General features: G+C 46.5%; 2 protein-coding genes and 1 long non-coding RNA gene across 3 annotated transcripts; 2 read left to right on the top strand and 1 right to left on the bottom strand.

The window, feature by feature from the left end:
- Positions 1 to 516: 516 nt before the first annotated feature.
- Positions 517 to 65,725, top strand: LOC106612779 (intraflagellar transport protein 80 homolog; the record flags this gene model as incomplete). The annotated part of the gene is given in 18 exon segments (XM_014214253.2): positions 517 to 802; positions 10,343 to 10,417; positions 10,420 to 10,449; positions 10,581 to 10,645; positions 14,215 to 14,328; positions 15,839 to 15,928; positions 16,081 to 16,182; positions 16,184 to 16,219; positions 55,146 to 55,170; positions 55,173 to 55,303; positions 62,529 to 62,550; positions 62,553 to 62,634; positions 62,636 to 62,707; positions 63,590 to 63,753; positions 64,017 to 64,081; positions 65,226 to 65,361; positions 65,579 to 65,681; positions 65,683 to 65,725. Coding segments are annotated over 18 exon segments (1,641 nt in total), but the record flags the coding sequence as incomplete, so codon positions are not given.
- Positions 65,726 to 66,046: 321 nt separating this feature from the next.
- LOC106612912 (uncharacterized) lies at positions 66,047 to 96,567 on the top strand. Its single transcript, XR_001330392.2, has 6 exons — positions 66,047 to 66,189; positions 81,672 to 81,761; positions 82,125 to 82,241; positions 82,451 to 82,623; positions 95,328 to 95,449; positions 95,603 to 96,567. It is a non-coding gene; the product is annotated as an uncharacterized lncRNA (long non-coding RNA).
- Positions 89,673 to 91,390, bottom strand: c15h3orf80 (chromosome 15 C3orf80 homolog). Its single transcript, XM_014214570.2, has one exon. The coding sequence runs from the start codon at positions 91,014 to 91,016 to the stop codon at positions 90,372 to 90,374; it is 645 nt and encodes a 214-aa protein (XP_014070045.1). The 5' UTR covers positions 91,017 to 91,390; the 3' UTR covers positions 89,673 to 90,371.
- Positions 96,568 to 121,896: the final 25,329 nt, after the last annotated feature.

Raw genomic sequence — 121,896 nt, 5'->3', positions numbered from 1 at the left:
ACACCATGGACCAAAGCTGGGGCTGCCTGAGACATATGATATTAAGTACACCTTGCACCACCAGACCTGGGTTCAAATACTATTTGAAAACTTTCAAATATTTTTAGTGTTTGCTCTACCCTGCCCGGAGTGCCAGATGGGCAGTTTTGGGACTATTCTAATGGTTCATTAAGCCCACTAAGCTCAATCAAGCACAGATAAAGAATAGATTTCAAATAGTGTTTGAACCCAAGTCTGACTGGAATCTTTTTACTATAAAGGCATGCTTTTTGCAACCTATATGGAGGTGAAAAGATTTTCTATGTGCTATTTGTGATCACATCAGTGTGTCGATCTCACCTACCTCAATACAAAGAAAGGTGAATACAGGATCTGTGTTTATTAATTCGGCTGAAAGCAACCACTGTGTTTGTCTACTGCGGCCACCAACCCTGGACCCGAAGAGTTAGTCTACAGGGTGTGAAAACGGTTGTACCAGTTTAACTCGAATACACCTGGTTCAAGTAATTAAAATGAGATATTTTGCAGCAACCACTGATCTATTTCCACCTTACCATTGTCCTCCTTATCACCTGGACACACAAAGAGCATGTGAGCTGTGTGGGCTCGACCACTGCAGACAAATTGTACTCCTGCAGTGAGGATCACCAGATCCAAAGATAGAACCTGCTGACCAGTGAGATCAGCCTGGTGGTGAAGGTGCTGGAGGACCTCTTCCCCATTGACCTGCACTGGGTCCCCAAGACGGTGGGAGGCAAGAAGCACATCCAGGCCGAGATCTTTGTGCTCACCAGTACTGACGGCAAGTCACAGAAGGGTCCAATAATGATTTTCTCGTAAGAGACTTTGATAACCTTAAAGTGCTATCTGAAACATGTTTATGGCACCGTTAACATAGAAAATAAATGTTGAATTTTAAAACAATGATACCTTCTCACATTATTCAACAAGACAGATTGATATTGAATTAGGTAGGTGAAAGAGGATATGAGTTCAAAGGTACATAACTGCATGGTTTGTGTGAAATGTCTCTGGTTGACAAGCTCACAAGCTCTTTGTGTGTCCAGGTGTTAAGTGGTATACTACGAAGCAAGTTAGATCTACTCAGGCTTTTATAAAGCTAGCCATCTTCAGTTAGCTGCACATTCCAGGACAGGCTTCAGCCGTACTACGACGGTGGATATTGCTCGTCCGCCTGCCGCTGACTTGAACGTGGTTACTCGAACGTCGAGCTCTTTGACACAATGCTGAAACATCAATCCATGGGCGAGTCAGTGACACATTTAAATTTGTGCCAAAATCAAAATGAAAGAAAATATATCTTGCAAATTCAGCAGGCTATGGTGTGAAATACAGTGGGGGGGGGAAAGTATTTGATCCCCTGCTGATTTTGTACGTTTGCCCACTGATAAAGAAAGGATCAGTCTATAATTTTAATGGTAGGTTTATTTGAACAGTGAGAGACAGAATAACAACAGAAATATCCAGAAAAACGAATGTCAAAAATGTTATAAATTGATTTGCATTTTAATGAGGGAAATAAGTATTTGACCCCCTCTAAATCAGAAAGATTTCTGGCTCGCAGGTGTCTTTTATACAGGTAACGAGCTGAGATTAGGAGCACACTCTTAAAGGGAGTGCTCCTAACTGCAGCTTGTTACCTGTAAAAAAGACACCTGTCCACAGAAGCAATCAATCAATCAGATTCCAAACTCTCCACCATGGAAAAGACCAAAGAGCTCTCCAAGGATGTCAGGGACAAGATTGTACATTTACATTTAACATTTAAGTCATTTAGCAGACGCTCTTATCCAGAGCGACTTACAAATTGGTGCATTCACCTTATGATATCCAGTGGAACAACCACTTTACAATAGTGCATCTAAATCTTTTAAGGGGGGGGGGTAGAAGGATTACTTTATCCTATCCCAGGTATTCCTTAAAGAGGTGGGGTTTCAGGTGTCTCCGGAAGGTGGTGATTGACTCCGCTGTCCTGGCGTCGTGAGGGAGCTTGTTCCACCATTGGGGTGCCAGAGCAGCGAACAGTTTGGACTGGGCTGAGCGGGAACCGTGCTTCCTCAGAGGTAGGGGGCCAGCAGGCCAGAGGTGGATGAACGCAGTGCCCTTGTTTGGGTGTAGGGCCTGATCAGAGCCTGAAGGTATGGAGGTGCCGTTCCCCTCACAGCTCCGTAGGCAAGCACCATGGTCTTGTAGCGGATGCGAGCTTCAACTGGAAGCCAGTGGAGAGAGCGGAGGAGCGGGGTGATGTGAGAGAACTTGGGAAGGTTGAACACCAGACGGGCTGCGGCGTTTTGGATGAGTTGTAGGGGTTTAATGGCACAGGCAGGGAGCCCAGCCAACAGCGAGTTGCAGTAATCCAGACGGGAGATGACAAGTGCCTGGATTAGGACCTGCGCCGCTTCCTGTGTGAGGCAGGGTCGTACTCTGCGAATGTTGTAGAGCATGAACCTACAGGATCGGGTCACCGCCTTGATGTTAGTGGAGAACGACAGGGTGTTGTCCAGGATCACGCCAAGGTTCTTAGCACTCTGGGAGGAGGACACAAGGGAGTTGTCAACCGTGATGGCGAGATCATGGAACGGGCAGTCCTTCCCCGGGAGGAAGAGCAGCTCCGTCTTGCCGAGGTTCAGCTTGAGGTGGTGATCCGTCATCCACACTGATATGTCTGCCAGACATGCAGAGATGCGATTCGCCGCCTGGTTATCAGAAGGGGGGAAAGGAGAAGATTAATTGTGTGTCGTCTGCATAGCAATGATAGGAGAGACCATGTGAGGATATGACAGAGCCAAGTGACTTGGTGTATAGCGAGAATAGGAGAGGGCCTAGAACAGAGCCCTGGGGGACACCAGTGGTGAGAGCGCGTGGTGCGGAGACAGATTCTCGCCACGCCACCTGGTAGGAGCGACCTGTCAGGTAGGACGCAATCCAAGCGTGGGCCGCGCCGGAGATGCCCAACTCGGAGAGGGTGGAGAGGAGGATCTGATGGTTCACAGTGTCAAAGGCAGCAGATAGGTCTAGAAGGATGAGAGCAGAGGAGAGAGAGTTAGCTTTAGCAGTGCGGAGAGCCTCCGTGACACAGAGAAGAGCAGTCTCAGTTGAATGCCCAGTCTTGAAACCTGACTGATTAGGATCAAGAAGGTCATTCTGAGAGAGATAGCAGGAGAGCTGGCCAAGGACGGCACGTTCAAGAGTTTTGGAGAGAAAAGAAAGAAGGGATACTGGTCTGTAGTTGTTGACATGGGAGGGATTGAGTGTAGGTTTTTTCAGAAGGGGTGCAACTCTCGCTCTCTTGAAGACGGAAGGGACGTAGCCAGCGGTCAAGGATGAGTTGATGAGCGAGGTGAGGTAGGGGAGAAGGTCTCCGGAAATGGTCTGGAGAAGAGAGGAGGGGATAGGGTCAAGTGGGCAGGTTGTTGGGCGGCCGGCCGTCACAAGACGCGAGATTTCATCTGGAGAGAGAGGGGAGAAAGAGGTCAAAGCACAGGGTAGGGCAGTGTGAACAAGACCAGCGGTGTCGTTTGACTTAGCAAACGAGGATCGGATATCGTCAACCTTCTTTTCAAAATGGTTGACGAAGAGAGGGAGGGGGGGAGGAGGATTCAGGAGGGAGGAGAAGATAGCAAAGAGCTTCCTAGGGTTAGAGGCAGATGCTTGGAATTTAGAGTGGTAGAAAGTGGCTTTAGCAGCAGAGACAGAAGAGGAGAATGTAGAGAGGAGGGAGTGAAAGGATGCCGGGAGGCGAGTTTTCCTCCATTTCCGCTCGGCTGCCCGGAGCCCTGTTCTGTGAGCTCGCAGTGAGTCGTCGAGCCATGGAGCAGGAGGGGAGGACCGAGCCGGCCTGGAGGATAGGGGACAGAGAAAATCAAAGGATGCAGAAAGGGAGGAGAGGAGGGTTGAGGAGGCAGAATCAGGAGATAGGTTGGAGAAGGTTTGAACAGAGGGAAGAGATGATAGGATGGAAGAGGAGAGAGTAGCGGGAGAGAGAGAGCGAAGGTTGGGACGGCGCAATACCATCCGAGTAGGGGCAGAGTGAGAAGTGTTGGATGAGAGCGAGAGGGAAAAGGATACAAGGTAGTGGTCGGAGATTTGGAGGGGAGTTGCAATGAGATAATGTAGACCTACACAAGGCTGGAATGGGCTACAAGACCATCGCCAAGCAGCCTGGTGAGAAGATGACAACATTTGGTGCGATTATTCGCAAATGGAAGAAACACAAAAGAACTGTCAATATCCCTCGGCCTGGGGCTCCATGCAAGATCTCACCTTGTGGGGTTGCAATGATCATGAGAACGGTGTGGAATCAGCCCAGAACTACACGGGAGGATCTTGTCAATGATCTCAAGGCAGCTGGGACCATAGTCACCAAGAAAACAATTGGTAACACTACGCCGTGAAGGACTGAAATCCTGCAGTGCCCGCAAGGTCCCTCTGCTCAAGAATACATATACATGCCCGTCTGAAGTTTGCCAATGAACATCTGAATGATTCAGAGGACAACTGGTGAAAGTGTTGTGGTCAGATGAGACCAAAATAGAGCTCTTTGGCATCAACTCAACTCGCCGTGTTTGGAGGAAGAGGAATGCTGCCTATGACCCCAAGAACACCTCTCCACCGTCAAACATGGAGGTGGAAACATTATGCTTTGGGGGTGTTTTTCTGCTAAGGGGACAGGACAACTTCACCGCATCAAAGGGACGATGGACGGGGCCATGTACCGTCAAATCTTGGGTGAGAACATCCTTCCCTCAGCTAGGGCATTGAAAATGGGTCGTGGATGGGTATTCCAGCATGACAATGGCCCAAAACACACGGCCAAGGCAACAAAGGAGTGGCTCAAAAAGAAGCACATTAAGGTCCTGGAGTGGCCTAGCCAGTCTCCAGACTTTAATCCCATAGAAAATCTGTGGAGGGAGCTGAAGGTTCGAGTTGCCAAACGTCAGCCTCGAAACCTTAATGACTTGGAGAAGATCTGCAAAGAGGAGTGGGACAAAATCCCTCCTGAGATGTGTGCAAACCTGGTGGCCAACTACAAGAAACGTCTGACCTCTGTGATTGCCAACAAGTGTTTTGCCACCAAGCACTAAGTCATGTTTTGCAGAGGGGTCAAATACCTATTTCCCTCATTAAAATGCAAATCATTTTATAACATTTTTGTCATGCGTTTTTCTGGATTTTTTTCTTGTTGTTATTCTGTCTCTCACTGTTCAAATAAACCTACCATTAAAATTATAGACTGATCATTTCTTTGTAAGTGGCCAAGAGTACAAAATCAGCAGGGGATCAAATACTTTTTCCCCCCACTGTAGCTTTTTCCTAGTGACATCTTTATTTTATTACTTGTCGTTAATGCCGGCTTTGGTGTGCTTATCAATGCACAAGCACCTTTTTCTGAATCCTATCCATCCTTCTATCTGTGGAACAGCTTGTTGTGTTGTGGCCATATACAGTGCCTTCGGAAAGTATTCAGACCCCTTGACTTTCCACATTTTGTTAGGTTACAGTCTTATTCTGAAATAGATTAAATCGTTTTTTTTCCCGCAATCTACACACAATACCCCATAATGACAAAGCAAAAACTGTTTTTTAGAAATGTTTGCTAATATTTTACATTTAAAACTGAAATATTATATTTACAGTCGTGGCCAAAAATTTTGAGAATGACACAAATATTAATTTTCACAAGGTCTGCTGCCTCAGTTTGTATGATGGCAATTTGCATATACTCCAGAATGTTATGAAGAGTGATCAGATGAATTGTAATTAATTGCAAAGTCCCTCTTTGCCATGCAAATGAACTGGATCCCCCCAAAAACATTTCCATTGCATTTCAGCCCTGCCACAAAAGGACCAGCTGACATCATGTCAGTGATTTTCTCGTTAACACAGGTGTGAGTGTTGACGAGGACAAGGCTGGAGATCACTCTGTCATGCTGATTGAGTTCGAATAACAGACTGGAAGCTTCAAAAGGATGGTGGTGCTTGGAATCATTGTTCTTCCTCTGTCAACCATGGTTACCTGCAAGGAAACATGTGCCGTCATCATTGCTTTGCACAAAAAGAGCTTCACAGGCAAGGATATTGCTGCCAGTAAGATTGCACCTAAATCAACCATTTATCGGATCATCAAGAACTTCAGGGAGAGCGGTTCAATTGTTGTGAAGAAGGCTTTAAGGCGCCCAAGAAAGTCCAGCAAGTGCCAGGATCGTCTCCTAAAGTTGATTCAGCTGCGGGATCGGGGCACCACCAATACAGAGCTTGCTCAGGAATGGCAGCAGGCAGGTGTGAGTGCATCTGCACGCACAGTGAGGCGAAGAGGAGGATGGCCTGGTGTCAAGAAGGGCAGCAAAGAAGCCACTTCTCTTCAGGAAAAACATCAGGGACAGACTGATATTCTGCAAAAGGTACAGGGATTGGACTGCTGAGGACTGGTGTAAAGTCATTTTCTCTGATGAATCCCCTTTCCGATTGTTTGGGGCACCCGGAAAAAAGCTTGTCTGGCGCTACCATCAGTCCTGTGTCATGCCAACAGTAAAGCATCCTGAGACCATTCATGTGTGGGGTTGCTTCTCAGCCAAGGGTGTGGGCCCACTCACAATTTTGCCTAAGAACACAGCCATGAATAAAGAATGGTACCAACACATCCTCCGAGAGCAACTTTTCCAAACCATCCAGGAACAGTTTGGTGATGAACAATGCCTTTTCCAGCATGATGGAGCACCTTGCCATAAGGCAAAAGTGATAACTAAGTGGCTCGGGGAACAAAACATCGATATTTTGGGTCCATGGACAGGAAACTCCCCAGACCTTAATCCCATTGAGAACTTGTGGTCAATCCTCAAGAGGCGGGTGGACAAACAAAAACCGACAAATTCTGACAAACTCCAACATTGATTATGCAAGAATGGGCTGCCATCAGTCAGGATGTGGCCCAGAAGTTAATTGGCAGCATGCCAGGGCGGATTGCAGCGGTCTTGAAAAAGAAGGGTCAACACTGCAAATATTGACTCTTTGCATCAACTTCATGTAATTGTCAATAAAAGCCTTTGACACTTATGAAATGCTTGTAATTATACTTCAGTATTCCATAGTAACATCTGAGAAAAATATCTAAAGACACTGCTTTGTGAAAATTAATATTTGTGTCAATCTCAAAACTTTTGGCCACAACTGTACATAAGTATTCAGACCCTTTACTCAGTACTTTGTTGAAGCACCTTTGGCAGCGATTACAGCCTTGAGTCTTATTGGATATGATGCTATAAGCTTGGCACACCTGTATTTGGGGAGTTTCTCCCATTCTTCTCTGCAGATCCTCTTAAGCTCTGTCAGGTTGGATGGGGAGCGTTGCTGCACAGCTATTTTCAGGTCTCTCCAGAGATGTTCGATCGGGTTCAAGTCCAGGCTCTGGCTGGGCCACTCAAGGACATTCAGAGACTTGTACTGAAGCCACTCCTGCATTGTCTTGGAACCTTCGTCCCAGTCTGAGGTTCTGAGCACTCTGGAGCAGGTTTTCATCAAGGATCTCTCTGTACTTTGCTCCGTTCATCTTTCCCTCGATCCCGACTAGTCTACCAGTCCCTGCCGCTGAAAAACATCCCCAAAGCATGATGCTGCCACCACGCTTCACCATAGGGATAGTATCAGATTTCCTCCAGACGTGACGCTTGGCATTCAGGCCAAATAATGAAACCAAGATTGAACTAGACCAGATAATCTTGTTTATCATGGCCTGAGAGTCCTTTAGGTGCCTTTGGGCAAACTCCAGGTGGGCTGTCATGTGCTTTTTACTGAGGAGTGGCTTCCATCTGGCCACTCTACCATAAAGGACTGATTGGTGGAGTGCTGCAGAGATGGTTGACCTTCTGGAAGGTTCTCCCATCTCCACAGAGGAACTCTAGAGCTCTGTCAGAGTGACCATCGGCTTCTTGGTCACCTTACTGACAAGTCCCTTTTCCCCCGATTGCTCAGTTTGGCGTGGTGGCCAGCTCTAGGAAGAGTCCCCAGATCTGTGCCTCGACACAATCCTGTCTCGGAGCTCTACGGACAATTCCTTCGACCTCTTTGCTCGGTTTTTGCTCTGACATGCACTGTCAACTGTGGGACCTTATATAGACAGATGTGTGCCTTTCCAAATCATATCCAATCAATTGAATTTACCACAGGTGGACTAAATCAATTTGTAGAAACATCTCAAGGATGATCATTGGAAACAGGATGTACCTGAGCTCAATTTCAAATCTCATAGCAAAGGGTCTGAATACTTATGTATATAAGATATTTCTTTTTTTTTGTTTAAAAAAAAATTGCAAACATTTCTAAAAACGTGTTTTCACTTTGTCATTATTGGGTATTGTGTATAGATTGATGAGGAAATAGTTTTATTTAATCCATTTTAGAATAAGGCTGTAACGTAACAAAATGTGGAAAAAGTAAAGGGGTCTGAATACTTTCTGAAGGCACTGTATTTATAATCCATAGAAGGGTTTTGGAGTCTCTAACCCAGGCAATTTGACTGTTAAACTCATGGGTACACTAACAATGGCTGCCTGTCTTGACTTGAATGGGAACTGCCATCTATGGATTATACTGTATGCCTATGGTTGGTTGCGGCTGTCGGTTTGCCTTCTTTCAATCACGTGAAAAACGTACAGTTTGAAAAGCAAATGCTGTTTATTAAATGTGTAATGCGATATATATTTTAGCATTACTGTTTTTTTTACACGCAAAAAAAACATTTGAATAAAATATTTGATCTGCCGTCTTCCTCAGATGAAGAGGATGATGACACAATCTTTGCGAGAGGGATGGTATCTGATTTCATTGGTCCTCAACTCATGGCTCAGACACTTAATTCAGGATAAATGGAGTTAGCCCTGAGTTAGCCTGCCCGGATCAGGTTAGTTCTGAACGATTCATTGTCATAGAAATGTACCTGGCTAAATGGTGAGCCACTTTCGTGGTACCGGTTATCCCAAGTTAAACTCAGAGATGACAAATGTTACCTCGCTAAGTCCTCAAACCTGATTCATAGCAGAGGGCTCTGTCTATATCAGCTCTAAACACACAGAGTGGAGATGTGCGGCGATGGCAGGCGACGTGTGGTCACAATGTTAATGGCAGTGTAGGGTTGCATAAACACACCCACAAACTGAAGCAACAATTTTCCCTGGCAGACCATGTAGTCATGAAAATGTTTGCATCTGTCTTTCTGGTACAGAATGATTATAGTCATCATATAGGTAATATTGTCACAATCGACTACTTTTTAGAGCAAGTCATTGGTCTCCTCTATGGAGAGGCAGTGTATATGTTTTTAGTGTACTAGTCCTATATCCTAATGCACAGCAACCTCAAAATGTTGGGGTGGATTGGCAAAATAGTCCACAGCAGCTTGTAACGGCATATTTTTCTGTTTTCTGTTTTTAATGTCAGTGAAACTTCACATGGCTATGAAATGGTTAAATAGAAACCACAGATGTATAGCTTTGGTGGGTGGGGAAAATCTATAGTAACTTTTGTGGCTTTCTCCAACCTCATTTGGTGCGTGGGCCTCTGTCTGAGTCGATATGTCAAAAATGGGTTTGGTTCATAGCACTGACAGACAGAGCAAATGCTGGGAGCAGTTTGAATGTGGTGTTTAACAGTCGGGTCTTTAATAGAATTGACATTTTTAAAAGGCTATTTTAATTCTAAGCGTCCTTTTAATACAGCATGATCGTATACACACTACCTGTTTTTCTGGGTCGGCGACATTCACATTTGTTAGGACATCCAAATATAGAAACGGGAGAGAGCAGCATCATGCTGATTTGCAGTTTTAGGCAACCAGAAATTACATAGAACACTCTGTATTTTTTAATACACACCGCCACAAAGTATATGGTAGGCTAGTGTCTTTGATAACTGTCTCCATGCCTGATCGCTCCCCGTCTCTAGCAGATAGGAAACTGTTTAATTTAAGCAGCAGAGAGACTTTGCTTTCATTCTTCCGTTTTGTGTAAGAAACGTGTCTTCGGGAGGTTGCTACCTACCAGGACAGTGGAGCAAAAGGCAGTATGTATTGGAACCTGACTCCATGGGTTACAATTCTGTATGTTTATCTCAGTTTGTATATGTGTGAGGCCGAGTGCCTATGTTCTTGGTCTTTTGTATTTATTAACTCTCCTCACATCATGCCATATGCTTTTTATCGTGACTTTTGACTGTTTGTTGCCTCTCAAGTGAGATTTAGAAATGGAGAGACAGTTTAGACAGTATATTTCCTTCATATCTAATGGACTGTACCTGTCTTCTAACTGTTGGTTCTGTTGTCCGTCTGTAGGTAAGTTCCGCCTGGCCTCTAAGACGGGCCGTATTGAGAAGAGTGCAGAGGCCCACAAAGGAGCTGTATTAGCCGGGAGAACAACGACGGGACCGCTCTCATCACAGGTGAGGGATACACAGGGTAATAAGCACACAACACACACAACAAGAACACTAAAATGTAATACGCTGTTCAGTAACAAGTTTGTTATAATTGCCGTAGGTTGTAACTTAGATTGTTGATGTTGCTTCCTCAGCTGGGGAGGACTGGCACGTCAAGTTCTGGTCTAAGAGTGGCATGCTGAGGTCCACCTTGGCCAGGTAAGATTACTAGGAAAAAAAGTTTAAAACTATCCTTTCAAACATCCTTTCAAACATCCAAACTATCCTTTCAAGCTCAGAAATGACTGTATTTCAAAACAAATTTGGAGTGCAGCAGACTCGTAGTGCATAGCCACACTTTGTTTTGAAACAAATGCAGCCACCAATATTGTCCCTTTTAACAATTTCCTGTTTTGTCAGAATGGGGCCCTGTAGTTTTTGTGGTGCAGTTGCTCCACAGTGTAGAGCCAGCATTGCACTCTCTCTGTGTGAAGAGGTGTATGTGAACATGTGTGTGTGTGTATGCTAATCTTCCAGCCCGGTGTTGTCAGCATGCTTCGGTTCGGCTGGCGCCTAGCCGAACTGAACAAGTGTGCTCGCATACTCCCTCAAAAGACCTTTGCAGCAATAGTTCTGTTTGTCCTTCTTCATATGCCATAGCCAGTATACGCTTCCTCAAAATAGTCAGAATTAATCCCACGATAACTCAAGAAATCTGTAATTATTTTTACGTATATTCCAAGGACATTTTAGTCGCGCAATTTTACATCTAACTAAGATGTTTGGTGCAGTATTTCTCAAGTGAAAAAATGTGCATGAAAAACGAATGACAACAAATACTTAATTGAAGAATCCCTACTGTTGACCAATCAACGGGGCATAGACTTCGTCTACCGACTTCGGCTTGGCTCAATGAAAAAATGTTTTGTGCACGAACAGTCGAAAAAACCTGTGCTGAAGACCAAATCGAACTTAAATGTCCCAAAATGTCATCATAATATATGCACAAACTGTTTTGGATGGGAAGCATGTGGACCCCTGCTGGTGCTGTGTGGTTAGCACTAACATGTCAGGTCTTGTACTGTACCATTGCTGTACTCAGCCATGTCCCTGTCTGTAAAGTCACCTACAGGTGGTTCTGTTACTCTCTAACAGAACCAGTCCAAGTACTGAATGTGCTTTTACACACAACATGTATATTGATATTGGCTTTCACTGAATTAATCACTGTACTTATTGAATGAATCACTGAACTCATTTTGAAACCTCAATTTGGAACTAGGATGTTATTTCACTATCCATGTGTGAATGAGGATGCACAGTATTAATCATAGGGGCTGAGTGTGTCACCCTGGTGCTTTCTCAAGCCGTCGGTAGTTCTCTCACACTCTGGTGTGCCCAGTCAGAGGACCTGCTGCTGCTGTGGCTTGGGCCGGGCCTGGGACAGTTGTAATGAGGTCAAACCCATGAACACAGCCACGTGAGTTACAGAGAGAGAGACTGCACTGGTGGACATTTTGTAAACATAAGGCAACACACAGCCTCCAATTATATTCTCACACACAGACCGCAGTGTTCATTAAGGCCTCTTCTGCTTTTGAGGGCACCTCACTGGATGAAAGAGAGAGAGAGAGAGAGAGAAAGGGATCTGATGAAAAGGGAAAAGGCTTGTCACAGAGGGGTACAATACTATTGATGTATATTCAGGGAGCCCTTCCCTCTGTGCCATGACACGAAAGTTTCTCTGCTTAAACTGAGCTTTTGGTTGACGCTAAGTGGAGCATGATGCGCTGCCATTAGACAGCTCTGAGAACAGAGGTTATATAGTAACCTAGATAATGTCGTCACCGTACATATAGATAGACTAATACAGTTTGAAGCACTACAGGTTATGCCTCATGTTCTTACAATTTTTTGACTTTCACATTTACTTCCACAGTCGGGATTTGTGTGTGTGTGCGTACAGTGCGTGTCTGAGTGTGTTTGAAACTGCTGTAAACTATGCCGGTGCGATGATCTGAAAGATGGCCTTTGTGTTAACAGTGATTTAGTCCAGCCAGATGATTTAAGATGACAATCTGGCAGAGAGAGAGGTGTGTGTGTGTGTGTGTGTGTGTGTGTGTGTGTGTGTGTGTGTGTGTGTGTGTGTGTGTGTGTGTGTGTGTGTGTGTGTGTGTGTGTGTGTGTGTGTGTGTGTGTGTGTGTGTGTGTGTGTGTGTGTGTGTGTGTGTGTGTGTGTTGGACTATTAGGGTGTAATGCTGCTGGATACAGTTGAAAATGCAGCCAATCCTCCAGTTCCATTTTTTTATTAAAAGCACCATAAAGTTTTAAAGGTTTATTGGAGTGGAGTTTTATTCAAATCTATAAAAAAGACTCTTAATGATAAATCTCTCTATCCAGTACTCACTCAGTACAGATGGGTCTCTTATTAATTGATTCATTGTGCCATTTGAAATATCTTCAGTGTTCTCAACATTTCGGCGTTGATGTGGATGCATTGTGCTAAATGAACGGGCTCTGTTTCTCCCTCAGTCCTCTGTTTAATGTGTCAGTCTGTGCTGTTGGGATTGTGAACCATGGCATTGACTGGACAGGCTTGAGAGGAAGTGAGCTGCACAACACAGCCGCTGTTGCACGTACAGATTTGTAGAGCGCATGGAGGAACTGGTGGTGTCTCCTAACAGGTGTAGACACCTCATCCACACTGCAGATGCATCTGTGCAGGTGCTGCTCCCCCTTATGCAGACACACACGTGCACACACACATACATACACACAGACACACACACACACACACACACACACACACACACACACACACACTGCAGGAGTCACAGGTACAGCTGGGGGCCATTGTTGTGAGTCTTGAGTGCGATGATGTAACCGTGTCCCCTTTGTGTGGGAGAGGGGGAGAGAGAGGGAGGAGAGGAGGGGGTGGATAGGGGGAGGAGGGGGGGCAGAGAGAACTCGTCTCAGCCGTCTCTCATTGTCAGCCCGCAATCATGTGACCTCTTGGCATTTGTGAGAAACCGCAAGCACCTGGAGCAGGGTTAAATGTCAGCCTGCCTGCCTGCCTGCCTCTCTCTCACACACACACACACACACACACACACACACACACACACACACACACACACACACACACACACACACACACACACACACACACACACACACACACACACACACACACAGAGTTTAGGCAGGTTTCTCTTAACGCTCAGCTGTCTTGCTGTGACACACAGCCAGGTCTGCAGGATTGAAGCAAGCTTTGCATGCTAAATCCCATTCCTACAGGCTGTACGAAGTGAACCCTCAGAGTAAATATGACACTGCTGTGGTGTAGAAATTACAAATGCAATCTCCTCCAGCTACTGCAGTGTCTCTGTGTTTGTAAGGCATACCAAGCTCTTCTCCCTATTTGATAAGGACTGCCTGGAGGTAAACTGTGTGATAGCTAATCAATGCTCTGATGAAACCAGAGTCAACTAACTAGTGGATCTTCTACTGACAGAATTACTTTATTATATGTTTTGCTGTTTGAGGAGGAGATGCAACTGTGAAATGGCCTTAAACAAGTTTCAGTTTTCATAATTCTCGTAATTTTTTATGGATGTGTTATGAAAATACTATTATAAAAGTTATTGTTTAATCACACGAACATTGTTCAGCAGTGTGATTCCTCACCTCTCCTGCTGTGTGTGTGTGTGTGTGTGTGTGTGTGTGTGTGTGTGTGTGTGTGTGTGTGTGTGTGTGTGTGTGTGTGTGTGTGTGTGTGCGTCTCTCTCTCAGGGTCTCCTGTATACTCGGTGGCCTGGAGCCCGGACTCTGATAGGATCCTGTACACGTTAGGCAGACTGCTGATAATCAGGCCCCTGCAACCCAGCGCCAAGGTCCTACAGGTACTGTGTGTGTGTGTGTGTGTGTGTGTGGGGGGGGGGGATTGAAGACCTCGCACTACAGTGAGTATTTTCCTTGTTCATGTACATTTGTTTATTGTTCTTTTTGGCACTGAATTGTACCTGGGACCCTGAGTAAACACCAGAGGGTTTAGTGTTCCCCCCCCTTCACCCCTCTCACCTCACCACCCCTTCACCCCCCCTCCCCCTGAGCAGAGCAGCAGCTGGCTGTGTATGGAGAAGCCCCCTGCACAACTCTGTGACCCTTGCAATCCCCCCCATCCCCCAACTCCTATAACCCCCTCACCTCATCCCCCTGCTCCCTCTGGGAAAGACAGACCCGTGGGAGGGAGAGGGGTTTGGGGAGGCGGGGGGTGGAGATCAGGGGTTGTAGTGATAACCTTCACATGGCAGGAGGAGAAAGGAGATAATGGCTGAGTTGACTCCTCTTGTCCTCCTTTTATGGCACGTGCCTCTGGTTATCTGTTGGTCGATACATCTCATGAGTATTGACGTGTGTGACTGACCTTTCCTGACTTTTTTGAAGGGGAAACTATTCTGGAGATTTTTCCCAGTCCCATTCAGTATGCTGAACAATAAGCAACACATCAGGATTTGTCAGTAAGTCACTTGGCGAACGCTGGGGTGTGTGAGTTAGTTAGTGTGTGTGTTTAACAGAGATGTAATGGGGTCTCTGACGGGGTCGTGTGTGTGATCTCGTCCCCGTGGCGACCTGTGAAGGCTCTGCCCTGTTTCCAATTAGAGCCAAGTCCACACTATTACATTAACACAGAGCAGACTGGGAGGCTGTCAGAGAGAGCACCTCGCTCGACCTTCAGCTCTAGCTCTCTCTCTTCTTGTCCTCCTTCTGATAAGAACTCTCTCCTCTCCCCTGTATTTGCTTTATCATGTCTCCTGTGTGTGAACTCTCCCTGCAGTCTTCTCCTGCTTGTCCTTGACAACAAAAAACTCAGAGTCATATTAGCCTGCAGCCCAGAGGGTAGTATATTGATATGGACCTGGGCCCCCCTCTCTCATTCAACCTCTCTCCCCTTCTCCCCATCTACCCCCCCTCTCATTCAACCTCTCTCCGCTTCTCCCCATCTACCCCCCCTCTCATTCAACCTCTCTCCCCTTCTCCCCATCTACCCCCCATCTCATTCAACCTCTCTCCGCTTCTCCCCATCTACCCCCCCTCTCATTCAACCTCTCTCCGCTTCTCCCCATCTACCCCCCCTCTCATTAAACCTCTCTTCGCTTCTCCGCTTCTCCCCATCTAACCCCCTTCCTCTCTCTCTCTCTCTCTTTCTTTACCTCCCTCTGTCTCTCAGGTGTGGGACAGAGCCTGGGACTGGTTAACTGAGGTGCGATCCTGATTGTATTGGTTGTGTTTGGAGAATATCCTTGCTCTTGCATAAACATCTGCTCTCTCCTCTCTCCCTTGTTCCTCGCTCCCTCCCTCCCTCTCTCCCTCGCTCCCTCCCTCCCTCCCTCCCTCCCTTCCTCTCGCCAGTGGAAGTCCCATGATGGGATCATTCTGAAGGTGGACTGGAACTCTGTGAATGACCTGATACTGTCAAGTGGAGAGGACTGTAAATACAAGGTCAAGTGTGTCCCATGATCCAAAAATGATTATCTATGTTATAACATGTGCATCACACAGTCGCAACGCTGTGTAACTGACCCTGTTCCTTCTGCCACCTCTCTCGCTCGCTCCCCCTCCTTCCGTCATCTCCCTCATTCTCTCTCTCTCAGGTGTGGGACAGCTATGGTCGTCTGCTCTACACGTCCTCGTCACATGACTACCCTGTGACCTCCATGTCCTGGTCTCCAGATGGGGAGGTGTTCGCAAGTGGACTCCTTCAACAGCCTGCATCTCTGTGACAAGCCCGGGGTAAGGGCTCCCCTCACACCCTGTCCTCTGCCAATCCCCCACACACCTCTGTGTACTGTCACAGTGTGTGTGTCAGTGTGACAAACCTGGTTCTGTAAGAGGTCGTCCGTCTCTTCCCTGGTATGTGTGGAAATAGATGGTGTATGCATGGTGTGAGTTTCTCTGTATACCTCTCTCACTAGTCCCTGTCACATGTTCGTATTAATACCTGGTGCTGATAGTAAGTGGACTTGTAATAAGAGAGGCCCGAGGGGGTGTGGTATATGGCCAATATACCACGGCTAAGGGCTGTTCTTAGGCACGACGCAACGCGGAGGTATATTAGCCGTGGTATATTGACCATATATCACAAACCCCCATTGTTCCTTATTGATATTATAAACTGGTTACCAATGTAATTAGAGTAGGAAAAATAAATGTTTTGTTATACCCGTGGTATACGGTAAAATATACCATGGCTGTCAGCCAATCAGTATTCAGGGCTCAAATCGGCCAGTTTATAATTGTTGTTTTGTTATTCTTCAGCGTATGGCCAGAAACAACATGTGGAGTCTCAGCTGGGTTTATTGTTTAGTTAGAATAGAAATGTCAGTGTATTGTTCTATGAGACGTGGCCTAATGAAAACAAACAGCACAGGGCTCTGGTCCTCTGTACTGATCACCACGTATTTCATGCTACACTGTACATTTTGATCTAATTAGGATCAAATTGCGTTTTTTTTGTTGCACCGAACAAATGGTCTGGAGAGAGACTCTGAGCCAATGCAGATGTCTACACAACACCGAGGTTATGAAAGAGTTTGTGTGTGTGTGTGCGTGCGTGCGTGTGTGTGCATGTAAACACTGTGTGTTTAAGTTTGTGTGTGTATTCAAGGGTATTCTCTTTCACTTGTCTAGTTGTTACAGATCAGTGTGGATGAAGGAAAGTAGATGTGAAGAGGACAGAAGCCATCTTGGTCTTCTGAGTTGAACCCTCAGTAGGACGCTATCCAGTCAAAGCCTGTTGCTAGCTTTTGGGGATTACAAGTCAGAAACAAGATTGCAGCAAGAGTACAGTAATAAGCACTATCTTCGTTTCACACTGTAAATATTGCTTGTTTTTTTGAGTACACAAATCCAAGAAGATTATTTGGACTACTGGGACCACAGAAACTCTCTGAGCGGGTGTAATTGTGTCGAATAAGGAACCTAAATCACCTTTCTTCACAATGACAATTGTGTCTCTGTGTTATGAGTTTGTTGACGTTGCTAGTCTGTCTGTCATTGTGCAACTCTGTGTCTTGTGGTGGGGTTGACTGAGGCTCTCTCTCTCTCTCTCTCTCTCTCTCTCTCTCTCGCTCTCTGATGATGATGACACGTACAGTAACTCTAACTAACTGGGGTAAGGGTCTGTTTACCTTCACCACCTCCTCAGCTCCTCCCAGGCCACAGAGAGAGAGTGTAGTGTATACTGTAGCCCGGCCCTGGCCCGCCGTGGGAGGGTTGCTCAACACCATGGAGAAGAAGACTGAGGAAGAAGAGAAACAAAGAGACGAGAGACAGAGAAAAGGCCACTCAGAAGTCACTTCGTGACTCCTCCTTGATGAGCTGATGAATCTGATCCCGTGTTCCGTCGGCCCAGCGGCCCTTGCTTTCAGTCTCATGCACATTTGTTGTGTATGTTGAGTTACAGTACATGCATGGTAACTGTTGCATCCCTGCCTGTATCTGGGTTGTAGTTGGGCTGCGGTGCAGGAGTTAAGCACAGTGAGGAATCTTTGCTGTTACTACCATGACTAATGTGCAGGAGTTTCATTCTGTATCTGGTACAATGAAACCTTGCACTTTACAGAGCGCTGCCTCAGCAGGAACGGCCCAGCGCGTTTAACCCCTAACCTCCAGCAAGACTCCCCCCCCTGGGACAGATGAAGCGCATTACCCCCCTCATTATCACAGGGCTGGGAGAAGGGGGAATACCCCATTACAAACGCACGCGCACTACACAGATACTGAGCCACACAGATGCACCGATACAGACACACATGTTGGGGCTAGTCTCAATGTCAGCCCTGGGCTGAACTTGATCACTTTTTCTCATGGGCTTTTTTTATGGATTGTTGATTATTTGGAAATATGGTGTTCTATTGGCTTGAATAAGGATCTTTAAGTCCCCACCCCCTCTCCTCTTTAGGCATGGCTGACGTTGGATTCTGGCACTTTTACTGGATTTGAGCACAAGAAGTGAGTCTGTCTGTGAATCTGTGTGTGTGTGTGTGTGTGTGTGTGTGTGTGTGTGTGTGTGTGTGTGTGTGTGTGTGTGTGTGTGTGTGTGTGTGTGTGTGTGTGTGTGTGTGTGTGTGTGTGTGTGTGTGTGTGTGTGTGTGTGTGCATCCGTACATGCACTCCAATGTGCCTGCGAGACAGCAGTCTATTTACGAGGCACTGCAGCTGGTGTCTAGCGTCTGGACTCTGTCACGATCCCTGACACTGTGACACTCACTAACAAGTGTGACTCATTGTGCCCTCTCTCCTTCTCTCCCCCTCTCTTTTTTTTACCTTCCCTCTCTCTCCCCCTTTCTCCCCTCTCTCTCCCCCCTTTCTCCCCTCTCCCCTTTCTCCCTCCCCTTTCTCCCTCACTTCTCTCTTCTTTTTCTCCGTCTTTCCTTCTCATCTGCAGATCGGTACACAGACACTATCATAGACCCTGTTAGTGTGTGTGTGTGTGACTGTGCGAGTATGTGTGACTGTGCGTGTATGTGTGTGTGTTCGACTAATTTGTCAGGATAACTAATGCAGACTGATGATGACGTTCCTGTGGATGTTATGACATGACGGTAAGACGGTAGACTCTTCCAAACCATCCAACCAGAATCCCCCACTCAATCTTACTAAAAAAACGAACACACGCACGCCAGACTCCGTGTTCTGTCCCATGTTGGGTCTTGTTTCAGGTCTTAATTGAAATGGCCAGAACAATCGTTGGGCTATTAATACCTGCTGTTCCCGCGATGTGGTTGGGACTGAAAACGTGGCCCAGCTCTGGCCCAGTCCAGCAACCAGGAACCCTTCACTCCACTAATTAGCCAAAACCAATGGCTGGCCTGCTATAGAAAGCCTATACTTAATCAGGAGCGGCTGATGGCTTCTTAAAGCAGCTATTTGCCCATCTATTTCACCTCATCTGAAACAGCGCTGTTACATGTAATGACATGAAGTCAAAATGTATCCTCAATCTGTTTCCTACCACCTGACACACACACAACGCACACACACACTGGAAAAGGAAAGTCTGAGGCTCCCTCTCCACTCCCATAACATCTGCCTGTCCCACTCACACAGCCATAGGAGATAAGTCGTCAAATTTATAGCTCACGATTGCAGCGTTGTTCTGAAGAGGAGGGGGTCATGATTTGGAGTGTAAAACCACCGGTATCTGGTGTAATGCAGCTGATATTTTGTGCGACACGCAAAAGGTCCCAAATCAATGTAATCAATGATTTATTGATTTAATGTCTCCAGCTGTGATTTCTCTGCCTGATACAATTTCAGTGTGTTGGCTCACATAACTACACAGAAAATACTCCATACAATGGGTTCTGATAGCGTTTGGAAACGTTGTAGGAGGGTTTTTAGTGTAACATGGTGTGATGTGGAGAATCCTATGAGGTCAGGGTCAGTGTAGTCTGGTCTGACCTGTGTGTCCCATCCTGCTCTCTCTCTCATTCCTCTCCTCAGTTTCACAGTGTTTAATAGTCACATGTACAGGGTTGCAGGTGTGATTGCAGGGTACAGTGAATATCTTAGTCTCCGAGCTCCAACATGCAGGATTAAGTTAAATAAAATAAAATAATGAAAATGTTAATAAATAAATAAATAACAAATAGAAATAACACTATATACATCATAACTGTAGCATTGATGAAAGAAATGTCCATTAGGGTGAAAAGAGTGTTTAGGGGGTGGGGGGAGGGGTGGCCATAGGGGGAACAGCATGACCATTGAGGGTGTGTGGGGACCAAGTGAAATAAAAACAATACCAATTATTATAATCAAAAATCTAGAATATACAGTACATATTAACAACTGCAACAGTGATGAATGTCGTTGGGGTGGGTTGCAGAGTAAAAGTCAGTTGGGGGGGCGGGGGTATGCATGGGGGAGCAGCATTTAAGGTAAGTGACCGTTGATGGGGTGTGGGGGGGATATGTCAATAGGGGGAGTAGCAGGGGGGAGGGGGGAGCAGGTGGTGGTTATTCAGCAGCCTGATGGTCTGGGGGTAGAAACTATAGAGGACAGGGTGTGGCTTGGGTCCCTGATGACCTTATTGGCCTTCCTGCGACACCTGGTGTTGTAGGTGTCCTGTAGGGCAGGCAGTGTGCACCCAATGCTGCGTTTGGCTGCACGTATCACCCTCTGAAGCGCCTTGTGGTCTGCGGTGGTGAAGTTTCCGTACCAGGCTGTGAGTCACTCCGACAGTATGCTCTCGATGGTGCTCCTGTAGAACACTGTGAGGGCCCTTGGGGACAGGCAGAATTTCTTCAGCATCCTGAGGTTGAAGATTTGCTGTCATGCCTTCTTCACCACGGTGTCCATGTGGTTAGAGCATTTCATCTTCTGAGATATGTACGCCGGGGAATTTGTCCGTCTCCACGGCGGCGCTGTTGATGAGGATGGGGGAATGTCCAGCCTGGTTCCTCCTGAAGTCCACAATCAGCTCCTTTTGTTTTGCTAATGTTGATGGAGAGGTTGTTTACCTGGCACCATGCCATCAGAGTGCCTGTCTACCTCCCTGTTATTGGTAATCAGGCCTATTACTATTGTGTCGTCAGCAAACTTGATGATGGCGTTGGAACTGTGTAAAGCCACTCAGTCGTGGGTATACAGGGAATACAGGAGGGGACTGAAGACGCACCCTTGTGGGGCCCCCATGTTGAGAATCAGTGTTGAGGAGGTAATGTTGTCTACCTTCACCACCTGGGGGCGGCCCGTCAGGAAGTCCAGGACCTAGTTGCATAGGGAGGAGTTCAGACCCAGGGCAGGTGTGATTGAGCTTTGTAATGAGCTTATAGGGCGCTGTGGTATTGAAGGCCAAGCTGTAGTCGATGAACAGCATCCTCACATACAGTTGAAGTCGGAAGTTTACATACACCTTAGCCAAATACATTTAAACTCAGCTTTTCACAATTCATGACATTTAATCCTAGTAATAATTCCCTGACTTAGTTAGTTAGGATCACCACTTTATTTTAAGAATGTGAAATGTCAGAATAATAGTAGAGAGAAGGATTTATTTCCACTTATATTTCTTTCATCACATTCCCAATGGGTCAGAAGTTTACATACACTCAATTAGTATTTGGTAGCGTTGCCTTTAAATTCTTTAACTTGGGTCAAACGTTTCGGGTAGCCTTCCACAAGCTTCCCACAACAAGTTGGGTGAATTATGGCCCATTCCTCCTGACAGAGCTGGTGTAACTCTATCATCCAAGATGGCGTAGCAGTCAGACGTCTTTGTCTTTGTCCTGTCGTGTCCCTTGTATATATCTTTTTACATCTTTTTCTTGACATATCTTTTTAAAATATTTTCCTAAACCTCAACTTCTAAATACTCTCCTGCAACCTGCCTCACCCAATGTGGCGTGGATCTGTTTTTTTCCTAAAGTATTTCTATTTACTTCGGATCATGAATCCCTCAACTGAAGCTAGCCATCTAACTACTTACCAGCTATTAGTCAGCAAACCATTGCTAGCGGTCATCAGCTAACCTTTAGCTCGGAAAGCTCTCGCCAGTTCAAACAACGTGACTCAAACCAGAGCATAACGGACCTTTTTTTTCTCTCTCCATATCCCCGGATTCCTACCGCAAACTCTGAACATTTTCATCTGGATCTTCGCAACTAGCTAACCGCAATCCCGAGTGACTACTCCTGGCTAGCGTTTCCATCCCGGAGCAAGCACCAATTAGCCTGAAGCAAGCCCGGCCAGGGCTCCTGTGCTACCACCGAAGCCCACTCCTGGGCTACAATATCCGGACCCCTTTTACTGCCGGTACGGAGCACGGATCCCCGCCGATCCTCTACGACTGGAATACCGACATAGTCTTCCCGAGGATTCCAACAGGCCCCTCAGGTGCGACGTCTGCTGAAGGCCCATTCTGCTAACCGCGGCCTGCTAGCTACCTAGAGCTACTTGGAACCCTACTAATCCACGACTGGTCTATCGACGTCACCGCACGAAGAGGCAAAAACAGACTTACCTCCATCGCGACGTCCTCCAAAGGCCCTTCTGCTAACTTGCTAGCCCCAGTCTGCTAACTGCTAGCTTGCTTGCCCCGGTCTGCTAACTGCTAGCTTGTTTAGCCCCGGCCTACTAACTGTTAGCTTGTTAGCGTCGGCCTGCTAACTGTCTGAATCGCCGTGTCCCCAGTCAGCCCAACCACTCACTGGACCAATATGTTCACTTGGCTACGCATGCCTCTCATATGCCTCTCGCATGCCTCTCTTTCAATAAGCATTTCTCTACAGCTGGCCATGCTTTCCACCTGGCTACCCCTACCCCGGTCAACTGCCCGGCACCCTCCACAGCAACCCGCCAAAGCCCCCACCGTTTCTCCTTCACCCAAATCCAGATAGCTGATGTTCTGAAAGAGCTGCAAAATCTGGACCCCTACAAATCAGCCGGGCTAGACAATCTAGACCCTCTCTTTCTAAAATGATCTGCCGAAATTGTTGCAACCCCTATTACTAGCCTGTTCAACCTCTCTTTCGTATCGTCTGAGATTCCCAAAGATTGGAAAGCTGCCGCGGTCATCCCCCTCTTCAAATGGGGTGACACTCTAGACCCAAACTGCTACAGACCTATATCTATCCTACCCTGTCTTTCTAAGGTCTTCGAAAGCCAAGTTAACAAACAGATTACCGACCATTTCGAATCCCGCCATACCTTCTCCGCTATGCAATCTGGTTTCAGAGCTGGTCATGGGTGCACCTCAGCCACGCTCAAGGTCCTAAACAACATCATAACCGCCATCGATAAGAGACATTACTGTGCAGCCGTATTCATCGACCTGGCCAAGGCTTTCGACTCTGTCAATCACAACATTCTTATTGGCAGACTCAACAGCCTTGGTTTCTGAAATGATTGCCTCGCCTGGTTTACCAACTACTTCTCTGATAGAGTTCAGTGTGTCAAATCTGAGGGCCTGTCCGGACCTCTGGCAGTCTCTATGGGGCTGCCACAGGGTTCAATTCTCGGGCCGACTCTCTTCTCTGTATACATCAATGATGTCGCTCTTGCTGCTGGTGATTCTCTGATCCACCTCTACGCAGACGACACCATTCTGTATACTTCTGGCCCCTCTTTGGACACTGTGTTAACTAACCTCCAGACGAGCTTCAATGCCATACAACTCTCCTTCCGTGGCCTCCAACTGCTCTTAAACGCAAGTAAAACTAAATGCATGCTACTCAATCGATCACTGCCCGCACCTGCTCGCCTGTCCAGCATCACTACTCTGGACGGCTCTGACTTAGAATACATGGACAACTACAAATACCTAGGTGGCTGGTTAGACTGTAAACTCTCCTTCCAGACTCACATTAAGCATCTCCAATCCAAAATTAAATCTAGAATCGGCTTCCTATATCGCAACAAAGCATCCTTCACTCATGCTGTCAAACATACCCTCGTAAAACTGACCATCCTACCGATCCTCGACTTCGGTGATATCATCTATAAAATAGCCTCCAACACTCTTCTCAACAAATTGGATGCAGTCTATCACAGTGCCATCCGTTTTGTCACCAAAGCCCCATACACTACCCATCACTGCGACCTGTACGCTCTCGTTAGTTGGCCCTCGCTTCATACTCGTCGCCAAACCCACTGGCTACAGGTTATCTACAAGTCTCTGCTAGGTAAAGCCCCACCTTATCTCAGCTCACTGGTCACCATAGCAGCACCCACTCGTAGCATGCGCTCCAGCAGGTATATCTCACTGGTCACCCCCAAAGCCAATTCCTCCTTTGGTCGTCTTTCCTTCCAGTTCTCTGCTGCCAATGACTGGAATGAACTGCTAAAATCTCTGAAGCTGGAGACTCACATCTCCCTCACTAGCTTTAAGCACCAGCTGTCAGAGCAGCTCACAGATCACTGCACCTGTACATAGCCCATCTGTACACAGTCCATCTATCTACCTACCTCATCCCCATACTGTATTTATTTATCTTGCTCCTTTGCACCCCAGTATCTCTACTTGCACATTCATCTTCTGCACATCTACCATTCCAGTGTTTAATTGCTATATTATAATTACTTCGCCACCATGGCCTATTTATTGCCTTAACTCCCTTATCTTATCTCATGTGCACTCACTGTATATAGACTTTTTGTTTTCTTTTGTTCTACTGTATTATTGACTGTATGTTTTGTTTATTCCATGTGTTACTCTGTGTTGTTGTATGTGTCGAATTGCTATGCTTTATCTTGGCCAGGTCGCAGTTGCAAATGAGAACTTGTTCTCAACTAGCCTACCTGGTTAAATAAAGCTGAAATAAAAGAGCTGGTGTAACTGAGTCAGGTTTGTAGGCCTCCTTGCTCGCACATGCTTTTTCAGTTCTGTCCACAAATTTTCTATAGGATTGAGGTCAGGGCCTTGTGATGGCCACTCCAATACCTTGACTTTGTTGTCCATAAGCCATATTTTGCCACAACTTTGGAATTATGCTTGGGGTCATTGTCCATTTGGAAGACCCATTTGCGACCAAGCTTTAACTTCCTGACTGATGTCTTGAGATGTTGCTTCAATATATCCACATAATTTTCCATCCTCATGATGCCATCTATTTTGTGAAGTGCGTCAGTCCCTCCTGCAGCAAAGCACCCCCACAACATGATGCTGCCACCCCCGTGCTTCACGGTTGGGATGGTGTTCTTGCAAGCCTCCCCCTTTTACCTCCAAACATAATGATGGTCATTATGGCCAAACAGTTCTATTTTTGTTTCATCAGACCAGAGGACATTTCTCCAAAAAGTACGATCTTTGTTCCCATGTGTAGTTGCAAACCGTAGTCGGGCTTTTTTATGGTGGTTTTAGAGCAGTGGCTTCTTCCTTGCTGAGCAGCCTTTCAGGTTATGTCGATATAGGACTCCTTTTACTGTGGATATAGATACTTTTGTACCCGTTTCCTCCAGCCTCTTCACAAGGTCCTTTGCTGTTGTTCTGGGATTGATTTGCACTTTTCGCACCAAAGTAGGTTCATCTCCAGGAGACAGAACGTGTCTCCTTCCTGAGCGTTATGATGGCTGCGTGGTCCCAGGGTGTTTATACTTGCGTACTATTGTTTGTATAGATGAACGTGGTACTTCAGGCGTCTGGAAATTGCTCCCAAGGATGAACCAGACTTGTGGAGGTCTACAAATTTTTTTCTGAGGTCTTGGCTGATTTCTTTTGAATTTCCCATGATATCAAGCAAAGAGGCACTGAGATTGAAGGTAGGTCTTGAAATACATCACAGGTACACCTCCAATTGACTCAAATTATGTCAATTAGCCTATCAGAAGCTTCTAAAGCGATGACATCATTTTCTGGAATTTTCCAAGCTGTTTAAAGGCACAGTCAACTTAGTGTATGTAAACTTCAGACCCACTGGAATTGTGATACAGTGAGTTATAAGTGAAATAATCTGTCTGTAAACAATTGTTGGAAAAATGACTTGTGTCATGCACAAAGTAGATGACCTACTCGACTTGCCAAAACTATAGTTTGCTAACAAGAAATTTGTGGAGTGGTTGAAAAACACCTCCAACCTAACTTCCGACTTCAACTGTATGCATTCCTTTTGTCCAGGTGAGTAAGGGCAGTGTGCAGTGCAATGGTGATTGTGTATTCAGTGGATCTGTCAGGGCGGTAGGCAAATTGAAGAGGGTCGAGTGTGTCAGGGAGGGAGGTGATATGGTCTTTGATCAGCCTCTCGAAGCACTTCATGATGACGGAAGAGAGTGCTACAGGTCGGTAGTCATTCAGTTCAGTTACTTTCCCTTTCTTGGGCACAGGGATGATAGTGGATATCTTGAAACAGGTGGGTATAGCGGCCTGAGCTAGATAGAGAACACAACAGCCAACTGGTCTGCACATGCTCTGAGAGCATGGCTAGGGATGCCGTCTGGCCCGGCAGCCTAATGAATTATTAATTAATTAGTTAGTGTTAACGAGGGTTAAAACGTTTGAATGACTTACATACGTCCTCAGTAGAGATTGCGAGTGTGTAGCCCACATTGTCATCAGGGGCTCTCCTCGGCAGTTCAGGGTCATTGTGCTCGAATCGTGAGAAAAAGGTGTTTAGCTCCTCCAGTAGGGTGGCGTTGGTGACCGCGATGTGGCTGGCTTTCTTCTTTTAATCCGTGATCACTAGGAGCCTCTGCCACACACGCCTTGTATCCAACCTGCTGAATTTCTCCTCCACTTTGTGTTGTGTTTCGGCATCTTGATCAATCTGCGTAGATCGTATTTGTACTGTTTAACCAAGCTATTGTTCCCAGTCACCTTGCCCTATTTATAAGCAGCATCTCTCTCTTCCAGTTTTTCTACGAGACTGCTATCAGTCCACGTTTTTTTATTCCTCATACCCACCCCTGGGTCGCTCTCTTTTCTCTCATCCATTTGCCCTGGCTTCTGTCTTTCTCCTAACTCACTTCTTATCCCACCACTCCTATTCCCTCAGTTTTATCTTTCTCTCTGGGGAAGGTATGTGACTTTAGGTTCCCTCTGAGGCCCTGCCAGCTTAGACCCTGTAAGGCTGGCATCGGTGTTTCTCCCTCCCTCCCTTCCTATAAAGTATCAGTCTCTATTCTCCAGGCTGTACCACTCCAGTGTGCCCTGCCTGGCTGCCAATGGCTGGCCTGGAAACTCTCCCTGCTGCTGTAGCAATATAAAAACCCTCTTAACTTAACGCTGGTTCAAGTCCTGAAGTGCTCTTAGTGGAGCATGAAAAGGGCAGAGAAAACTATTGTAGATGTTTTAGTATTTTCTGCTTTATCTGTTTTCATCACATGAGCTATGATGGTTAGCGGAATGCAGATGGCAAAAATGTCACTGTAAAAGTGAGAGGGCAGGCTGCACGAGTGGGACAGGGGGAAAGAAAGAGAGAGAGGAGAGCTGCATGGAAAAACAGCAGATGTGGGGGGGTTACACACCAGAGGGAGAGAGTGGGAGAGAGAGATAGAGCGGACGAGGGAGAGAGAGCGCAGTGAAACAAAGAGAGTCCTGAGTCAGCAACTGCAGAGCAGTTTTCTCCCCAGGCAACTGGGCTGGGCTCCTCCACTCTCTCTCTCTTTCTCTCGCTCTGCCTGACACACTCCACATGCTCCTACTTTGTCTCCTCGATCTCCTTCTCTCGCTCTCTCTCAAAAAGGTAAAATATGCTTTATTGCCATGCAGTTTACAGGTACAACAATCTTGTCATAGCAGTTAAAGACAGTTCATTAGATCAAAAGTATGAAGATAACTATCAAATGAACTCTATTTTTTTTTAAAGGTGGAAACTCTCAGTACACTCATTCTCCCTTTTTTCCACCTTTCTCCTCCCCTTATGAGCCAAACTCTCTACATGTTCTCTCTCTCGCTCACTCTCTGCCACCAGCTCCAGTTTAGAGGTAGAGAGTTTAAGCAGTGAAAAGGGCACTTTGGGGTCTATCTTACCACTTAAGTCAAGCCTCTCTTCCTTCACACATTTTCTCTGTTTTCTTTTAAATAATTTTTACTTCTCCTTTTAACACGTCTGGGTGAGGCTGCCTATGAAATGTTTTTGAACAAGTGGGCACATTCTGGTTTTAACAGCCTCTACTTCTCAGCCAGTTAAAACAGCCATCAAATGTATGTCTCTCCAGTTTGCATGGTAATAACACAGCCTGGCACTGCAGGCAGGTTCAAGTCCTGGTCTTAAATGAGCAGTGCAGGACAGTGGAATGCTACATCAACCTGCATCAAATAAAAAATAAAGTCCCTGTTAAAGCAGCATCCTATTTTCTCTATTTTATAATAGTGTCTTCAGGTAAGGATGTGGAGGGACAGTCATTACCAGGTGTTGGTTTGCTGTGCTTGGACTTTTGTTGGCACGGCTAGTGGAAAAGTGTATGTGTTTCACGGCCTTTTTTCAGATGATTGACTGCACTTCCGTTGTGTGTGTGTGTGTGTGTGTGTGTGTGTGTGTGTGTGTGTGTGTGTGTGTGTGTGTGTGTGTGTGTGTGTGTGTGTGTGTGTGTGTGTGTGTGTGTGTGTGTGTGTGTGTGTGTGTGTGTGATATCAGTAAGAGTGAGAGGCACTTGTTGACATGGTATTATTTTTACACCTCTCTGGAGTTGGGCTTCAGGCTTGCCATGTTGGAAAGTGAATGGAGAGAGCGTGAAAAAGAGTAAAAATAAAAGGGGGAACGGCTGATGGTGGAGAAATGTAGTGTGGATCTGTCCAATATATCCTGTGAAGTTGGCTGGAGAGTGGGGCTGGGAGAATTGGTCTCCATAAACGATGGTGGTTACCCCCCACTTCTGTCCTCTCTCCAAACTCCTCACCCCTTCCCCTCACTCCCCCTCTCTGGTCTGGTGTAGGGTAAGATGTATGACAGCCTGAGACAGTGCCATGCCAGGCCCTCTGACAGTCATCACTCCCCACCCCACTAAATCACTATCTCCCCACACCACTAAATCACTATCTCCACACACAAGGAAAGAGAGCGAGGATGTAATGGGAGGCAAGATGTGGGTAATTCGAAGGAGTGAAATGTTTTAAAAGAGAAATGAGAAGGAGGTATAAAAAATAAGGATCAGAGATGCAAAGAGAAAGTGAGTGAGGTACTGTGTATATAGTGTTTGTTAAGAAGTGTTATTAATATCAATGTCAATAAAAGGTTCTACATTCAGCTAAAATATTAATTTCACCATGAAAGCACACAAGCAGCCTCCACATTTCTCCCAAAGTTTGGTGTTGTATGGCTGTGAGAGATGTTGTATTTGGTGTGTGTTACTGCTCTTGCGTTTGTGTGCATGCTTCCGTGTGGGGTGGGGGGGCTGAAGACGACTGTTTATTGGTGTTTCACTTAATTTTCACCGCTTATTTACATGGCCCAATCTCAGTGGCGTAACAAGCAGGGCTGCCAAGTTCATTATGCTATTACTGGGGACCAGGGGAGAGGCCAGGGAGAGAGGGGAGAATGGGGGATGGAGGGGTGAGGTAAGGAAAGGGGTAAGGGGGGTAGAAGCAGGGGTCGAAGATTTTGGCTGGTCCCCAGAGTTTCTCTCTCCCCTCTTTGTTCCACATAGACAAGCTCTACTTCTTGACATTGACTAATTTATTGACTGCCTCCACAAATGGCATAATTTGATAGATCTGTTTGCGTCCACAAATAAGTGATGGTCTTGCCATAATGTTTTTGCGTTCATGTGTGTGTCTGCAGTGGTGTAAAGTACTTAAGTAAAAATACAACTTAAGTAGTTTTTAGGGTATCTGTACTTTACTACTATTTTTGACAACTTTTACCTTTACTTCATTCCTAAAGAAAATTATGTACTTTTTACTCCATACATTTTCCCTGACACCAAAAAGTAACCATTACATTTTGAATGCTTAGGGCAGTGTGCATCCCTACTGCCTCTCATCTGGAAGACTCACTAAACACAAATGCAGTTAGCAAATTATGAGTGTTGGAGAGTGCCCCTGGCTATCCGTAAATAAATAAAAATTTAAAATGATGCCGTCTGGTTTGCTTTATATAAGGAATTTGAAATGTATATATACTTTATTTTTTTACTTTTGATACATAAGTATATTTAAAACAAAATACTTTTAGGCTTTTACTCAAGTAGTATTTTACTGGGTGACATTCACTTGAGTCATTTTCGTTTAAGGTATCTTTACTTTTACTCAAGTATGAAAATTGGGTCATTTTTCCACCACTGTGTGTCTGATGATCGTAAGAGCATGCTGTAGGGGGATAAGCTTCTTAATAAAACCTATTTGAAACAAGCCATTACACCTCGTTATTATCATTATTATTCAGGTTATTACTTATAAAAATGAATCAACAAATTAAGAAACGCCAGGTTGGAGAGTATCTGTAGCATTTTCGTATTGACACAACATTAACGGAGTCAAAATAAAGATATGTGCTACCTTGTCCTTTGTGCATATAAAAAATGTAAATACATATACTATTTCGAAGCACAAAACAGTTCAAACAAAGTCCGATCGGATCTCACACTTTCCCCGAAATATTCGCATAATATCACAAACCCTGCTGCTGCGGTCATTCGATGGCAGTGGCAAGCGAGGACGTCGTAATTAGATGAATAATGTAGACTAAGCTACTGAAAATGGGCCTTTTACATGATGAAATCATGACAGGAGCGTTTGAATCTTATTAAAGAGTTTGAGTCCAGACAGGTTACTTTGGGACATTTTCTGAATAGACTATAGAGAATCAGCAAACCCACACACGCACACCCAGTAAAAGCACCCGTCAGTCAAAGCCACCAGCGTATGTCAGACACGAGCAAATATTTCTCCTTTCCTTAAAACGTTTTAGGCTTTCCGAAAGTAGGCTAGAAGATAATGAATTGAAAAGGAAAGTATGAAGGGGACAGCTATTCTATAGTATGAAATTGACAATCATTAAAATAGAAACAAATACACGCAACATGTCCATAGTCTGTTTATCAGCGACGCTGATTAGAGGAGAAGAGTGTTGGAAATATTTTTCAAGTACTGTGAGTAACTCTTTATTATCATTTGAATAGATAAAAAAAAACGGACTAAGTTGACTTACTGTGTGAGGTGAAGAAAAAATTACTCAGAAGCCCAACTGGGCACTTTCCTACATTTGACATTTGCGAGAAGTAGGCCATGTACTTCTATGCGTGCTCAGTCAACATTAGCAGGACAGAGAAACCAGACACATGTTCATTGCTCACATGGAGCGCGTAAATTATGTTATGAAATAAACCAAACCGTGTTTCTCACAAGTGTAGCAGGTTGTGAACTTTGCTAACAACATTTCCACCCCGAGAATAAGAACGGTAAATGACTTTAATTAATATAAATGAATGGCTAGGACCCAGCTTGATTAGTCCACTCAATACTGCGCTTTCGGGAAAGCATTCCCTTTATCCACAGTTTAAGTTACAGCCTTATTCGAAAATGTATTAAATAAATGTATTTCCTCATCAATCTACACACAATACCCGATAATGACAAAGTGAAAACAGGTTTCTAGATTTTTTAGCAAATTTAAAAAACTGAAATACCATCACAGACCCTTTGCTATGAGACTTGAGCTCAGGTGCATCCAGTTTCCATTGATCATCCTTGAAATGTTTCTACAACTTGACTGGAGTCCACCTGTGGTAAATTCAATTGATTGGACATGATTTGGAAAGGCACACACCTGTCTATATCAGGTCCCACTTTTGACAGTGCATGTCAGAGCAAAAACCAATCAATGAGGTCGAAGGAATTGTCCATAGAGCTCCGAGACAGGATTGTGTCGAGGCACAGATCTGAGGAAGGGTACCAAAAAATGTCTGCAGCATTGAAGGTCCCCAAGAACACAGTGCCTCATTCTTTAATGGAAGAAGTTTGGAACCACCAAGACTCTTCCTAGAGCTGGCCGCCCGGCCAAACTGAGCAATCGGGGGAGAAGGGCCTTGATCTGGGAGGTGACCAAGAACCTGATGGTCACTCTGACAGAGCTCTAGAGTTCCTCTGTGGAGATGGGAGAACCATCCAGAAGGTCAACCATCTCTGCAGCGCTCCACCAATCAGTCCTTTATGGTAGAGTGGCCAGATGGAAGCCACTCCTCAGTAAAAGGCACATGACAGCCCACTTCGAGTTTGCCCAAAGGCACCTAAAGGACTCTCAGGCCATGATAAACAAGATTATCTGGTCTAGTTCAATCTTGGTTTCATTATTTGGCCTGAATGCCAAGCGTCACGTCTGGAGGAAATCTGATACTATTCCTATGGTGAAGCGTGGTGGCAGCATCATGCTTTGGGGATGTTTTTCAGTGGCAGGGACTGGTAGACTAGTCGGGATCGAGGGAAAGATGAACGGAGCAAAGTACAGAGAGATCATTGATGAAAACCTGCTCCAGAGTGCTCAAGACCTCAGACTGGGGCGAAGGTTCACCTTCCAACAGGACAATGACCCTAAGCACACAGCCAAGACAACGCAGGAGTGAATACCCTTGAGTGGCCCAGCCAGAGCCAAGACTTGAACCCGACCGAACATCTCTGGAGAGACCTGAAAATAGCTGTGCAGCAACCCTCCCCATTCAACCTGACAGAGCTTGAGAGGATCTGCAGAGAAGAATGAGAGAAACTCCCCAAATACAGGTGTGCCAAGCTTGTAGCGTCATACCCAAGAAGACTTGAGGCTGTAAACGCTGCCAAATGTTCTTCAACAGAGTACTGAGTAAAGGGTCTGAATACTTACAGTACCAGTCAAAAGTTTGGACACACCTACTCATTCAAGGGTTTTTATTTATTTTTACTATTTTCTACATTGTAGAATAATAGTGAAGACATCAAACTATGAAATAACACATATGGAATCATGTAGTAACCAAAAGTGTTAAACAAATAAACATATTTTATATGTGAGATTCTTAGAAGTAGCCACCCTTTGCCTTGATGACAGCTTTGCACACTCTTGGCATTCTCTAAACCAGCTTCATGAGGTAGTCACCTGGAATGCATTTCAATTAGCTAGTGTGCCTTGTTCAAAGTTCATTTGTGGAATTTCTTTCCTTGTTAATGGTTTTGAGCCAATCAGTTGTGTTGTGACAAGGTAGGGGTGGTATACAGAAGATAGCCCTGTTTGGTAAAAGACCAAGTCCATATTATGGCAAGAACAGCTCAAATAAGCAAAGAGAAACGACAATCCATCATTACTTTAAGACATGAAGGTCAGTCAATGCAGAACATTTCAAGAACTTTGAAAGTTTCTTCAAGTGCAGTCACAAAAACCATCAAGCGCTATGATGAAACTCTCTCTCATGAGGACCACCACAGAAAAGGAAGATCCAGAGTTAACTCTGCTGCAGAGGATAAGTTCATTAGAGTTAACTGCACCTCAGATTGCTGCTCAAATAAATGCATCACAGAGTTCAAGTAACAGACGCATCTCAACATCAACTGTTCAGAGGAGACTGCGTGAATATGCCTTCATGGTTGATTTGCTGCTGAGAAACCACTACTAAAGGACACCAATAAGAAGAAGAGACTTGATTGGGCAAAGAAACATGAGCAATTAGACCGGTGGAAAGCTGTCCTTTGGTCTGATGAGTCCAAATTTGAGATGTTTGGTTCCAACTGCCGTGTCTTTGTGAGACGCAGAGTAGGTGAACGGATGATCATCGCATATGTGGTTCCTACCATGAAGCATGGAGGAGGAGGTGTGATTGTGTGGGGGTGCTTTGCTGGTGACACGGTCTGTGATTTATTTAGAATTCAAGGCACACTTAACCAGCATGGCTATCACAGCATTCTGCAGTGATACGCCATTCCATCTGATTTGCGCTTAGTGGGACTATCATTTGTTTTTCAACAGGACAATGACCCAAAACACACCTCCAGGCTGTGTAAGGGCTATTTGACCAAGAAGGAGAGTGATGGTGTGCTGTATCAGATGACTTGGCCTCCACAATCATCCGACCTCAACCCAATTGAGATGGTTTGGGATGAGTTGGACCGCAGTGTAGGAAAAGCAGCCAACAAGTGCTCAGCATATGTGGGAACTCCTTCAATACTGTTGGGAAAAGCATTCCAGGTGAAGCTGGTTGAGAGAATGCCAAGAGTGTGGAAAGCTGTCATCAAGGCAAAGGATGGCTACTTTGAAGAATCTAAAATATATTTTGATTTATTTCACTTTTTTGGTTACTACTTGATTCCATATGTGTTAATTCATAGTTTTGATGTCTTCACTATTATTCTACAATGTAGAAAATTGTCAAAATAAAGCAAACCATTGAATGAGTAGCTGTGTCTAAACGTTTGACTGGTACTGTATGTAAATGCAATATATATATATATATATATATATATATATATATATTATTTTATATATATATATATACGTTTGCAAAAATGTCTGCTTTTGATTTGTCTTTATTGGGTGTTGTGTGTAGATTGATGATGAAAAAAACCAAACAATTGAGACATTTTTGAATAAGGCTGTAACATAACAACGTGTGGTAAAGTCAACGGGTCTGAATACTTTCCGAATGCACTGTAAATTAAGAAAAAATTCCTTATCAAATGAAACCATTCCAAGTTGGAGTGGATTGGTACATTGTCCATTTGAAATAACATTTGTGCATTATAGACCTCAGAGCCAGAACAACCTTATCGACTGCTGTTGAATAATTAATGAATAGTCAGATACATCCAACCTTTTTTTTTTAAAGAAGCCTGACTCATTTATTTACTAGCAAGCAATGAAAACGTGCATTGTATAAAAAAAAGTCCACACATCAAAGATTTTTTTTTTTTACTGAAGTGCCATAGCCTATACCGCTCTATACCCCAAGCATCTAGCTTAGGTGCTTAAGCATCAAAGCAAGGGGGGAAAGATGAGAAAGTTTAACAGACTAAGTTAGCAAAATAATTACTTATAATCATTTGTAATCACTCCCTGCTATTAGATAATGTTTATCTACATGAAATTAAAGTTAATACAACAACAAAAAATCCTAAAATGAATGTAGGGCTATTTAAAAGTTTTTTCTAGTTATTTTTTTCATGATGGTTTTTATCAGTTACACGGTTATTCAATTACGTAAGAGCCCTATTTATTAGTGTGGATGCCTGTTTGTGTGTGCAGGAATACTAAGGTATTATGTAAAAAAGTAAGTCAGACATTTTACCCTTTGACAGCAGTAAATATGTGTTGTTAGTGCTTCTCCAGTCAGTCCTCTCCTGCCATGCTTACCAATATCAACAGTGTGTGTACTACACCAGGGTCAATTTGGGACTGAGTCCTATAGAGGGCTGCTATTAGCTTCTTTCTACACACACCTCAGTGTTACGGGGGTAACCTGGCCCCGCCTGTTGGCTCACATCTCTACCCTGAGATGGGTAATCTAATTAGAATCTGCCACGAGTGCCGCTGCTCAGGAGAATTAATAACCTCTCTCTCCCTCTCTCTCAACCCTCCCCCCAACACACACACGCATACACACACAAACACACTTTTCACACACTCATAGATGGAGTACAACACACACACTGTCTTTCACACACAAAAATAATACACACACTCCACACTTATGGGAGATGTGTCACCACCTCACCCCCTGATCTTTGACCCCCCCAGTCCTCCGGTGGCTGGCCCTAACTCATTCTGCTGCTGTTACTGTTGGCCGCAGGAGACTCTCAGCTGAGTGCTGCTAAAGGTATAGTCAGTACTGCTCCCCCCAGCTGAGTAGTGCCCCTAGCTGAGTAGGGCCCCCAACTGAGTGGTGCCCCCATCTGAGTAGTGCCCCCATCTGAGTAGTGCCCCCATCTGAGTAGTGCCCCCATCTGAATAGTGCCCCCATCTGAGTAGTGCCCCCAGCTGAGTAGTGCCCCCAACTGAGTAGTGCTCCCAACTGATTGGTGCTCCCAACTGATTGCTGACCCCAACTGAGTGGTGCCCCAGCTGAGTAGTGCCCCCAGCTGAGTAGTGCCCCCAGCTGAGTAGTGCCCCCAACTGAGTAGTGCTCCCAACTGATTGGTGCTCCCAACTGATTGCTGCCCCCAACTGAGTGGTGCCCCCAGCTGAGTAGTGCCCCCAGCTGAGTAGTGCCCCCAGCTGAGTAGTGCCCCCAGCTGAGTGGTGCCCCCAACTGAGTGGTGCCCCCAACTGAGTAGTGCCCCCATCTGAGTAGTGCCCCCAGCTGAGTAGTGCCCCCAGCTGAGTAGTGCCCCCAACTGAGTAGTTCCCCCAACTGAGTGGTGCCCCCAACAGAGTGGTGCCCCCAACTGAGTGGTGCCCCAACTGAGTAGGGTTCAACTGAGTAGGGTCCAACTGAGTGGTGCCCCCAACTGAGTGGTGCCCCAACTGAGTAGGGTCCAACTGATTGGTGCCCCCAACTGATTGGTGCCCCCAACTGAGTGGTGCCCCCAACTGAGTGGTGCCCCCAACTGAGTGGTGCCCCAACTGAGTAGGGTCCAACTGATTGGTGCCCCCAACTGATTGGTGCCCCCAACTGAGTGGTGCCCCCAACTGAGTGGTGCCCCCAACTGAGTGGTGCCCCCAACTGAGTGGTGCCCCCAACTGAGTGGTGCCCCAACTGAGTGGTGCCCAACTGAGTAGGGTCCAACTGAGTGGTCCCCCCAACTGAGTGGTGCCCCAACTGAGTAGGGTCCAACTGAGTGGTGCCCCCAACTGAGTGGTGCCCCCAACTGAGTAGTGCCCCCAACTGAGTAGTGCCCCCAACTGAGTAGTGCCCCAACTGAGTAGTGCCCCAACTGAGTAGTGCCCCTAGCAGAGTAGTGCCCCTAGCAGAGTAGTGCCCCTAGCAGAGTAGTGCCCCTAGCAGAGAAGTGCCCCTAGCTGAGTAGTGCCCCTAGCTGAGTAGTGCCCCCAGCTGAGTAGTGCCCCCAGCTGAGTAGTGCCCCTAGCTGAGTAGTGCCCCCAGCTGAGTAGTGCCCCTAGCTGATTTGTGCCCCAACTGAGTAGTGCCCCAACTGAGTAGTGCCCCTAGCTGGGTAGTGCCCCTAGATGAGTAGTGTCCCCAGCTGAGTAGTGTCCCCAGCTGAGAAGTGCCCCCAACTGGGTAGTGCCCCTAGATGAGCGTTGTCCCCAGCTGAGTAGTGCCCCTAGATGAGTCTTGTCCCCAACTGAGTAGTGTCCCCAGCTGAGAAGTGTCCCCCAGCTGAATAGTGCCACCAGATAAGTCGTGCCCCCAGCTGAGTAGTGCCCCTAGCTGAGTAGTGTCCCTAGATGACTGGTGCCCCAGCTGAGTCGTGCCCCTAGCTGAGTCGTAACCGTAGCTGAGTCGTGCCCGTAGCTGAGTCGTGCCCCAAATGAGTAGTGTCCCTCGCTGAGTAGTGCCCCCAACTGAGTAGTGCCCATAGCTGAGTAGTGCCGCCAGCGGAGTAGTGTCCCCAGCTGGGTAGTGCCCATAGCTGAGTAGTGCCCATAGCTGAGTAGTGCCCCCAACTGAGTCGTGCCCCTAGCTGAGTAGTGCCCCCAGCTGATTTGTGCCCCAACTGAGTAGTGCCCCCAGCTGAGTAGTGCCCCCAGCTGATTTGTGCCCCAACTGAGTAGTGCCCCCAGCTGAGTAGTGCCCCCAGCTGATTTGTGCCCCAACTGAGTAGTGCCACCAGATAAGTCGTGCCCCCAGCTGAGTAGTGCCCCTAGCTGAGTAGTGCCCCCAGCTGAGTAGTGCCCCCAGCTGAGTAGTGCCCCTAGCTGAGTAGTGCCCCCAGCTGAGTAGTGCCCCCAGCTGAGTAGTGCCCCCAGCTGAGTAGTGCCCCTAGCTGAGTAGTGCCCCTAGATGAGTGTTGTCCTCAGCTGAGTAGTGTCCCCAGCTGAGAAGTGTCCCCCAGCTGAGAAGTGTCCCCCAGCTGAGTCGTGCCCCTAGCTGAGTCGTGCCCCTAGCTGAGTCGTGCCCCTAGCTGAGTCGTGCCCGTAGCTGAGTAGTGTCCCCAGCTGAGTAGTGTCCCCAGCTGAGAAGTGTCCCCAGCTGAGTAATGCCACCAGATAAGTCGTGCCCCCAGCTGAGTAGTGTCCCCAGCTGAGAAGTGTCCCCCAGCTGAGTAGTGCCACCAGATAAGTCGTGCCCCCAGCTGAGTAGTGCCCCTAGCTGAGTAGTGTCCCTAGATGACTGGTGCCCCAGCTGAGTAGTGTCCCTAGATGACTGGTGCCCCTAGCTGAGTCGTGCCCCTAGCTGAGTCGTGCCCGTAGCTGAGTAGTGCCCCAAATGAGTAGTGTCCCTTGCTGAGTAGTGCCCCCAACTGAGTAGTGCCCATAGCTGAGTAGTGCCCCCAGCGGAGTAGTGTCCCCAGCTGGGTAGTGCCCATAGCTGAGTAATGCCCCCAACTGAGTAGTGCCCATAGCTGAGTAGTGCCCATAGCTGAGTAGTGCCCATAGCTGAGTAGTCCCCACAGCTGATTATTGCCCCATCTGAGTCGTGCCCCTAGCTAAGTAGTGCCCCAACTGAGTAGTGCCCCTAGATGAGTGGTGTCTCTAGCTGAGTAATGTCCCTAGATGATTTGTGCCCCCAACTGAGTGTTGCCCCTTGCTGAGTAGTGCCCCCAACTGAGTAGTGCCCATAGCTGAGTAGTGCCCCCAACTGAGTAGTGCCCATAGCTGAGTAGTGCCCATAGCTGAGTAGTGCCCATAGCTGAGTAGTCCCCACAGCTGATTATTGCCCCATCTGAGTCGTGCCCCTAGCTAAGTAGTGCCCCAACTGAGTAGTGCCCCTAGATGAGTGGTGTCCCTAGCTGAGTAATGTCCCTAGATGATTTGTGCCCCCAACTGAGTGTTGCCCCTTGCTGAGTAGTGCCCCTTGCTGAGTAGTGCCCCTTGCTGAGTAGTGCCCCTAGCTGAGTAGTGTCCCCAGCTGAGTAGTTCCCCTAGCTGAGTAGTGTCCCCAGCTGAGTAGTGCCCCTAGCTGAGTAGTGCCCCTAGCTGAGTAGTGCCCCTAGCTGAGTAGTACCCCTAGCTGAGTAGTACCCCAACTGAGTAGTGCCCCTAGCTGAGTCGTGCCCGTAGCTGAGTAGTGCCCCAAATGAGTAGTGTCCCTTGCTGAGTAGTGCCCCCAACTGAGTAGTTCCCATAGCTGAGTAGTGCCCCCAGCGGAGTAGTGTCCCCAGCTGGGTAGTGCCCATAGCTGAGTAATGCCCCCAACTGAGTAGTGCCCATAGCTGAGTAGTGCCCATAGCTGAGTAGTGCCCATAGCTGAGTAGTCCCCACAGCTGATTATTGCCCCATCTGAGTCGTGCCCCTAGCTAAGTAGTGCCCCAACTGAGTAGTGCCCCTAGATGAGTGGTGTCCCTAGCTGAGTAATGTCCCTAGATGATTTGTGCCCCCAACTGAGTGTTGCCCCTTGCTGAGTAGTGCCCCCAACTGAGTAGTGCCCATAGCTGAGTAATGCCCCCAACTGAGTAGTGCCCATAGCTGAGTAGTGCCCATAGCTGAGTAGTGCCCATAGCTGAGTAGTCCCCACAGCTGATTATTGCCCCATCTGAGTCGTGCCCCTAGCTAAGTAGTGCCCCAACTGAGTAGTGCCCCTAGATGAGTGGTGTCCCTAGCTGAGTAATGTCCCTAGATGATTTGTGCCCCCAACTGAGTGTTGCCCCTTGCTGAGTAGTGCCCCCAACTGAGTAGTGCCCATAGCTGAGTAGTGCCCCCAACTGAGTAGTGCCCATAGCTGAGTAGTGCCCATAGCTGAGTAGTGCCCATAGCTGAGTAGTCCCCACAGCTGATTATTGCCCCATCTGAGTCGTGCCCCTAGCTAAGTAGTGCCCCAACTGAGTAGTGCCCCTAGATGAGTGGTGTCCCTAGCTGAGTAATGTCCCTAGATGATTTGTGCCCCCAACTGAGTGTTGCCCCTTGCTGAGTAGTGCCCCTTGCTGAGTAGTGCCCCTTGCTGAGTAGTGCCCCTAGCTGAGTAGTGTCCCCAGCTGAGTAGTTCCCCTAGCTGAGTAGTGTCCCCAGCTGAGTAGTGCCCCTAGCTGAGTAGTGCCCCTAGCTGAGTAGTGCCCCTAGCTGAGTAGTACCCCTAGCTGAGTAGTACCCCAACTGAGTAGTGCCCCTAGCTGAGTAGTGCCCCTAGCTGGGTAGTGCCCCAGCTGAGTAGTGCCCCAACTGAGTAGTGCCCCCAGCTGGGTAGTGCCCCAACTGAGTAGTGCCCCCAGCTGAGTAGTGCCCCTAGCTGGGTAGTGCCCCAACTGAGTAGTGCCCCCAGCTGAGTAGTGCCCCTAGCTGAGTAGTGTCCCCAGCTGAGTAGTGTCCCCAGCTGAGTAGTGCCCCTAGCTGAGTAGTGCCCCTAGCTGAGTAGTGCCCACAGCTGAGTATTGCCCCTAGCTGAGTCGTGCCCCTAGATGAGTGGTGTCCCTATCTGAGTAGTGTCCCCGGCTGGGTAGTGCCCCTATCTGAGTAGTGTCCCCGGCTGGGTAGTGCCCCTATCTGAGTAGTGCCCCTAGCTAAGTAGTCCCCCAACTGAGTAGTGCCCCTAGCTGAGTAGTGCCCCTTGCTGAGTAGTGCCGCCAGCTGATTTGTGCCCCAACTGAGTAGTGCCCCCAACTGAGTGGTGCCCCTAGCTGAGTAGTGCCCCTAGATGAGTGTTGTCCCCAGCTGAGTAGTGTCCCCAGCTGAGTTGTGTCCACAGCTGAGTCATGCCCCTTGCTGAGTCGTGCCCGTAGCTGAGTCGTGCCCCAAATGAGTAGTGTCCCTCGCTGAGTAGTGTCCCCAGCTGGGTAGTGCCCATAGCTGAGTAGTGCCCCTAGCTGAGTCGTGCCCCTACCTGAGTCGTGCCCCTAGCTGAGTAGTGTCCCTAGATGACTGGTGCCCCAGCTGAGTCGTGCCCCTAGCTGAGTCGTGTCCCTAGATGACTGGTGCCCCAGCTGAGTCGTGCCCCTAGCTGAGTCGTGCCCCTAGCTGAGTCGTGCCCCTAGCTGAGTCGTGCCCCTACCTGAGTCGTGCCCGTAGCTGAGTCGTGCCCCAAATGAGTAGTGTCCCTCGCTGAGTAGTGTCCCCAGCTGGGTAGTGCCCATAGCTGAGTAGTGCCCCCAACTGAGTAGTGCCCATAGCTGAGTTGTGCCCCCAACTGAGTAGTGCCCATAGTTGAGTAGTGCCCCATCTGAGTCGTGCCCCTAGATGAGTAGTGTCCCTATCTGAGTAGTGTCCCCAGCTGGGTAGTGCCCCTATCTGAGTAGTGCCCCTAGCTGAGTAGTGCCCACAGCTGAGTATTGCCCCTAGCTGAGTCGTGCCCCTAGATGAGTAGTGTCCCTATCTGAGTAGTGTCCCCAGCTGGGTAGTGCCCCTATCTGAGTAGTGCCCCTAGCTAAGTAGTCCCCCAACTGAGTAGTGCCCCTAGCTGAGTAGTGCCCCTTGCTGAGTAGTGCCCCCAACTGAGTAGTGCCCCCAACTGAGTGGTGCCCCTAGCTGAGTAGTGCCCCTAGATGAGTGTTGTCCCCAGCTGAGTAGTGTCCCCAGCTGAGTCATGCCCCTTGCTGAGTCGTGCCCGTAGCTGAGTCGTGCCCCAAATGAGTAGTGTCCCTCGCTGAGTAGTGTCCCCAGCTGGGTAGTGCCCATAGCTGAGTAGTGTCCCCAGCTGAGAAGTGTCCCCCAGCTGAGTAGTGCCCCCAGCTGAGTAGTGCCGCCAGCTGATTTGTGCCCCAACTGAGTAGTGCCCCCAACTGAGTGGTGCCCCTAGCTGAGTCGTGCCCCTAGATGAGTAGTGTCCCTATCTGAGTAGTGTCCCCAGCTGGGTAGTGCCCCTATCTGAGTAGTGCCCCTAGCTAAGTAGTCCCCCAACTGAGTAGTGCCCCTAGTTGAGTAGTGCCCCTTGCTGAGTAGTGCCCCCAACTGAGTAGTGCCCCCAACTGAGTGGTGCCCCTAGCTGAGTAGTGCCCCTAGATGAGTGTTGTCCCCAGCTGAGTAGTGTCCCCAGCTGAGTCATGCCCCTTGCTGAGTCGTGCCCGTAGCTGAGTCGTGCCCCAAATGAGTAGTGTCCCTCGCTGAGTAGTGTCCCCAGCTGGGTAGTGCCCATAGCTGAGTAGTGTCCCCAGCTGAGAAGTGTCCCCCAGCTGAGTAGTGCCGCCAGCTGATTTGTGCCCCAACTGAGTAGTGCCCCCAACTGAGTGGTGCCCCTAGCTGAGTAGTGCCCCTAGATGAGTGTTGTCCCCAGCTGAGTAGTGTCCCCAGCTGAGTAGTGTCCACAGCTGAGTCATGCCCCTTGCTGAGTCGTGCCCGTAGCTGAGTCGTGCCCCAAATGAGTAGTGTCCCTCGCTGAGTAGTGTCCCCAGCTGGGTAGTGCCCATAGCTGAGTAGTGTCCCCAGCTGAGAAGTGTCCCCCAGCTGAGTAGTGCCCCCAGCTGAGTAGTGCCCCTAGCTGAGTAGTGTCCCTAGATGACTGGTGCCCCAGCTGAGTCGTGCCCCTAGCTGAGTCGTGCCCCTAGCTGAGTCGTGCCCCTACCTGAGTCGTGCCCCTACCTGAGTCGTGCCCGTAGCTGAGTCGTGCCCCAAATGAGTAGTGTCCCTCGCTGAGTAGTGTCCCCAGCTGGGTAGTGCCCATAGCTGAGTAGTGCCCCCAACTGAGTAGTGGCCATAGCTGAGTAGTGCCCCCAACTGAGTAGTGCCCATAGCTGAGTAGTGCCCCATCTGAGTCGTGCCCCTAGATGAGTAGTGTCCCTATCTGAGTAGTGTCCCCAGCTGGGTAGTGCCCCTATCTGAGTAGTGCCCCTAGCTAAGTAGTCCCCCAACTGAGTAGTGTCCCCAGCTGAGTAGTGCCCCTAGCTGAGTAGTGCCCCTAGCTGAGTAGTGCCCACAGCTGAGTATTGCCCCTAGCTGAGTCGTGCCCCTAGATGAGTAGTGTCCCTATCTGAGTAGTGTCCCCAGCTGGGTAGTGCCCCTATCTGAGTAGTGCCCCTAGCTAAGTAGTCCCCCAACTGAGTAGTGCCCCTAGCTGAGTAGTGCCCCTAGCTGAGTAGTGCCCCCAACTGAGTAGTGCCCCCAACTGAGTGGTGCCCCTAGCTGAGTAGTGCCCCTAGATGAGTGTTGTCCCCAGCTGAGTAGTGTCCCCAGCTGAGTCATGCCCCTTGCTTAGTCGTGCCCGTAGCTGAGTCGTGCCCCAAATGAGTAGTGTCCCTCGCTGAGTAGTGTCCCCAGCTGGGTAGTGCCCATAGCTGAGTAGTGTCCCCAGCTGAGAAGTGTCCCCCAGCTGAGTAGTGCCACCAGATAAGTTGTGCCCCCAGCTGAGTAGTGTCCCCAGCTGAGTAGTGCCCCTAGCTGAGTAGTGTCCCTAGCTGGGTAGTGCCCCAGCTGAGTCGTGCCCCTAGCTGAGTCGTGCCCCTAGCTGAGTCGTGCCCCTACCTGAGTCGTGCCCCTACCTGAGTCGTGCCCCTACCTGAGTCGTGCCCGTAGCTGAGTCGTGCCCCAAATGAGTAGTGTCCCTCGGTGAGTAGTGTCCCCAGCTGGGTAGTGCCCATAGCTGAGTAGTGCCCCCAACTGAGTAGTGCCCATAGCTGAGTAGTGCCCCCAACTGAGTAGTGCCCATAGTTGAGTAGTGCCCCATCTGAGTCGTGCCCCTAGATGAGTAGTGTCCCTATCTGAGTAGTGTCCCCAGCTGGGTAGTGCCCCTATCTGAGTAGTGCCCCTAGCTAAGTAGTCCCCCAACTGAGTAGTGCCCCTAGCTGAGTAGTGCCCCTTGCTGAGTAGTGCCCCCAACTGAGTAGTGCCCCCAGCTGAGTAGTGCCCCCAGCTGAGTAGTGCCCCTAGCTGAGTAGTGCCCCTAGCTTAGTAGTGCCCCCAAATGAGTGGTGCCCCTAGCTGAGTGGTGCCCATAGCTGAGTAGTGCCCCTAGCTTAGTAGTGCCCCCAAATGAGTGGTGCCCCCAGCTGAGTGGTGCCCCCAGCTGAGTAGTGCCCCCAACTGAGTTGTGCCCCCAACTGAGTAGTGCCCCCAACTGAGTTGTGCCCCCAGCTGAGTAGTGCCCCCAACTGAGTTGTGCCCCCAACTGAGTAGTGCCCCCAGCTGAGTGGTGCCCGTAGCTGAGTGGTGCCCCCAGCTGAGTGGTGCCCCTAGCTGAGTGGTGCCCCTAGCTGAGTGGTGCCCGTAGCTGAGTGGTGCCCGTAGCTGAGTGGTGCCCGTAGCTGAGTAGTGCCCCCGCTGATTAGTCCCCTAGCTGAGTGGTGCCCCTTGCTGAGTGGTGCCCCCAACAGAGTTGTGCCCCCAACTGAGTAGTGCCCTAGCTGAGTAGTGCCCCCAGCTGAGTGGTGCCCCTAGCTGAGTGGTGCCCCTAGCTGAGTGGTGCCCCTAGCTGAGTGGTGCCCGTAGCTGAGTGGTGCCCGTAGCTGAGTAGTGCCCCCGCTGATTAGTCCCCTAGCTGAGTGGTGCCCCTTGCTGAGTGGTGCCCCCAACAGAGTTGTGCCCCCAACTGAGTAGTGCCCTAGCTGAGTGGTGCCCGTAGCTGAGTGGTGCCCGTAGCTGAGTGGTGCCCGTAGCTGAGTAGTGCCCCTAGCTGAGTGGTGCCCCTAGCTGAGTGGTGCCCCTAGCTGAGTGTTGCCCCGAGCTGAGTGTTGCACCGAGCTGAGTGTTTCCCCGAGCTGAGTGTTGCCCCTAGCTGAGTGTTGCCTGTAGCTGAGTGGTGCCCTTAGCTGCTGAATGGTGCCCGTAGCTGAGTAGTGCCCCCAACAGAGTAGTGCCCCCAACAGAGTAGTGCCCCTAGCTGAGTAGTGCCCCAAACTGAGTAGTGCCCCCAGTTGAGTTGTGCCCCCAGCTGTGTGGTGCTGCTAGCTGAGTTGTGCCCCCAACTGAGTAGTGCCCCCAGCTGAGTGGTGCTCCTAGCTAAGTGGTGCCCCTAGCTAAGTGGTACCCCTAGCTAAGTGGTGCCCGTTGCTGAGTGGTGCCCGTTGCTGAGTGGTGCCCCCAGCTCTGTGGTGCCCCCAGCTCTGTGGTGCCCCCAGCTGAGTGTTGCCCCTAGCTGAGTGGTGCCCCTAGCTGAGTGGTGCCCCTAGCTGAGTGGTGCCCCTAGCTGAGTGGTGCCCCTAGCTGAGTGGTGCCCCTAGCTGAGTGGTGCCCCTAGCTGAGTGTTGCCCCTAGCTGAGTGGTGCCCTTAGCTGAGTGGTGCCCGTAGCTGAGTAGTGCCCCCAACTGTGTAGTGCCCCCAGCTGTGTAGTGCCCCCAACTGAGTGGTGCTAATTGAATTCTGCTGGCGGGCACACAGCTGTGTCCTGCTGATGATTCCCAGGAGGCCCCAGCATGTGTCTATGGTTACTGTGTTGAGGCTCCAGCATGAAGCCATGTGTATATCATTACCCTCTCCCTTCCTGCCAAATCTCTGACTTGTGCCACTCGATACAACCCCCAGGCCAAGGCTCTGTGTCTTTGGGAGCCAAGCCTATATTACAATGCAGAGAGATGGCCTGCTTTTCACCAGCCTATGTTTATCTCTAGCTTTTACTTCTATATACGGACTATTGTGTGTTATTATAGACAGTTTCTAAGAATGTCTTAATGTTTCACGTTTAGCGGAGACTGAAAGATGGTCTCTAGGTAGACGGGAGTTGGAGCCTTTATTGTGTCAATTCTTTTGACAGACGGAAACGTAGTTGGGATGTGTTATGGATACAGTGTTATTAAGGCATTGAATTTCACTGAGGGGACGCAATCCTGGCTCCCTCTAGAATGCTCTGCATCACACACACTTGCTCTCTCTTTCTCTTTCTCTCTCGCTCTCTCTCACACACAAGCCGGGCTCCTGAATTTTTTTACTTCGGAATACCCTCACTTTGACAAAAAAGTGCCAAAGCAAAGAGAGGCAGAGAGAAAGTAATGTGAAAGAGATTCTGTGGAGACCTCTTCCAGTGCTGATGAACTAGGCCTTCCTGACTGCTAGTTTATTTTACAATCTTAAGTTCCTATTGCCGGGGTAAAAATACACAAGCTGCATCTTAAATTACACCCTATTCCTTATGTAGTGCACTAGTTTTGACCAGAGGCTGAGAATAGGGGGCCACTTCAGTTTTGCACACGGATATGCTCTCCTCACAGGTGACTGGTTACACAAAAAAACAGTGAAAAGTGGATCAGTGCGCTTGTGTGTGTGTGTATTCATGCAAGTGTGTGTGTTTGTGTGTGTGTCTCTCTCTCTGAGACAGTGGGCAGACAGACAGAGGGTCTGAGCAGAGCGTGTGTGTGAGTCTCAGTGTGATTAAGGAAGCTCAGACTATGCGGTGCCATGGGACGTTTCAAAGCAGCTCTTTTATGGGCCTGAGTCTTGGTTCTGTTTGATAGCGTGTAATTTAATGCAGTGGGCCAGGCTTTATTAGAAAGAGATGCACATCATTTTGCTCCCAAAGAGCCCTTGACATTTTGCCTCTCTACTCCCTCTTAAAGACTTTTATCTGCAGATATAGTTTTAGGCAGACGGTTGTATGTGTGTGTTTGGTATGATGGATTGCCCCTGGGGAGGGGTGGACAAGGTCAAGGGAGGGGTTGGTTTGTACGGGGTCAACGCCACCACCCCCTCCACCTTGGAGAGGTGTTCTAAACAGGGTCAGCTCGTCCCTACAGCTCCTCTCCCTAGCTGGGAGCTCCTTACCTCCTCACCTCCAGCCCCCAGCACGACCCAGTACATCCCAGAACACGCCCAAGCCTTGCCATGCCAGTTCAGCACAGCCCAGCACAGGCCAAAGTACCAACCCAGATCACAAAGCACAACCCAACACAGTCCAGCTACTACAGCCCCAGCTCCATGGGCCTGTGAGGGGGGCCCGGGTCACTGCAGAGCGATGTTTACAACTCCTCCTAATCTGCTGAGAGATTGATGGGCCCCCCTCCACCTCCACCTCTCCCTCCTCCACCTCAACACATGGATTACTTTTAGCCTTTCTTACACTACTTACAAGAATAATGACAGAGCTGTGACACTAGATACAGTAATAATAACAGTGGAAAATGTGAGCATTTTTCTCCTTGTTTGTGGATGTCTGCAGAGAACAAGCCATGAGTGTTAGACTCCATGGATGTCTATGCCTTCACACACACACTGTTCTACTAGCAGCAGATTTATGCTCCCCTTTATTGGGCTTGCTGTTTGTTTGGTGCTTCTTGCAGCTGGCAGAGTTCGGGGAACAGAGAGAGAAAGATGGTGTGTGTGTACAGGAAATGCTCTATGAGTCTTCTAATGGTCCGACTCCCTCCCTCAGTGTGCATCAATCAGATGGAGATGCTATGCTGCTATTTATTAACCGCTCTCATCCACCCTGTCCAGCGGATCGACAAAATATTGAGTTATGAGTGCCATCAAGAGTGTGTGTGTGCGAGCTCGCACTTGCGTGCATACACACGTTCGTGCTTGTGTGTGTGCGCACGTGTGTGTCTGTCCATGCCTGCGTGGTAGTGTACATTAATGTGAGGGTTCGTGTAGGGATTTACACCCCATATCTGCCCTGCCAGGTCGTCTCTCAGGAACACTGAGGCTAACTGAGGCCAGCTGGGCTCTTCAAGCAGCCAGCTATCCAGTAGCCAAACTGATTTATCATGTTAACCAAGCTATAGGCTAGCCACACTGGTGTGCCTAATATAGAATTAGCCACACTGTCGATGATAGATCAGAGCTAGGCTAACTAACTTTATTAAGTTAAGCAAACGCTAGACTAGGTCTTCAGAGAGAGACAGTGGGTTTAAACAGTGATAAAGAGGAACCACACACACATACTTGCACTCTCCTTCTTTCTCACTCTGTCCCCCTCCTTTATTCTCTCCCTTTAGAGTAGGGAGGCCTTCAGGAGGGGGAGACCTGGGAGATGAGGGACATGCCACCCTGCCGATTAGCGTGCTGTGAGGAGAAGCAGACCTGTCTGCAGCGGTCAGTGCAGACATATTTAATGCGTCTGATGTAATGGGGCTGAATCAGCAGATAGCTCCGCTGGGAGCCATTAGCCCAAACATGTGTCATTAACCCCTTCCCTGCCCCAGACCAGCCCAGTCCCCTCTGCAGTCCCAGCCAAGTCCCCCCTCCAGCCCCCAGCCCAAAGTACTGCTCCAGGTGGAGAGAACTCAGGGCAGGGATGAAGGGAGGACCGATCTGTTATTTAAAAATCACTGTCTTTCTCTTTATCTCTCCCTCTCCTCCAACCTCCCAAAAAACCAAGAGGGAGGGAGGGAGGGAGGGAGGGAGGGAGAATTTTGCCTCTCTGGCTGGTGCTGTAGTGAGGATGGGGGGTTTGAGTAGTTACCGCCTCCATGTCTTTGAGATCAGTTTGAAGTATTTTTCCCTGCAGCTCGCTGTGGCACGTTACAGCAGTCGGGAGAAGCGGCAGGCTCACAGCACCTGCCAATCTTAATGGCAAACGTATGTGCAGTGAAACGGAGGGAGGGAGCAAATGTTCCCTAAAGAGGGCGGCACTGTTGTCTGACTGGTCTGTTGCCTGTGTGTGTAAGAGAGAGGGGGCTTGTGTTTGAGTGAGTGACTGAGTTTATCTTCTTGTGTGTGTACAAGTATGTGTCTCTGTTGAAGTGTGTTTCTTTGTATGTATGCCTGCGTGTGTAGGTGGTTGCGTGCTGGAACCCATAGTCTGGAACATCGCGTGAGTTTGAGCTTTAAAGAAAGAGGGATCCAGACAATGAAAAGACAAAGGGGGAGAGGACAAAGTGCCACTTTCACAAATCATACTCCTTAGTAACATCATCCCATAGAGTCTATTCTCCTCAGCCACCGGGCTTATCACCACAGTGCAGCTAACGCATGATCATGTGAGGCTGAGGTGTGTGTGTGAGGTGTGTGTGAGGAGTGTGTGAGGGTGAGGAGTGTGTGAGGGTGAGGAGTGTGTGAGGGTGAGGAGTGTGTGAGGGTGGGGTGTGTGTGAGGGTGAGGAGTGTGTGAGGGTGAGGAGTGTGTGAGGCTGAGGAGTGTGTGAGGCTGAGGAGTGTGTGAGGCTGAGGAGTGTGTGAGGGTGGGGAGTGTGTGAGGGTGAGGAGTGTGTGAGGCTGAGGAGTGTGTGAGGGTGGGGTGAGGGTGAGGAGTGTGTGAGGGTGAGGAGTGTGTGAGGGTGGGGTGTGTGTAAGGGTGAGGAGTGTGTGATGGTGAGGGGAGTGTGTGTGAGGGTGAGGAGTGTGTGAGGGTGAGGAGTGTGTGAGGGTGAGGAGTGTGTGAGGCTGAGGTGTGTGTGAGGGTGAGGAGTGTGTGAGGATGAGGAGTGTGTGAGGGTGAGGAGTGTGTGAGGGTGAGGAGAGTGTGAGGGTGAGGAGTGTGTGAGGGTGAGGTGTGAATCAGGTTAATACACCCATGTTAACTCTCTAGACAGGTGTGTGTATATCCTTTACTTCTCTGAATGATCATGTGAGCAGTATATGTTGCATAGTGTTATGCTGCAGTGTGTATATGTTGTATAGTGTTATGCTGCAGTGTGTATATGTTGTATAGTGTTATGCTGCTGTGTGTAAATGTTGTATAGTGTTATGCTGCAGTGTGTATATGTTGTATAGTGTTATGCTGCAGTGTGTATATGTTGTATAGTGCTATGCTGCAGTGTGTATATGTTGTATAGTGTTATGCTGCAGTGTGTATATGTTGTATAGTGTTATGCTGCAGTGTGTATATGTTGTATAGTGCTATGCTGCTGTGTGTATATGTTGTATAGTGTTATGCTGCAGTGTGTATATGTTGTATAGTGTTATGCTGCAGTGTGTATATGTTGTATAGTGCTATGCTGCAGTGTGTATATGTTGTATAGTGCTATGCTGCAGTGTGTATATGTTGTATAGTGTTATGCTGCAGTGTGTATATGTTGTATAGTGTTATGCTGCAGTGTGTATATGTTGTATAGTGCTATGCTGCAGTGTGTATATGTTGTATAGTGTTATGCTGCAGTGTATATATGTTGTATAGTGTTATGCTGCAGTGTGTATATGTTGTATAGTGTTATGCTGCAGTGTGTATATGTTGTATAGTGCTATGCTGCAGTGTGTATATGTTGTATAGTGCTATGCTGCTGTGTGTATATGTTGTATAGTGCTATGCTGCAGTGTGTATATGTTGTATAGTGCTATGCTGCAGTGTGTATATGTTGTATAGTGTTATGTTGCTGTGTGTATATGTTGTATAGTGTTATGCTGCAGTGTGTATATGTTGTATAGTGTTATGCTGCTGTGTGTATATGTTGTATAGTGTTATGCTGCAGTGTGTATATGTTGTATAGTGCTATCATGCAGTGTGTATATGTTGTATAGTGCTATGCTGCAGTGTGTATTTGTTGTATAGTGCTATGCTGCAGTGTGTATATGTTGTATAGTGTTATGCTTCAGTGTGTATATGTTGTATAGTGTTATGCTGCAGTGTGTATATGTTGTATAGTGTTATGCTGCAGTGTGTATATGTTGTATAGTGCTATGCTGCAGTGTGTATATGTTGTATAGTGTTATGCTGCAGTGTGTATATGTTGTATAGTGCTATGCTGCAGTGTGTATATGTTGTATAGTGTTATGCTGCAGTGTGTATATGTTGTATAGTGCTATGCTGCAGTGTGTATATGTTGTATAGTGCTATGCTGCAGTGTGTATTTGTTGTATAGTGCTATGCTGCAGTGTGTATATGTTGTATAGTGTTATGCTTCAGTGTGTATATGTTGTATAGTGTTATGCTGCAGTGTGTATATGTTGTATAGTGTTATGCTGCAGTGTGTATATGTTGTATAGTGCTATGCTGCAGTGTGTATATGTTGTATAGTGTTATGCTGCAGTGTGTATATGTTGTTTAGTGTTATGCTGCAGTGTGTATATGTTGTATAGTGTTATGCTGCAGTGTGTATATGTTGTATAGTGTTATGCTGCAGTGTGTATATGTTGTATAGTGCTATGCTGCAGTGTGTATATGTTGTATAGTGCTATGCTGCTGTGTGTATATGTTGTGTAGTGTTATGCTGCTGTGTGTATATGTTGTATAGTGTTATGCTGCTGTGTGTATATGTTGTATAGTGTTAAGCTGCTGTGTGCTGTCTGTGTGCATGAGATCATTGTAAGAGCCAAGGGTCTCTCTTTCTCTCCTCCCCCCTCTCTCTCCCACAGACCTCAGCAGAGCTCCACGTCATGTCTGTCACCTTCCCTCTGGCCACAAAGCTGCCCATTATAGACACGGCTCAGTGACCAGAGCAGACCCTTACCAGCACCCCTCCACCCTTCTTCTTCACAGGGCTCTCCCCTTCTCCTGCTGCTCCCCCCTCTCTCTCCCTCCCCAGTTTCCAGAGTGATTGTGAATATCCCCTAGCTAGTCCAGTGTTCTTGAGGAGAGAGCAGAGTGGTTGAAGCAGGGCCAGGATCATCCCTTTTGGCTCCAATCAAACTAGTCAGCAAATCTACTGCTGACTGATCCGCCTCCATCGCTCCTCTCATCCCCTTTCAGCCCTTATATCCCTCCTCTCATCCTTCTCTCCCCTTCCCTCGCTCCTCTCTTCCCTATTTCCCACTCTATCACTAATCTCCCTATGGTTGTCTATGGCTGAAGTTCTCTACGATTGCCTATGGCTGAAGCTCTCTACGGTTGTCTATGGCTGAAGCTCTCTACGGTTGTCTATGGCTGAAGCTCTCTACGGTTGTCTATGGCTGAAGCTCTCTACGGTTGTCTATGGCTGAAGCTCTCTACGGTTGTCTATGGCTGAAGCTCTCTACGGTTGTCTATGGCTCAAGCTCTCTACGGTTGTCTATGGCTCAAGCTCTCTACGGTTGTCTATGGCTGAAGCACTCTGATTGTCTATGGCTGAAGCACTCTATGGTTGTCTATGGCTGAAGCTATCTATGGCTGAAGCACTCTACGGTTGTCTATGGCTGAAGCTCTCTACGGTTGTCTATGGCTGAAGCACTCTACGGTTGTCTATGGCTGAAGCACTCTACGGTTGTCTATGGCTGAAGCACTCTACGGTTGTCTATGACTGAATCTCTCTATTGTTGTCTATGGCTGAAGCTCTCTATTGTTGTCTATGGTTGAAGCTCTCTATGGTTGTCTATGGCTGAAGCTCTCTATGGTTGTCTATGGCTGAAGCGCTCTATGGTTGTCTATGGCTGAGACCTTCCTAATACTGAATTGTGGTTGAGAACAGAGAGTCCTGGAGTGGAGCTCTGTGGCCCAGAGGTGAACCAGCACTGCTCCAGGTCCAGGCAGGTCCTGATTTACTCCTGCAGTCTGGAGACAGTCTATCGACAGATCTATGTTGTGGAGTGGACCCCCGGGATCTTAAAGAGGGCCATAATAGGACTCTGCGCTTTTGGGAAGCACTTGCTACAGTACTACCTAATGCTGACACCTTTTGTGAGAGGAAGGGAGTTACGAAAGAGAGAGTGTGATAGGGGGGCTAGTCCTGGGGAAAGATAAAGGTAGAGAAAGGAGAGTGAAAGGGAGGTTATTCATGGGGGGAGGGGAGGGGGCCGGGGGGGGGGGGTAGAATGAGAAGGGAGCAGAAAGAGGTAGAGTAACCTCTTCTCTCACAAGAGCTACAGGACTCCCCCCAGTGTCCCAAACTCACTCACTGCCTGACAACAAAAGTGCAACTGAGTCCGGGGATTCTCACCTTTTAGACACACACACACACACACACACACACACACACACACACACACACACACTGTGAATACATTACATTTGCACACCCCACCATCTGTCTTATACACATTTCATTCTACACCCGTATTCTCTCTTTCTCATACACGCACAAACGTATGCTTGCTGCAGCAGGAGTCAAATGGCCCAATGTGTTAAAAGCATTAAGTAAGCACAAATCCAAAAATGCTTCTCAGGCCGATATCATGTGTATACATTCAGCTGCATCTCTGACCCCCTCTCCCCCCTCCGCCCCCTCCTCTCCCTCAGGGGAGCTCTAAAACGTAGCGGCTTGGATTTTTGCTGAAGAATAGATGGGGTATTATTATTTTAAGCGTGTATGCTCTCGTTGGCGGTGGAGCCTGTCCAAGCACAGCGCTGATGTTTGGACGAAAGGTATATAAAAGTACACTTCAAAGCCCTGCAGCGGCCTTTATGTGGCCGGACCCTGTTTATCTTTGCAGCACACACATGCACGCGTACACCGAAAAATAAGGAAAGTAATTTCTATCGCAGGATTTATGAGGAAGGAGGGAGAGCGCGGTAGAGGTAAAAGGAGCAGGCCGTGCAGAAGCGAAATGACAGAAAACACCACCTTTGATATGAGTTTAACAAGAAATGTATTGTCCAGATTGGTAAAGAGGGTCTTTTTATATCATTTTTTTTGTTGTGGCTATTTGGGGTCCTGATACAGTACTACACGGGAGGAAGCTGACCAAGGAAATCCTCTGCTTTGACCGTGGCCACCGGCCACTCTGAGAGAGAGAGATTGCCCCAACCTGCTGGCTGAGACCGTATACAAAGCCACACCTCAGCACATGAAACCAACACAGACCTTTTCTGTGCAGCGCAGCACTTGGCGTCCCGTCCAGTCTCTAACAGGCAGCGCTAGGGTAATGTTAGTGTTAGCAGTTTCTCCCTCTGTAAGCAGCCTCAGCCCTGCCACCTGCACACAGGAAAGAGCTGAGGCATAGAGGTCAGGGGTCACAGACTAGACCAGAGGAGAGGGGTGACACAGAAAAAAGGGATGGCTGGTAAAGCTGGTGAGCCCTGCCAGCCACCTGCACAATGGAAGGGGCTGAGGGGTCAGGGGTTAAAGGTCACCAAGGGAAGGTCATCATTGTCTTTGGGTGCACATGGAGGAATGTCCCTAATTTAGACTGTGGACAAAGAGAGGAGAGAGGGAAGGGGTGAAAGGAGGTAGGGAGGAGTAAAGGAGAGACAGAGGGGGGCTAGATAGGGGTACAGAGACAGGGTAGTGAGGGGTAAAGAGAGAGAGGGTGGAGAATGAGAGACATAGTTGAGAAAGAAGGGTAAAGAGCGACGGACGAGACTGAGTGGGGAAGCAGGAGAGTTCCCTTTCACACTACAGTCCTGGTTCTTGTGTAGCTAGCTGTTTAAGTTTGGCATTGCTAATCTGACCTCTCCATAAGTCAAGCCCCAAATATCATCCATCAACACTGAGATCTCTCTCTCACACGCACCCCAACAGGTTGAAAAAACACAACTGCAAGCTCAAACTATCTCATCTCAATCATAAGCCCTCTGACAGGCTGGATTTCTAAACCAGAAGCCAAATAACAGAATAGGCTTTGTGTGATACTCTGCAGAACGCTAAGAGAGAGGAGAGAGAGAGCAGTGAGAGAAGAAAAGAGTGCGAAGGAATATCTTGGAGAGGGGGGGGTGTTCTAGTGGCCTTAGTGAGTAACTGTGTTGTTGTGGTGGTGTGGTGTGTTCCAAACGGCATGCTGGGGAGTTGGTAGGAGCTGCAGCCTCTTTTCAGCTGCCTCGATGGGTGTCACTGACTCACACCAACACACCAAAATAACTCCGCTACACCCCCGACACACACACACACACACGTAAAATATACCTTTAAAAAGAAAGGAAAAGGTTTGGGTAATCACTGTTTGGCTCTTGATTGTGTGTGCACCCCCCCCCCCAGAACTCTGGCTAGTTGTAATAGATGAGGATAGCAGAGTGCATGTTTACGAGCGCGAGTGCTGGACTTGGCAGGCCTGAACGCTCCTTCAGTGTCTCACAGTTCATCACAGCTCAGTGTCTGGGCCCTGACTCAACCCGTGTCTCTTACACACAGTTTACATGGGGGGGGCTGTCATGCACCCAACCAAAACCCCCACTACCCCCATACTGCACCTATCCCTGTTCACCCCCACCCCTCTCTCTATCCCTAACCGCCCTGGCTTACTGTACCCCTTATAGCCCTTTGTGTCTGCACAGTATCTGTCTTATTGTTTGAAATTGTGCATTGATTAAGTAAGTACAGTACTACCAAATACATTTTTTTTTTGCCATTTACTCAACAATCTCTCTCTCTGTCTCTCTCTGACTTCCTCTTTCCTTCTCTCTCTCTGTCTCTCTATCTGTCTGTCTCTCTCTTTTTCTCTCTCTTTCTTTCTTTGTCTCTTTCTTTCTTTGTCTGTCTCTCTCTCTTTCTTTGTCTGTCTCTCTTTCTTTGTCTGTCTGTCTGTCTGTCTGTCTGTCTGTCTGTCTGTCTGTCTGTCTGTCTGTCTGTCTGTCTGTCTGTCTGTCTGTCTGTCTCTTTCTTTCTTTGTCTGTATCTCTCTCTCTTTCTATCTTTCTTTCTTTGTCTGTCTCTCTCTCACTTTGTCTGTCTCTCTCTGTCTCTCTCTAGTGGTCGTATGCGTTGGAGAAGCCTAACACTGGTCAGCAGACGGCACGCAGCTCACGAGGGCTTGTGGGAAAGGACACGTCATCTTCGCCTACGTGGTGGAGCAGCGCTGGAAGTGGAGGAGCTTCGAGATCACCCTCACCAAGAGGAGGACGATGCAGGTAGGACACACAGATCACCCTCACCAAGAGGAGGACCATGCAGGTAGAACACACAGATCACCCTCACCAAGAGGAGGGCAATGCAGGTAGAACACACAGATCACCCTCACCAAGAGGAGGACCATGCAGGTAGGACACACAGATCACCCTCACCAAGAGGAGGACCATGCAGGTAGAACACACAGATAACCCTCACCAAGAGGAGGACAATGCAGGTAGAACACACAGATCACCCTCACCAAGAGGAGGACAATGCAGGTAGAACACACAGATCACCCTCACCAAGAGGAGGACCATGCAGGTAGAACACGAGGTTAACCTCACCAAGAGGAGGACCATGCAGGTAGAACACACAGATAACCCTCACCAAGAGGAGGACCATGCAGGTAGAACACGAGGTTAACCTCACCAAGAGGAGGGCCATGCAGGTAGAACACACAGATCACCCTCACCAAGAGGAGGACCATGCAGGTAGAACACACAGATCACCCTCACCAAGAGGAGAACCATGCAGGTAGAACACACACATCACCCTCACCAAGAGGAGGACCATGCAGGTAGAACACACAGATCACCCTCACCAAGAGGAGGACAATGCAGGTAGAACACACAGATCACCCTCACCAAGAGGAGAACCATGCAGGTAGAACACACAGATCACCCTCACCAAGAGGAGGACAATGCAGGTAGAACACACAGATCACCCTCACCAAGAGGAGGACCATGCAGGTAGAACACACAGATCACCCTCACCAAGAGGAGGACAATGCAGGTAGAACACACAGATCACCCTCACCAAGAGGAGGACCATGCAGGAAGAACACACAGATCACCCTCACCAAGAGGAGGACATTACAGGTAGAACACACAGATCACCCTCACCAAGAGGAGAACCATGCAGGTAGAACACACACATCACCCTCACCAAGAGGAGGACCATGCAGGTAGAACACACAGATAACCCTCACCAAGAGGAGGACAATGCAGGTAGAACACACAGATCACCCTCACCAAGAGGAGGACCATGCAGGTAGAACACACAGATCACCCTCACCAAGAGGAGGACCATGCAGGTAGAACACGAGGTTAACCTCACCAAGAGGAGGACCATGCAGGTAGAACACACAGATAACCCTCACCAAGAGGAGGACAATGCAGGTAGAACACACAGATCACCCTCACCAAGAGGAGAACCATGCAGGTAGAACACACAGATCACCCTCACCAAGAGGAGGACGATGCAGGTAGAACACACAGATAACCCTCACCAAGAGGAGGCCGATACAGGTACAACACACAGATCACCCTCACCAAGAGGAGGACCATGCAGGTAGAACACAGATCACCCTCACCAAGAGGAGGCCGATGCAGGTAGAACACACAGATCACCCTCACCAAGAGGAGGACCATGCAGGTAGAACACAGATCACCCTCACCAAGAGGAGGACCATGCAGGTAGAACACACAGATCACCCTCACCAAGAGGAGGACCATGCAGGTAGAACACACAGATCACCCTCACCAAGAGGAGGACCATGCAGGTACAACACACAGATCACCCTCACCAAGAGGAGGACCATGCAGGTACAACACACAGATCACCCTCACCAAGAGGAGGACCATGCAGGTAGAACACACAGATCACCCTCACCATGAGGAGAACCATGCAGGTAGAACACACAGATCACCCTCACCAAGAGGAGAACCATGCAGGTAGAATACACAGATCACCCTCACCAAGAGGAGGACCATGCAGGTAGAACACAGATCACCCTCACCAAGAGGAGGACCATGCAGGTACAACACACAGATCACCCTCACCAAGAGGAGGACCATGCAGGTAGAACACACAGATCACCCTCACCAAGAGGAGGACCATGCAGGTAGAACACAGAGATCACCCTCACCAAGAGGAGGACCATGCAGGTAGAACACACAGATCACCCTCACCAAGAGGAGGACCATGCAGGTACAACACACAGATCACCCTCACCAAGAGGAGGACCATGCAGGTACAACACACAGATCACCCTCACCAAGAGGAGGACCATGCAGGTAGAACACACAGATCACCCTCACCAAGAGGAGTACCATGCAGGTAGAACACACAGATCACCCTCACCAAGAGGAGGACCACGCAGGTAGAACACACAGATAACCCTCACCAAGAGGAGGACCATGCAGGTAGAACACACAGATCACCCTCACCAAGGGGAGGGCCATGCAGGTAGAACACACAGATCACCCTCACCAAGAGGAGGACCATGCAGGTAGAAAACACAGATCACCCTCACCAAGAGGAGGGCCATGCAGGTAGAACACATAGATCACCCTCACCAAGAGGAGGACGATGCAGGAAGAGAACACCGATCACCCTCACCAAGAGGAGGACCATGCAGGTAGAGAACAAAGATCACCCTCACCAAGAGGAGGACCATGCAGGTAGAACACACAGATCACCCTCACCAAGAGGAGGACCATGCAGGTAGAACACACAGATCACCCTCACCAAGAGGAGGACCATGCAGGTAGAACACACAGATCACCCTCACCATGAGGAGAACCATGCAGGTACAACACACAGATCACCCTCACCAACAGGAGGACCATGCAGGTAGAATACACAGATCACGCTCACCAAGAGGAGGATCATGCAGGTAGAACACACAGATCACCCTCACCAAGAGGAGGACCATGCAGGTAGAACACACAGATCACCCTCACCAAGAGGAGGACCATGCAGGTAGAACACACAGATCACCCTCACCAAGAGGAGGACCATGCAGGTAGAACACACAGATCACCCTCACCAAGAGGAGGACCATGCAGGTAGAACACACAGATCACCCTCACCAAGAGGAGGACCATGCAGGTAGAGTACACAGATCACCCTCACCAAGACGAGAACCATGCAGGTAGAACACACAGATCACGCTCACCAAGAGGAGGACCATGCAGGTAGAACACACAGATCACCCTCACCAAGAGGAGGACCATGCAGGTAGAACACACAGATCACCCTCACCAAGAGGAGGACCATGCAGATAGAATACACAGATCACCCTCACCAAGACGAGAACCATGCAGGTAGAACACTCAGATCACCCTCACCAAGAGGAGAACCATGCAGGTAGAATACACAGATCACCCTCACCAAGAGGAGGACCATGCAGGTAGAACACAGATCACCCTCACCAAGAGGAGGCCGATGCAGGTACAACACACAGATCACCCTCACCAAGAGGAGGACCATGCAGGTAGAACACACAGATCACCCTCACCAAGAGGAGGACCATGCAGGTAGAACACACAGATCACCCTCACCATGAGGAGAACAATGCAGGTAGAACACACAGATCACCCTCACCAAGAGGAGGACCATGCAGGTACAACACACAGATCACCCTCACCAAGAGGAGGACCATGCAGGTACAACACACAGATCACCCTCACCAAGAGGAGGACCATGCAGGTAGAACACACAGATCACCCTCACCATGAGGAGAACCATGCAGGTAGAACACACAGATCACCCTCACCAGGAGGGGGACCATGCAGGTAGAACACTCAGATCACCCTCACCAAGAGGAGAACCATGCAGGTAGAATACACAGATCACCCTCACCAAGAGGAGGACCATGCAGGTAGAACACAGATCACCCTCACCAAGAGGAGGACCATGCAGGTAGAACACAGAGATCACCCTCACCAAGAGGAGGACCATGCAGGTAGAACACACAGATCACCCTCACCAAGAGGAGGACCATGCAGGTAGAACACAGAGATCACCCTCACCAAGAGGAGGACCATGCAGGTAGAACACACAGATCACCCTCACCAAGAGGAGGACCATGCAGGTACAACACACAGATCACCCTCACCAAGAGGAGGACCATGCAGGTACAACACACAGATCACCCTCACCAAGAGGAGGACCATGCAGGTAGAACACACAGATCACCCTCACCAAGAGGAGGACCATGCAGGTAGAACACACAGATCACCCTCACTAAGAGGAGGACCATGCAGGTACAACACACAGATCACCCTCACCAAGAGGAGGACCATGCAGGTAGAACACACAGATCACCCTCACCAAGAGAACCATGCAGGTAGAGGACACAGATCACCCTCACCAAGAGGAGGATCATGCAGGTAGAACACACAGATCACCCTCACCAAGAGGAGGACCATGCAGGTAGAACACACAGATCACCCTCACCAAGAGGAGGGCCATGCAGGTAGAACACATAGATCACCCTCACCAAGAGGAGGACGATGCAGGAAGAGAACACCGATCACCCTCACCAAGAGGAGGACCATGCAGGTAGAGAACAAAGATCACCCTCACCAAGAGGAGGACCATGCAGGTAGAACACACAGATCACCCTCACCAAGATGAGGACCATGCAGGTAGAACACACAGATCACCCTCACCATGAGGAGAACCATGCAGGTACAACACACAGATCACCCTCACCAAGAGGAGGACCATGCAGGTAGAACACACAGATCACCCTCACCAAGAGGAGGACCATGCAGGTAGAATACACAGATCACCCTCACCAAGACGAGAACCATGCAGGTAGAATACACAGATCACGCTCACCAAGAGGAGGATCATGCAGGTAGAACACACAGATCACCCTCACCAAGAGGAGGACCATGCAGGTAGAACACACAGATCACCCTCACCAAGAGGAGGACCATGCAGGTAGAACACACAGATCACCCTCACCAAGAGGAGGACCATGCAGGTAGAACACACAGATCACCCTCACCAAGAGGAGGACCATGCAGGTAGAATACACAGATCACCCTCACCAAGACGAGAACCATGCAGGTAGAACACACAGATCACGCTCACCAAGAGGAGGACCATGCAGGTAGAACACACAGATCACCCTCACCAAGAGGAGGACCATGCAGATAGAATACACAGATCACCCTCACCAAGACGAGAACCATGCAGGTAGAATACACAGATCACCCTCACCAAGAGGAGGACCATGCAGGTAGAATACACAGATCACCCTCACCAAGAGGAGGACCATGCAGGTAGAACACACAGATCACCCTCACCAAGAGGAGGACCATGCAGGTAGAATACACAGATCACCCTCACCAAGACGAGAACCATGCAGGTAGAATACACAGATAACCCTCACCAAGAGGAGGACCATGCAGGTAGAACACACAGATCACCCTCACCAAGAGGAGGACCATACAGGTAGAACACACAGATCACCCTCACCAAGAGGAGGACCATGCAGGTAGAACACACAGATCACCCTCACCAAGAGGAGGACCATGCAGGTAGAATACACAGATCACCCTCCCCAAGAGGAGGACCATGCTGGTAGAACACACAGATCACCCTCACCAAGAGGAGGCCGATACAGGTACAACACACAGATCACCCTCACCAAGAGGAGGACCATGCAGGTAGAACACACAGATCACCCTCACCAAGAGGAGGACCATGCAGGTAGAACACACAGATCACCCTCACCAAGAGGAGGACCATGCAGGTAGAACACACAGATCACCCTCACCAAGAGGAGGACCATGCAGGTAGAACACACAGATCACCCTCACCAAGAGGAGGCCGATACAGGTACAACACACAGATCACCCTCACCAAGAGGAGGACCATGCAGGTAGAACACACAGATCACCCTCACCAAGAGGAGGACCATGCAGGTAGAACACACAGATCACCCTCACCAAGAGGAGGACCATGCAGGTAGAACACACAGATCACCCTCACCAAGAGGAGGACCATGCAGGTAGAACACACAGATCACCCTCACCAAGAGGAGGACCATGCAGGTAGGACACACAGATCACCCTCACCAAGAGGAGGACCATACAGGTAGAACATACAGATCACCCTCACCAAGAGGAGTACCATGCAGGTACAACACACAGATCACCCTCACCAAGAGGAGGACCATGCAGGTAGAACACACAGATAACCCTCACCAAGAGGAGGACCATACAGGTAGAACATACAGATCACCCTCACCAAGAGGAGGACCACGCAGGTAGAACACACAGATCACCCTCACCAAGAGGAGAACCATGCAGGTGTTTCAGGTTCCTTATGCCATATGATTGGAGAAACCTCCAGAAAAAGTCTTAATCTTTACTTCACCTAAGAAGCCAAACAGTCCCCGAGCCTAAATGAATTAATGAGACAGCTAACTGAGGGTGAATGGGCCGGTGTGAGAGGCAGACGCTAGTGAGGTGAAGTTAACAGGCTATTTAAAGGGCCAGACTATTCCCCAGGCCTGGGTACTTGTGGCTATACATTATGCTATAAGCCTCCCAGTGTGGACCAGTGACAATGGCCAGCCTGTATAGCAGCCTCCATCACCGAGTGTGTTTAAACTTCAGAAACCACAAGGTAGCGTTTACACGCGGTCCACACACCCCCGCGCACACACACACTGTAATGGACACACACACGTGGATAAACGCATACGCACACATACGTGCACTCTCACCATAGACAGCCCTCACTGAGCACTGTTTGCGTTAACCAAACAAACCTGGGTCTTCAGCCATTTATTTTCAGCCTTGCAGGGTTTTTTCTCTCCCTCTCTTTTTTAAAAGTGCACATCTGCCAATGGTTTGTGAATCAGGCGGCTAAATTTACCACTTCGCGGTTAAACATTTTTATTCCTGGTTGTTTGGTGAGTAAATTTGGGTTGTTAGTGGGGGTTAAAGAAGGATGATGCTTAAACCGTTAAATAAATACCCACCACACCTTTTACCTGCTGGTGGAAAACCACATTTCATTCATTCATTCATTCACAGGGGAAATGTGGAAGAACATTTTTATCCCAACGGGTGAAAAAAGTAGAAACACACACGCGGACGTACGTATACACACCAGGCGTTTCTGTCCCCTCCTGTCCTATGCTTAGACATGGGCTGTTTCCTGTATATATCAACAGTTAATCCACTCTGGAGTTTACGTGAGTGCCTCCATACCGACTATACATCTATGAGTGTCTCAGAAAATATGTCCTGTGTGTGTCTGCTGTAGTCTGTTTGTTACAATTAGTTTGTTAGTATTTCAGATTATTTGTTACTCAATGTGTTTATGTGTGTCAAGATCTGAGGAGCTACGTGTGTGTGTGTGTGTGTGTGTGTGTGTGTGTGTGTGTGTTCCTAAACAGTCCCTCTCTCTCTCTCTCTCTCTCTATCCATCACCCAGGTGAGGAACGTGGTGAATGATGCGGGGATGTTCTGGAGTTCAGGGACCAGGTCATCAAAGCCTCTCTGGCCCACGGTCACCTGGTGGTCACCACCGCTCTCCAGTGCTAAGAACTGGAACCATCCTCTCATCTTTGACCTGAAGGAGGGAACCATCAGCCTCATTGTACAGGCTGAGAAGTAAGTCTCTCTTTAGCCTTGTATCTCATTCTGTCCCTCCTCCATTTCTTAGTCTTTCCCGTCTCGTCTATCTCTGTTGCGGCCTATCTCCCTGTTGCGCCGATCTCTGGACCCCCTCTCCTTTTCTTTCCCTCCCCCTCTCTCCTGCCAAATACACTCTGTGTGTGTGCGTCTGTGTGTGTGTGTGAGTGTGTGTGTTTGTGAGAACTGTGTGTGAGAGTGTGTGTGTGCCATTAGCAGAGCAGGTCCTGCTGTGGAAGCCTAACTGCAGTGGGGAACAAAGAGATGGACATTTATCATTCTCTCCTCTGGGTCGTTCCACCATTTAAAGCACCAGAAAGAGAATTTCAACTCCCACCATCTCAGATTGTTCTGAAATTGTTTCTGTTGATAGAAACAGATGAGCATTCCTGCAACATTACTTTGTTGAAATATAATTTGATCTCTGAGAAATTACGATAATTCATTGCACCCAAATTGGCCATTTTAATTTATAGGATTCATAATATATTAAATAAATATAGTACCTAACATCTGATTTGGACCAAACTTTTTTATAACAATGAGTAAGACACGAGGATCCGAAGAAATGTTCAAAAGCCCACTCGGACCCCCCACACCCCACGCCAATCCCACCCCAACAAGGAGGTTATAGCATCAGCTCTCTGACAAGTAGTATGGAGCTGTGGCTCAGAGTATTGTTTGTTCATTCTCTCACTCGTTCTCTTCTCCATCTCTATGTCCCTAACCTTGCTTTCTATCACTCGTTCTCTTCTCTGTTCTCCATCTCTCTGTCCCTAACCCTGCTTTCTATCACTCCCCCCATCTTTATCTCTCTATCTTTCCCTTTCTCCTCTTTGTTTTGGCTCCTCTCTGTCTCAGACACTTCCTGTTGGTGGATGGAACGGGGGTCTATGTGTTCTCCTACGAGGGCCGTCTCATCTCCACGCCCAGATTCCCCGGCATGAGAACGGACATCCTCAATGCCCAGTCAGTCTCCCTTAGCAACGACACCATCGCCTTCCGGGACAAGAGCGATGAGAAGGGTGAGTGGAAGGCCAGCCGAGCTGTTCCTTCACTACTACAATACTAAACTTTGTTGTCCACAGAGCAGGGCGAGATTTGCCTTAGGCTTCTTCACTCAATGACATTTACATCAGTAGCACTTTGCCAACAAGAGGATTACACTTCACCAGGAGATAAAACGCTGGAGAAATGACTTAAGCAGGACTGGAACAATGACCGTTTGCCATCATTATCCTGCTCTCTCTCTCTCCGTCCTCTCCTCTCTTCTCTTCTTTTCCTCCAGTCATCTTTCTGTTTGATGCCCTGACGGGGAAAGCCCTGGGTGAAGGGAAGCCCCTGACTGACAAGGTGGGTGATTCACCAACCAACACACACCAACAGTCAGTCATAGCACACATTACACTCTCCTGTTAGTGTGCACACACTGACATGAGAAGACTGTGCATATCTCCACCTGCCTACATCTTAATCCATACTGTTACATTGAGCAACCTGTTAGGATTGGGGGAGGGTAAGCTGATCCTAGATCTGTGCCTCAGGGTAGCTGTGGGTTCGAGTGCCCCCAACGGCCAGGGTGAAAAGGTCAGGGAGCCATGGATAGAAGACAGAGAAGAATTAGTGGTGTTGAGGGAAAAGAAGAAACTTGATAGTTAAGAGGGAGACATACAGCTTGTGTGGAAACTGGAATGAGTGCATGTGTGTGAGAAAGAGATGGAGAGAAAAGGGGAGGGTTATGGAGTAAGAACAGGACTGAAAGGGATAAAGAGAGAAGGAGTGAATTAGAGAGGGAGAAAAGGAGGAGAAGTAGCCAGGATCAGTAGTTACTGTCTCTGCCAGCACTCCACAGCTCCAAGACAGAGGAGCACTGCACTGAAGCCAGCTGGCTCTGACACACACACACACAGTCACACACACGCATATACACTCCTGTTGGGGAGTATGGGCCAGGAGCTGTGGGGTCAGACTGCTGGCACCCCCTTCCACTCTCTTGCCTCCCCCATTTCTCCCTCGTCTCCCCTTTCCTCCACCTCTTCCCTCTGAGTTGAGTATCTTCCCTCTGATCTGGGCTCATTTGTTCCCTCCTAGTCCTCCTGTGGCTGTGTACTCAGGGCTGTACTGGGGAATAGAGAGTGTGGAGGGGGAGAGGAGAGGGCTTGGGATATGGGTGATCATGTGTTGAGAAGAGAAGTGTATCAAAATACAATATTGTATGTGTTATGGGGACTGGTGGGGTTTGACACTGGTGGTTCAGTTTGCCCTGCTCATGTGAACCAGGCCTCTCTCACACAACTTTCTGCCTCCCATTTCACTGTGTTTGTGTGTGTGTGTGTGTGTGTGTGTGTGTGTGTGTGTGTGTGTGTGTGTGTGTGTGTGTGTGTGTGTGTGTGTGTGTGTGTGTGTGTGTGTGTGTGTGTGTGTGTGTGTGTGTGTGTGTGTGTGTGTGTGTGTGTGTGTGTGTGTGTGTTTGCATGTGCCCGTGCGTGTGTTCCAGATGGAGGTGGTGGAGATAGCTCTGGACCAGTGTGGCCCGTCCAGCGAGAGGAAGATCGCAGTCATAGACAAGAACCGTGACCTGTATCTGACCGCTGTCCATCGCCTTAACAAAGAACACAACATCTGCAAGATAGGTAGGAGAGAGGAAAGGAGAGAGGGAAGGAGAGAAAGGGAGGGGGAGATAGATTTCCAACTGCTTTGTGTTGTTAAGCACCTAAAGCCTACCAGATAGATTTTTCTAACCATAACCCACATGCACTATGGTCTACACACCATGTGGTAGAGGTTATAGTTAGTTATTCTGGGTGTTGTCAGTAAGAGTGTGTTGTCTGTCTCTATCCTGCTCAATAGGTACTGTGGTCCACACTATGTCCTGGAACGACTCCTCTAACATCCTGTGTGGTATTCAGGACACACAGTTCACTGTGTGGCACTATCCCAGTGCGGTCTTCACTGGACCTGCTGGCTAAAACACTCTACATGAAAGACGCCAGGTAACACACACACACACACACACACACACACACACACACACACACACACACACACACACACACACACACACACACACACACACACACACACACACACACACACACACACACACACACACACACACACACACACACACACACACACACAGAAAACAGTTCCCCATTATCAGAAATAAAAGGTACTGCTTCATCTGAAATGTTTTCATGTTGTGTAAAAGCTGTTTAAAAGAGATTCCTGAGTGGCTGCCCTTAGGCTAAGTGGCTGTGTGTACAGAATGTATTTTTATATCTGTCGGTCTGTCCCCCTCCACACTGAGTTCAGCCGTGTGGCCCACATCCTGAACTACGTCGGGACCCAGGTGACGGCTCGTTGGTGTACAGCAGCGTGTCTCCTACCCCACCGTGCTGCACGAGTACAGCGCCTCCTCTCGCTGGGAGGACGCACTGCGCCTCTGCCGCTTTGCCAAGGTAACACACACCTGACAGGAGAGGGGACATTCTCATGGAGACATTCTCTGGTGACTCCCTGGTCCGCTGCAGAATGAGTCTGATCTGTATAGAGCAGAGCACACATCATATTCAACACCAAATACTGTACAAAACACATCTTAAAAAAACTCTTCACATTATGTTGAAAATAGAATAATGGTGTGAAATAATCCAGTGCCAAATGTCTAACACCAGGCCTGCTGTCTCCCTGGCCCTGCCCCTACTCTACCCAGGAGAGGAGGGCTGCTCTGAGCCATGAGCTCTGAGCCCTCTCTTAAAGCCAGTTATTTAGGATAAATGGTGTAATTAGCGGCCTGTAATTGCTAGCACATTGTGGGTTGCAGCAGAGCAAAGCAGGGCCAAAGGGACCAGAGAACCAGAGCCCTGGTCCCAGGGGAAACACTCAGCCCCCGAGAGGGGCCACTCGGGCTGGGGGGCCACAGATCAGTGAATGGGATTTCTCCAGGGTTCTAGTGTTGTGTTCTGATAGACCTTATGGGTTCCCCCCACCATAGTGTGGGAACAACAGGCAGCGTGGGAACTCACTGTCACTCTTTGGAAGTGGGGTGTGTATCTCAATGTCTTGTCTCAGGTCTCAGTGTGTCAAATTTCTTTCCTCATTTCTCTGTGGTTGTCTCATGTCTGTTCGATTGTCTCATGTCGGTCTTGTTGTCTCGTGTCTGTCCGGTTGTTTATTCAAATCAAAATTTTATTTGTCACATGCGCCGAATACAACAGGTGTAGTAGACCTTACAGTGAAATGCTTACTTACAAGCCCCTAACCAACAATGCAGTTTTAAGACAGTACTTTAAAAAACGTAAGAGATAAGAATAACAAATAAATAAAGAGCAGCAGTAAATAACAATAGTGGGGCTATATACAAGGGGTACCGGTACAGAATCAATGTGCGGATGCACCGGTGTCGAGGTAATTATGTACATGTAGGTAGAGTTATTAAAGTGACTATGCATAGATAATAACAGAGAGTAGCAGCAGCGTAGAAGGGGGGGCAATGAGTCTGTGTAGCCATTTGATTCGCTTTTCAGGAGTCTTATGGCTTGCGGGTCGAAGCTGTTTAGAAGCCTCTTGGACCAAGACTTGGCGCTCCGGTACAGCTTGCCGTGCGGTAGCAGAGAGACCATGTCTATGACTAGGATGACTGGAGTCTTTGAAAATGTTTAGGGCGTTCATCTGACACCGCTTGGTATAGAGGTCCTGGATGGCAGGAAGCTTGGCCCCGGTGATGTACTGGGCCCTACGCACTACCTTCTGTCGTGCCTTGCGGTTGGAGGCCGAGCAGTTGCCATACCAGGCAGTAAAGCAACCCGTCAGGATGCTCTTGATGGTGCAGCTTTTAAACCTTTTGAGGATCTGAGGACCCATGCCAAATCTTTTCAGTCTCCTGAGGGGGAATAAGTTTTGTAGTGCCCTCTTCACGACTGTCTTGGTGTGCTTGGCCCATGTTAGTTTGTTGGTGATGTGGACACCAAGGAACTTGAAGCTCTCAACCTGCTCCACTACAGCCCCGTCGATGAGAATGGGGGCGTGCTCGGTCCTCCTTTTCCTGTAGTCCACTATCATCTCCTTTGTCTTGATCACTTTGAGGGAGAGGTTGTTATGCTTGCACCCCACGGTCAGGTCTCTGACCTCCTCCAGAAAGGCTGTCTGATTGTTGTCGGTGATCAGGCCTACCACTGTTGTGTCATCGGTAAACTTAATGATTGTGTTGGAGTCGTGCCTGGCCGTGCAGTCATGAGTGAACAGGGAGTACAGGAGGGGACTGAGCACGCACCCCTGTGCGGATGTGTTGTTATCTACCCTTACCACCTGGGGGCGGTTCGTCAGGAAGTCCAGGATCCAGTTGCAGAGGGAGGTGTTTAGTCCCAGGGTCCTTAGCTTAGTGATGAGCTTTGAGGGCACTATGGTGTTGAACGCTGAGCTGTAGTCAATGAGTAGCATTCTTACATAAGTGTTCCTTTTATCCAGGGGTGAAAGGGCAGTGTGCAGTTCAATAGAGATTGCATCATCTGTGGATTTGTTGGTGCGGTATGCAAATTGGAGTGGGTCTAGGGTTTCTGGGATAATGGTGTTGATGTGAGCCATGACCAGCCTTTCAAAGCAGACGTGAGTGCTACAGGTCGGTAGTCAGTTAGGCAGGTTAACTTAGTGTTTTTGGGCACAGGGACTATGGTGGTCTGCTTGAAACATGTTGGTATTCCAGACTCAGACAGGGAGAGGTTGAAAATGTCAATGAAGACACTTGCCAGTTGGTCAGCGCATGCTCGGAGTACACGTCCTGGTAATCCGTCTGGCCCTGTGGCCTTGTTGACCTGTTTAAAGGTCTTACTCACATGGGCTGCGGAGAGCTTGATCACACAGTCGTCCGGAACAGCTGATGCTCTCATGCATGTTTCAGTGTTACTTGCCTCAAAGCGAGCATAGAAGTGATTTAGCTCATCTGGTAGGCTCGTGTCACTGGGCAGTGCTCGGCTGTGCTTCCCTTTGTAGTCTGTAATAGTTTGCAAGCCCTGCCACATCTGACGGAGTGTCGGAGCCGGTGTAGTACGATTCAATCTTAGTCCTGTATTGACGCTTTGCCTGTTTGATGGTTCGTCGGAGGGCATAGCGAGATTTCTTGTAACCTTCCGGGTTAGAGTCCTGTTCCTTGAAAGCGGCAGCTCTACCCTGTAGCTCAGTGCGAATGTTGCCTGTAATCCATGGCTTCTGGTTAGGGTATGTACATACAGTCATTGTGGGGACGACACCCTTGATGCACTTATTGATAAAGCCAGTGACTGATGTGGTGTATTCCTCAATGCCATCGGAAGAATCCCGGAACATATTCCAGTCTATGCTAGCAAAACAGTCCTTTAGCTTAGCATCTGCTTCATCTGACCACTTTTTTATAGACCGAGTCACTGGTGCTTCCTGCTTAAATTTTTGCTTGTAAGCAGGAATCAGGAGGATAGAATTATGGTCAGATTTTCCGAATGGAGGGCGAGGGAGAGCTTTGTAAGCGTCTCTGTGTGTGGAGTAAAGGTGGTCTAGAGTTTTTTCCCCTCTGGTTGCACATTTAACATGCTGATATAAAAATTTGGTAAAACTGATTTAAGTTTCCCTGCATTAAAGTCCCTGGCAACTAGGAGCGTTGCCTCTGGATGAGAATTTTCCTGTTTGCTTATGGCGGTATACAGCTGACTGAGTGCAGTTTTAGTCCCAGCATCGGTTTGTGGTGGTATATAGACAGCTACGGAAAATACAGAAACACTCTAGGTAGATAGTGTGGTCTACAGCTTATCACGAGATACTCTACCTCAGGTGAGCAAAACCTTGACTTCTTTAGATATCGTGCACCAGCTATCGTTTAAATATATGCATTGGCCCCCGCCCCGTGTCTTACCAGAGGCTGCTGTTCTATCCTGCCGATAGGGTGTCTGTTATTAATGTCGTTCAGCCACAACTCAGTGAAACATAAGATATTACATTTTTAATGTCCCGTTGGTAGGACATACGTGCTTTCAGTTCGTCCCATTTATTTTCTAGTGATTGAACGTTAGCTAGCAGGACGGATGGCAAAGGCAGATTAGCCACTCGTCGCCTGATCCTCACAAGGCACCCTGATCTCTTTCCATGAAATCTTTGTTTCCTTCTCGAGCGAATGACGTGGATAAGGGCCTGTTCGGGTGTTTGTAGTATATCCTTCCCAGCTGATGCATTAAAGAAAAACTCTTTGTCCAATTCGAGGTGAGTAATCGCTGTTCTGATGTCCAGAAGCTCTTTTTGGTCATAAGAGACGGTAGCAGCAACATTATGGACCGGCAGGTAGCCTAGTGGTTAGAGCGTTGGGCCAGTAACTGAAAGGTTGATAGACCGAATCCCTGAGCTGACATGGTACAAATCTGTCGTTCTGCTCCTGAACAAGGCAGTTAACCTCTATGGGCTAGGCGGGACGAATTCGTCCCACCTACGTAACAGCCACTTGAAGCCTGTGGCGCGATTTTCAAAACCTTAAAAATCCTATTACTTCAATTTCTCAAACATATGACTATTTTACAGCTATTTAAAGACAAGACTCTCGTTAATCTAACCACACTGTCCGATTTCAAAAAGGCTTTACAACGAAAGCAAAACATTAGATTATGTCAGCAGAGTACCAAGCCAGAAATAATCAGACACCCATTTTTCAAGCTAGCATATAATGTCACCAAAACCCAGAAGACAGCTAAATGCAGCACTCACCTTTGATGATCTTCATCAGATGACAACCCTAGGACATTATGTTATACAATACATGCATGTTTTGTTCAATCAAGTTCATATTTATATCAAAAACCAGCTTTTTACATTAGCATGTGACGTTCAGAACTAGCATACCCCCCGCAAACTTCCGGGGAATTCGCTAACATTTTACTAAATTACTCACGATAAACGTTCACAAAAAGCATAACAATTATTTTAAGAATTATAGATACAGACCTTCTTTATGCACTCGATATGTCCGATTTTAAAATAGCTTTTTGGTGAAAGCACATTTTGCAATATTCTAAGTACATAGCCCAGGCATCACGGGCTAGCTATTTAGACACCCGGCAAGTTTAGCACTCACCATAATCATATTTACTATTATAAAAGTTTGATTACCTTTTGTTGTCTTCGTCAGAATGCACTCCCAGGACTGCTACTTCAATAACAAATGTTGGTTTGGTCCAAAATAATCCATCGTTATATCCGAATAGTGGCGTTTTGTTCGTGCGTTCCAGACACTATCCGAAATGGTAAAGAAGGGTCGCGCGCATGGCGCAATTCGTGACAAAAAAATTCTAAATATTCCATTACCGTACTTCGAAGCATGTCAACCGCTGTTTAAAATCAATTTTTACGCCATTTTTCTCGTAGAAAAGCGATAATATTCCGACAGGGAATCTCCTTTTCGGCAAACAGAGGAAAAAATCACAAAGGCGGGGGCGGTCGGGTCACGCGCCTAAGCCCAGAGTCCCTTGATCGGCCACTTGAGAAAGGCGATAATGTGTTTCAGCCTGGGGCTGGGATGACGACATTCTGTTTTTTCCCGGGCTCTGAGCGCCTATGGACGACGTAGGAAGTGTCACGTTAGAGCAGAGATCCTTAGTAAAAGATAGAGATGGAAAAGAAGTTCAAGAAATGGTCAGACAGGCCACTTCCTGTAAAGGAATCTCTCAGGTTTTGACCTGCCATTTGAGTTCTGTTATACTCACAGACACCATTCAAACAGTTTTAGAAACTTTAGGGTGTTTTCTATCCATATGTAATAAGTATATGCATATTCTAGTTACTGGGTAGGAGTGGTAACCAGATTAAATCGGGTATGTTTTTTATCCAGCCGTGTCAATACTGCCCCCTAGCCCTAACAGGTTAACCCACTGTTCCTAGGCCGTCATTGTAAATAATAATTTGTTCTTAATAACTTCTGATGGCTCAAATCCCGTTAACGGGATCGATTTGACAACAGCCAGTGAAACTGCAGGGCGCCAAATTCAAACAACAGAAATCTCATAATTAAAATTCCTCAAATATACAAGTATTATAAACCATTTTAAAGATAAACTTCTTGTTAATCCAACCACAGTGTCCCATTTCAAAAAGGCTTTACTGCGCAAGCATACCATGCGATTATGTTAGGTCAGTGCCTAGTCACAAAAAAACATACAGCCATTTTCCAGCCAGAGAGGAGTCACAAAAAGCAGAAATAGAGATAAAATGAATCACTAACCTTTGATGATCTTCATCAGATGGCACTCATAGGACTTCATGTTACACAATATATGTATGTTTTGTTTGATAAAGTTCATATTTATATCCAAAAATCAGAAGTTACATTGGCGCGTTATGTTCAGTAATGTTTTGCCTCCAAAACACCCGGTGATTTTGCAGAGAGCTACATCAATTTACAGAAATACTCATCATAAACGTTGATGAAAGATACAAGTGTTATGCATAAAATTAAAGATATACTTCTCCTTAATGCTACCGCTGTCAGATTTCAAAAAAGCTTTACAGCGAAAGCACACCATGCGATAATCTGAGTGAGTACAGTGCTCAGCCACCAAAACAAGCCATACAGATACCCGCCATGTTGTGGAGTCAACAAGTCAGAAATAGCGTTAAAAATATTCACTTACCTTTGATGATCTTCATCGGAATGCACTCCCAGGAATCCCAGTTCCACAATAAATGTTAGTTTTGTTCGTTAAAGTCCATATTTATGTCCAAATACCTCCTTTTTGTTCGCGCGTTTAGTTCACTAATCCAAATGCACAAGGCGCGAGCACAAAGTCCAGACGAAAAGTCAAAAAAGTTCCATTACAGTTCGTAGAAACATGTCAAACGATGTATATAATCAATCTTTAGGATGTTTTTAATCATAAATCTTCAATAATATTCCAACCGGACAATTCCGTTGTCATTAGAAAGGAAAGGGAACGGAGCTTGCGCGATCAACAACTAAAGGCTTTCAGCTGAGCCATCTACTGTGACTTGTCTTATTCTCTCCCCTTTCACAAGTGAAGCCTGAAACAACGTTCTGAAGACTGTTGACATCTAGTGGAAGCCTTAGGAAGTGCAATCTGACCAAGTTTACACTGTATATTGGATAGGCAATCACTTGAAAAACTACAAACCTCAGATTTCCCACTTCCTGGTTGGATTTTTCTCAGGTTTTCGCCTGCCATATGAGTTCTGTTATACTCAGACATTATTCAAACACTTCAGAGTGTTTTCTATCCAAATCTATCAATTATATGCATATCCTAGCTTCTGGGCCTGAGTAGCAGGCAGTTTACTTTGGGCACACTTTTCATCCGGACGTGAAAATAGCGCCCCCAAGCCATAAGAAGTTAACTGACTTGCCTAGTTAAATAAAGGTTAAATAAAATCATTTACAAAACAAGTTAAACAAAATAGCATTGTTGATTAAAAGCTGATAAGACGGCAGCCATCATCATGTCTGTCGCTGTGATGTTCCTCTCCTGTGTTGGTGTCTCACACCCCCCACTGAGTCTCTGAGGAGCAGGTGAGTCTCTCTCTCGTTCATTTACGTCTTTCCATGTCCACGTCTTTCCATGTTGTGATACAGCCCGGGATTGAACCCGGGTCTGTAGTGACGCCTTTAGCCCTGGGCCTTGGAATGGTGAAGGGTCCATGACGGAGCCACTGGAGTGGAGCTTTAACGAGACACGACCAGCAGCTTTGAATTAGTTTCTAATTAGCCTGGGTGACACCATTTACCGTATATTTAACCTTCCCAACACACACAAACACACACACACACACACACACAGCCAACCCCAGTGAGAGCCTATGCACTGCATTGGATATGATGCAATAACCACAACCCTGGAGAAGGATGGCTAGAGGGGACAGGGGAGGGGAGAGTAGAGTAGAGGGAGGGTATAGTGGGTGTTTTCAGAAAGTATTCATACCCCTTGAATATTCCAAATGTTGTTGTATTACAGCCTGAATTCAAAATTGATTAAATTGTTTGTTTTTTTTCGTCCTCACCCAGCTACACACAATATCCCATAAGTCCAGACAAAATTGATTCACTGTTTAACGGATTTTCCCCCCAGAAAAGTGAGGTGGGCGAGCAAAAAAATATATATAAATAAATAAATAAAATCATTAGGTGGTAAAGGAATAACAGTAATTTACCACATTGTCCTGGGCTGCTATATGGACATGAACAATAGGAGAAATATTCAATTTCAGACTGATTTTCAGATGATTATTATAATACACAAATGAACATTATTCAGGATGTATAATAGAATGCAATATTCTATCATATTCAAAAATTATTAGAAAAATAAGTTATGTATGAATGTATTCAGTTCATTAATCTACTTAATTATATAGCCTAACAAATTAAAGAATGATTGACAATAAATAATTGTCAGCAAATTAAAATGTTGATGCATAATAATAAGTTCAGTACCTGAATGCATCTATATAGCCTAGGCGATAACCTCTCTAGGGTCGGCGGGACGAAATCGTCCCACCTACGTAACAGCCAGTGGAATCCTGTGGCGCGTTATTCAAATACCTTAGAAATGCTATTACTTCAATTTCTCAAACATATGACTATTTTACACCATTTTAAAGACAAGACTCTCGTTAATCTAACCACACTGTCCGATTTCAAAAAGGCTTTACACCGAAAGCAAAACATTAGATTATGTCAGCAGAGTACCCAGCCAGAAATAATCAGACACCCATTTTTCAAGCTAGCATATAATGTCACATAAACCCAAACCACAGCTAAATGCAGCACTAACCTTTGATGATCTTCATCAGATGACACACCTAGGACATTATGTTATACAATACATGCATGTTTTGTTCAATCAAGTTCATATTTATATCAAAAACCAGCTTTTTACATTAGCATGTGACGTTCAGAACTAGCATACCCCCGCAAACTTCCGGTGAATTTACTAAACATTTACTAAATTACTCACGATAAACGTTCACAAAAAGCATAACAATTATTTTAAGAATTATAGATACAGAACTCCTCTATGCACTCGATATGTCCGATTTTAAAATAGCTTTTCGGTGAAAGCACATTTTGCAATATTCTAAGTAGATAGCCCGGCATCACAGGGCTAGCTATTTAGACACCCAGCAAGTTTAGCACTCACCAAAGTCAGATTTACTATAAGAAAAATGTTATTACCTTTGGTGTTCTTCGTCAGAATGCACTCCCAGAACTTCTACTTCAATAACAAATGTTGGTTTGGTCCCAAATAATCCATAGTTATATCCAAATAGCGGCGTTTTGTTCGTGCGTTCAAGACACTATCCGAAAGGGTAAATAAGGGTTACGCGCATGACGCATTTCGTGACAAAAAATGTCTAAATATTCCATTACCGTACTTCGAAGCATGTCAACCACTGTTTAAAATCAATTTTTATGCCATTTTTCTCGTAAAAAAGCGATAATATTCCGACCGGGAATCTGTGTTTAGGTTCAAAGACGATAGAAAATAAAAACATGGGGTCGACTCGTGCACGCGCCTCAGCCCATTGTCCTCTGATAGAGCACTTGCCAAAAGTGCTAATGTGTTTCAGCCTGGGGCTGGAATTACATCATTCAGCTTTTTCCCGCCTTCTGAGAGCCTATGGGAGCCGTAGGAAGTGTCACGTTACAGCAAAGATCCTCAGTCTTCAATAAACAGAGTCAAGAAGCTCAAGTAATGGTCAGACAGGCCACTTCCTGTAAGGAATCTTCTCAGGTTTTTGCCTGCCATATGAGTTCTGTTATACTCACAGACACCATTCAAACAGTTTTAGAAACTTTAGGGTGTTTTCTATCCAAAGCCAATAATTATATGCATATTCTAGTTACTGGGCAGGAGTAGTAACCAGATTAAATCGGGTACGTTTTTTATCCGGCCGTTCAAATACTGCCCCCTATCCCCAACAGGTTAACAAAATATTCAATCAAATATGATTAGGCCTCTCGTAGACTAGGCCTTGTAAAAAGAGGGTCAATCAAGTTAGGTCTGCCAAATGAATGTAGCATTGAGAAAAAAATACATAAATCCAGCCATAGAGTGTAACCTTTAATCCCCAAAAAAGTGTGTTTATAACATGCACAATTAGAAGCATCAATATATATAGAGTAAACGTGACTAAATTCGAGCCCAGTAACTTTGCTCACCTCATCCTCATTCGATTGTCTCGTCTTGCTGCCACGGAAAGCCCCCATTTGCTAATCTGCACGAAGTGTGTGCGTGCCACTGGCGATGTACTTTGCTGGATATGCTAGCTGTTCTCGGCGGTGCATCATCACTTCAAACGCATTCCGTTGTGGTGTTATCGGTTGGCCTACTACTACCGGTAAAATGTAAGTTATGAATCGCAAATCACCATACTCAGCTGTATGGTGATTTGCGATTCATAACTTACATTTTACCGATTTCATCAATCATTTTGACTTCAATTTGGTTATCGAAAATACTATCAGTTTGCACTGCGTCTTTGCTGATGAATGCTCTAATCTCTGGCCAGTCAATTGGTTAAATTACATTGTTGTTTCGTCCATTAATCGCTTCTAATAGATCTGAAAATGATGGCATCACCATGAATTTAACTGACTGTTTGTTTATGAGGGACGTCCCACGTTTAACCTCGACACATAAATAGTAGGAATTTGCGCTGGCATGAAATTAAACAACTGCACATCACCTGCAGGTGCGAGCATGTGTATTTCACTGTCCAATCCGAGGCTCGTGATGATCTGAGCGCGTGATCATGATCTGAGCGCGTGATCTGAGGCTGTTTGGTCTCTTGGGCATCAACTTGGGAAGCCAGGCTGACTACACCACTCACATCGCGAGCGTTGCAAAATAAATTTAGAAATCTATATTATTCAATTATTGCACCCACATAGCTCAGTGTCAATGAGTGTTTGCGTTGCCAAGGGCTAAAATAGAAGTCAGTTATATTTGTGACGCAGATCGCGGTGCATGTCCTGCCTCTCCCATCTAATCATTGGTTTATAGAAGCAGATACCCATGTGCCATCTTCTCATTGGTTATACCCACGTGGGTGATTGAAAGACGAACTGTGTTGTCGGTCGTTGTGGTAGTACTATGAAAGTTTAGATGCCAATCACCATATACAGTGGGGGAAAAAAGTATTTGATCCCCAGCTGATTTTGTACATTTGCCCAGTTACAATGAAATGATCAGTCTATAATTTTAATGGTAGGTTTATATGAACAGTGAGAGACAGAATAACAACCAAAAAATCCAGAAAAACGCATGTCAAAAATGTTATAAAATGATTTCCATTTAAATGAGGGAAATAAGTATTTGACCCCTCTGCAAAACATGACTTAGTACTTGGTGGCAAAACCCTTGTTGGCAATCACAGAGGTCAGACATTTCTTGTAGTTGGCCACCAGGTTTGCACACATCTCAGGAGGGATTTTGTCCCACTCCTCTTTGCAGATCTTCTCCAAGTCATTAAGGTTTCGAGGCTGACGTTTGGCAACTCAAACCTTCAGCTCCCTCCACAGATTTTCTATGGGATTAAGGTCTGGAGACTGGCTAGGCCACTCCAGGACCTTAATGTGCTTCTTCTTGAGCTACTCCTTTGTTGCCTTGGTCGTGTGTTTTGGGTCATTGTCATGCTGGAATACCCATCAACGACCCATTTTCAATGCCCTGGCTGAGGGAAGGAGGTTCTCACCCAAGATTTGACAGTACATGGCCCCGTCAAATGGTGCGGTGAAGTTGTCCTGTCCCCTTAGCAGAAAAATACCCCCAAAGCATAATGTTTCCACCTCCATGTTTGATGGTGGAGATGGTGTTCTTGGGGTCATAGGCAGCATTCGTCCTCCTCCAAACACGGCGAGTTGAGTTGATGCCAAAGAGCTCCATTTTGGTCTCATCTAACAACAACACTTTCACCAGTTGTCCTCTGAATCATTCAGATGTTCATTAGCAAACTTCAGATGGGCATGTATATGTATTCTTGAGCAGGGGGACCTTGCGGGCGCTACAGGATTTCAGTCCTTCACAGCGTAGTGTGTTACCAATTGTTTTCTTGGTGACAATGGTCCCAGCTGCCTTGAGATCATTGACAAGATCCTCCTGTGTAGTTCTGGGCTGATTCCTCACCGTTCTCATGATCATTGCAACCCCACGAGGTGAGATCTTGCATGGAGCCCCAGGCCAAGGTAGATTGACAGTTCTTTTGTGTTTCTTCCATTTGCGAATAATCGCACCAACTGTTGTCACCTTCTCACCAAGCTGCTTGGCGATGGTCTTGTAGCCCATTCCAGCCTTGTGTAGGTCTACAATCTTTTCCCTGACATCCTTGGAGAGCTCTTTGGTCTTTGCCATGGTGGAGAGTTTGGAATCTGATTGATTGATTGCTTCTGTGGACATGTGTCTTTTTTACAGGTAACAAGCTGCGGTTAGGAGCACTCCCTTTAAGAGTGTGCTCCTAATCTCAGCTCGTTACCTGTATAAAAGACACCTGGGAGCCAGAAATAGTTCTGATTGAGAGGGGGTCAAATGCTTATTTCCCTCATTAAAATGCAAATCAATTTATAACATTTTTGGCATGCGTTTTTCTGGATATTTTTGTTATTCTGTCTCTCACTGTTCAAATAAACGTACCATTAAAATTATAGACTGATCCTTTCTTTATCAGTGGGCAAACGTACAAAATCAGCAGGGGATCAAATACTTTTTTCCCCCACTGTAAGTTCAAAGAAGAAAAATCCTGGAAGAAGGAGAGATGACTAAAATTCGGTTGACCGTTTTATGTGTGGATTAATTGTCAGAGTAGAGAACCTTGTGCATTTCAGGTAAAATAACATCTCAATGTTTATATCCCAGGACAAATTAGCTAGCAACAGCAAGCTAGCCAAATAGGACAAATTAGCTAGCAAGTGCAAGCTAGCTGGCTAAATTGCCATAAATGTTTAATGCTTTTCGACCTGTCCCCAAATTAATGTAATTGGTTCAGACTTTGTTTTGATATTTTAACCTGCGTGTCGTGATCGCGTTTGGTGTGGGGGGACAAAATAAATGTATGCACGATGGCGTGCGCGCACAGCCGGTTTGAGTTCCATGTCATCAAGGGAGAGCGGACAGTGCATTATAAACAAAGAGCCGCATATATTGGCCAAAATAAAAAGTAACACGGAATCCAAACTGGCTGTGCATTTTAGAACTGACTTCTATTTTAGCCCTTGGCAACGCAGACGCTTGTTGGCGTGTGCGAGCAGTGTGGGTGCAATAATTGAATAATATAGATTTCTTAATTTATTTTGCAACTATCGCGCACTCGATGTGAGCGGTGTAGTCAGCCTGTAATTCAACTTTGTCTGGCCTAATGAGTAAAAAAAAAAGCTAATTGATTGAAAATGTATTCACACCTCTGATTCAATACATGTTAGAATCACCTTTGGCTGCGATTACAGCTGTGAGTCTTTCTGGATAGGTTCTAAGAGCTTTGCACACCTGGATAGTACAATATTTTCCCATTTCTTTTTTTTTATTCTTAAAGTTGGTTGTTGATCACTGCTAAACAGCCATTTTCAAGTATTGCCATATATTTTCAAGCCAATTTAGGTAAAAAACTTTAACTAGGCCACTCATGAACATTGTTTTGTCTTGGTAAGCAACTCCAGTGTATATTTTGCCATGTGTTTTAGGTTATTGTCCTGCTGAAAGGTGAATTTGTCTCCCAGTGTCTTTTGGAAAGCAGACTGAAGCAGGTTTTCCTCTAGGATTTTGCCTGTGCTTAACTCTATTGTTTATTGTTATCCTAAAATAACTCCCTAGTCCTTGCCGATGACTAGCATACTCATAACATGATGCAGTCACCACCATGCTTAAAAATATGAAGAGTGTTACTCAGTGTTGTGTTGAATTTTCCCCAAACAACACTTTGTATTCAGGGTATAAAGTTAATTTCTTTGCCACATTTTTTGCAGTTTTACTTTAGTACCTTGTTGCAAACAGGATACATGTTTTGCATATTCTGTACATGCTTCCTTCTTTTCACTCTGTCAATTAGGTTAGTATTGTGGAGTAACAACAATGTTGTTGATCCATCCTCAGTTTTCTCCTATTACAGCCATTAAACTCTGTAACTGTTTAAAAGTCACCATTGGCCTCATGGTGAAATCCCTGAGCGGTTTCCTTCCTCTCCGGCAACTGTTAGGAAGGATACCTGTATATTTGTGATGACTGTGTGTATTACTACACCATCCAAAGTGTAATTAATAACTTCACCATGCTCAAAGGGATATTCAATGTCTGCTTTTTTAAGTATATTTTTAATAGGTGCCCTTCTTTGCAAGGCATTGGAAAACCTCCCTGGTCTTTGTGGTTGAATATTTGTTTACAATTCACTGCTCGACCTGAGGGACCTTACAGATGTTTGTATGCGTGAGGTACAGAGATGAGGTAGTCATTCAAAAATCATGTTAAACACTATTATTGCACACAGAGTGAGTCCATGCAACTCATTGTGACTTGTTAAACACATTTTTACTCCTGAACTTATTTTGGCTTGCCATAACAAAGGGGTTGAATACTTATTGGGTAAAGACATTTCAGCTTTAAATGTTTTATTAATTTGCACATAATTCCACTTTGACATTATGGGGTATTGTGTGTAGGCCAGTGACACACAATATCAATTTAATCCATTTTAAATTCAGGCTGTATCACAACAAAATGTGGAAAAAGTCAAGGGGTGTGAATACTTCCTGAATGCACTGTATGGAAGAAGGAGCGTCACCACTTTTAATAGCCACCCCTCCTCCTTCCTCCCCCCATTTCTGGTAAGGGTTTGGTCTTTCGTGGCCGTTTGGTGTGGTTTTTCCCGGAGTGGGAGGAGTGTTGTGGGGAAGCCCTGTCAGCCAGGTATGGAGGATTAGCCCCTTGTGGATACTTTCATGGCACTGATTGTTGGTAACAGACACGCACACGCACACACATAGACACACACATGCTGATAGGCCTGTACACAAACAACCATACTGTACACAGTCACACAAACATGGGCAGCCCAGCAGTGTGACTAAATCCCAAGCCAGGCTCTAACAGTGAGCCAACACCACAATCTCTCCTCTGATTGGAGGAAACTGGCCCATCTCTCTCTGACTCTCTGACCAGCATTTAGTGGCTTTAGAAAAGGATGATTTTGTTGTTGTCTTCACAGTTTTATGGCCAATGTTGTTTGTCTTAATGAAGGATTCAGATGAGATGACAGGATGCATGAGGATGTTGTTCTGGGCTTTGCTTTCAACGATACTGTTGAGTGGCGTAGTTTGAGTGTGACTGTAAGAGTGAATGGGAGTGACATTATGTCTGTGTGCGTGTGTGCCTGCATGTTTGTCTAAGTACGTCTGCGTGTCCTGAATGAGTATGATATCAGAATCACACACACGGAAGTCAGATTACAGGGTGTGTGTGAGTGTGTGTGCCCTGCAGAGTGACACTAACAAGGCCTGTGTTGTGAGGATGAGCAGACTGGTAATGGGAAGAGTGTCCCTGTAGAGACGCCAGTGTAATGGACCTCCCATCCCTCTAATAACACACAGCCCTCCTCTCTCTCAGTGCCCCGTCCCTTTAATGACCCAGGCGAGCAGGGCTAAGCTAGCCCCCCGTGCAGGGCCTTGTGGTCAGGGCTGGGCCACGCGCTACGCCCCGGTGCCACCACCAGCCTGTCAGGCTGAGCAGCAGTTCCACCCCCTGACAAATAGCCCCATACCCCGGCTCCCTGTCCCCTGACACTCATGCCTGCTCCCTATCATGTGTGGATGTGTGTGTTTGTTTGTGCGTGCGTGTGTGTATGCGTGCGTATGTGGTGTATGCGTTTATTTATGCTAAGACAATGTGTGCATGGCAAATTTCATTTCCTATTTGCTTAATGTCTGTCTCTGTTTCTATAGGACTAGTTGCTGTGGGCGTGTCTCGCTGGCATGGCAATGGCCAATAGGGAGATGACGACAGTGGAGGTGGCCTACGCTGCCATTGGAGAGGTAAGACCCTCCATCAATCTCTCTTTCTCTCTTTCTCTCTTTCTCTCTCTCTCTCTTTCTCTCTCTCTCCAGGTGGATAAGGTGCAGTATATTAACTCTATCAAGGATCTGCCATCTAAGGAATCTTTAGTGGCCCACATGTTACTGTCCACTCGGCTACAGGCTGGCCTGGTCTACCAAGCCATACAGGTCCACATCAACCTCTACAACGGGACAGGTGTGGGGGTGTGTGTCTGTCTCTAAATGTCTGTCTGCCTGTGAATCTTAATATTTCTGTCTCTATGACATGTCTTTCTGTTTGTCTGTCTGTGTATACTTACATATGCATCTGTGATTGGGACTGAAAGCTTCATGTGTCCTCAGGGTGTTGGAGCTGGCAGTAAAACATAAGACCCATGTGGACACAGTGCTGGCCTACAGACTCCAAGTTCTTGCAGGACTTTAGAGACCAACAAGAGGTTCATGCAGTACGTTGACAGGGTAGGATATGTCATTGCTTTTGACTGTCATATAGTGAACACTAACCAGCTATAGTAGTAAAGACTTCTTCTCTTCGAAACTAGACAGTATTTTGTTACAAGAGGCAATGTGCCCTTTCTATCACACTATGTCCCATTAGACTGACGCACTTCTCTAATCTTTCTCTCTCTCTTTTTCTCTTCTCTTTCTCTTTCTCCCCACCCCATCAGGTAGAGATGAACTGGGAAAAGATCCAGGCGAAGGTTAAGGAGAGAGAGAAGGCTGCCATCACCTCTGTCAGGAGCAGCTTGGCCTCTTGATGCTGACCCTTGACCCCACACCTCTGACCTCATCCAGGGACCAAATGTACATCATATTTTCAAGTGGTCATTTATCAAACATGGTTAGTGTTATTTTTGTGTTTGTGTTTTTTATAAAATTATATACACTGCTCAAAAAAATAAAGGGAACACTTAAACAACACAATGTAACTCCAAGTCAATCACACTTCTGTGAAATCAAACTGTCCACTTAGGAAGCAACACTGATTGACAATAAATTGAACATGCTGTTGTGCAAATGGAATAGACAACAGGTGTAAATTATAGGCAATTAGCAAGTCACCCCCAATAAAGGAGTGGTTCTGCAGGTGGGGACCACAGACCACTTCTCAGTTCCTATGCTTCCTGGCTGATGTTTTGGTCACTTTTGAATGCTGGCAGTGCTTTCACTCTAGTGGTAGCATGAGACGGAGTCTACAACCCACACAAGTGGCTCAGGTAGTGCAGCTCATCCAGGATGGTACTTCAATGCGAGCTGTGGCAAGAAGGTTTGCTGTGTCTGTCAGCGTAGTGTCCAGAGCATGGAGGCGCTACCAGGAGACAGGCCAGTACATCAGGAGACGTGGAGGAGGCCGTAGGAAGGCAAAAACCCAGCAGCAGGACCGCTACCTCCGCCTTTGTGCAAGGAGGAGCAGGAGAAGCACTGCCAGAGCCCTGCAAAATGACCTCCAGCAGGCCAGAAATATGCATGTGTCTGCTCAAACGGTCAGAAACAGACTCCATGAGGGTGGTATGAGGGCCTGACGTCCACAGGTGGGGGTTGTGCTTACAGCCCAACACCGTGCAGGACGTTTGGCATTTGCCAGAGAACACCAAGATTGGCAAATTCGCCACTGGCGCCCTGTGCTCTTCACAGATGAAAGCAGGTTCACACTGAGCACGTGACAGACGTGACAGAGTCTGGAGACGCCGTGGAGAACGTTCTGCTGCCTGCAACATCCTCCAGCATGACCGGCTTGGCGGTGGGTCAGTCATGGTGTGGGGTGGCATTTCTTTGGGGGGCCGCACAGCCCTCCATGTGCTCGCCAGAGGTAGCCTGACTGCCATTAGGTACCGAGATGAGATCCTCAGACCCCTTGTGAGACCATATGCTGGTGCGGTTGTCCCTGGGTTCCTCCTAATGCAAGACAATGCTAGACCTCATGTGGCTGGAGTGTGTCAGCAGTTCCTGCAAGAGGAAGGCATTGATGCTATGGACTGGCCCGCCCGTTCTCCAGACCTGAATCCAATTGAGCACATCTGGGACATCATGTCTCGCTCCATCCACCAATGCCACGTTGCACCACAGACTGTCCAGGAGTTGGTGGATGCTTTAGTCCAGGTCTGGGAGGAGATCCCTCAGGAGACCATCCGCCACCTCATCAGGAGCATGCCCAGGCATTGTAGGGAGGTCATACAGGCACGTGGAGGCCACACACACTACTGAGCCTCATTTTGACTTGTTTTAAGGACATTATATCAAAGTTGGATCAGCCTGTAGTGTGGTTTTCCACTTTAATTTTGATTGTGACTCCAAATCCAGACCTCCATGGGTTGATAAATTGGATTTCCATTGATTATTCTTGTGTGATTTTGTTGTCAGCGCATTCAACTATGTAAACAAAAAAGTATTTAATAAGATTATTTCATTCATTCAGATCTAGGATGTGTTATTTTAGTGTTCCCTTTATTTTTTTGAGCAGTATATATTTTTACAATTAACTTAAATGCCTTAATCTCTGAGAATGTACATATGTAGACGTTTAATAAATACATATTTATCAGATCGATCAACTCTGCTGACTTATTTTTATCTCCTCAACTGCTATTTCAATTCAATGCAGTCAGCCCCAGCCCAGTCCGTTTTAACTAGTAATCATAGGCCACCCGAGGGACGGAGTGGTCTAAGGCACTGCATCGCAGTGCTAGAGGCGTGACTACAGATCCGGGGTCGATCCCAGGCTGTGTTGCAGCCGGCTGCGACTGGAAGACCCATGAGGCGGTGCACAATTGGCCCAGCGTCGTCCGGGTTAGGGGAGGGTTTGGCCGACCGGGATGTCCTTGTCTCATCACGCTCTAGCTACTCCTTGTGGCGGGCCGGGCGCATGCACGGTGACTTCAGTTGTAGTGTTTCCTCCGACACATTGGTGGGGCTGGCTTCCAGGTTAAGCGAGCAGTGTGTCAAGAAGCAGTGTGTCTTGGCCGGGTCGTGTTTCGGAGGATGCATGGCTCTTGATCTTCGCCTCTCCCGAGTCCGTACGGGAGTTACAGCGATGAGACAAGACTGTTACTACTACCAATTGGATATCACGAAAAAGGGGTAAAGAAAACGTTAAAAAATTGTAATCATAGATATTTGTGTTTATATTAAGTATTAAGGCTTTTACGCGTATTCTCTGTGGTGGTGGGAAACAGCTTCCTCCCCTGACAGAGGTCCAGCCCATAATTTGCCATTACACCCTATCGATCTCCACTCCCAACACACACACTCAAACACAGCCCCAGCATGGAAGCCAGGAGCAGCAGGATGGATCCCTGTCATTCTGGTCTGGCCACCGGCGCTCCTGGGTTCCTGATGGATACAGGATGATGGCTAACGGGCGCAGTAGAGGAGCAGTCTAGGGCTGCTTGTCATACACTATTACAGAGCAAGACTGAATCATTAAGTTCAGCCTCTCTCACACCCCCTTCTTTTCATGTCCTCTCTTTTTCTCTCTGTTTTTGTATCCTATCGATCCCTGTTCACTCAGGTATTGTCCTAAGTGCAGGCTAGAATGAACTACCTCCATCTTTCCCCAGCTAACTGCAGTCAGGCCGTTCTTGTCTAGAGTAAAGTTAGAGAGAGGGGGACGGGTAGCTATGATGCCAGTGGTAGTGTGGAAGCTCTCCAGTCATCTCTGACCCAAGAGGAGCAGCACTCTGTATCAGCCAGGAGTCAGGTTTTACGTCTTACCACCGGAATACACACATCTCAAAGCACGTGTTCCCTGAACTCTTACACAAGTATGTTCAAACACACAGCACACAGATAACACTCAGACACACAAACTGAATTGAATACGCTTTATCCAAACCATGCTGCTACTACCAAAGCTCAGACCCTGACGGGGCATAATGTAGGATTTATGAGGAGCTTAATGCACATTGATCTGGCCTTGGTTTCTTTGCTGTTTTTCCCACTAATGCATTGAATAACTGCTCCATTGGCATAATCAGTTGTTAGATACACAGAATTACCGTATATTGTCTATTTTTCTCACACTCGGGTTGGGCTGTTACACACCCCATAAAAATGGCCTGGGTTTCCAAAGCATCTCAATACTTATGAGTTGTCTTGTCATGATTGTAGACACAACTACACAATACTTTTACCTTAAGCAATGTACTCTAACCAACACTCCAGGGGCGCTGGTGACACTATTTAAAAAATATATTTAAACCTTATTTTACCAGGTAAGTTGACTGAGAACACATTCTCATTGACAGCAACGACCTTGGGAATAGTTACAGGGGAGAGGGATGAGTGAGTCAATTGTAAGCTGGGAATGATTAGGTGACTGTGATGGTATGGGGGCCAGCTTGGGAGTTAAGCCAAGACACCTGGGTTAACACTCCTACAATAAGTGCCATGAGATCTTTAGGTATCACAGAGAGTCAGAACACACGTTCAACATCTCATCCATAAGACAGCACCCTACACAGGGCAATCATTGCCCTGGGGCTTTGGGATATTATTTTTTTAGACAATAAGAAAGGGTGCCTCCTACTGGCTCTCCAACACCACTTCCAGCAGCATCTAGTCTCCCATCCAGGGACCAACCCTGCTTAGCTTCAGAAGTACGCCAGCAGTGGGATGAAGAGTGGTATGCTGGTGGCAGCAAGTCATGTCAGCAGTCTGTCTCATTATTGAATTCAGATCTCCTTCGAGTGACTCCTCAAAGCGCAGAATAGCAGAGTTTTACTCCATCTGATGAAATATTAATGCTGGGGATTATAGAGGATTGGAGCGTGCCCTAGGCCCCTGAACTCACAGCCTGAGTGCAGAGGACTTGTAGAGGCTGTCTCCACTGCAGAGTGGGAGAGCCTCAGAGCCGAAGATGCAAAAATGTGATCTCTACTGTTAAATCACAAATTCCAGTAATACCATATCTGTATTCTGTCACTAAAACGTACTGTGATGTGTAATGTGTCTGCATCTTGTCTCATTCCCTCCATTCATCCATCAGTGGATTTAATGCTTTTTTGTGTAAACTCCTCTTATCCACCAATTTCCTCTGTGGAGGAAATCCATCAGTGTCCAACACAACAGGCCGGCCCTGGCTGGACGGTATAGGATTACCCTCCAGTCAGACAGACTAGCTTTCCCATTATCGTGATCCATAACGGCCATGGTCAGAATCCCTATTGAAGATGATGGTATCATTGAGACTAGGAAGCCTGGCTAAAGCACATACAGTATTTATCTGACATCACTCCTATAACCCAAACTCCTAATGAGTATCCTTTAGTTTCTCATTGCTTATCCACTCTTATGCACTTCAGATAAACCAGTTCTTGGAGAGTTGGTGCATCTCAACAGTCCACTGTTCCACAGAAAGATTGATGACTTTTCTTTCCCAGCCTACTGTGGAGAGGATGTGGCTGTATCCTAGGCTGTGCACAGAGGAGTAGTTTGTAAATGTAGAAATCTATTGCCCAATTCCAAATAGAACCCTACTCCCTGTGTCATTTTCTGTGTAGATCTGAGAAGAGTGGATAGGTAAGGTTGAAAAAGTATGGCCAAAAATGCCACCTAGTCTATCATAAGCTTAGCTGGACACAGCTACAGTTGAAGTCGGAAGTTTACATACACCTTAGCCAAATACGTGTAAACTCAGTTTTTCACAATTCTTGACATTTAATCTTAGTAAAAATTCCCTGTCTTAGGTCAGTTAGGATCACCACTTTATTTTAAGAACGTGAAATGTCAGAATAATAGTAGAGATAATGATTTATTTCAGCTTTTATTTCTTTCATCACATTCTCAGTGGGTCAGAAGTTTACATACACTCAAGTATTTGGTAGCATTACCTTGACATTTTTTTACTTGGGTCAAACGTTTTAGGTAGCCTTCCACAAGCTTCTCACAATAAGTTGGGTGAATTTTGGCCCATTCCTCCTGACAGAGCTGGTGTAACTGAGTCAGGTTTTTTCGGCCTCCTTGCGCACACATGCTTTTTCAGTTCTCCCCACAAATTTTCTATAGGATTTAGGTCATGGCTTTGTGATGGCCACTCCAATACCTTGACTTTGTTGTCCTTAAGTCATTTTGCCACAACATTGGAAGTATGCTTGGGGTCATTGTCCATTTGGAAGACCCATTTGCGACCAAGCTTTAACTTCCTGACTGATGTCTTGAGATGTTGCTTCAATATAGCCACAATTGTCCTGCCTCATGATGCCATCTATTTTGTGAAGTGCACCAGTCCTTCCTGCAGCAAAGCACCCCCACAATCTGATGCTGCCACCCCCGTGCTTCACGGTTGGAATGGTGTTCTTCGGCTTGCAAGCCTCCCCCTTTTTCCTCCAAACATAACGATGGTCATTATGGCCAAACAGTTCTATTTTTGTTTCATCAGACCAGAGGACATGATCTTTGTATGATCTTTGTCCCCATGTGTCCCCGAAGTATGATCTTTGTCCCCATGTGCAATTGCAAACCGTAGTCTAGCTTTTTTATGGCGGTTTTGGAGCAGTGGCTTCTTCCTTGCTGAGCGGCCTTTCAGGTTATGTTGATATAGGATTCGTTTTACTTTGGATATAGATACTTTTGTACCTGTTTCCTCCAACATCTTCACAAGGTCCTTTGCTGTTGTTCTGGGATTGATTTGCACTATTCGCACCAAAGTACGTTCCTCTCTAGGAGACAACGCATCTCCTTCCTGAGCGTTATGATGGCTGCGTGGTCCCATGGTGTTTATACTTGCTTACTATTGTTTGTACAGATGAACGTAGTACCTTCAGGCGTTTGGAAATTGCTCCCAAGGATGAACCAGACTTGTGGAGGTCTACAATTTTTTTTCTGAGGTCTTGGCTGATTTCTTTAGATTTTCCCATGATGTTAAGCAAAGAGGCACTGAGTTTGAAGATTGGCCTTGAAATACATCCACAGGTACACCTCCAATTGACAACAATTATGTAAATTAGCCTATCAGAAGCTTCTAAAGCCATGACATCATTTTATGGAATTTTCCAAGCTGTTTAAAGGCACAGTCAACTTAGTGTATGTCAACTTCTGACACACTGGAATTGTGATACAGTGAATTATAAGTGAAATCTGTCTGTAAACAATTGTTGGAAAAATGACTTGTGTCATGCACAAAGTAGATGTCCTAACCGACTTACCAAAACTATAGTTTGTTAACAAGAAATTTGTGGAGTGGTTGAAAAACGAGTTTTAATGACTCCAACCTAAGTGTATGTCAACTTCCGACTTCAACTGTATATTATTTCTGGTTCCTGGGCTACAAATCGATTTAGAATTGAGCATTAAGATATTGAAATGTACCTGCCTGCTAACTGGTCTGCTGTCTGCCAGCAACACAGACAGACAGACAGACAGACAGACAGACAGACAGACAGACAGACAGACAGACAGACAGACAGACAGACAGACACAGACAGACAGACAGACAGATCAATAAACAGACAAGGGTGTAATCTCTGTTCACTGATCTCTCCTGTATACCAGCTATCTCAGTCTGCAGCTTCAGCTTTATGTCTGCCAGCTTAGCTCTTTATTTACTGCTGTCTATTCTATACTTCTGTCTTTATGACTGTCTGTATTGTCTATCAGTCATCTTCCTGCCTTTTTCCATGCAAGGCATGTCTGTAATCAAGTGCTCTAATGCTGATGATGGTGAATGTTTTGTCATTCAACTATGGTCACTACATCAAAGATAAACTATCAGAGGTGGTCTGCTCACTCACATGGTAACTAGACCTTGGATCAGTATTTAGGATCATCATCATCTCTCATTGAGGAGGGAGGGAGGAGATAATGTGTTCGTGATGCAGTATGTGTGAGCTGAGCTCTCTGATACATTGGATAAAAGAACTTTCTGATGTAACAAAATGTCAGGCATAGCTTATGTAGATGTGTTGGAGAGAGTATTTGTATTCATTTCATGGTGTGACTATTCTATTCATTTTGAATCCCCACTAGGCTACTGAAAACTGCACAGCACTAGGTGATTCTCATAGACCCAGCCTGTGACTGGGAGAGTTGTGATATGAAGAAAAAAACAAAAACATTTCCAATTCTCGCATGCATATTAATACACAGTTGTACATGTGTGAAAAACGACAAATACTATTATATGACATGATTTCTAGGATATAGATATAAGAATGAATAGACGTATTTCAGGCCCAGCAGACTCAAAAACTCATTCTCAGCCTGTTCATCTCATCTCATAAAATAAAAATATGGAGAAAGCCAACTGTCTCACGGTGCCTTTGTAAATTGAACCGTTAAGCAAAACTTAATGTGATTGTACCGGCGCCAAATTAGCTGCCTGTCAATACACAAAAGAGGGCCAATTATAGCAACCATATCTCTTTTATTGTCTCCTTTTCTCATACCAAGTCTTAATTTGCTTACAAAAGGGGAATCATCCGCCCAATCATATAAAACTCACGTCATTGACCAAATTGCCAGTTCATATTATTTTCAACATTCATTGCAACAGATTGTAATTGCACTTAAGTTATTATATATAAAGCCTGTAAGTCTCTCCTTTAGTTCATAATAAAATAACAATTCTTAAATTGGATAGTCCATCACATTTAGTCAGACAGAATTCCGTGACGCGCGTGTGTTGTGTCCTGAAGTATCCTGTCCCTCTTCTCTGGGTATCGGTCCTCCCCTCGTCCCTCGGTCCGCAGCAGGTTCCTCCGACCGGACCAGTAAGTTATCATCCGACTGGTCTCTGTGCACCTCCTGCATGGTCTCTTCGTAGGTCGGCAGGTACTTCACCTCGTCATATGCGGGTAGCAGCACTGGCGAGGTGAAGTCCCCAAAACTGTATTCGGGGTACCGGTCCAGTAGGGAGTCCTGGGACGCGGTGGCGTGTCCGTGGAAGAGAGAGGGCTCCTCGGGGTGCTCGGGGTGTCGGCGCGGCCGTGGGCAGATGATGCGCTGGATGAAGTAGCCCATTGCGAAGAGGAGCAGCAGGATCAGGATGCCCGATAGTTTGCGCGTCACCCAGCCCACGTTGTCGAAGAATATATGCAGCGGGAGCTTGCAGCAGCGCACCGTGGAACTCGCGCTACCGTTGCCGGTAATGGTAGGGGGGCAGCACTGCTGGCCCTCAACGCACTGGACGTCCCCACAGCGGCGGAGCGCGTGGCAGGAGGAAATCACGACCGCGGACAGAAAGGTGATGCTGTATATGAACGTTCTGCTGCCGGTGGATAGATTAAACATTATGTCCATTTACTAGTCGGTTCGTCCGGTTAGGATAGACTTGTGCGTCCGTGCCTGCCTGCCGTCTGGTTCCTCTTTTGGTGAGTTAGAGTCCACAGCAGTTTTAGCTACTATGTCTGCTGCCTGTTTGTTCCAATCCTCTTCCTTCATTCGCTCTCCGGAGACAGCTACTGTAGAATAATATAGCCACCAGCTCCTCCGGTTCTGCGAGTGAGACGAGTAGCCTCTTCTACAGGGTGTGAGTGCGCGGGACAAGACCCCCAGTAAGCAAAATGACGTATTTTCCAGACGTTGAAGTCAGGTGCATTCTAGGTGCCGAGTGAAAGGTGAAAATACGTATTTTCCGGTTGTCGAAAATGTGTATTTTCTAGACGTTAAATAAGTATTTTGGGTTTGTTGAAATCCAGTGCATTTTAAGTGCTGAAACAAAAGTGAAAATACGTATTTTTGTTATTTTCCAGATGTAAAAAAAATATGTATGTTCCAGATGTTGAAAATACAACATTAGCAGCAGTAAATTCGATGGACAAATTTCAACTGCACATACAGTGCATTCGGGAAGTTTCCAGACCCCTGACTTTTTACACATTTTGTTGTACAGCCTTATTCTAAAATGTATTACATTTCTAAAATGTATTAAATTGATTTCCCCCTTATTAATCTACACACAATACCCCATAATGAAAACGCGAAAACAGGTTTGTAGACATTTTTGCAAAATGTATTAAAAATAAAAAACAAATACCTTATTTACATAAGAATTCAGATCCTTTGCTATGAGATTCGAAATTGAGCCCAGGTGCATCCTGTTTCCATTGATCATCCTTGAGATGTTTCTACAATTTGATTGGAGTCCACCTGTGGTAAATTCAATTGATTGGACATGATTTGGAAAGGCATACACCTGTCTATATAAGGTCCCGCTGTTGACAGTGCATGTCAGAGCAAAAAACAAGCCATGAGGTCGAAGGAATTGTCTGTAGAGCTCTGAGACAGGATTGTGTCGAGGCACAGGTCTGTGGAAGGGTACCAAAAAATGTCTGCAACATTGAAGGTCCCCAAGAACACAGTGGCCTCCCTCATTCTTAAATGGAAGAAGTTTGTAAAAACCAAGTCTCTTCCTAGAGCTGGCTGCCCGGCCAAACTGAGCAATAAGGAGAGAAGGGCCTTGCTCAGGGAGGTGACCAAGAACCCGATGGTCACTCTGACAGAGCTCCAGAGTTCCTCTGTGGAGATGGGAGAACATCACAGAAGGACAACAATCTCTGCAGCACTACACCAATCAAGCCTTTATGGTAGAGTGGCCAGACGGAAGCCACTCCTCAGTAAAAGGCACATGACAGCCTGCTTGTAGTTTGCCAAAAGGCACCCAAAGGACTCTCAGACCATGAGAATCAAGATTCTCCGGTCTGATGAAACCAAGATTGAACTTTTTGGCCTGAATGCCAAGCGTCACGTCTGGTAGAAACCTGGCACCATCCCTACAGTGAACTAGTCATAGATGTCTAGGCTATGTTTCACAAGTTTGAACATCACAGTACAGTACGGCACAGTTCACTACAGTAGAGCACAGTACAGTATGGTATGGTACAGGATTGTAGAGCTTTATTCAGTAGACTACAGTAGAGTACAGTATGGTACAGAATCGTTTACAGTAGTGTACAGTACCGTATGGTTTAATTCATTAGAGTATAGTACAGTAGAGTTTAATTCAGTAGAGTACATTAGAGTAAAGTAGGATACAATAGAGTACACTATACTTTACTATTATTTACTTCACTGTACTCTATATTCTACTGTATTGTACTGTACTGTACTGTACTGTACTGTACTATACTATGTAATGTAGGCCTACTGTACTCTGCTGTGCTCTACTGTTCTGCATTGTGCTGTACTGTTCTGTCCAAACTTGTGAAACATAGATGTCTATGATTGGCTCAGATTTGGACCGGACCAAATCTGAACCAATTATAGACATCTATGTTTGGGCCAAATATAGGCCGGTCCAGACCGGACGACTGTGGACATTGAAATCAAGGCCGGTCCAGACCGGACAAAATCTGAATCAAGCATAGATGTGTGGGGTAAGATTAGCTCAATCATTGCAGGTTCTGTAGAGCAAGAGTGTGTAAAGGGTTTTGTCCCAGCCCAGCTCTAACGCCTGACTTAAATAATCAACATATCACGGTGATAGGCTATGATTTGTATTCAGGTATGAGCTGGTCTGGAACAAAAGCTTATACACACCCCTACAATTCAAATCTGGAGATGGCCACCCTTTTAAGTCATTATTCTGTACTATGGGTACAATCGGTGGGATTAATTTAGATAGTATTGATATACAGTTGAAGTCGGAAGTTTACATACACCTTAGCCAAATACATTTAAACTCAGTTTTTCACAATTCCTGACATCTAATCCTAGTAGAAATGCCCTGTCTTAGGTCAGTTAGGATCACAATGGGTCCCAGTGGGTCAGAAGTTTACATACACTCAATTAGTATTTGGTAGCATTGCCTTTAATTTGTTTAACTTGGGTCAAACATTTCGGGTAGCCTTCCAGAAGCTTCCCACAATAAGTTGGGTGAATTTTGGCCCATTTGTCCTGACAGAGCTAGTGTAACTGAGTCAGGTTTGTAGGCCTCCTTCCTTTCACACACTTTTTCAGTTCTGCCCACAAATTTTCTATAGGATTGAGGTCAGGGCTTTGTGATGGCCACTCCAATACCTTGACTTTGTTGTCCTTAAAACATTTTGCCACAACTTTGGAAGTATGCTTGGGGTCATTGTCCATTTGGAAGATCCATTTGCGACCAAGCTTTATTTTCCCGACTGATGTCTTGAGAAGTTGCTTCAATATATCCACATAATTGTCCTTCCTCATGACGCCATCTATTTTGTGAAGTGCACCAGTCCCTCCTGCAGCAAAGCACCCCCACAACATGATGCTGCCACCCCCGTGCTTCACGGTTGGGATGGTGTTCTTCGGCTTGCAAGCCTCCCCCTTTTTCCTCCAAACATAACGATGGTCATTATGGCCAAACAGTTCTATTTTTGTTTCATCAGACCAGAGGACATTTCTCCAAAAAGTACGATCTTTGCCCCCATGTGCAGTTGCAAACCGTAGTCTGGCTTTTTTATGGTGGTTTTGGAGCCGTGGCTTCTTCCTTGCTGAGCGGCCTTTCAGGTTATTTTGATATAGGACTCGTTTTACTTTGGATATAGATACTTCTGTACCTGTTTCCTCCAGCATCTTCACAAGGTCCTTTGCTGTTGTTCTGGGATTGATTTGCACTATTCGCACCAAAGTACGTTCATCTCTAGGAGACAGAACATGTCTCCTTCCTGAGCGGTATGACCGCTGCATGGTCCCATGGTGTTTATACTTGCTTACTATTGTTTGTACAGATGAACGTGGTACCTTCAGGTGTTTGGAAATTGCTCCCAAGGATGAACCAGACTTGTGGAGGTCTACAATTTTTGGGCTAATTTCTTTTGATTTTACCATGATGTCAAGCAAAGAGGCACTGAGTTTGAAGGTAGGTCTTGAAATACATCACAGGTACACCTCCAATTGACTCAGATTATGTCAATTAGCCTATCAGAAGCTTCTAAAGCCATGACATAATTTTCTGGAATTTTCCAAGTTGTTTAAAGGCACAGTCAACTTAGTGTATGTAAACTTCTGACCCACTGGAATTGTGATACAGTGAATTAATGAAATAATGTGTCTGTAACAATTGTTGGAAAAATGACTTGTGTCAATGCACAAAGTAGATGTCCTAACCAACTTGCCAAAACAATATTTTGTTAACAAGAAATTTGTGGAGTGGTTGAAAAACGAGTTTTAATGACTCCAACCTAAGTGTATGTCAACTTCCGACTTCAACTGTATAACACATGCTCCACTCTCAATTTGAAGTTGAACTAGTTGACTGATGCCAAGGCAGTGGCTGCTAAGGGAGCAGCTGTGGACCAGAAGACTGCAGCGAAGGCAGCACTGGTCCACACCTGCCTTGTCTGTCAGGTGAGTAGTATTGGTTGGTACTGTGTGTGCCTAGTTTATTATTTGTTTCAACGAGTGGAGGCTGGTGGGATGAGTTATAGGAGGATGTGTTCATTGCTATGACTGGAATGGAACGGTATCAAACACATTAAACATATGGAAACCACATGTTTGACTCTGTTCCAATATTCCTTTCCAGCCATTACAATGAGCCCATCCTCCTATAGCTCCTCTCACCAGCCTCCTCTGGTGTCAAATTTGTATTCAATCTAATCCACAGATTAACTTCCTCCATTTTGTACTTGACCTTTATAGACGCAGACCAGAAGACATTCAAGCAGAACTTTGAGAGCAAGCATCCCAAGTCTCCAATTGTCCCAATACTGGTTGATGTGCAGGCCTAAGTGACCACACACTGAAATGGACCTACAGCTTGGGTAAGATTCTTCTATCATTCACACACAGTAGACATAGTGTAAACCGCCATGTTGTCAACAAAAGGCTGTCCTCAATGCTTAAGTTGTATTTGGTATGGCTTCATTTCTGGAAATGCTGTGATCACTCATTGTCTTTAATGTTGTGATTCACAGACACACGATGACCACGGTTTGAATGCTGCAACTGAGACGGAATGAGGGACACACAGAGAACATGTGTATGACTGGATATTTGTGACAACGACCTAAAGGGGCTGCAGAAGCACACCAGCCCCCATTTTATGTTTATTCCACAGCCATCCATCCCTCTACCTACCCCTTATTCCACACTGCCTTTCATGCCCCATGGTCCCTCAACTTCAGACACTTTGGATCTCTCCATCCTATCTCTATAAACCCACCCTAACTTCACCCATTTTTTCTATGCTACTTCCTACATTGGTTCTTCTGCTGATTTGATAACGTCTAGACTAAGTTACAAAGTGTTGTGGTGCACTGTTTTTGTAACTTTTTTTTCACCAGTGTAATACTGTCCTGCTTATTTTGTGGTTCAGACTGAATGCAGTGGTAAATGTTCTGCTCACAGCTGACATCAGCAATATGGGCCTGTTACATTGACCAGAAGGGTGTTGATATAGCTGCGTTCAGGCATGGCTTCCTTGTTTTGAGTAAGTTAAGTGTGTTTCTTATTCTGCTGGAGGTGAGCTATTATTTTATATTAAACCTACCTTACATATCCAGTTGTTTCTCCATTTGTAACTCACCCACCAAAAATCACAATATTCTGTTTTACATGTTGTGTTATTTGTGCTGGTTTAATTCCTAAAATGGAAAATCAGAAGAACATGTGTGCTCTCTGATAGTAATAGAAGTTCATATGGTGATCTTCGATGTCCCAGGTTTGTAGCATTGATTAATACATCATTTAATCTTTACTTCAAGTCAGATGTTTATATGTTATGTATTATAGGCATATGTATGCATTGTTTAGTATTTTTGTTTATTTAAAACAATGTCATTGTTGGAGTTCAGGTGTTTGATGTGATTGATGGGTGACTAGATGCATTCCTATCAAATAAATATGCTTATTCATGATTATGGATACATTCTGCAATGAATTAATCTGGCTTTCAATCTGCAACAGAACATGGCAACAAGTTAGTTCTGAATCGCTTTAATACAGCAGTGGATTCTGACACCATGAAGGGAAGTAGATTTCACCTCGTTCATATAGTTGGCAGAAATTATAAGAGATTAAATATAGACCTCCCCTGGCTGAAGGAGAAGAGGATATGGTAAAATAAGGGTATGTTGCTAATATCATGTAGGTGGGTAGCTAGCTACTTTGCAAAAGTATAATATTCATGGAACAATGTAAATACCTGACTGCTACTAGGATGGTATTCTGTAAAAGACAGAAGACCAAATGCATAAATAAACCAGCACATATGAGTTTCTATTTTCATTGTTCATTTTGGATCAAGGTAGCTAGCTAGCTGACAGCAAAGGTGTCAGCTAGAGATGACGTGCAGGAGCTTGCAGAGATTTGTAGTCTTGCATGCTTTCTACTTTGATGCTAATTAGCATTTTCGAATCTGAGAGTAAATAGAGACGAATATATTGATAAAAGTAAACTTGTCCGTGAGAGATTTACACAGTTATCAAAATGTCACACCAGTGAAAGCCTACATGAAACACAGACCTTGTTTGAAGTGGTTCTAAAATCCCCTATGGGAAAAATGAATGGTGAAAAAACATTTAGAACAATTTCCTTGTTTGACAGCTAGGTTATATGGGTATTATGATGTATCCACTGTGGCACTCTATTCCTATGGGGAAAATTAATGGAGAAAAAAATGGGTTTTGGGATAAACTTCAAAAATAAGGTGTGAGGTTAACACAGGCTTAGGAGATATTATACGTTTTGTTCTATGAGATAATATCAGTCAGTTAACATGACCTTTATGAATTATGAAGCCTTTATGTGCTTTTTTGATTACATAAATGCTTCAAAATTCACAAGAGGTGACGTTAGCTGATTGAGTTTATCTCATAGAACAAAACGTATAAGATCTCCAATGCCTGTGTTTACCACAGACCTTATTTCGATATTTATCCAAAAATCCAAAAATAACTCCTTTGTCAAGAGGTGAGTGTAGCTGGTGCATCGAAGTCAGGCGCAGGAGAGCAGAGATGAGTGGACAAAGCACTTTACTAAGGCAATAATTTGCACAGAACGCAACTGCGTCACAAAACAAATGCCCAACGAACCAGTGAGGCAGCACAAAGTACAAAAACACAAGTACAAAGTACAGGCTGCCACAAAGCATGGGTAATAAAATAAACCCGGCGCAAACCAGCCGGAAGCGTGCCAACCTCAACAATAAACAATTACACACACAGACATGGGGGGAACAGAGTGTTAAATACACGACATGTAATGAGGGAATGAATACCAGGTGTGTGGGAAAACAAGACAAAACAAATGGAAAATGAAAGGTGGATCGGCTATGGCTAGAAGACCGGTGACGTCGACCGCCGAACACCGCCTGAACAAGGAGAGGGACCAACTTCGGCGGAAGTTGTGTCAGTACCCCCCCCCTTGACGCGCGGCTCCAGCAGCGCGCCAACACCGGCCCTGGGGGGCGACCCGGAGGGCGAGGTGCAGGGCGATCCGGACGGAGACGATGGAACTCCCGCAGCATTGAAGGGTCCAACACGTCCTCCACCGGAACCCAGCATCTCTCCTCCGGACCGTACCCCTCCCACTCCACGAGGTACTGAAGGCCCCTCGCCCGACGCCTCGAGTCCAGTATGGAGCGAACGGAATACGCCGGTGCCCCCTCGATGTCCAGAGGGGGTGGAGGAACCTCCTGCATCTCAGACTCCTGGAGCGGCCCAGCCACCACCGGCCTGAGGAGAGACACATGGAACGAGGGGTTAATACGGTAATCGGGGGGAAGCTGTAAACTGTAACTGACCTCGGGCAGGCGGAGGGGCAGGTTTCGGGTCGAGAGCCAGACCCGGTCCCCCGGTGCGAACACCGGGGCCTCACTGCGGTGACAGACTGCGCTGGCTTTCTGGCGCATCACGGGCTGCTGAAGGTGAACATGAGCGGCGTCCCATGTCTCCTCCGTGCGCCTGAACCAGTCGTCCACCGCAGGAGCCTCCATCTGACTCTGATGCCAAGGCGCCAGAACCGGCTGGTACCTCAGTACGCACTGGAAGGGGGAGAGGTTAGTGGAGGAGTGGCGGAGCGAGTTCTGGGCCATCTCTGCCCATAGCACGAACGCCGCCCACTCCCCCGGCCGGTCCTGGCAATAAGACCTCAGAAACCTACCCACATCCTGGTTCACTCTCTCCACCTGCCCGTTACTCTCGGGGTGAAAACCCGAGGTAAGGCTGATCGAGACCCCCAGACGTACCATGAATGCCCTCCAGACCCTCGAAGTGAACTGGGGACCCCGATCAGACACTATATCCTCAGGCACCCCGTAGTGCCGGAAGACGTGTAAATAAGGCCTTCGCAGTCTGTTGGGCCGTAGGGAGACCGGGCAGAGGGAGGAGAAGGCAGGACTTAGAAAACCGGTCCACAACGACCAGGATCGTGGTGTTACCCTGTGAGGGAGGAAGATTGGTAAGGAAATCCACCGACAGGTGCGACCAAGGCCACTGTGAAATGGGTAAGGGGTGTAGCTTCCCTCTGGGCAGGTGCCTAGGAGCCTTACACTGGGCACACACCGAACAGGAGGAAACATAAACCCTCACGTCCTTAACAAAGTGGGCCACCAGTACTTCCCACTCAGACAGCGCACCGTCCGACCGATGCCTGGATGACCAGAGGAGGGTGATGTGTGGGCCCAATAGATCAACCGGTCACGGACAACAGACGGAACGTACAGACGTCCAGCGGGACACTGGAGGGGAGTGGGCTCTGCACGTAGCGCCTGCTCAATGTCAGCATCTAGCTCCCACAAGACCGGTGACGTCGACCGCCGAACGCCGCCCGAACAAGGAGAGGGACCGACTTCGGCGGAAGTCGTGACATCCTTTCATGTTCCTGTAGGCTTTGTCCAACGAACCATGGTGGAATTAGTGCCTACAAAAAGACGGCATTACTATTGCTCTCTATTAAAACCAGTAGATAATGATAGCGCTGACGTCATCCACGCATTCCTATGTAAAACTCCCGATGGCGCATGAAGCCGGAAGCATTTGAATTTGAAGCGAGTTTTTTAATATATATTTTTTATTATTACATTTCTAATTACAATACATAAACAATCACTACATGTATATTTTCTCTAAAGAAATATCAAATAACTCTAAAGTAAATATAAAAAATAAATAAAATAAAACATTAAACGTTAATTGAGTTTCAAAAATTAAAGTACCTAAAATAATATAAATAGAATAAGGTCAGGGCTGAGTTGGACTGAATGACACCATAAAATTGCTAAAGATCATGGTGAAAGTGGTCGTAACTAGCAAAGGATCATGGTCGATGTAGTCGTTTTCATCATGCCTGAGAGAGTCAACCGGGAGCCTTTTTTTGTTTGGATGTTCTGTCGATCATAATTTACATCGGCTTTCTAGGCAGACCAGGGCTTTTGGCACCGCTAGCAGACCAGCAGAGCTCCTGACTTCACGCTCCAGACCGGACACTGGGGCCTGGTCTGCCCACACTCATTGCTTGCTCCACCACAGTTCACCAGCTGATGTAGGCTGTGTTTGCCAGGTGGGACGCAACCTTCCCACTGCTGAACAGAACTGCGCTGTGCATCGGTCCTGTTAATATTATTTGTGCTTATCACTGAAAAGCTTTCAATCTCTCCAAAAACTCTAGTCCAGTCCACTTAGTCAGATTCTAGTCACAGAGAATTTTGTCATTATTTTTGTTGTTGAAATGAACACTGTTAATGTGTGGGAGGTGAACACTCACCTGAAACTCCATAAGAGGGAGTTGGACCTAGTACAAGATACATTTTCTGTAGTTTGCACTGAATCCCACAGTGACAGACCATTCTCTCAGCGACTGAATGGGCATGGAGAGTCACTGTGCTCCTCCCTTTCCTCTCTTAACCCATGAGTCTGTCACTTCACTTGATACAGGTGTTTATAGGTGTTTTTATAGTCTCTGAACTTGTGGCCTTTATTTTCTGTTTTTCGGGTAGCATAAACGCTGCAAGTGGAGATCAGACTGTGGCTCAAAGGAAATCAATTGGGTTTACGAGCAGAAGCTTACTCCAAAGGGCCATTGAGGACATTGTCAGTCACTTGACCTACCTCCCAGCCTCCCATCTACAGAGTGCATTTTGGGTGGTGGTGGAAATTGTCACCAGTCTGATTCTTAGCATTAGAGCCAACCCTGCAGACTCCTCTGAGGAAGAGGGATCACCAGCATTGCATTGGTCAACCTGATCATGTGGGTGGTGATGTCTGTGCTGCAGGACCTGGCTTGTACTCTGCACTTCACAGATGCTTTCAATGATACAAAGCAGCTGCAGATCCTCTTCTCCAGGCCTGTGGGATTCAGGATTGTGAGCTCTATACTTAATGACCTGCTGAGTGTGGCTGGTGGCCCCATTGCCCTGAGAAAAGCCTTCAGTGCTGGAGATAGCAAAGTTACCAGAACTGTCATGAAAGCTGATCTCTCTAAGTGTCAGTTAGCTTATCACATGTAGCCACAAGACTAGACCCTCCTCCTGTGTAAACCTTTACTTTATACAGAACTCCGAGACACACCTTGGCAGTAAGCCCCCTCTTGTCTATGGAGAACTTCTTGTGATTGGTTCTGCCACACTGCACACTATTGTGACCAAACTTCTGCACCAAATCTACTATGGTGCCCCAAAGGAGGATGCCAAACTCTTCCTGAGGCACTTGCCCTTTCTGGATGATCTGAAGAACCACCTTGGAATGTCAGTGGCTAGTGAAGAAACAGAGCTAAACTTCTACTTGAAACCAGCAGAGACAAAACAGGTTGTAGCCTCTGTCTATGATCAACTGGCCTAGAGCTCAGAATCCAAGATGATCTTTCAGTGTAGTGTCTCCTCCAGGAGCCAAATGGTGTCCAGAGACATTGCCTGCCTGATTGTGAGAGCCATGATGAACCTCCTTCCCAATATGTATGGACAGTAACCAGTGAGACCTGGATACTGTGGAGAACACAAAGCTGTGAGCTACTGGACACTAACGTCCACTGGTAATGTCCCTTATGCCCTATTTCTGGACATCATAGACAAATGTGTCCATACCATCTTTCCAATTTAACCTGCCATGTGAATTGTGAAGATGTGAGGAGGCACTTCTGATTGGCACATCAGCTTTGGGTGGTCATCCAAGACGAGTTCACCAAAGCTCCAAAGAGCAAGGCTCTCCTGAAAGGGTTGAATAAACTATCTGGATTGTGAAGAGAACCTGGGCCAGGTTTCCTCTGAGCTGCATATGTTACAGAATTCCATGTGTCGTGTCTTTGGGCACCTTTAAACTGAAGACATGTTTATCAATTAACTCCCTGTAATTATTATTACGTGATTAAACTGATTAATCGTTTAACTGTAATTAACTAGGAGATCGGGGCACCAAGGAAAATATTCAGATTACAAAGTTATAATTTTCCTAATATAACTTTCCTATATTATAACATTATATATTATATTATATTATAGTATAGGCCGATTATCTTCTGGTTTAAATGGTGTATTTTACCTCGCGTCCAGTCTCCAAACGTCGTTAATTGTTGTATCTGCACGAATCCAGCCTTTACTAAAGTCATCCATATATCAATTGTCTTAAAATCATTAATTTACTAAACTAAGTAATTCACAGAAAGCATACAAACAGTAATTATCGTCACAAAGAATTGGTAGAGTAATGTGCCCTAGTGGGCTAAACAGGCATGGCGGCCTGTTAAACAGAGGGTCATAAAGGGCAGTTGAGAAGGCACACAGAGTTCATTAATATTAACAATTGATATGCTAATCCTTTGCACATGAACGCTCACTCATTCGGGAACAATTGCAATCAATATATATTTACGCTCAGTGTGTCGTCGGGATCCTTGTTGGAGAGTCGTTCTGTTGGAGAGTTCTCTCTCTCTCTCTCGGTTAGAATGGATCTTTCAAAGCGACATTCATTAATGTCGTTATAGAATGGATGTTTCGTTGGTCTTCGCGTTCAATGATATAATTTACTTAGCTGCAGACTAATAATTAATATCAAAGACTTGTTCTTATTCTGTCGGTCTCGATAGTCTATAAGTTTAACCACGTGGTATAGGTAACTTTCAGTAGAGGAATTGGGTGGTCAACCTTGGCTCTCTCTTCTGAGGTAAGCTGGTCTGAAGAAAGTAAATCAGGGTGTTTTTTTTACTTGAACATAGAACAGGCTTGTCACATGACGCCTGGTCCTGTCTGTGTCCCTGGGGGCGTGCCGATGACTGATTTAATCTTTGAACATAAATACATTCTGTCACATTAACATCAGTACATAGCACCTCAATGTATTACAAAAAGCTTTATCCTTATTAATACATTTCATACAACCATTTAGATGCAAGTCCCATAGCTGAGGCTATTATATAAACAGTGTAGGATGGATGGGTGTATAACGCGAATGTCTAGCAACCCAAAGATTGCGTGTTCGATTCTCATCACGGACAACTTCAGTTAATTACCAATTTTGTAACTACTTTTGAGCTACTTCGGAACTACTTAGCATGTTAGTTAACCCTTCCCCTAACCTTAACCAGTGGCGATTTTAGCATGTAAATCTTGGTGGGACAAACTCTTTAAAAAAAAATGTTTTTATGCATGCCAGCAAAGACACTACACAACACAACACTACAGTAATTGCACTATGATGGTGACAAACGGTGCCCACAAACTGTTAGGGCCTACATAAAGCTGTCCCAACAGCAGAGCTTTCTTTTCAGCACCATGGAGTGAATCCTTACCACCGCTACATCTGGCTATCAGCGGAGGCTTGTCTGGCAGTGAAACAGTTCATTCAGCCTCATTTACTGCCTTTTTAAAAAACATAACTGATATGGCTGACTTGCTTAAACAAATGTGGTTTCTACTGACAATTGAGATATACAAACTATGGCATAAGGGAATGATGACAGGATAAGAGGCAATCCGTAATTTCAATGAAAACATTAATGACTGAGCTAAGACGGACATAGTCAATATCACTATTTATTCAGCACTTTTGAAATGGACTGATCTTACAGTGTTCTTCCTGTACACCAAGTCAGAACCATATGATAAATAAAGGGGGCATATAAATAGACAATGAAAGCTCTTACAATATTCAATGATGACATTTCTCTAAAACAGCATATAGGCTACATCAAGTCAGAACAGTAGGCTAAGTTATGAAGTTAAAGGGAGGCAAATGGGCAACTAACAGTTTACTACACAACATACACTTAGTATGACTTTTTTAGCTACAGTATACATATCTCCCTGGTATATTACATAATTTATGCAGCAGCATACTCCAAGACACTCTTGGACTCAGCGTTGTGCTGTGCTAACTTGAACAGGAAGGTGGTGCGGCAGCCGTTCTTGTGGGCAAATTCGGTCATGAAACTTTTTCATCAAAGTCTGGCATTCTCTGGATTTAGGGCACTTTCAAGTCTAAAACTATTTGGTTTTAAATATACTTAAGTATCAAAAGTAAATGTAGTTGCTAAAATATACTTAAATATTAAAAGTAACAGTATGAATAACTGAAAATTCCTTATATTAAGCAAACCAGATGGCACAATTTCTTTTTTTTTATGGATAGCCAGGGTCACACTCCAAAACTCAGACATCATGTAAAAACAAAGCATTTGTGTTTAGTGAGTCCGCCAGATCAGCGGCAGTAGGGATGCCCAGGGTTGTTCTCTTGATAAATGTGAAAATTGGACCATTTTCTGTCCAGCTAAGCATTCAAAATGTAATGAGTACTTTTGGGTGTCAGGGAAAATGTATAGAGTAAAAAATACATTATTTTCTTTAGGAATTTGGTGAAGTAAAAGTAAAAGTTGTCAAAAATATAAATAGTAAAGTAAAGTACAGACACCCAAAAAACAATTTAAGTAGTACTTTAAAGTATTTTTACTTAAGTACTTTACACCACTGGTCATTTCTTATCCTTTTAAGCTTGGAAAAGAGACCCTTAAACCCAGACTTGGAGCACACAAACTCTCCACCGAATAGCAGACAGGGGACGCAAAATAATGATTGCTTTGCAACGCTTGTTGTTAGCCACTGATTCCTTCTAAACCACTCATTGTTGATTTTGCGATTTCCAACTTGTTGTGTAATGTTTATGTACAATGTCCGATGAGTACCGAAACGTTTATTTATAGATTTTTTTAACCCCATTTTCTCCCCAATTTCGATCTTGTCTCATCGCTGCAACTCCCCAATGGGCTCGGGAGGTGAAGGTCGAGTCATGCATCCTCTGAAACATGACCCACCAAACCAAGCTTCTTAACACCCGCCCGCTTAACCCGGAAGCCAGGTGCACCAATGTGTCAGAGGAAACACCGTTTAACTGTCAGCTTGCAGGCACCCGGCCCGCCACAAGGAATCGCTAGAGCGCGATGAGCCAAGTAAAGCCCCCCCCCCAGCCAAACCCTCCCCTAACCTGGACGACGCTGGGCCAATTATGCACGGCCTATGGGACTCCCAATCAGAGCCGGTTGTGATACAGCCCGGGATTTTACCCGGGGGTGTAGTGATGCCTCTAGCACTGCGATGCAGTGCCATAGACCGCTGCACCACTCAGGAGGCCCGCACCGATACGTTTTATCTATAATTTATCTTCATATGACAAGGATTGAAAAGGATTTGCCAGTAGATTGTCGACTTGATTCATGATGATGACTGCTAGCTAAGATTTTGAAAGTATGATGTTGACATGATCAGTCCAATCAAAGCTATGGTAGATATAACGTGATTTGACGTAATTTTATCTGTTGCCAATGACCTTGAGCCTTCTTGGATGGGCACTTCTAATGTAAATCTATGGCAGCACCTAAGGGGGCTTAAACTTTCTAGCTCTCCCTGTAGATTTTGCGGTGACGTAGTGTCCCCATGAGTGATAGACCACTGAGCAAATCACGGCGCAACTAGAAAAAATGACCAACCCCTAAGCTCTGTATTTTCCGCTGGCTGTCCCTCCACCACAGAAAGCACTGAGGTAGGCTGGAACACCTGCATTTTGGATCTGACTTACTCAAGAAAGCAAAAAAAGACCATGTTTGTATGTGGCTTTATTAACTATATACACTGCTCAAAAAAATAAAGGGAACACTTAAACAACACAATGTAACTCCAAGTCAATCACACTTCTGTGAAATCAAACTGTCCACTTAGGAAGCAACACTGATTGACAATACATTTCACATGCTGTTGTGCAAATGGAATAGACAACAGGTGGAAATTATAGGCAATTAGCAAGACACCCCCAATAAAGGAGTGGTTCTGCAGGTGGTGACCACAGACCACTTCTCAGTTCCTATGCTTCCTGGCTGATGTTTTGGTCACTTTTGAATGCTGGCGGTGCTTTCACTCTAGTGGTAGCATGAGACGGAGTCTACAACCCACACAAGTGGCTCAGGTAGTGCAGCTCATCCAGGATGGCACATCAATGCGAGCTGTGGCAATAAGGTTTGCTGTGTCTGTCAGCGTAGTGTCCAGAGCATGGAGGCGCTACCAGGAGACAGGCCAGTACATCAGGATACGTGGAGGAGGCCGTAGGAGGGCAACAACCCAGCAGCAGGACCGCTACCTCCGCCTTTGTGCAAGGAGGAGCAGGAGGAGCACTGCCAGAGCCCTGCAAAATGACCTCCAGCAGGCCACAAATGTGCATGTGTCTGCTCAAACGGTCAGAAACAGACTCCATGAGGGTGGTATGAGGGTGGTATGTCAAATTCGCCACTGGCGCCCTGTGCTCTTCACAGATGAAAGCAGGTTCACACTGAGCACATGTGACAGACGTGACAGAGTCTGGAGACGCTGTGGAGAACATTCTGCTGCCTGCAACATCCTCCAGCATGACCGGTTTGGCGGTGGGTCAGTCATGGTGTGGGGTGACATTTCTTTGGGGGGCCGCACAGCCCTCCATGTGCTCGCCAGAAGTAGCCTGACTGCCATTAGGTACCGAGATGAGATCCTCAGACCCCTTGTGAGACCATATGCTGGTGCGGTTGGCCCTGGGTTCCTCCTAATGCAAGACAATGCTAGACCTCATGTGGCTGGAGTGTGTCAGCAGTTCCTGCAAGAGGAAGGCATTGATGCTATGGACTGGCCCGCCCGTTCCCCAGACCTGAATCCAATTGAGCACATCTGGGACATCATGTCTCGCTCCATCCACCAACGCCACGTTGCACCACAGACTGTCCAGGAGTTGGCGGATGCTTTAGTCCAGGTCTGGGAGGAGATCCCTCAGGAGACCATCCGCCTGCTCATCAGGAGCATGCCCAGGCGTTGTAGGGAGGTCATACAGGCACGTGGAGGCCACACACACTACTGAGCCTCATTTTGACTTGTTTTAAGGACATTACATCAAAGTTGGATCAGCCTGTAGTGTGGTTTTCCACTTTAATTTTGAGTGTGACTCCAAATCCAGACCTCCATGGGTTGATAAATTAGATTTCCATTGATTATTTTTGTGTGATTTTGTTGTCAGCACATTCAACTATGTAAAGAAAAAAGTATTTCATAAGATTATTTCATTCATTCAGATCTAGGATGTGTTATTTTAGTGTTCCCTTTATTTTTTTGAGCAGTGTATATATAAAAAAAATACATTGTTTTCAAACTGATATGTGACACGTATTAATGCCAAAATAACATGCAAAACAGACAACAAAATGTTTGTATTTATTTTTTTAGCTAAACAGGTGGGGCTCTGCTCTGAATGATGGGTTGTCACTGATTTTAACCATTTTCGCTAACCCTTCCCCTTACCCTAACCTTAACTCTTTAACCTAACGTTTAACCTTAACCCTAACCTTAACCACTAACCCTAACCCCTAGATCTAGCTTTTGTTAGCGTTAGCCACCTAGCTAACGTTAGCAACAACAAATTGGAATTCGTAACATATCATACATTTTGCAAGTTTGTATGAATTTAATTGATAAAATATTATACGAATTGCAATTCATAACATATACGAATTACAATTCGTAGTTACGAATTGTAATTTGTAACATGTGATATGAAATGGATGATGGACATCCACAAATGAAAACATACCAGACGAAACGTATCATATCATACTAAATGGAGTGGCTCAGATTTACATCCAGAATCATATGAAATGCTCTGAGCACTTTGGGAGGACAAGGAACTGTGCTTTAATTACTCCAGTATGGTGACTGAAAAGTTGCTCTATTTCTGGACCCCATCTGCCATCGATAACAGACCTGCAGGTGTTGTAGGATCAGAGGTCATGGGGACAGTGCCATTTCTAGGCAGAACCCCAACCCCCAAAATGTATATACATTTTTATTATATTCTTTTAGGAATTCAGTTGGGGTCTCAACTTACTGTTAGTAGATAGTAGATAGGATAGTACAGGTATTCCCAAACTGGGGTAAGCGTAATAAAAAATAATAAAAAATGTGATTCTCATAAAAATGTGATTCACATTTTCAAACAGTCCATTTATATTTTCCAACGGGGCTATACATTTGGGTGAGTTCTTTTTCTCTCGCCTGAGTAGCCTTGTTTCACTGCCAAAAATAGAATTAAGCCATATAGTGTTCAGCGAAATAACAACACAATGTCAAATATAGGTAGCATAGTCAAATAACGAACATCCGATCACATTAACCGTTACTCTCTCGCTGGAATTCCATTAACGGTCTGTATGTAGCCAAATGTAGCTGCTGCTCATCCCATTTGCTCGAAAATTGATAAATGGTTAAAAAAAGTAAGGCCCGCATCCATAGAGACACATACCAGCTCTACTGGTAGTACTGCTACTACCAGCAGTACGACACCTGCACCAGTCAACGACACAAGTTGTTCTGCTTCCACGAGCACATCCAATGCAAGTGTCAGTAATGCTAAATTTGTTGTTAGCCCAGCTAGCATGGACACTGACAGTTGTGAATCTGATGCAGCCGAAGAGCTACTGCCCCCTTACCCGGGAAAGCACTGAACAACAGACAGGGATGTTGGACAATCAAAGAGGCACAAATATGATGAGAACTACATTGATTTGGTGTTCACTTATATTGGGAGTAGTGCCTTTCCTCAGCCACAGTGTGTTATACGTGCAAAGGCACTATCTCACAACTAGATGAAACCTTCACTCTTTATTTTTTTCTCCCTTTTTTCTCCCCAATTTCGTGGTATCCAATTGGTAGAAGTTACAGTCTTGTCTCATCACTGCAACTCCCGTATGGACTCGGGAGAGGCGAAGGTCGAGAGCCATGCGTCCTCCGAAACACAACCCAACCAAGCCGCACTGCTTCTTGACACAATGCCCATCCAAGCCGGAAGCCAGCCACACCAATGTGTTGGAGGAAACACCGTACACCAGGCCAGCGTGCACTGCGCCCGGCCCGCCACAGGAGTCACTAGTGCGCGATGAGACAAGGATATCCCTGCCGGCCAAACCCTTCCTAACCCGGACGATGCTGGGCCAATTGTGCGCCGCCCCATGGGCCTCCCGGTCGCGGTCGGCTGCGACAGAGCCTGGACTCGAACCCAGAATCTCTGGTGGCACAGCTAGCTGCAGCCACCCGGGAGGAAACCTTCACTCTTGCGCAGACATTTAAACCCACAATGTAATTTGAAAAATAAGCCATGGGAGTTTTTTGAGTGAGAATTAAGACCACTTTTGTGGAGTAAGACATGTATAAAACCAACAGATACCATTTATAAGAAGGTGCTAGAAGCGTCTTATATGGTGAGCTACCGAGTGGCTAGGACAGGCAAGCCCCATATTATTGTGGAGGACTTCATTCTTTCTGCTGCCGCAGATATGGCTAGAACAATGCTGGGGGAAAAGGCCAAAAAAACTATACAGACAATGCATTCATCAAACAACACTGTTTCACGACGCGTCAATGACATGGCTGAAGAGGTTTTGAAACAATTACTGCTTCGCATACAAGCCAGTGAATTGTATGCGTTACAGCTGGATAAGTCAAAAGTCATGGTGGGCCTGGCACAGCTCCTGGTATATGTCCGTTACGTTTATGGGGGGTCAATTAAGGAAGACATCCTCTTCTGGAAACTAGGACAACAGGAAAGGATATTTTTAAAGTACTGGGCAGCTTTGTGACATCAAATGGATTTTGGTGGTCAAGATGTGTTGGTATCTGTACTGATGGCGCAAAAGCCATATCAGGGAGACATAGTGGAGTGATAATACACGTGCAAGCAATTGCTCCCGACGCCACTTGGGTACACTTCAGCATCCACCGAGAGGCTCTTGCTGCCAAGGGAATGCCTGACAGCTTGAACGACATTTTGAACACTACAGTGAAATTGGTTAACTTTGTTTAAGCAAGGCCCCTGAACTCTCGTGTATTTTCTGCGCTATGCAATGATATGGGCAGCAACCATGTAATGCTTTTACAACGTGCGCTGGTTATCATGGGGCAAAGTATTGACACATTTTTTTGAATTGAGAGACAAGCTTAAAGTTTTCTTTATTGACCATCATTTTCACTTGTCTGACCGCTTGCATGATGACGAGTTTCTCACATGACTGGCCTATCTGGGTGATATTTTTTCTCACCTGAATGATCTGAATCTAGGATTACAGGGACTCTTCGCAACTATATTCAATGTCCGGGACAAAATTGAGGCTATGATTAAGAAGTTGGAACTATTCTCTGTGCATTAACATGGACAACACACAGGTCTTTCCATCATTGTATGATTTTTTTGTGTGCAAATGAACTCAAGCTTACAGACAATGTCAAATGTGATATAGCGAAGCACTTGAGTGAGTTGGGTGCGGAATTCACAGGTACTTCCCGAAACGGATGACACAAACAACTGGATTTGTTATCCCTTTCATGCCCTGCCTTCAGTCCACTTACCGATATCTGAACAAGAGAGCCTCATCAAAATTGCAACAAGCGGTTCTGTGAAAATTTTATTTAATCAGAAGCCACTGCCAGATTTCTGGATTTGGCTGCGCTCAGAGTATCCTGCTTTGGCAAATCGCGCTGTTTAGACACTGATGCCCTTTGCAACCACGTACCTATGTGAGAGTGGATTCTTGGCCCTCACTAGCATGAAAACTAAATACAGGCACAGACTGTGTGTGGAAAAGACTGAAACTCTCTCCAATACAACCCAACATTGCAGAGTTATGTGCATCCTTTCAAGCATACCCTTCTCATGAACCTGTGGTGAGTTATTCTCAATTTTCTATGAACAAATAAAGTTTTATATGTAAGATGGCTGGTCCTATAAGAGCTCTTTGTCACTTCCCATGAGCCGGTTTGTGACAAAATCTCACACTCATTATGTTTAATAAATGTATCGTATAGTGTGTGTGGCAGGCTTACAATGATGGCAAAAAACAACATTTGAGAGTGCGCTGACCCTGGTGCTAGAGGGGGTACGCATGAAGGGATACAGGACTATAAAAAGTTTGGGAACCACTGGGATAGTATAATACACAACTTGCAATTTTGAAATGTGTTCTGTCAGTCACTGTCACGGTTGTCGTATGATGAAGGAGCGGACCAAAGCACAGCATGTGCTATCGTTCCACATTTTCTTTATTAAACTGTGAAACTATGCAATACATACAAATAAACTAATAAACAAAACAACAAACCGTGACGAAGAGGTGCAACATACACTAACACAAAATACAATCTCCCACAACCCCAGGTGAGAAAAACAACTTCTTAAGTATGATCTCCAATTAGAGACAACGATGACCAGCTGCCTCTAATTGGAGATCATCCCCCCCCCCCCAAAAAAGAAATACAGAAACAAGAACATGACAACATAGAAAATCTAAACTAGACACAACCCCGTCACGCCCTGACCTACTCTACCATAGAAAATAAAAGCTTCTATGGTCAGGACGTGACAGTACCCCCCCCCCCCAAAGGTGCGGACTCCGAACGCAAACATCTAACACAAAAAATGAAACAAAAAAGGGAGGGTTAGGATGGGTGTCTAAATGTCGGTGGCGGCTCTGGTGCAGGACGAAGAACCTTCTCATCCCACGGATCCTCCTGTATCGGAGGCGGTTCAGGTGCAGGACGACGAACCCTCTCCTCCTGCGAATCCAGCATCATAGGAGGCGGCTCCGGTTTGGGGCGTAGCCCCGGCTTCTCCCGCTGATCCCTCCGCTTTTGTGTCACCGGACCGTGGATCGTCGGAGGAGGAACCGGACCGTGGTTCATCGCCGGAGGCTCTGGACTGCGGGCCGTCTCAGGAGGTTCCGGACTGCGGGCCATCTCAAGAGGTTCCGGACTGCGGGCCGTCTCAAGAGGTTCCGGACTGCGTGCCATCTCAAGAGGTTCCGGACTGCAGGGCGTCTCAAGAGGTTCTGGACTGCGGGCCGTCTCAGGAGGTTCCGGACTGCGGGCCATCTCAGGAAGCTCTGGAACGGGAAGGCGCACTGGAGGCCTGATGTGTGGGGCTGGCACAGGTGGCGCCAGACTGGTAACATGCACCTCAGGGCCAGTGCAGAGAGCAGGAACAGGACACACCGGACTGGGCAGGCGCACTGAAGGCCTAGTGCGTGGAGCCGGGACAGGTGGCCCCAGACTGGTGACGCACTTCAGGGCGAGTGCGAGGAGGAGGCACAGGATATACTGGACTGTGGAGGCACACTTGAGGTCTGGAGCGTATGGCTGGCACAACCCGTCCTGGCTGGATGCTCAGTTTAGCCCGGCAAGTGCGGGGCGCTGGCACAGGACGAACTGGGCTGTGAAAGCGTACTGGCGACACAGTGCGTAAAGCTGGCGCACTGAACCGAGGAGGCGTACTGGAGACCAGGAGCGCTGAGCCGGCACAATCCGTCCTGGCTGAATGCCCACTCTAGCACGGCAAATGCGGAGCGCAGGCACAGATCGCACCGGGCTATGAATGCGCACTGGTGATATATTGCGCATCACAGCATAACTCGGTGTCTGACTGGCCACATGCTCCCTACGGTAAGCACGGCGAGTTGGCTCAGGTCTACAACCTGACTCCGTCAATCTCCCCGTGTGCCCCCCCCCCCAAAAAAAATTGGGGAGCTGTCTCTCGGGCTTCCGTCGTTGCCGTGCTAGTTCCTCGTATTGTCGCCGTTCCTCTCTCGCTATCTCCGCCTGCTTCCATGGCAGGGTCTTGTCCCCTGCCATTACCTCCTCCCAGGTCCAGGATGTCCTCCACTCTTTTCTCTCCCGAGCCCAGGATCACCGCTCCTCCTGGGCACGCTGCTTGGTCCTTTGGTGGTGGGAGATTCTGTCACGGTTGTCGTATGATGAAGGAGCGGACCAAAGCGCAGCGTGTGTATCGTTCCACATTTTCTTTATTAAACTGTGAAACTATGCAATACATACTAATAAACAAAACAACAAACCGTGATGAAGAGGTGCAACATACACAAACTGAAAATACAATCTCCCACAACCCCAGGTGAGAAAAACAACTACTTAACCTCTATGGGCTAGGTGGGACGCTTGCGTCCCACCTACTCAACAGCCAGTGTAATCCCGTGGCGTGTTATTCAAATTCCTCAAAAATGCAAAAACTTCAATTTTTCAAACATATGACTATTTTACACCATTTTAAAGACAAGACTCTCGTTAATCTAACCACACTGTCCGATTTCAAAAAGGCTTTACAACGAAAGCAAAACATTAGATTATGTCAGCAGAGTACCCAGCCAGAAATAATCAGACACCCATTTTTCAAGCTAGCATATAATGTCACATAAACCCAAACCACAGCTAAATGTAGCACTAACTTTTGATGATCTTCATCAGATGACAACCCTAGGACATTATGTTATACAATACATGCATGTTTTGTTCAATCAAGTTCATATTTATTTCAAAAACCAGCTTTTTACATTAGCATGTGACTAGCATGTGACTAGCATTCCCACCGAACGCTGCCGGTGAATTTAATAAATTACTCACTATAAACGTTCACAAAAAGCATAACAATTATTTTAAGAATTATAGATACAGAACTCCTCTATGCACTCGATATGTCCGATTTTAAAATAGCTTTTCGGTGAAAGCACATTTTGCAATATTCTCAGTCGATAGCCCGGCATCACAGGGCTAGCTATTTAGACACCCAGCAAGGTTAGCACTCACCAAAGTCAGATTTACTATAAGAAAAATTGTATTACCTTTGCTGTCTTCGTCAGAATGTACTCCCAGGACTTCTACTTCAATAACAAATGTTGGTTTGGTTCAAAATAATCCATAGTTATATCCAAATAGCGGTGTTTTGTTCGTGCGTTCAAGACACTATCCGAAAGGGTAAATAAGGGTGACGAGCATGGCGCAATTCGTGACAAAACAATTCTAAATATTCCATTACCGTACTTCGAAGCATGTCAACCGCTGTTTAAAATCAATTTTTATGCCATTTTTCTCATAAAAAAGCGATAATGTTCCGACCGGGAATCTGCGTTTAGGTAAACAGACGAAAGAAAATAAAGCATGGGGTTGACTCGGGCACGCCCCTTAGGCCCATAGTACTCTGATCGGCCACTTGCCAAACGCGATAAAGTGTTTCAGCCAGAGGCTGCCTCGATATCATTCAGTTTTTTCCCGGGCTCTGAGAGGCTATGGGAGCCGTAGGAAGTGTCACGTTATAGCAAAGATCCTCAGTCTTCAATAAAAAGAGCCAAGATGAAACACAACTTGTCAGACAGGCCACTTCCTGCATGGAATCTTCTCAGGTTTTGGCCTGCCATATGAGTTCTGTTATACTCACAGACACCATTCAAACAGTTTTAGAAACTTTAGGGTGTTTTCTATCCAAAGCCAATAATTATATGCATATTCTAGTTACTGGGCAGGAGTAGTAACCAGATTAAATCGGGTACGTTTTTTATCCGGCCGTGTCAATACTGCCCCCTAGCCCTAACAGGTTAAGTATGATCTCCAATTAGAGACAACGATGACCAGCTGCCTCTAATTGGAGATCATCCCAAAAAACAACAACATAGAAATACAGAAACAAGAACATGACAACATAGAAAATCTAAACTAGACACAATCCCGTCACGCCCTGACCTACTCTACCATAGAAAATAAAAGCTTCTATGGTCAGGACGTGACTGTCACTGACAGTCACTCAATTAGCTCATGTCAGATAGCATTTTATAGATTGCTCGGTAAGTTAGTCTTTTCAGCTATCTAAACCTTTTTATTGACCAGGCACAAATTATTGACAAGGCATGCAAGGCACGTGCCCAGGGGTCCTGACCTCCAGGGGACCTCCAGGGGACCCCATTGATTTTGTTTGTCCCTCTCACTCAGATATCATATGAACATGGCATAGAGTCATGGCAAAATGTCAAACATTTCAGGAGATTAGCTTTAAAACTGCAACATGTTCTCTCCATGGGAAAACGTGTAGAACTGTAGGAAATCAGCTTTAAAGCTGCACATTTTTCTTTCTGCTACTAAGAGGAGGACCACTTCAATGTTGAGGTGGGGGGCGCCCCAACCAGATCTCGCTTAGGGCCATCAAAATACTAGAAATGCACCTGTATGTGGAGAAGGGTATTCTCTATGTCGTCCTGAATGGCTCGGTTGGTAGAGCATGGCGCTTGCCCCGCCAGCGTTGTGGGTTTGATTCCTGGGACCACCCATATGTAAAATGTCTTCGTTAAAAGCTTCTGCTAAATGGCATATATTATTATTATATTATATGAATACAACTACAGTTTGTAAGTCACATAGATGCTGTTTAGTGAGTTACAACTGTGGTGTTACTTGTGTGTTTACAGTGTGCAGCAGACTTTCCAGACTCATTGAAACTAGGAAAGACATAATTGAAACCTCAGGAGAAACCAAGCCTCCAAACTCGTGGGCCAACAAATCACATGTACACTCTCTCCAAAGAGTATAGCGGATTTGGAGATGAATACTGAAATACTTAATCTTTTCTTTTAGGTGACCTTCGCAAATCTCCCAAGAAGAAAGGGTTCCTAAGGAGAGTTTGGAGGACTGTGAAATGAGTCATCTGTGGCTGCTGTAGACATGCCAGGAGCCAGGACTAAAATACATAGTCATTGTTGGCCTCGTTCTACACTTTGTGAAACAGACAAATCAAGTATTTTTCATACTTGAATCTCTATTTTGTAATTTAAAGCGTTGTTGACATGATTACATTGTTTATTCATTACATTTTAAAGGGTTGTTTTCTAATTTTCTAACTGTAAATTTGTGTGTAAAGAATTCTATTACATCAGTGGAAACCCCTCAGAGTTACAGAATCGGGACTTCACATCACAATTGGTAAATAATTACTTAAAAAAATATTTGCACTAGCTGTTTTTAATTCTAACACAGAAAGTTTATTAAAGGGATTGGTGCACATCTATTGTAATCTACTTTAACCATTAAAGGGAAGTGGCGACAGATCTCGCCTCATTAAAAATGAATGGCTCTGTCAGTGTGGTTTGCAATGGGTCCCATTAAGAGAGTGTCTGACTTTACATTAGCACATAGAAGACCCCAGAGAACACAGTTATGGGAGCAACCATAAAACAGCATTTATATAATATATTCTAATCTAAGCCAAAAGTGTAGCTGAGGCTATAGCTCATTAATTAATAAGAAAGTATGTCATGTCAATGGTTGCTCAATCAATTTCTATTCATGCCTATAGGCCTACATTGCCTACCTGGAAACAATGGCAATGGGCCCCTGCACTTTGACTTGGTTTAACACATTGAACACATTAGAACAAAGTCTACAGTGAAGGTAGGCCTCTTAGTCTATAGCCTACTGTAACACCATCATGTTAAGTGTTGGTAATCTCAGGCTCAGTTAACCCTATTGTGGAATAGGCCTAAATAAAAATGAATAATAAACAAGTCTTCAAGTCAAAGAACCTTAAACATATACATTTTCTATAGCAGCCAGTTTGAACAAATCCTCAATGTTCTGTCATCTGTTTTTGTTGTCTATTTCTAAAAGACTCCTAGCCCACCAGTCCGTTTCTCATAAACAACAGCTAATGCACCAAATTCAATTACCAGAGCATTATGACGTGAATTCAGTGGAAGAGGAACATCAACGAGCCTAATTTATGCAGCATCATATTTCTAGCCGTAATCGGCCTCTATTAGAGACATGCGATACGAGGGCCCTCTGCTTTAAACAGATAAACAAAAACACAATCAATCGCAGTTTAGTGGCCTGTATAGTCATATCAGGATTAGGCCCTGCTATGACCATTATAGTAACAATAATACTGTTCCTGGTTCGTCGAGTTACTCCTCCAAAACCATAACTAGATAAAATCCCCCCGCTTCTCCCCTGCCGACCCCTCACGCCCCGCAGTTTGGAACCACTGGACTATACTGTCTAATGAGTGAACAGCAAACAAATCACTCCCCTAAACATAAGTGCTATTCATTTGACACAAGGGCCTCTTGTGCTGTGCTTAATAATTCTGCCTTACAGGGTCCATTACCCCCATTATTGATGTATCGTGCGCTCCATGTTCCATGGCACGCTTATCACGTCTGCATTAATTATGGACAAAGGCAGCCTTGTCAGGCCATCAGCCTTACTAATAGATGGCTCTCTGTGTCTCTCTCTGTTCTAATCCTGCCCATAGGCACAGATCTAGGATCAGCATATCCTCCCAATATCCTGACATTAAATCAAGGGGGGAAATGGAAACATGACTTCAGATCAGTCTCTCAGGACAACATCATCCAATTCCCTCTGATCCACTGAAGGACCCCAAAATACAGCACTACTCTGGATGAATGCAGTACTGTACTTTACTCTGCTAATGCTTCTGTGTTCAACATCACCCAGAGATCTCTGTCAGACGGGCATGGTGTGTGTGTGTGTGTGTGTGTGTGTGTGTGTGTGTGTGTGTGTGTGTGTGTGTGTGTGTGTGTGTGTGTGTGTGTGTGTGTGTGTGTGTGTGTGTGTGTGTAAGTAAACATGTGTTGAGCATATGTGTAGAGAATCTGTGTTTGTTTAAGATCCTTCAACATGCATTATATGTGTTTAATGTGTATGTGGGTGTATACTGAACATATCTGTTTCTGTGTTTCATGTGGATTTGTTTTGCTTGTTCAATGTGTGTGTGTGGGATGATATCTGCGCTGCATTAAGTAAAGAATGGCAGGATGCTGCGTGGGTGAATACAGCGTCTACAGATTCCCATCAGTTTAGACTGTAATAAAAAGCAGGACCTGCATTTAGAAAAAACACAGAGTAAATTGTGTGAATCCAGAAAATCCCACACCACAGCTATTTCACACCCACATACTTCCCCTACTCTTATCGCCCTGCCGGCTCAGAGCTTGGGGCTGTGTGTGTGTGTGTGTCTGTGCATGTGTGTGTCTGCGTGATTGTGTATGTGCGTGCATGTGTGTGATTGTGTGTGTGTGTGTGTGTGTGTGCGTGTGTGTGTGTGCGTGCGTGCACGCGTGTGTGCGTGCATGTGTGTTTTTGTGTGAGTGCGTGCGCGTGTGTGTGTGTGTGTGTGTGTGTGTGTGTGTGTGTGTGTGTGTGTGTGTGTGTGTGTGTGTGTGTGTGTGTGTGTGTGTGTGTGTGTGTGTGTGTGTGTGTGGCTACATGTGTGTGTGTGTGTGTGTGTGTGTATGTATGTGTTTGTGGCTCTTCTACTCACAGTTGTGTTTCTTGGCTCGGAGATTAATCAAAGCCTGGCCTTCCTTTGAAAAGAGGAAACTAAAATCTTGTTTTAGAAGTGAGGAGGCTGAAATCCTTATTTTGCCCTATCTTGATCCCCACATTTTTAGCAAAATGGGGGGGCTTACCTGTTTTGCATGTTATTTTGGCATTAATATGTATCACATATCAGTTTGCAAACAATGTAAAAAAAATTAAAAATCATTGAGTTAATAAAGCCGCATACAAACATGGTCTCTTTTTGTTTTCTTGAGTAAGGCAGCTCCAAAATGCAGGTGTTTCAGCCCAGCTTAGTGCTTTCTGTGGTAGTAGGCCATCCACCGGAAAAAATGGAGTGTAGGTGTGTGGAAATTATAGATAAAACGTATCGGTACTCATTGGCCATTGGACATAAACATTACACAACAAGTTGGAAATCGCAAATTCAACAATGTTTTGAAAGAATCCGTGACAGTGGCAAACTGCAAGCATTGCACAGCAATCACAAACCTGCTATTCAGTGGAGTGGCTGTGTGGTCCCAAATCTGGGATTAAGTGTCTCTTTTCCAAGTATAAAATGATAAACATTCAACATTGGCCGTACTGTCAATGAAGCATGATTTGTGCCTCGGACCTGCAAATACTTGACTTCAGTGAGTTCAAGACAACTGGGAATTCTGACAACTGGGAAATACGTTTTGAGCAGTCATCCAACTCGGAACTGTAAATCGGGAACTCTAGCCGCTTTCTAGAGCTACGACCTGAAGATCAACGACGTCATCATGATTTGACCTTGTTTTTTTTCCGAGTTCCCAGTTGTCTTGAAAGCACCATAAATCCAGAGAATACCAGACTTAGATGAAAACATTTGACAACGAAGGACTGCCGTGCCACCTTCCTGTTCAAGCGATCACAGCATAACAAGGTGAGTACAAAAATGTATTGTATGCTGCGGCATAAATGATGTAATATGCCAGGGAGATACTGTAGCTAAGATAGTAATACTAACTGTATATTGTGTAGTAAGCTGTTAGTAGCCCATGTACCTCACCCTAATAATTTGGTCTATTTACCCCTCTTCATTTTGCCTACTGTTCTGACTTGGTGGTGCACATGTAGCCTATAACCTGTTTTAGAGAAATGTAATCATCAAATTTTGTAAGAGCTTTCATTGTCTGCTTATATGCCCCCTTTATTTATCCTACGGTTCTGACTTGGTGTACAGGGAGAACACTGTAAGAAAGGCCCATGTTCTGAATTCTGAGCAGCTGCATTTCAAAAGTGCTAAACAAATATTTATATTGACTACGTCTGTCCTAGATTGCTCGTTAATTGTCACGTCCTGACCAGTAATAGGGGTTATTTGTATTGTAGTTTGGTCACTACGTGGCAGAGGGTATTTGTTTTATGTGGTTCGGGGTGGTGGTTTGTTTAGTAGGGTATTTGATTTATGTATTCCGGTTTTTTTTTGGCACTGTTCTATGTTCGTGTATTTCTATGTTCTGTCGAGTCTTTTGTATTTCTATGTTTTGTTAATTGGGGTTGGACTCTCAATTGGAGGCAGGTGTTTTCTAGTTGCCTCTGATTGAGAGTCCTATATATAGGTATGTGTTTGTTGAATACTTTGTGGGAGATTGTTCTGTGTATAGCCTTGTGCCTTACCAGCCTGTGATTAGTCGTTGTGTTTTCTTTGTATACGTGTACGTGTTCGTTTTGGTTCTCCTTCTTGTCCGTTTATAATAAAGAAGATGAGTGCACATTTCTCTGCTGCGTCTTGGTCCGCTTTATCCGACGACAACCGTTACAGAATCTCCCACCAAACAAGGACCAAGCAGCGGGGTAAGGAGCATCGGAACAAGTATATGGACTATCAAGAGAATTGGACCTGGGAGGAAATTCTGGACGGGGCTGGACCATGGCATCAGGCTGGGGATTACCGTCTCCCACCGGAGGAGATTGAAGCAGCCAAGGCAGAGCGGCGAAGGTATGAAGCCATATACACGCCGATAAAGCACGAGAGGCAACCCCAATACTTTTTTTTGGAGGGGGGGGCACACGGGTAGTTTGGCTGGGCCAAGGGTCAGCCCTAAGCCAGCTACCCGTGCTTATATGCAGGATTGTATGGAGTGGAGGGCGCCGAGTTTTGCAGAAGTGCGCACGATCTCGCCCATATGCACGCACAGTCCAGTGCGAGTGATCCCAGCCCCTCGCAGATGCCGTGCTAGAGTGGGCATCCAGCCTGGTAGGAGGATGCCTGCGCAGCGCGTCTGGTCACCGGTGCGCCTCCTAGGACCAGGCTACCCTACGCCCGCTCTACGCACGGCAACCATCAGGCCCCTGCACAGCCCAGTTCGCCCTGTACTAGCACCCCGCTCGTACAGGGCTACTAGTTCCATCCAGCCAGGACGGGTTGTGCAGGAGGTGCGATCGAGACCGCCAGTGCGCCTCCACGGCCCGGATTATCCAGTACCGGCACCACGCACCAGGCCTGCAGTGCGTCTGCCCAATCCAATTCAGCCTGTTCTCGCTCCCCGCACTAGCCCTGAGGTGCGTGTCCCCAAACTGGAACTTCCAGTACCAGCACCACGCATCAGGCTTCCAGTGCGTAATCCCAGTCCAACTCAGCCCGTTCCTGCTCCCCGCACTAGCCCTGAGGTGCGTGTCCCCAAACTGGCACTTCCAGTACCAGCACCACGCATCAGGCTTCCAGTGCGTAATCCCAGTCCAACTCAGCCCGTTCCTGCTCCCCGCACTAGCCCTGAGGTGCGTGTCCTCAAACTGGCACATCCAGTACCAGTACCACGCATCAGGCTTCCAGTGCGTCAGTCCAGTCTCGAGCTTCCGACGACAGTGCTTCGTCCAGAATATTCGGCAACAGTGCCCCGTCCAGAGTATCCGACAACAGTTCCCCGTCCAGAATATTCAGCAACAGTGCCCCGTCCAGAGTATCCGACAACAGTACCCCATCCAGAGTATCCGGTAAGAGTGTCTAGCCCGGAACCGAGTGAGACGGCCTACAGTTCGGAACCAAGGGAGACGGCCCACTGTTCAGAGCCGAGTGAGACGGCCCACAGTTCGGAGAGGAGTGAATGGGTCTACAGTCCGGAACCGAGTGAGTCTGCCTGCAGTCCAGAACCGAATGAGTCTGCCTGCTGTCCGGAACCGAGTGAGTCTGCCTGCAGTCCGGAACCGAGTGAGTCTGCCTGCGGTCCGGAGCCGAGTGAGTCTGCCTGCTGTCCGGAGCCGAGTGTGTCTGCCTGCGGTCCGGAGCCGAGTGAGTCTGCCTGCGGTCCGGAGCCGAGTGAGTCTGCCTGCGGTCCGGAGCCGAGTGAGTCTGCCTGCGGTCCGGAACCGAGTGAGTCTGCCTGCGGTCCGGAACCGAGTGAGTCTGCCTGTGGTCCGGAACCGAGTGAGTCTGCCTGCGGTCCGGAACCGAGTGAGTCTGCCTATAACTCCGAACTGTGTGAGTCTGCCTACAGCTCGGAACCGAATGGGTCTGCCTACGGTCCGGAACCGAGTGAGTCTGACTACGGTCCGGAACCAAGTGAGTCTGCCTACAGTCTAGATCTTCCAGAGTTGGTCCACAGTCCGGAGCCCCCAGAGACGCTCTACAGCCCT

This window comes from Salmo salar, chromosome ssa09 (genome assembly GCF_905237065.1).
Source record: "Salmo salar chromosome ssa09, Ssal_v3.1, whole genome shotgun sequence".
Taxonomy (NCBI): Eukaryota; Metazoa; Chordata; class Actinopteri; order Salmoniformes; family Salmonidae; genus Salmo; species Salmo salar.
The sequence above is the reverse complement of the archived record's forward strand: the minus strand, read 5'-3'. Positions and strand labels throughout refer to the sequence as shown.

Bases quoted from the DNA above. Each gene is read 5' to 3' on its own strand.
- c15h3orf80 (XM_014214570.2), bottom strand. From the start codon at position 91,016: ATGGACATAATGTTTAATCTATCCACCGGCAGCAGAACGTTCATATAC.